Genomic DNA, 143,680 nt, shown 5'->3' with positions numbered 1-143,680 from the left:
AGCATATGGTCGTAGCGATCCTTCCAAACCCAAGCCTCACCCAGTATTTGCCGGGTTGAAAAGAGGCATATTTATTCTTTATGGGCGATTGATTTGGCGGAGGATGACAAACATCTCAATAACTGAATCCATTGTTAAGCATGACATTCAGCAATCAACATCTGCACTGGATTGTTCCATGCACACGTGACAGTTTCGAACTTGTCGTGGGTGATTACAAAGACACAGCCGCCAGGCCCGTCTGCCGTCCTAAGATGCACTTTTGCCTTTGCCAGGGGCACATGAGCGTTCCGTCTTCCTTTCTGCATGGAGACTTCGTGCTGCAGGTTACCTTTGACGGGAGAGCTTCTACGCTCACTGGTGATGCTGCTTTGTATCATCTGTCTGCAGAGTGGATGAAATGAGATCTGCAGACCTTGGTGGCCAGATGACTTGCTCCAGTTTAGAAACACTTGTAAGATGTAGCTGATTAAATCCAAGATACTGCTTATACCCCGGGGCCAGGCTGGTACTTGGACTCTCTTCCTGCCCTGGCTCGCTCGATGCAAGTGGGGCAGTTCAGTTACATCTGCATCAACCGAAAGAGCCCATTGATGTTGGGATAACAGCTGTCCCGGCCTGTCTCTGTTTGATCAGCTGTGTCCCCCTCCTGCTCCTCGGTCTTTCTCCTCCCCCCTCTTCTCCTGGGTAGGCACGTAGGACTTTCCCAAGCTCTCAGAGGAGGCCAACACGAAATCCTTGAGTCATCAGATCCACTAGAGACAAATTCCTGCAGTTTAATAAAATGGAATTTTAAATCAATTGACTTTTTGTCTTCTTAAATAGCTGTCCCTATTGAATCTGGATCCTCCTTAAGACCCCGAACTGTGGGATACAGGAACAAAAAAGGATGGAGACAGCACGTTCCAGCCTTTGTCTCAGATTCTGGTGGATGCTTTGCATGAATAAAGGGAATAAAATAGAGGGGTGAACTTTTCCAAAGTGTACTGTCCGCCTCTATGGAATGAATCATCGCAACAAAACCTCTTGTCCCATTACTGTATGCTCATGAACAAAAACTGATGGAACAGAGTCTGACTTCAGACTTATTCTGGACAAGCAGTCTCGTCTATTTTGTTTCCTTCAGTCCGCCTCGTTACTGTATAGAATCCTACCTGCAATGCAAGCTGGGAAAACTGATTGAATGGACGGAGATACACATCTGTGTGTGTCTACGTGCACATCTGTATATGACCCATCCCTTCTCTGACGTATTCAGGAGAAAGCACTGGACGTGGCTCAGGTCAGCGAGCTTCCAGCAGGAGAATGCGCTCACTGCCTAACACCTCAAATTCACACAATTCGGCCTGTTCCTCTGGATTCTCCCCAACTGCACTTTATTTAAAGAGCCTGGGACTGTTCTTGTTTGGGCCAATTACACCAGGACAACAGTCCCTCATCTTAAACCTTTACCAAGAAGCCTAAAACTGACAGGAAATAAAATGCCTTTTTTTTTTTAAAAGAAAAAAGATTAGCAAACTCAAAGTACAGGAGACAATTCTTTCTAGTAATCCCATATCTTCTCCTGGGCCATCTATAACATCCTAAGGGTTCCTCAGCCCTCCAAAGTCAAGTTCCTACCTCAGAAGCTTCAGTCAATAAATCTTAGTAGAACCAGATTTACAGAAATAGCTCTTAACCGTAGCCAACAGAGTCCAACAACAGTAACTGGAAAATTCCAGAAATCAGTTATTCCTTTCAAACTCTGCACCATTCTGAGAAGCACAATGAAGTCCTGTGTCATCCTGCAGTGTCCCCCCAGAGACATAAGCCTTCCCTGGGTTCAGCCTGGCCCCGGCTGCCAGTCACCGGTGTCTGTGCTGGTTATCAGACCAACTGTCTTGGTGTCTCGGTGCTTGTGTCCAAGCAAGCGACGCTCAGGTGACAGAGCCGCGCTCTTCGGTGTAAGAGCAGCGAGGCAGGCAGTTCCATTCAGGTGTGACAGAGGGTGCTTCCTTCAAGTGAGTAACTACAAGTTTCCCACCTAGTAAAGTGAGGAAAATATCAGATGCTGAGGAGGCTGCATTGTCCACTGGGGGTCTTGGAATATATTTCCTTAAAATAAGGTGTGTGTGTGGGGGGGGACATGACTGTTCTTGGCACATTGTGTAGTGATACAGCTGCAGACAAGCTCCGATGCTCCCAGTGGAATTTCCCCTGAAGAGGACGAGTAAAGGCCTTGTCCCCCCCTCCCCCAATGCCATCAAAACACTGGAGCCCATTGGCTTCTTCACTCCTGGCTTTGCAGGATGGTGGTCGGGCCGGTGTCACCGGGTAACACCTCTGTAACTCTCTCTAATGTTGGGCTAGAAAGACAGCGTGGTACTCCCCAACCCCACCGCGGCTTCCTTGCTTGGGTTCCGGTGGACCTGGGACATGAGTCTCAAGTGTACCCCAAGTACCTGAACGCAGTGACCTTTTAGACTACAGACAAGATGTGCCACCACGAAACTCGATGGACTAAGTGCTGTTGTTTCTAAATCCCTTGCCTTGAGAGTGTGGTTTGGTGCAATTAGATTGTTGGGCGTAAGACAATCTTTGGTGTGTTAGTCACAACCCGTAGAGAGAGCCCAAGAATGAACTGATGTGGCCCCATTGCTGTTAACATTCCAGAGCAATTTCGCATTAAGGTTTCTTTGATAGGATGGAAATATATATAATAAAATCTTATTTATTTGAGTGTCGAAGGAGAATTCGCTTACTTTTTGTGTCTACAAACTGAACACTGGGACGTTAGGCAAAACAGAGGGCAACAGACACCTTAACATGGTGCTAATCCAAGCACCAGAGGTAAATTAAAATCAAACCCAACTATTTAAGCTTACTTCCATCAGCAGTGATCTGAAATATTTGTTATAGTTAAACATGTCACAAAGAAAAATGCACCCGGGTTGTAGTCATTTTCAGATGAATATATACACTTGAAATTGATCTAGCAATTGCAGACAATGAGTCACCCCTGTGAGCAGGTTCCGGGGTTTTGCTTTCCATGGCGGGATTTGGTCTGGTGACTTTCTTAGAATTCAACTTCTTAAAAAGGTGCATAGAACCATTTGATCCACTGCCTGAGACAACCCTGTCTCTCTCTTCTCGCAGGCTCACTGTGGAGGAACTGAGACAAAAGGACAGCTCCTTCATCAAAGTCATCACTACATTTACACACACACACACACACACACACACATCAACAGCACTTCCATGTCATTTGGGTGCAAAGAGTGAAGGGAACTACATTCTGTTGGAGACACATGCCCTATTTTATGTGCTACATCAGCCAGCTCATATAAAACGAGCACATTTTCATAGGAGTTGGTTTCCAGCTTTGAGATTTAATTTAGGAAATTTTAAACCAGTTAATTTGAGTAACTGAAAATTATATTTGTGATGCATTGTCTACTTTTGACTGAATTAACCTATTTGTATGCAGTGATTGATATCCAATCATTGGATTTCTCATTCTAGTTTGAACATTCAGGTTAGATTTGATTAAAAGAAATATGAGATAGAGAAATATGGGTAAAGTTCATTGAGAAATTCCCATTGCATCTTTTCCTTGGGATATTGTGTGAGATTTTTGTCTCAAAAGAACTAGAAAATGCATCCTTTGAGTACTACCTTGCCAACTTTTTCCCTGTGACACTGGGGTTTGAACTGAGGGCCTAGTGCTTGCCCGGTAGACATTCTACCACTTGAGCCATACCTGCAATACTTGAACTTCCTACTATCCAAAAATAAGTAGAAAAGTTTGGCTAAAACAAGCTGAAGAGGTGTTACTGGCCAGGGAGAAAACAATGACAGGAGAGAAGGAGAGGGAAACCAGAGAGGAAAATGATGGCTGGGGATGTGGCCTAGTGGTAGAGCACTTGCCTAGCATGCATGAAGCTGTGGGTTTGATTCCTCAGTATCACCTAAACAGAAAAAGCCAAAAGTGGCGCTGTGGCTCAAGAGTCAGAGTGGTATCCTTGAGCAAAAAGAAGCCAGGGACAGACAGTGCTCAGGCCCTGAGTTCAAGCCCCAGCACTGGCCAAAAAAAAAGAACAGAGAGGGAAGCGAGGTCATCAACTAGCATCACAGTCAACGAGTTAACTACACCTAGAAGACTATGCTTAGGAGACAGGAACCAGAGGAATGAACGAAATTCCCAGGCAAACGGAAACGCTCGTCATCAAGTCTGAAAGAATCCCGTGGCGGGGAGCCGATGCGGGCTTGTCCACACTCACCACCGAGAAAGATAAGATCAGGATGAGGAGTTTACCTCTCACTGGTTCCTCCTGGCAGATAACCAATCCCGGACGAGATGGGGCGTGTTCAGGGTGGCCGTCCACAATAACCCACTGTCTTAGGACTTGAAGATGTGTCGTTTCTCTCTGTCGCCTCCTTTCCCCTGCTCCGGGCGGGCGTGAGCACCCCTCCTCTGCGGCACGGGGGCCTCCCGGGCCTTCTTCCCATTCGGTGGCGTTCTCGGATCTTCTCCCTCTCCGTCTTCCCGAGGAGGGGAGTGGCCCCCGTCTCCTCACACCATGCGCTCAGGTTGTGGCTCCCAGCTCACCCCCGGTTCCCTGATGCAGTGATGCCCTTCCCCGCACCGACAGACTTTCTGCCCCCCCCCCCACCCCACACAGGCCCCCTCTCACACCTCGAGGTAGAGCTCCCCCTGGCCGCTGGACGGGCCAGCTCATAGCCGGGGAGCTTAGGTCACCGGAGCCTGTCTGCACAGCTGCGTCCCTGGCAGGGCCCAGGAACTACTAATCCCGTCCCTGGTGATGGAAGCGAGAGTTCCCTGCCCAGTCCCCTTTCCAGGCATGCTCCTACCCCTAGAAACCGGACCCTCTCACAATAAAGTCCAAACACAGCTCCCTCACCCCGAAAGTCACCCCGCACCCACGTCCAAACGCCTTCTTGTGGGCTCCGTCAGTGGCATGGCGGGAGTGGTTGCCGCACTGACCGGCTTTGGGGGGGCTGTTGGGTGAAGTCTGGGGACGTGGGGCTGGCTGGGTGGGGTGGGCACGGCCGGCGCGCTGGGGCGGGGCCTCCTGGCAGCCTTGCGTTGGCGAGTCTTGTTGTGGCAGTGGGCAGAACTCACTTGGAACCCGGAGGGCAAAGCGCGCTGCGTCCATCAGGCCCACACAGAAGAGTGTCAAGGGCGAGCAGAAGAGAGCCGGGAATTAGGTAATAGGGAGGGGCAGGGCTTAGTCCATGGCTGGACGCTCAGTCCCTCTGTGGTCACCACCAGCCGTGGCTTGGCCATGGTCCACACGAAGTCAAGGCCAACTTGTCAAAATACAGTAAGTCCGAGGCCACGGGGCCGATCGGCTGTGAGAGAGTGAGGTGCTATTTCTTGGTTCTTGACACACTTCCCTGCTATTACTTGACACCTCATCAGAGACATTACTCGGCTCTGTCATTGTTGGAAACTTTACATTTCCGTGTCACTTAAAGGAAAAGCCCTCGTTCGTGGCACTTGAGCAACGATGGTGGTGTCCGGAAGCCCCCAGGACCAGAGCAGCTGGGCCCCAGACCTTCCTGGCCTCCTCTTACCACCCACGTGGGCAGATCAATAGTTCTGTTCTTTCAGGAGCCCAGACCCATGACCTTTCGTTGAATTCCAGATCCAAGCCCGCAAACCATGTCTCCTCCAGGGTGTTGAAATTGAAATTTTCTGTAGGCAGATGGGGAGTGACATAATCTAGGGGCATGGCGCCCTGTTCTCGGCCCCGGGTTCACTGTGTCCCACAGAGAGAAGCAAGGACCCGGCACACAAACTGAGCATGTCCAAGCATATCTGCATCTGAGGCCAAAGTTCCTGGGGTACAGAAGCCCCCCTCCTTTCCAGGCCAGCTGAGGAGCTCTGGCCTGTTTTTATCAGCACATTTCAATGGAGACTTCTGTCTCTTTCACCCAAGGGGTCAGTTGACTACTAACCTTCCATCCAAGAGTTCTAAACACTGAAGAGAGCCCTCCTAACAGCAACAAAGTAACCCGCTAGAGGTCAGTTCCCCTGTCCCGGCCACGAAAACAGCACATCCTAAGGCCTGGTTAGACAACGCAAACCATGGCAGAGACATGGCAAAACTGGACATTTAGGGACAGTGGGGAGACAGATTTAATTCAACAGGGCGATAAGAGACCTCAATGTAAAACAGTTTCATTCTGCTCACTACAAGAAAAAGTGGGAATTTATACCCAAGGCTGTGGGTGGAAAAATTCTGAAGGGGAAAGCCAGGGGTCAGGGAGAGTCTGGTGGAACCAGTCTGACCAGATTCTTGCTCCGAACACACAGCCCCCAGACACCACCAAGGGTGGTGCGAGCTGCGGAATGGATTAGACACTTAGGGTAATCAGACACGGGGAAGGGAGGATTCTGTTCAACCACGCAGGCTTGTTGCTAATATGGTGATGCCAAGACAAGTCAAAGCCCAAAAGACAATGTCTAGTTGAAAAATGCCCCAAGAGGAGTTGAGTATGAGGTAGAACCTACCGGTGTGAAACATCTTGTGGTCTCAGGAAAGAAAGAAGTGGTACAGAAAGGAAGAAAGAGGCGTGCCACAAGGGCAAGGAGAATTCTGAAACCATGGAGGATGGTAGTGAATTCTTGGAAGCAGAGTCTACACATCTGTGCCAATGATAATTAAAGTGTGGACTAAAGGCTTGGGCAAGAGGAAGGTGAGCGCCTGGCTCTAGGAGCATGCGGGTGGGGTTGGTGGCAGTGTTGGGTGTGTGAGGGTGAAAAGGCCCTGCCTCACGGCCGTCACACAGAGAGACTCAGGCAGGATTCTGGATGGAAAGAAGCTCTGTCCACTCAGAGCTAGAACAGACCGGATAGAGCGCCTTCTCTTCCCAGGAGATTCTTACGAGAAGGTAGGACAAAGCTCCTAGCACAAAAGGTGGGGAAATCGGACAAGACGTTGGCAAGCTAAGAAGAATCAGACTCCCTGTGAGGGGAAGACCAGCCATTTGCTCAGAGAATGCCATCCCTCCGACAGAGAACATGGTTGCAGCAGAGAAGCAGACATGTGCGCTCTGAGAACAGGCCCACAAGGAAAGGCCAGTTTTTCCCAACTGTCACAACTACAACACACACACACACACACACACACACACACACACACACACCCTCTCAAGAGGCTGTTGCAGAAGTAATCATTTAAAAAAGCCTAATGGGAAGTAAGTGTATGATCATAGACTGGACCCATTATACAAAGGGGAAATGGTATAAGAGCACAAAACTGGAATCCAGATGCTGGGTTGCAGTGTTTTGCATTCATGTGACATTACCAAGGCACTAAACCTTCCACAGCACTGAGCCCCCGTGCATTCTACTTTGCCTATGCATGCATACCTATTCAGTTCATAGCCTGGCATAGTAGACAATGAACAATGATAAATAGTAATAATAACTCTGCTATAGATACATTATGGGATATCTGTTTTTAGGAATAAGGAGATAAGATGTCTCCAAACAACTCTTAAGCGATTTGAAACATACATATGCATATGTCTAATTACATACGTGATTATAGTTACAACAGTGGTCTTGCTGGGTCTGCAGTTATGCCATTATCCTCACTTTCAGCTACCTGAGCACAACTGTGGTCTAAAAATTCGAATGTTAACATAAATCCAAAGGGAAAGGGGGTGAGGGGAGGAGAGAAGGAGGGAGGGAGGAAAGGAAGGAGAGAGAAAAGGAGGGAGGAAGAAAGAGAAGGGAAGGAGGGAGGGAGGAAGAGGAAGGAAGGAGGGAGGGAGAAAGAGAGGAAAAGTGGGAGGGGGAGAGATAGTCAGAACATACATACCTAAGTTATAATAATATGCTTTTGTAATTGACTTCTTAGAAGAATGTAACTCATCCTCAGTTATTATTTTAACCACTTGCTGTGCCCAGTTTATACACAGCAAAAGCAGGCAATACAGACACGGCGTGCTATGAGGTTTTAGGCCTCCGCTGAAGATCTGGTAGCACATCAGTTAGCATAATTGTCATCTTTACACCCATGTAAAAGCAAAATTCATAAAGGCACCAATAATATGTTCTGAGCACAAAGTACACCGATGTTCTCATTTCTCAACTATTCCTACCACTGTCCTCTAAGATTGCAATTGGTTTCATGTAAAATAAAAGGAAAATAAAGGGCAGCAAACTTAGTGTGTCCAACTATAACAAAGTCGGTCTAGCTGAGAAGAACATGACACTTCCTTGGTGGTGGCTGAGATTGCAGTTTGGGGGAACACGAACTCAAGCAGTCTTGCATGCTCTCTCGCAAGGCCGACACTCGCCAGGAGAGCCACGTGCGAGGCTTTGGGGGCTTACTTTTCAAGTATGGTTCCTGTCGGTCTTTTCCGCAGGCTGGCCCGGAGTCAAGATCTTCCCTCCTCTGATCTCCAGTAGCTGGGATTCCGCGTGTGCACTACCATGCTCAGCCCACTGTAGCAAACTTGAGACGTTCAGCTGACGGAAAGTGACTTACGCTGGAGATCCCCATCTACCTCACTGCTCCCGTGACAGCCGCCTCCGGAAAAATGCAGAACTTCCCTGGCTGCCTAACAAGCGCAATCACCGCCCTCTCATCAAATACACCCGGCAGGCAGCCATACTAGAGATACGCCGTGGCCTGTGGGCCACTGTGTGCTGACAAGGTGCGGTCAAAACCCCATTTCCTGTAACTCAGGATCAGATCGCCCCGCAACCCACCTCCGTCTGCACCCAGGAGCCCCTCCCCTGTTCCTCTCCTGCCCTCTGACCCCTGCCCTGCCTGACTCCACTCTCTTGGCCTAGGAAAAAGAGACAGGAGTTGCCTGGATGTTTCCTTACAATTGATGCTGGAGCCAAGGACTGGAAGCCCGGGACTCAAGCCCCAGGAACTTGAAACCGTCCTCCCAGCTTCATGCCGCCGCCGCCGCAGGGCTAGAAATGACCTCCGGAGCGAGTGGGCAGAGTTGGTCCCTGCTGGCGGAGCTAAGCTCCTGGGAGGAAAGCGATGGCCTTCCCTCGCATCCCTGGGGGATTTCGGAGGAGGAACCTCCTCCGTGCAGACGTGACCTCTGCGGAGGTCGCTGCCACGTGGCCCAGGTCAAGGGGGATAGGGTGTTTCTGCAGCTGCCCCGGCTACGGCTGAACCCCGAGGGGGGAGCGGCGCTTTCCGGCAACGCTCCTGCCGTGTGATTTTCCCCTGACGGCGGCAGTCGATCAGATCCCGGGAAAGAGCGAGCGCCGGGAGCGGCTGGCACCGGGCTTTCAGGCTCGGCACGCGCGCGCTGTCCTTTCCTGCGTCGGCACCGCAGGCCGGCCCGGGGATGCACACTTCTCTGCCTTCCCGGTATTGGGTTACTTTCTTCTTTCCAGAATGTTCATTCCAATTAACCTCCAAGGTGAAAAGAGTCCAGCTGTGTGCCCACACCAGGGCTGGGCTCTCCAGTGACCTCAGAAACGCTGCAAACAAACAACAGCAGGAGATTTTATTTGATCTGGCCAGGGCGAGTTAAGTATTTCAGGATGTTGGAAACAAAAGACACTTCAGATTCCACGGAGGCCTTAAAGAGCGACCCACAGGGTGTCATTCTCTCCAGGATCAGCCTGACATCAATTGGAAGGAAACCACAGTTAAAAGCTAAAGCCTCAGAAGCGAGAGGAAGTAGAAAAACGATCCAGAGTCTGGGGCCCAATGGCTGCAACAGTCTCCAAGTTCAAGTGAGCAACGTGATGTAAAACTCAGCAAATATCGGCAAACCTCAGGGGTTAGCCGGTCACTGCGGCACCCATCCTTCCCAACTCTCCATCGCACTGTGCCGAGCTGGGGGCCGGGGTGGGGGGGGGGCGGGTAGAGTTTCCGCATGGCAGGCTGGAGGAACAATGCCAGGAGTTCTCAGAGCAGGGCACTGGGCCGGCAGCGTAAACACCACCACCGGAGCGATCGCGAGACCACACATTACTGGGCGCACTCAGACCCGTTGGATCAGAGCTCTGTGGCACCCCAAGGCCCCAGGTGCACAGGCGTTTGAGGCTCCCAGAGTGCATCTCCTTTCCACAGGAAGGCCAAGAGCTCCCGGAGCAAGGGTTGGTCCAGTTGATCCCTCCCAGGACTGTGGGTCAATCAAATCAAATGATTGGCCTTATTAACCACTTCAAGAAATCAAAAGATTCACCACTTCTCATTTCTTTCTTATTATCTTGTTTTTTCAAAATGGTACCAAACTGGATTCTCTTACTTTAAAGCACTCAGCCTTTCTGCACAATGGCCGCACCACTTGGAGGAGAGTCTGTTGATCACTCTCAAAAGCCGGGTGGGGGAGGCCCGAGGAGCCCGCTGCCCAGCACAGCCTCTTTTCTGTGCAGAGGAGCCCTTCACAGGGCAGGCTGGTGCGGGGTACCCCCTCTCTTCCTGAACCCAGGGAGGCACATCCTTTCCCCCAACATCTTCGCATCTCACCCAACAAGAGCCTGGAGTCCGTTTCAGGAAAGCACACGGCAGGAGGATGGGTTTTATTTCGGGCTTGAGTTTGGACTTGGGCTCCGAGGCATGACAATCAGCCAGGCCACTCTCCTCCGCCAGGGCTGTGGGGAGAGCTTGACCCGGATGGCCACAGACGGCCTGAGGGAGTGCTGACTTAGCACATCTGAGTGGCTGGGGGCACTGAGTCTTTACAACCAAGCCAGGCAGTAAGAGCCCGGGGGAGAAGAGGGAATTGAGACTAGCCCTCCCCAGAATCCTGGGCATCCAGCTGGGGCCGTCCATCAGTGATCACTTACAAGGAAACCTTTCCTTATCTGTGTCAAGCATGGAACGATGTCTCCAAACGGGTTCTGCGTGGCCATGTCTGAAAGTACACGGAGGACAATTTGCACACCTGTCTTGCTGGATGTTGGAAATGTGAGTGACCAAAGGGGGAGACACGGATTGATAGAAGCCACAGGGAGCAGAATGCTGTCTAACAGCACCGAGTTTCCTTCACTGATGGTTTTAATTCCTTTCCCAAGCAGGCAGCAAACCAGCTTCGGTCTGAGTTCCCCCTGCCGATTTCCTGGACACTCATGTCTCAGAGAGAAAGGGATTATGAAGTAGTATTTCTCCCTTGAAAGAAGTGCCAACGGCCAACCACAACCCTCAAGCTTTCTGTCCTCATCCTAGGCTGTCATCGTTATAGTGCCATCCAAGGTGATAAAAATTGAAGTCATTCTTGGGGCTGAAGGGCTGGCTCATACCAAAGAGCGAGGAGGATTGAAGTCAGACGATTGGACACGGTTGGCGCTCCGATATTCTACAACGATATGGTCGTTACTGGTCTACTGAAAGATGTGTCCCTGTGCCATCGGCCTTCGAGAACACTTCCCGGCAGCACTAGAAGAATGATAGACAATTGGGATACTTCACAAGTAAGTACTGGGGACTCAGAGTTCAAGTCCCAAGACCAACACACGCAGAAAAAAATTGCATTGTCTCCATACTTTGATGCTTTTCCCTATTTTTTTTTTCTGAATACAGACATTTCCTGAGATCTTTCATCTGCTTAGGGTCATTCTCAGCCAAGGCTTCCAGGGGTAGCTACGATCGCGCTTGGGTCTGTTTCTTTTAAGATCTACAGCAGGATAAGAACACGTTTAGCCCCTCCCTGGCCACTCTGTGATTTATGTTTGTGTAGCTGAGGCTGGTTTATTTTTCTTTTAGGTGTGAGTGCATTCCAGTCCGAAAGGTGTCTGTTTCATGATCCTAAGCTGTTTACAACTTAAAGAATATCACTGAAAATAGCCCACTGGATTTCATCAAAGAGCGTCACCTTCCTTGTTCTAAGGCTTCAGAAGGAAGAGTCTGAATGCTTCCCTTGGTAAATTCCCCCCTCTGCAACCTTTCTAAAGGTAAATGGCTTGGCATACCTGATAGTTGCTTGTATCTTGTGTTCTATGAAGATTAAATAGGTCACTATGATCTTCAGTTATTTCTAAGAGACTGTGGTAACACATACACATCTATAAATGTTACTATAACTCCTATTTCATTGTTAAAGAATTGTTGTTGTTTTTTAAGTTCACATCTAATCCAAGCATCTTACAAGTAAATTACAATGTTTGCACATTAGCATTAAAACATTTGGTGACACTGAATTTCATTTATCATTACAGGAATTTGGTGATATGATTGTTAAAAAAGTAGAAGTTATGTTTTGGCTTCAAATTTCTGGTTATCATGTAATTTAAGCCTCTGTGTCCTTAACTTCAAAATACTTTAGTCATATTAAAATAAAATGTTTTTTTTAGCAACATTAACTTTTAATATGGCCATCCACCCATCCATCCACCCATCCATCCATCCATCCATGATTTTATGTTCTCACATTAGAATGTTGGGTTTTCCTTGTGGGATATAAGCAGAAAGTTACCCAGCATGAGGTGCATTCTGTACATTTCTCATTCTCTAAGGTCAAAGTTAACTCCTGTTGGGGATTTTGAGGGTAGTGGAGAATTAGAAACCAGGAGGGCGCCTCAGGGGGGTACCAGAAGCCACTCTGGTATCTTGTGACAGAACCTTTGGGACGAGTGTAGCACTGAGTAGGTAGATCCGCTAGAGCTTCCAGCAGTTGGACCCTTAGGACATAATCAGGAACCCTGAGCTTGCGCGGTGAAGAACTATCCACAGTCTCTGGAGACGATCACAGGCAGGCCAGTAAGAGCAATTTGTTGTATGGAAGAGGTGGGGGTTTTCCATGAAAGAACCAATTCTCATCAGTGGCAAGGGCCACTGGAAACGTGATAAACTACTGAACGATTTTTATTCGTGGTTGAAGTCGGAATGGAGAACAATGCTGTAGTCTACTGATAAGACTGACTAGGTGAGCAGCACAATAATCCAGCTGTAGCAATCACAGAAAGCAAATTTCTTTCTCAAGAGAAAACAACAAAGCAAATCAGTCTATGAGCTAAGTCCAATGTTGAAGAGACAGTTTTCCTCTACAGAGGATTGTATTAATGGTTAATGTCAGTTACTGTTCCTTTCCATAAATTTCAAAGGCCTGTTATTAAATGTCTTACACATTTCTAGGCTTTGTTGGAAAAGCAGTCTCTAAAGGAGCCCCAGCTAAAGAGGAACTTTTAACTATCAGAGACTGTGGTTTCCTTAAGGAGATATTGGGCATATTCAGATTTGTAAGTCCATTTTCAAATTAGTGATGATTCCCCGTCCTGTGACGGATGGCAGTCTTTTGGGGTGCTGGTGTGTCTCCCCACAGGGGCAACTCTGTCAGACGTGTTTATCTGTTGAAACCTTAAAAGGCACGCAAGACCATTGGGACGGTCATGATCTCACAGAGGATCAGATCAGATAGGAGTGAGGTGTTAGCATGCGGTCCAACATCAATGTTTGGAATAGGATAAAGGAAGCTCAAAAAGGCAACGGAGCACAAGACCCTTGGCTTGTTCATCAAGATGTTTAGGCGGGATGGGACCGTATGGAGATGTTTATTCTGGGTGGAACTGGACTTCCTTTCTTCTGACAAGGAAGCCCTGGCCTTGGAGAAGGCCCTCTCTGCTTTGATCTGGACCAATCGCCCACCACCTTCCCCGTTGGTCTCTAGGGGGCGCCCGTGGACCCCACCCTCCTCGTCACCATCCCACAACCTGAGTGCGGAGGGAGGGGAGAAGGCAACCCTGTGCCATCTGGGGGTGAATAACTGGGTTCATGCACGGAGGTGGAATCATGTTCATCCCATCGTGAGCTCACTGAGCAGGGCCACCAAACCTTGGAATGCCCGCCGCTTCCAGATCCAGACGGCCAGCTGCAGCGGGGGACATTTCCTTCTTCCTCCGAGTGGGGGACGTCCTGAACGCGGGAGCAGCTGGGCATCCTTTCTTAGATCTGATGTTGGGTGCTTGGATGATGCTAGGTACCTCTGCTTGGCTTCCCTGCCTGTCCGTCTCAGAGGAAGATGTCCACCCACCCAGTTCCTCACAGGAATGGTTGGAAAGTTCAGTGTGCAAGTTCACACAAGGCAGAACTATGCAGGAGTCACTTGTAATATGAAAAGGACGAGCCGCTTCAATAGCTGCTGAATACTGGGAAGCTGTTTACAAGTGAAAAGTGCACCTCATACAAAAAGGACCTCAGAATGGACCGTGGGCCTAAATATATAACCCTGCACCCTAATACTCCAGAAGAAAACTCGAGGAAATAGCTGCGGCCTTGAGTTAGATACGGAAACTCAGAACACTTAAAATGACAAACGGAGATGCATCGCAATCTCAGTCCCGTCCTGTGAAAGATGACCCCAACAAGAAAGGTTACCGGGGACTTGTACACAGGGCTTCGCGTGGTCTGCAGCAGCCTCGGGGTTCCTTAACCAGGGCACCCTGGCTGCCTGTCCCTCCCCACGCGGGGAGTCTCAGACAAGACCTAGCCCTTAAACCGGATTTGAGTGGCATAACGCTGTAACTAGGTAGGCTTTTTGTTTTATTAAAAGTGCTATTAGTGATGTACTGTAAAGAATGTTACAGAGATATGAAATATTTACAAAGCTTGTGTATGATAAGAAACGTTTATTTTCATTTAAAACCTTTTTCTGATCTCTTGTATTATTGTTGTTGTTGTTGTTGCTATTGTCATTATTATTATTGTACGAAGAAGGTGCCATTTAGCGAAACACCACCGTCACCCCTTCAAGACTCTCAACCCCTTCCGGATTCCCCCTCCCTTACTTTTCTTAGTTTTGCGGTGCATACAATGAATCCTTGACCACATTCTCTCCCTTCCTCGCTTCATCTATGTATCCCTCCCTTGCGAGTACCCATTTCCTGGTGCTGATTTTGTTGGGCTTTGACCTGGTCCTTCTAAACCATTGTACTTTTTTAGCTCTCTGTAGAGTCTATTACACATCAGTTAATTCATTTGCATAATTTCATAACACCTAATGTGTTTACTCATAGATTTATAGGCACATTCTGTCTACCACAAATGAGGGAAACCATGCAGCATTTGTTTCTCTGGGTCTGGCTTACTTCGTTTAATACAATTTTCCCCAAGCCTTTTCATTTCCCTCTTTCATTTCCATTCTTTCTATGGATGACTAGGATTCCATTGTTTATATATGACCATCCACTGAGGGTCAACTGGGCTGATTCCATTATCCTGGCTAGAGTAACAGTGCTGGTGCTGGTGGCTTTTCTGTCTCCTGCTTAGTAACCTTTCAGATAAATGCTTAGGAGTGGGAGGGCTGGGCCATAGGGTCATTCTATATTTATTTAGCTGGTCATGGGACTTGAACTCGGGGCCTGGGCACTGTCCCTGAGCTTCGTTCTGCTCAAGGCAAGCACTCTACCACTTGAGACACAGCGCCACTTCTGGCTTTTACGGAGTAGTTTATCAGAGATAGGAGTCTCGTGGACTTTTCTCCGTTTTCATCTTCTGTACTCTCCAAATCTACCTCTGGGAATACATGACACTTTTGTCACCGCAGGAGACGTGGCGCAGGCTGGAGTCCCAGCCCTGGGAGCTTCCTCCTGAAGGCTGAGTGTCCCAGCAGGAGCCAGGACATCGCAGGCTGCGTGCTGCCCAGAACGACCCCCTCAGGCCTTCTCCTTACACCTCAGCGCTGCTCTAAGCAAATGACGGTGTCACATTAAAATTTCCCCAGGAGTATATTTTCCTTTCCTTTTTTTTTTTTTTTTGGCCAGTCCTGGGCCTTGGACTCAGCCTGAGCTGAGTGCTCAGTGCCTGAGCACTGTCCCTGGCTTCTTCCCGCTCAAGGCTAGCACTCTGCCACTTGAGCCACAGCGCTGCTTCTGGCCGTTTTCTGTATATGTGGTGCTGGGGAATCGAACCTAGGGCCTCGTGTATCCGAGGCAGGCACTCTTGCCACTAGGCTATATCCCCAGCCCCCCTTTCCTTTTTTTGGATACATTTTTCTTAATTGGTGAGCCAGTTAGACTTTTCTGTCTTCAGAACAGTCCATTCCGGGTTTGGGTTTTCTATGAAATCCTGCATGGTGCTAATTAATTCAGCTGTTTGCTGACTCCTGACCCAGAAGGAGACATGGCGATTGTGCTACTAGGGTGGTAGTTGTGTGCATATCTGTGTTTGCGCTCATGTTTATCAGAAGATAAGTTAGACTTAAAGTTCAGTACTATTAAAACTGGGAGCGTTGTGTTCTGATGAGATAGATGGGCCTTTCCTGTGAAAAGTCCTGTTTCTTTGGCCCGAGTCCCACGAGGTGGCCCTGGAAACAGACCTGCCGCTGGAGCCAGAAGGCTGAGTTCCCCTAGTACCCAGAGGAGCTAAGTTCCAAGGCAAGGTCACGTGACCACCCTGAGCTTTGAGCTTAGTCTACAGAGGAGGCAGAAACATCCTATCTCAGCCAAGTTGCTGGCTGTCTCTGAGGCTCACATGAGTAAATGCGAATAAAATCACATTTCATGTGAATAAAATCATTTTCATGTTACGAAGCACATACACAGCATACCCCTGTAATAGTAAGTTTGTGGTGGGCTGGAATTGTAATTTGTGCAGTGTTTCATCTCTTTCTGCTTGAGCTCCTAGGGGAGGACTTTTAATGAACACATCGGGACCTCGGAGTGTTGTGAAGACACTTGAAACGTGGTGTTCCCAACCCAATGCCCCCTCCGAGTCCAGTGTTGTTCTCTGTGAATTTTATTGTGTGTTTATTAGAGGAGATGCTGGCCATGATGTAGAGGAACAAGTTGTCTTTTCTCTCACATCAATGTTTTGATTTCCATAGCAACCAGGGAGTGGGGATCCCTCAGGTGAATGACATGCAGCAAGTCCCACGTCTGCTCTTCCTGTGACTGTGTCTCCCCAAAGTCCAAGCCGCTACCCATCAACTGCGCTTCCATCCCTGGCCACGTTTCCAGCAAGGAGGGAAGGCAGCCCTCGGGGAATTCTGTAGCGCGAGTGTGGTACATCTGTCTTTTCTAATACCGTATTGCCCAAAGGGAGAGAGGCCAGAGCTGTTCAATGCACAAATACAGTTAAGGATGAAAGGGACCTGAGGCATTTACAGCCTAAATGGGCATTTGGTGCTTAATTTTTAAGACCACACCTGCCGAGGGCGTGCATTTATCATTCTGCTTGTCAATCACCGCAGCTTGTCGCTGGATCTCAGAACACAGTGCCTGAGACGGTTTATGAAACCTGGGATTGTGAACATGGGCACAAATTGATAGAGAAAATAGCCTGCGAAGACATCCGTAAGCTCAGGCACGGTAGCACGGGTAGCAGTTCCTCTGCAGACTCCAGTGCCAACTGTAAAGCCTGGGGGGAAAGTCTCAGTTCCCCCCGAGGTGCCAGGCAAAGCGAAGGAGGCCGCCCTGAACTGCCCGTCCCCCGCACATCCGCCTCTCCAGCCCGAATGCCCGCTCATCTCTCCCCTAACCCCACACCCTGGGGCTCGCCCAGTCAAGGACCCGCGAGTCTGGCGAGGGCGACCCGGATCACGAGGCTCTGGTTTCTCTTCCCATCTCCCGTCCTTTTCAGATTCTTACAACAGCAATGGACTGCGTGTTCTTTTTCTTTCTAATGTCTCCGTATTTTCCCCAGCAGCAGCTGTTCAGTGTTGAAGTTGCACGTGAACTTAGGCAAGCTTCTCCTGTGGGGCCGCTGCCACCAGGACAGCCCCAGCCTCAGGAGAGGCTACTGCAAGAGTCCCTTGGTCGTCAAGCCTGTGCACCGCCGGGACCACGGGGAAGAGTTGGGGTTCATGCCAGTGACGCGGCCCATGGCAAAGGGGGCAGCGCCTGTTTTCTGGTGAAGGGACCGAGACAAAAGGCAGCTAGGCTATGGTGAATAGCGATGCAAAGAATATGGCTGGGCTGGTGCCTTGATAGCATCCCGGTTTGTGATCTTTTTTGGATAAATGCCCAGGAGGTGGAATCGCCGCATCATAGGGTAATTCTATGCTCAGCCTTTGTGGAACCTCTATACTGCTTTCCAGTGGAACAACTTTACATTCCCACCAAAGTGTGTTAGGGCTCCCTTTTGGCCATCAACCATCATCTGTTATTGTTACTTTTCTTGATAAAGGTCGTTTTAACTGGAGTGAGATAGACCCTCAGTGTTGTTTTGATTTGCATTTCCTTTATGGCCAGAAGAGTTAAAGATGGCCAACAGACACATGGAGAGTGCGCCACCGCTCTTCCTGATCGCCGCGTTTACTTTTATTTTATAGTGACCAGTCATGCCTCTGTGTTCTGCTTGATTTCCTGCAGAACCCAAGTGCAGGGCTGCTTCTCCCGGGCCAGGAGGAAGCAGTGTGTGTTCCCAGGGCCCGGCCCCCACACCAGAGCCCGCCCTGGCTCGTTGGTGTTTCTGCCCTCATCTGCTTTGTCCCAGATGTCTTTGGCTGTTAATTTCACCATCCTGTGTTTATTATTATAAAGGCCCCTCAAAGTCTTTGCTGATCTACATGGGTTTACATAAACAGACAGCACTTTGTTTTAAAAAATAAAAGATTATTGATTCTTCTAAAGTCTTGTCAAGTATGTTGTGCATGATGTGGGCACTCTAGAACATGTCTAGGACAGTTTCACAGCTGTAACACCTGCATACATATCTTAATATATTTTAGGGCGCACACATTCAAATACACATGCTTCTATTTCACCAAATGCATGACCCTATATCAAGTCCTAGTTAGACAAGGTCGCTAGGAAATCGAACCCAGGGCTTCATGTATAGGAGGCAAGCGCTCTTGCCACTAGGCCATATCCCCAGCTCCCAACTTAAATTTTAAAAAGTTGGGAAGGCTGGAGTTGTGACTAATGACAGTTTACTTGTTTACCATGGACAAAGCTCTAGGTCTGACCCTAGGACTGAAGAAAAATTAAGTGGAGACCAAGTTAAAATATGTACCTAGGTGTGTGTGTGTGTGTGTGTGTGTGTGTGTGTGTGTGTGTGTGTGTGTTCTGTTCATGACGAGGCTTGGGGAGAGGCACTGACCATGACAGACTTGGACAGCTGAGAGCTGTGACAATGGACAGTCCCCAACCCAAAGGTTTCTGCCACCATGCAGAAGCGTCTCTCTGGTTCTGTGCTCTCGCCTCAACACATCTGTAACACAAGGTCGCAGACAACCGCAACGAGAAGAACACAAAAGCGGCCTCCGGGAAACGTGGAGAGGCTGCGTTTCAAGAGGTCCAGAAGGCGCTTCCTCGCGATGAGCGGACGGCCGAAGAAAGGACATCCGAACGTAAACTACCACGTTCCTCATCGCACAGACTCGAACCACGGAAAGCAAAATTAGTCAAAATAGACGGCCCTGGGGGCGCCAGATGCGGCGTGAGGAGAGGGAAAGGTGACTTAGCGTGGCCTTGCCAGCACCACAGGGAATGAATGACGACAAAGGCTGAAACGGAGGGCAGAAACCACGGCCTAGCGAGGTGTTGATGGGCGAAGCCGGCCTTCATGTCACAGAGGCCTTGAAAGCAGAGAGGTTACCACCACTGCCCCCCTCGAGGGGCTGAGAACCACTGGTGGTTTTCATATCAAGGCAGATGTACCAGGACTTATATTTTGATAAGGCTGGGCCTGAGGAATTTCCACTACGGAGTTGCTGTAGCTGGGTGGGATGGAACGAAGTGGCTGCTTCCGAGAGGCTCGGCTTATCCTCTGGTGAAATTGAGCCTGACCCTTGAATTTCGGGTCACAGCGAGCATGGGGCATGCAGCCTTCTCCTGTTCTAGGTCCCCTCACCCAGCGTGGATGAGGGGTGAGTGAGTACCGTCCACTTAGGTCCGCTAGAACTGGGAGAATAAGAGCGTGTTGACTTAAGCTATCGAGTCTACGGTCCTCTGGTACAGTACCCACAGAAAGCCAGAACAGGAGGACTCCTTTTGAGGGGCACTGGTCATGTTCCAAGGGGAGAAGTCAGAGAAGCCACATTTTGAGGTGTCAGATCTTGGAATCTTTATTAGCGCCATAGTAGTCTGCAGTCAGCCAATGGTTACAAAGCCCTGCAGCCAGCAGATACACTTAACATAGTTAGGGAACAGGCCAGAGAGGAAAGAAAGCACAAAAACAACGCCGACAAACCAATCCAGCTGCAGCGGAGAGCTGAAGTGGGACACCATGGCGAGCGGAGAGCAGCCAGGAGACAGGACGGGAACACGGAGACAAGGCATGGCGTTTCCACACCCGCACTGTCTGCGCCTCAGTAGGATCAGGGCAGGGGCAGAGTCACCAGAAAACTGGCAGTCCCGGGCGCTGGACTGACAGGCTTAGCAACCTATCAGCCAAGTGCCTGCCCCTGTCTCCAGGGATCCAGGTACACCATCACCTGAGGGGGGCGGAGGGGAGGGGGGGCTTCATCTTCCCCCACCACGAAGACAAGGTGCCAGACCGTAAAGATACTCGGGTGTCGGCAGAACTTTTCCATCTCGGGAAGATAGGCCTCAGCCTTCCAGACAGGGCAGACTCAGGCTACTCAGCGGCAGGTGATTGGAGCCATTTAGGAGTTAATTGAGGCAGAATCGGGGCGTTCTCTCTATGCAAAGCTTTCCTAAGGCTATGACACCTGCATTTCTCTGAAGCAGAGTTCTCCTCGCTCACCTTGAGCTGGGCGTCTGCGTTCAATGAATGGCTGCTCTCACCTCTGGGCTTTTCAGCACTGGGCGGAGAATTCCCTCCACCCAGCAAAAGGCACCGGACTGGCTGCAGGAAGTCACTTAGACTCGGCCCCCCTGCTTCAGTCATAGGAGATGGAGATGGGAATTAATCATTGTGGACCCTGCTTGTCCAAGCCCAGCCTGTAAAATGTCCATTTGTCAACGCTGCATTACCCTGGCCCAAAGCACTTTGCCGTACATTTTGAGGATGCATTTGTGTGGATGGCGTTATGGCGATAACCCAGGAGGAGAGGGTGAGAACATGGAGGGGGAGTAAAATCATCATCTTCAGGGATTCCAAGTGGGAGAACTCAGGGCTGGAGAAAGGCTCTTTCCTCCAAGTGCATTCTTTCACAGGGCTGCTTTCCAAGAGGCAGCCTCCTTCCCAGCCGCACAGACAGAGGTTGCTGCTCTCCTAGGGGCCACGGACAGACTCCATCGCGAGTTCCCGAGTGACTGGGACGGACGGGGATGAAATGAGAACGCCGGTCACCACGTCAGCCCCGAGACGGACACCTTCCCCGCCCTATCCTGAGCCTCCTGAGCTCCGGTCTCTAATGATGGGTCCTGGAGGGATAAGGAAGTGAACCAGGGCAGAGGGAGCCCCAAGTTCCCATGCCCCGTGAACGCCCACAGCGAACACTGTGCGTGCGGCCTGGCCCGGGAATTCCCCCTCGGGGTCTCCTCAAACAGCATCCGGAACCTTGAGGCGGAAGATTGCATCTCAGCTCTGTGGCCAAGAAAGGAGAGGGAGCATCTGCTCTTACCAGGTCAGCTCATAGGACTGCAAAAGGAGTCATTCAGCAAACACGCCACACACACACACACACACACACACACACCCTCTGAAGGGTTAGAGTGACTGATGTTAAATCCTGCGGCTACCTCACATCGAGAGCCCGCCGGGAGTGGGTGAAGGAGCCGTTCGCCTGGGCGTGTAAGGTGGTCCGCGCACCTCGTCGTGCACAGATGCTGTGGTCTGTGGAGGCTGAGAACAGAATATCACAAACCGGGTGGCAGAAGGGCCGTCCTGTGTCATTTCTGCGTATTCAGTGCCTGCGGCGGGGCTGGTTTGGGGGGCCCGGCGATGACGGCCCTCCTGTGGGTCGTCCCTTGATGGTCTGGTTGCCTCTCCCGGGTCCCCATGGCAGCTCCAGGGCTCCACTGTCACGGCCCGATCGCCTTCCAGGCTCACTCCGTGGGGTTCCGGGTTCCGGGGGGGCCGGGGAGGACCCGTGCCCTCGACAGCCACCCCCGGGCTTTGCTTGCCCAGGCCTGGTTTAGAGAAGGATCCGGAGTGGTTTTCTGTGACCTGCGCTCGGAGGCCGGCCTCCCCTGGGGTGGGTCCTCATTCTGCGCTCCCTCTGTGCCCGTCGTCCTCCTGCATGGAGTGCTATCCCGGCGGTGCAGGGGCAGACGCGTGTTCAAGCCCTGTCCCGTTCTCCGTGACCGTTTCTCTGTGTGAGACGCCTGGGCGGCTGAGATGCAGGCACGGTGGGTGGGTTAACCGCAGGTGCAGGTCCACCAGGCTGGGGAGCGGTTTCCTATCCCCCTCCGCCCATGAGAGGACGCTTGACCTCGAGGTGTGGGGTAAGCACATAGACAGGCTGGCTTTGTTCAGTTTGACACAAAATTTGTATGCGCTTAACTGAGAATAAAAGTTTACTGACCTAAATGGTTGTGGGTTGTTTTTTTTCTTTTTTTGTCAGTTGTGGTGAGGTTCGAACTCAGGACCTCGGTACTATCTCTGAGCTTTGATTTGCTCAAAGCAAGGGCTCTTCCACTTTGAGCCACAGCACCACTTCCAGTTTTCTTGTAGTTAACTGGAGAGAAGAATCTCATGGACTTTTCTGGGGGAGGGAACAGAGAATATAAGATGAAGAATCTTTCATTTTTCACATTAAACGTTCCGAAAGATTATACAATAATTTGCCAGTGAGCATGCGCTATCACTGTAGTTTCTGTGCTGATTGCTGGATGCACTTGCGACGTTGTGTGTAAGCGTGCATGTGTGCACGCACGCACGCCCATGCGTGTGCCAGTACGTGTATCCTCTTTCCCGTCGTAAGGGCACAATGTGATCGCACACCAGGAACTAGCTGTAACAGCCAAGCCCCTCGGGCTTGGCAGCTGAAAAGCAAACCAAACACACCCCGGGAGTCACCGCTATTAATGAGAAACTCGGGCCTGGGGGGGGGGGGGGAGGACAGCTGCGATAAAAAATCTGTGCAAATGGGGCAGTTTTCAGGAAAGAACAATAGCTAGATTTGTCCCGGGCAGGATGTGTGGGTGGAATGACTTTTTATTTTACTCTTCCTTAATTTCCTGAACGGGTGAGCCCCGGATTTTTAAAAAAAAAAAAAAACCAGACTCACTCCTCCCCGCCCCCCCATCGCACCCCGCGGTCTCAACAAGCTTCGCCGCCGTTGCGGGGTCACGGGCGCCGCGCACGAAGCGTCCCCCTCCCATCCAGCCTCCGTCAGCTCCCGCAGTCCAATCCGGTCCGCAGTGGGACCCACGGCGGCGGAGCTCGGGCGGGGTTGAGCCCGGTCTGGCCCTGGAAGCCGGTCACTGAGCACGATGGGGCGGGGCTGCGGCCCCCCCCGCGCTGCGGTCCACACCGGCAGGCAGGCGGGCAGGGCTGCGGGGCAAGGGGAGAGGCACAGAGCCTGACTGCAGAGGGCGATGGGAGCCAGGCAGGCGTCCGCGGGCCTGGCAGCCTTCAGTCCCCACTTGCAGTAGCCGTGCCCAGCCGGGTCACCCGGTGCTGATCCCGCGACGAAGGACTGGAAAGACAGACGGTGCTACTCCAGTTAGCGTGAAGACCGGCCTCGCTCCCCAACTCCAGTGCTAAGGTCCTGGGGTTCCTACGCAGGCCGGAAGTGGACAGCCTCAGTTGTTTGCGCGGTGGGGGGGGGGGAGGTTCTGGCTGCGTGACTCACGTGGTAGCGTTCCGCCCAGCAGCTGTGAGCATCCGAGTGTCCTCCCCACCACCGTCCCTACCACTCCCTGCGTGAGGTGAGGGAGGTCCCGTACGCCACTACAGCCAGCTGCCGTTGGAGATTGGGTTCCAGGGTCCTGTTGCCTGAACTAGCTTCCAACTATGATCCTCCCGATCTCAGCCTCCCTTGTAGCTAGAACTCTAGGCCTCAGCCACGATACCCTGTGGAGATAACTTTATGTTATTACTCAGCCGTCTGAAGAGGAAGGGTCAGTCACGCCAGGCTATGTTATTCACCCACGGAAAGGAAGCATTAGCGCGATGAGGAGGAAGAAAGAGCCCAGGAACCACTGTGACTGAGTTTTCCATGGCAAAGGCAGGGTAGGGATTGGTAGGAAAACGGAGGAGAATGGAAAAGGACTGTTGGCAGCCGGGCCTAGGTGAATTTCCCTGCCTGCACATCAAAGCAGGTTCAGGCATCCCTGAGGTTTTGCCTGGTGTCTGTATGGGCCTGGGGCGGTAGGGTGGGAGTCCATCCTTCATGTTCCATCTTTGGATACACAGAAAGAATGAGCCTAGAGGAGAGAGGCCGGTCCTTCAGGGAGCAGGACCTTGGGTACTGTGTGTGATTGTGAGCCTCTGGAATACAAATGGTTCTGGCTCCATGATTCAGGGCAGGGCCAATCCTGGGTGTGTGGACTATAGACAGTACTGCTTTGGCTATCTTTAAGAATCCACCAGCCCCGGGGAGCGGCTGCCTGTCTAGTCAAACAGGCCACAAATGCTAAAGACTCAACAGTGCAGAAAGCAAGACAATATACTTGATATGTCCACGAAGGACCCAATTCGAGGCTGAGGCTAATGGACGGAGGCCGGGTTTCTCTGAGCGGAGACCACGGTGTGTCTTGCAGAGAGGCCAGCAAGCTTGCGGGAGGAGATGCGGGAGTTCAGGGCTGTGCGTTTTCATCTGCAATTGATTTTCCAGACACTTAGAGATCGGTCAGTCAGAATCCATTAGGAAGAGAACTCAGGAAAGTGTCTGTCAGCCTTGGGGGCGGGGAGGGGAAGGCCTCATGGCGTGTGAAGGTCAGCAGTCCTGGCCTGGGTTTGCTAACAGGAACCCAGTGCATGGAGGATTCCGTCAGCGGAGGAGACCGGCCAGGGCCGGAGGGGCAGAGCCTCAGGGAGCTGGGTGAGCGGGAGGGGGAAAAGCAAGCTAATGTTTAACATCTTCATTCCTGATATTCCCTCATTGCCAATTGACGTCTCCCTGTGATGTCTCATCACGACGATGCGTTTTCCTCAGTGATTCGTCTTTGAGATCCCGCCTCCTCCTTCCCCAAGGGCTCGACTCCCCGCCGAGATTCCCCCTGGCTTCCCAGCCCGCGCCGGGGAGGGAGGTCCCGAGATGGGGCGGCCGCGGCTCATCCGCCGTACCACACACCCCGCCATCCACGGACGCAACGAGCCTCTCCTTGTAAACGTGGACTCCGCGCGCAAGCGTGGCCGGTCGCGAAATACAGTAATGAAACAACACGGGCGTAGGTTTCGCGAGCCTGGAGAGGAAAGGAACATGTGACGTGGGTTTTGCCCTGCGAGTTTCAAGCAGAGCCCGGGGCAGTGGTTTGCAAAAGCCAATGGGAAGTGGGATTTGCGTGCTTTTCTCGCCAGTCCACGAGACGGCTGAATCTGGGAGCTGACGCAGGCGTGCAAACCCTCGGGGCTGCACGAGAGCCCGGCCCGTCACGGAGAGCTGGGAAGCGCTGCTGGTAGAAGCCCAAGGGATGGAAGAGGGGCACCCGCGGCGTGGGACACGGCACAGAACGTCTCCAGGGACTACCTCACTTGCGGCAGATCTGAAGGGGCCCGGAGCGGTTGAGGCCGCAGTCCCTGACTCCATGCTGGGCAGCAGTCACAAGATCTCTCTGCCCGACGGGACGGACAGACACACGCTGACTCCGTAGGAGAGGGTGGTAATGCCACGTCTTCGGCGTGGTCACGAGGAGAAGCAGGCAGAGTTAGAATTCTTCCTCCCCAAGTCTGTACGGGGCCACCCCGGCGCCTGGACTTGGCCGTCGTGAGTGACGCCCTTGTGAATATTCATAACATCTTCAGCGAACGTGTTTTCAATTTTCTTGAGTGTATCCCACAGAATGTAATTGCTGTATCATAGGGCAATTCGGTTTAGCTTTTTGAGGAACTGCCAAACTGTTTTCCACAGTGGCTGCAACATTTTGTATTCTCTGTGTTTGGCATTCTATTTTCTTTTTAATGATTATTATTACATCTATGCTAGTGGGGGTGAAGTTTTAGTTCACGGTGGTTTAGATTTGCAGTTCCCTAAAGAACAATGATATTTAGCATCTTTTCATGCTCTTACAGGCCATTTCTAAATCTTCTTTGGAAAAAAATGTTTCTCGGTTTTCTTGGGCTGTTTCCCTAGCTTGACTGTTGTGAGCAGTACTGCAGTGAACACAGGTGTGTGGGCGTATCTGTTACGTTCCGAGCTGCATCCCTTCACCTACTAACGGAGTGTATAATTGTCCTAAAGTTCTATTTTAATTTTTTTTTGAAGACTGCACACTGATTTCCGGAGTGGGCGCAATAGTTTACGGTCTCACCAGTGATGAATCAGAATTCCTTTCCCCCCACGTACTCACCCAGATGTATTTGTGGTTCCGCTGATCGCTACTCCTTTGAACAACAGACATGTACTTTAACAAAGGAGAATACTAGGACGTTGAATGTTTTTTTTTCCTCTGGGTGTATGCATTAGTGGGAGAGGACAGAAGAGTGGAGAGGGAAGAAAGGATGAGTATAGATGAGCTACATGACACATGTGCGAAGACGGAGCAAGGCGGCGTTATGAGACTGGTTTGAGAAATGCCTATGGATCAGGAAAGCTACAGGTGCAGGAGTGAACTTGTGAAAAGGGACACCTCCTTGTACAACTAATCTCAATAAAAGAGTTCTTGGACTACTTTTAAATTTTGGGGCTATTTATCCTTTTATTATTGTCAGACTTTTTATTTATTCTCGATATTTGACCCTGTCTTAAGACAGCTGGGCTGTTAAATCAAACTCCTGACACACTTGGAGTTAGGATGGCCATGCATTGAAAAGTAACCTTAAGCTGAAAATGTCATTAATGTGCCTAACCTTGCCCAGCCTAGCCTACTTTAAATATGTTCAGAACACTCACAGTGGCATAGACAGCCCAAATCACCCAACACAAAGCCTATTGCAACACACACAATGTATATGATGTTGCTCAATGTTCTGGTGACTGAGAATTTCAAGATCCAGGTAGCAGGAGATCTGGCTCTGGTGGAGGCTTAATCTCTGCTTCAAAGATTGTAGCATCACACGGTATCTCCAGAGGGCCAAATGGGCCAAGGTGGTGTTCCCGAAGCTCCTTCAAAAGCATCTAGTCTCATCTGTGAGGACCTCTTACCTCCCAAAGGCCCGGGTCTTAACCAAGCATGTTGGGTAGCGCGTGTGAAAAGTATGAACTTTGAGCGCGTATAGCTACCCCTTATCAGATAATCATCTTGAAAGTATTTTCTCTCATTCTATGTCATTTCTTTAGGTCGTCTGTGGACATACAGAACTTGGCACTTCTGGTGATGACCAGTGTTTCTATTTTGTCATGGCTTGGGAATCAGTGTCCTGTCCAAGATGGTTGCCAAACCCAAGCCAACAGAGATTTCTACACCACAACCGTGTGGGTAATGGTACTTATTCAGAGCCTTGTTATGCATTGAGACACCACTTCCTGTAAGTTGAGTTTCTGTTGCAGTGGTGAACTGGCTGAGAAACTCCATTTAAAGGAAGAACGTCTTATTTCGGATCTTTCAGCGTGGTTGGCTGGTCCATTGCTTTGGGCCTGTCGCGGGGCAGATGACCTTGGTGGAAACGTGTTAGCAGAGCAAACTGCTCACCTCACAGTGGGCCAAAAGCAAAGAGAACCGGGGAGGGTCCAGCATCTCAATATCCCCTTCGAGGACTTACGCCCCGTGCCCTCACCTCCTTGCACTCTGATTCGCCTCTCCGTGGGTCACCCCCTGGAAACAATACCACAGGCTGTAACGTGGCGCCTCCAAGCGGCAGACTACGGCAGGGCTCTGCTGCCCTTTCCTTCTTTTGCATTTGGATATCCAGTTATTCGAGCGAAGTTTGTTGTAAACCTTCCTTCCCGCTGAACGATCTTGAGTGAACTTCTATAGTAAATTAAAGGGACAGGAAACCTGTCATTTGGATCTTCATTCTAATTTCATACTTGGTTTAGGTTCATTTTAGACGGTTTCTACTGGGCAGTCTCTCAGTATGTTTGTTGATTTTAACTACTCTGTTGGGATGATGTGGACATGGACACAAACGGAGAGATAGACGTGGAAAACGCTGAAGTTGCTGCTCTGCAGAGAAGCGCGTTTGATGATAACCCGCAGCCTCTGGGCTGGCTCCACGGTTGCTGAAGTTCTCTGCTCTCCCTGGACCTTGTCACCCTCAACCCCCACCTCTCTCCCTCTGGCCAAGGCATCCTTCTTGCGGTGCACGTGGATCCTCAGGAGGTGGAACGTTTCCATTGAATTCACGTTCTTCCTTTGAGTCTCTTTTCTTCTTTGAGCAAACAAACATCTGGGAACTCAACTCGGGCAGAAGAGAATGTTCTGTCAGCAGAATGACCTGGAAATGGGCTCCTTGGTCTGGGCCTCTATCCTAGGAGAACCCAGAGGTTACACGAAGCATTCCCCTTGGGGTAGGAGGCCCTGTGAAGAATATCCCGCCTCAATGTGGCACACTCCTGCTGTGGAAGGAAATCTTCTTAGCTTTAAGAAAGAAACATCTCCACATTTCGTCCATCATGTAACCAATATTATCAGTCGCGACCATTTAGATTCCAGAAGAAAAAGACTCAAGTTTGTGTTTGGTACTGTGTAGTCCCCTGTTCCTATCAGGAGTGAACTGTGTGCCTCCCATTTCCCTATCATTTGTTATTTTCCGTTCTGTCTCCTTCTCTGTCACCTGACTCAAGTTCTCAGGCACAGCTGGTGGCTCGTTCTCAGGTCTCTTCCGTGCTCCTTGCCAGTGATTTGCTCCTCGTTCCTCCTTCTGCGGCTCCGTTCCTACTTCCGTCCCTGACCACAACATGGAAGATGGACTGTGTTCAAGCATGGCCCGTGACTCAGCTTCCTGAACGGTGCCGTCCTTCCTCCCCTGGGTGCTGGCTCCAGCCCCGCTTCCCAGCTGCAGTGAGACGTCAGCCGTCCCGCCAGCCCTTCCATTCCTCGGGGCCTGCCCCGCACCCAGCACCTGGCCTGGCTCACACAGTCTCCACACGCTCCCTCTGCCGCGAGGGAGATGCCGACCAGGGGATGCGACTCCGCCTCGGTCCACCCAGGGGACGGGACTCCGCCTCTGTCCACCCAGCAGGTCTCACCGGGTGGGAGAAGGAGCTGCTCTGCCCTCCCTCGGGGCCCACACCTGCTCTCATTTCACCTCACCCATCCCCGCCCTCTCCTGTGAGACCGTCCTCAGACCACGGGGCGACATTCGTTTCCATGGTAACTGAGGATGCCACCCAAGGACAGGGGCTTCTTCCCGTCCTTCGCCCTCAGAGCACTTGGCTACGTTCACAGCAGGTGCAGGCAGAGCTAAGGGTCAACTGGACCAGGCGGGGTTCGCTGACCTCGCGTGTCCAGACTGGGTGTCTTGTGGGGCAGTGTTGCACAGCTATGTGGTATTACTAGACACTGAAATGCCTCGTGGTGTCAAATGCCTCAGGGTGGGCAGGACCGAGAAAAGGAGGACATGGGAGGAGAGCCCCAGAGGGGTTCAGGAATGAAGATGTTGTTGGTGCTTGTGACCCTAGAAACCATCCGCTTGTGGTTTGCTGCGTGGGGGAGAACAGCTGAGCGAAGAGGAATGTGTGCTCACCGCCCCCAGCAGCCCGCCCCACCGGGAGCATCTGCAAAGAACGTCTCACGTGACCAGCCAGTCACGTGACCAGCCAGAGCACCACCTCCCAGACAGACTCCCGGACCTGAAATCAACTCCAGGGAAAGTGGCTTTTCTTCTGGGCTGGAAACCAGCCCTGCGTGAAGGAAGGATACACATCCAGTGTCTTCTTTCATACCCACCACTCTTGTCGGCCCAGCTTGAAGGACGCCATGGTTGAGGGGGAGAAGAGAAAAGTTCCTCCACGCAGCGATTAGCCGTGCTTTCTTTGTCTAAAGATAACAACTGGGGACAGATGAAAGGAGTCCTGAATTGTGCTTTTTTTCTTTTTCTTTTTGCAATGGTAATTTATCACCACTGAGTCCTAGAGCACTCTCCCCTAATGCCTCACATTTTATAGTGCTTCAACTTTCCAAGCATTTTGGGGTTATCTGTCTACTTTTCAACAGGAAGCCAGAGTTAGCTTGCTATTTTCCCTTGTCTGAATCCTTCTCCCTCCCTCCCTCCCTCCCTCCCTCTCTCTCTCTCTCTCTCTCTCTCTCTCTCTCTCTCTCTCTCTCTCTCTCTCTTTCTCTCTCTCTCTCTGTGTGTGTGCACACGTGTGACTTTATCATGTCATTTCAAGCAAATCTTTACGGTAGACTGTGTGTATGTTTGTTTCACACAGACAATCGAGATTTACTCAGTTTTATCCATCGGCATAAAACACAGGACTGCAGCGCAGACAGTGTGGCAAACGTCCGCCTGGCTCTCTGCCTGTTAGAGTGATTTTTCAGAAGATACATAAATGAGTGACCGAAGCTCCTGGAATAAGGAGGGGAAAAATGGGAGTGGGCCTCTCAAGACTCTTGTCGGAAGAAAAAGTAACAGAGACCAAAGAGCTACCCCATATTTCCTTTCTTCTAGCCTTTGGAATATCCCTGTGTGTGGGAGGGAGCCTGTGTCCCTCTGTGGGGGGGACCCTGTGTCCCCCTGTGTGGGGGACCCCGCTCTGCTTTGGGCACCGTCATGGGAGACCCAGCGGCGGTCCCCTGGGACCCTGAGCAGGTCCTGCTGGGCGCGCCACGCGTGAGCGTCTGTGGTCTGCGCGCGGTGGGCCAGGCGGGCGGTTCTCGGCCCAGCCCTCGCCTTCTCCCAAGTCCCACGGGAAGCTGCTGAGAGCCTCACGCGTAGACCCCACGGACGGAACAGGTCCCACCCACTCGGGCCAGGGTCCGCTTCCCACGCCCGACGTCTCCCTGAGGCTGGGGCACGGGCACTGCCAAGTCCCACGAAGCTCTCCAGCTTCTCAAACTCCTACTCTCCCCCGTTGCTCATCTCCCGCCCGTCCACGGCAATTTCTTTCTTCATCAGGCAGTGGTGGGCTGGAAACCGAGACGTTCACTGACACTGTGCCGCGGGCTCTGATGAGAACAGACTCCATGGGCGTAGTGTGCCCAGGACACGGGCGTAGTGTGCCCAGGACACGGGCGTAGTGTGCCCAGGACACGGGCGTAGTGTGCCCAAGGGAGGGCAGGGAGGCCATCAGGTCCATGCATGCTCTGTAGTTTCCTCTCTGATGACCCAAACTAAGATTCGGTGGAGTCCTGGCCAGGTGTGAGAGGAGAGCTCGCAGGCAAGGCACCTGCAAGGCCCAGGATGGAGGAAACACAGAAGAGTCTCATCTTCCTAAGTTCCTGCTCGTGTGAGCTGGGGACTCCATGTTGCCAACCCAAGGGGAGGGCCATCAAGACCCTTCTCCCTCCCCTCCTTCCCTTCCCATCCTGGAGGGAGACTTGTCCTCCCCTCCTTCCCTTCCCATCCTGGAGAGCGACCTGTGAGGAGAGCTATCAGGTTGCAATTCTTCCACTTGAGTCACAGCTCTACTCCTTTCATTCTGGTGGTTAATTAGAGACAAGAGTCTCCTGGACTTTCTCACCCAGGCTGGCTTTGAACCATAATCCTCAGATCTCAGCATCTTGAGTAGCTGACTGGTGTGCGAGCCACCAGCGCCTAGCTTGCGTTCCAGTTACGAACGCAGGATGCTGTATTTGTGTGACACTTCAGTAAAAATGAGTGGTCGCGATGAAAACCTGACGCCTATTCGCGTGGACATCTCTAAAGACGGCTTGCACAGCTATTTTCATTTTTAGCTTCTGTCCCGTCTTCGTTTTAAGTTTGTAAGAGCTGATGGAGGCAGGGCTGAATATACAGAACTCATTTTCAAACTAAACTAGAGGAGAGAATGAGACAATTCTTCCCTGAAAGGGAGAGGAAGACACACCCGGAGACTGGGTGTGTCTGGGTCACCGCGGCCGAGGTGAGCCGGGGCAGGACACGGACACCACGTTCTCACTACGGCCTCGTGCGGTCCCTGCCCTCCCTTCCGGGAGCCGCCCTGTTGGATCAAGGCCTCCCCTCATGGCCTCCTTTAACGTCTTCCAAACACTGCCGCGGAGGAGGTTAGGGCTTCAGCGTCTGAATTTTGGAAGACGCAATTCAATCCCGATCACAGAATGCCAGGAGTGCCCAAGGGTCTAGAAGAAGTAAAATTAATGGGTATGGAAGTGTGACAGAGTGCAGCACATTCCAGAATGATTGCACTCACTCCGAAGCCAGGGGAGGGTTAAAGCTGAGCAAACATTCGGTCCATTTCCTTTTAGGCACTGACCCCCCGGGGGGTGAAGAGAGGATGCTGAGGTATGCCCCCACTACTGAAGACAAACCATCTGCACCCAGAGGAGTCTCCCTGTAGGGAGGGCACCCCTGCGACCTTCAAATGACCTTCAATTCCCCCCCCCCCCCGCCCCCCGGCTTTCAACTTGAAAAGTGGGAGTCCCGTGGTGAAATGAAGCACACAGGAAAGACTGTTGCAAGGGAATGATGGAGACAGGCATGCCTTCTGTTTATCCTGCTTGCTGCCAGCTTGGCTTTCCTGGGAGATCAACATGGCTGCCTTGGGCCTGGACCAGACGTGCAAAGTAGGGCAGGCAGACTCAGCCCACCTCCGGCAGCCGGGCCTGTCTGGGGGAGTCTACAGGACGCTGTTCTTGCTAGATTCTTAGACCATAGACACATGGGTGTTTCTGGCTGCCTTTGCAACCTTCAGATTAGTTCTTATGATTTGCAAACCCGCCACAAATCCTTTGTGGTTTTCAGTCCGCAGCTGGGGAGTCAGCTGCCGGGGCGAGTCATCAAAAGCAGCAAGATTAGAGGAAGAGGTTTCCCCCACTGGGCCCTGGCATTGCGTGGGGGCCCCGGAGGCCACAGGGGCCACTCGGGCTGTCAGGTGCGCCTGGCGGGTTGGTTGTACAGAGAGGGTGACGGGCAGGAGGACCTCAAAGCCGCCTTTGGTCTCCTTTACCAGATTCTCTCCGTTGGCCGGACTCCATCTCCTTAGCCGGAAGGCTGTGGCCTCTTCGGGTATTTAAGGCGCTCTGTGCTCTGTCCATCACCTGGACTCCGAAGGTGGATGGTGAACGTGGGATTATGATTTCTCACCCACATGGTTATCTTCCCCAAATCCTATCTTCTCATGCAGGCCAGTTGCCTCTTCGTTATTAACGGTCACACGAGAGTGGGCCTGTTTTCAAGGCCAACCTAGGTCTTGAAAGAACGGATTTAGGGGCTGGGGATATAGCCTAGTGGCAAGAGTGCCTGCCTCGGATACACGAGGCCCTAGGTTCGATTCCCCAGCACCACATATACAGAAAACGGCCAGAAGCGGCGCTGGGCTCAAGTGGCAGAGTGCTAGCCTTGAGCGGGAAGAAGCCAGGGACAGTGCTCAGGCCCTGAGTCCAAGGCCCAGGACTGGCCAAAAAAAAAAAAAAATCTAGAAGAAAGAACGGATTTAACAGTAGTAAGCCAAACGGTAAGGCTGGTTACCTGGAAGTTTTCAGGAGCCCGGGGGATCTTTCGTTTGATAGATTAAAGAAAAACCTCCAACAGGGGAGAAGCTGACCGGGCTTGCGTGAGGAAGGCAGTGACCGCGACATACCGTGAGCCGGGGATGACTGGAACCCGGCACACAGGCGGTGTACTAGTGGCATGGCCGTTCTGTGTTTAGAACCCCCTTTGGTCTCCCAGCAGCAGTTCACTTCCCCGCCCCCAGGTGTTATTCCTTCCTGTGGCCAGCAGGGGGCTGGCCAAGTGGGCGTGTGCCCATCCTGGACAGAGGCACCAGACAGGTGCACCGGGCATTTCCGGGAGCTTCTCACTTTCCCCTGGGCCAGAGGAGGCCTTGGGCCCGAATGGGCTTTGTTCGTCTGCTTGGATCTGGAACCCAGGGAAAGAAGCCCACAGACGATGGATAGCCTGTTAGCATTTCCCCTGCCTCAGGTCCTCAGCTCCTCCCACGCGCCCCCAGATCCACCCACACCTAACGAGCCGCTCCCGCTCCCTCCCTCCCTCCCTCCCCTTTACCCCCAGAGAGAGAAGCTGCCGCCTGGATCGGGTGCAGACGCCATGGTGCTCCCTCTCCCGTGGGAACCGTGGCCCCACCATTCAACCTCCTCATGAACCTTCTTCTCCTGCCGGTGACGATCCCCGCAGGGTCCCCTGGGATGGCCGGGGCCTGTCCTTTCATAGCCCGCCTGCGACCGCAAGCGGGATGGAGGGAAGCGTCGGGGATGAGGATGAGTCACGTCCTCCCCCTTCTTCCGGTGCCCTCTGGACGCCGTGGTGCTCCTTCGGGCCCGACACGTGGTGGGCTCAGTGAGGGGGGGGTGTTCTGGACAGGAATGGGGGGCCGCAGCGGCGAGCACGGAGCCCGAGGCGGTGCGCGAGGGGCTAGCCCGGTGCGGCTGTGTGGAGGGCTCGCCAGCCGGGGCGCGTGTGCCCTCATCCGCCGCCTCCGGAGACGTGGGGAGCCCTGCCCGCCGCGGGGGACACGGGGACACGTCTGGTCTGGCGTCCCGACGCGGGGATTCACTCGCGCGGCTGGAGCACGCCACCGACCCAGACGTAGCCCACCCGGAGGACTTCGCGTGGGCCTAGCCGAAGCCTTTCTCTAACTTGATGGATAATTAACACCCGTGTCCTAACGGGTTTGAGCACACCCCTATCCCTTCAATCATGTATACATCTAAACGTAGAAATGAGGCAGGAGCATGGATCGCAGACTTGTGTTCTCAGTCCCCCCTCTGGGGACCCGTTCCCTGTTCCTAGGTGACCCTGTAAAAGTAGACGGTCCTAGGACAAACGTGGGTTCCCACCTGGGACCCGAAGCTGGGGACAGGTGCAGGCCCAGAAGGCAGGTGACAGCCCCACCCTGTCCCCTGTCCCCGGGGACAAGGAGCCTGCCGGGAAGCAGCCTAAGCAGGCCTCCATCTGCCCCGGGAGACTCCGGGTGAGTCACGGGTGTCAGGTGTGGACGAGGCCGGTCTGGGTTTCCCCCTGGGGCTCAGGATGACAGGAAGATCGGCAGCGCGCCGGCGGGCGCGGGGCCGAGGCAGTGCGAGCTTCCACGGGGCAGGCGAGGCAGTGCGAGCTTCCACGGGGCAGGCGTCGCGGTCTGTGGTGGCTGCTCCCGGCCAGAGGTGGGGGGAGAGGAGGGAGGGCGGGCAGACGGGGGCGGGGGGGGGGGCAGCCGCGGCCCCTCAGGGCTCGTCTGGCCGGCCTTGGTTCCCCCTCTCACCGCAGCTTTGTTTTGTCTGACTCCCTAGTGCAGCCGGGAATTCCTGGGGGCTTGGCGGAGTCCGGGCGCTTGTGGTTAGGTGCGCTGGGCTTCCGGCCCCCCCCCACCTGGACCCCGGGGGTTCACAGAGAAGCACCCAGCAGGACTCCTGGGAGGCGAGGCTGCGGGGGCCTCTGGGGAAGGAGCAGGGACGCTCCCCGCCCAGCGGGAGGGCAGCAGGAGGGCAGCACAGAGCTCAGCAGAGCCCCCAGGGTGTAAAAGCGGTTCGTCTCGCTTCTCCCGGTCACCCCAGCCCCTCTGTCCTGCCCTGAGCACTAAGTAGTGTCCATCACACTCAGGAACACTGAGGATCAGGGTCTCCAGACCCCCCCCCCCATCCCCGAACCAGGCGGCTGCGTCTTCCCACCTGCAGTGCCGGGACCTGTGCGGCTTTGCCCCAGGGAGGAGCAGCAGGAGCGGCGTGCAGAGCCGACCCTGACCGCAGAGGCCCCGACGCCCACAGCTCACCGTGCCTCTTGTGGGGAGAGGCAGGTGCAGAACCCCACCTGCCCCGCTTGGGTTTGGGTTTGGGGGGGAGGAAGGGCAGACATGAACTGCACTCGGAACCTTTGTCTCAAGCTGGAGTTTAGACTGGAGACAACGGCATCCATGCGCGTCCCTGGGTTTCCTGGCTGCCAGCTCTCCACAGACCTCAGGTCTGCCCGGCCGGCCCTAGAAGCAGGTGTGCCGGTTCCTTCACACGGAAGCCCCGGCTCCCCCCTTCCCTTCTGTGCCTCTGGAGGGAGCTCCACCTCCTCCAAGCAGGCCGCTCCGCTCTTGAGAGCCTCCGCCGAACTGACACAGCCCGGTGCAGGTGCGACCACCACCGCCCGGGCGCTGACCCTGGGTGCCGGGCAGGTGCGCGGAGCAGCCTCTGCACCGCCGGACGGAGCCAGCTCAGCTCCAGCTCGCCCGCCCTCCCTCCCGTCTTCCAGAGTCACCGCCCTCTCTCTCTCTCTCTCTCTCTCTCTGAGACTCATTCCCCAGCATCTGTGGCTGGCCGTCCGTCCTCGTCCGTCCTCTGAAAGGCGAGCCTCGCCACACAGCTCAGGAGCACATAGTACAATATAAACTTTATTATAAAACTTCAGCAAATATAAATATCCAGGCGCCCTTTCAGAATAGAGCCACAGCCTACCCTAGGTGGCGTGGGCCAGAGGAAAGCACCGCTGATGACAATGGGGGGGGGGGGGAGGAGGAGGAGGAGGAGGAGGAGGAGGAGGAGGAGGAGGAGGAGGAGGAGGAGGAGGAGGAGGAGGAGGAAAAAGGGGGGGGGAAGAGGAGGCGGCTGGGGTGGGGCCTGCTCTGCAGCCCCCAAGTGTAGGCACTTGATCTTCATTCTCAACTAGTATTACCAAACCCATCCCATGAATCGAATACATCTTAAACCCCACCACACACACACACACACACACACACACACACACAAAGCCTGGGCCGCAGGGCCTCATCACTCTGGGTCCACCCAGCTCTTCCAGGGACGGCTGGGATTGGGTGTGGTGTGTCCTCTACTTGTGATGCCCTGGAACGTGGGCTTTCAGTACGTGGGCTTTCAGTAGCCGCGCTCGCTGCAAACCACCGGGAAGGCCGAGAGGTGACGTGCGCAGCCTCGGCAGGCATGGGCTCTTCATCACCCCGTGCAGAGACCAAGTCAGGCGGCAGAGCCGGGCAGGCTCCCGGCGGGGAAGACCTGGGCTCCTGGGGCGCCCGGAGGGGCCTGGGGGCTTCCAGCACCTGCCCCGCACGCAGACCGGAGGCCCCCCGATGGCGGAGGGGTCTTTTGGGTGGTCGAGGGCTACCTCCCACGCCTCACGGCCTTTCTATCCCCCCCCTCCCCAGCCCCAGCGCGTCGAGCGGGCGGGAAGTTCAGCGCCGCCCGGCTCTGCCTTTCGGATCTGGCTCGGCCCAAATCGCCGAGGCGAAGCACCCGCTCCTGTGGGAGGTCAGCCCCCGCCACCCCACGTGCCCACCCCGGGGAGCCGACGCGCGCTCGGACTCCCTGACACACGCGTGTGCGCACGCCGGGTCGGAGAGCCCAGTGCCGCCGTTCCTCCCGCGGCTCCTCTCGGCCCTTCCCCGCACACGCGGCTGCGGGCACCGCACACACTGCCCCGCGGGCACCGCACCCACTCAGACGGGCACCGCACACACTGCCCCGCGGGCACCGCACACACTCAGACGGGCACCGCACACACTGCCCCGCGGGCACCGCACACACTGCCCCGCGGGCACCGCACACACTGCCCCGCGGGCACCGCACACACTCAGACGGGCACCGCACACACTGCCCCGCGGGCACCGCACACACTGCCCCGCGGGCACCGCACACACTCAGACGGGCACCGCACACACTGCCCCGCGGGCACCGCACACACTGCCCCGCGGGCACCGCACCCACTCAGACGGGCACCGCACACACTGCCCCGCGGGCACCGCACACACTCAGACGGGCACCGCACACACTGCCCCGCGGGCACCGCACACACTGCCCCGCGGGCACCGCACACACTCAGACGGGCACCGCACACACTCAGACGGGCACCGCACACACTCAGACGGGCACCGCACACACTCAGACGGGCACCGCACACACTGCCCCGCGGGCACCGCACACACTCAGACGGGCACCGCACACACTGCCCCGCGGGCACCGACACACACTGCCCCGTGGGCACCGCACACACTCAGACGGGCACCGCACACACTGCCCCGCGGGCACCGCACACACTGCCCCGCGGGCACCGACACACACTGCCCCGCGGGCACCGCACACACTCAGACGGGCACCGCACACACTCAGACGGGCACCGCACACACTCAGACGGGCACCGCACACACTCAGACGGGCACCGCACACACTGCCCCGCGGGCACCGCACACACTCAGACGGGCACCGCACACACTGCCCCGCGGGCACCGACACACACTGCCCCGTGGGCACCGCACACACTCAGACGGGCACCGCACACACTGCCCCGCGGGCACCGCACACACTGCCCCGCGGGCACCGACACACACTCAGACGGGCACCGCGTGGCTGGCTGGGCGGCGCGGGCGGTGTCCTCGCGGCGGAGGGGCGGCTCCTCCTCACAGGTTGGACTCTGCGCAGGTCTCGCAGCACTGCTGGCTGTAGAACCCGTGGCTGCACATCCTGTGCTGGGGCACCAGGTAGCACCAGGGGAAGTGGTCCCCGCAGGCCGCGTCTGAAAGCGAGGGCGGCCGGGTCAGGGAGGGCGGCCGGGGTCAGCGAGGGCGGCCGGGGTCAGGAGGGCGGCCGGGGTCAGGGAGGGTGGCCGGGGTCAGGGAGGGTGGCCGGGGTCAGGGAGGGCGGCCGGGGTCAGGGAGGGCGGCCGGGGTCAGGGGGAGGGCCGGGGTCAGCGAGGGGGGCCGGGGTCAGCGAGGGCGGCCGGGGTCAGCGGGGGGGGGCCGGGGTCAGCGAGGGGGGCCGGGGTCAGCGAGGGCGGCCGGGGTCAGGGAGGGGGGCCGGGGTCAGCGAGGGCAGCCGGGGTCAGGGAGGGGGGCCGGGGTCAGCGAGGGCAGCCGGGGTCAGGGAGGGGGGCCGGGGTCAGCGAGGGCAGCCGGGGTCAGGGAGGGCGGCCGGGGTCAGCGGGGGGGGCCGGGGTCAGGGAGGGCGGCCGGGGTCAGGGAGGGTGGCTGGGGTCAGGGAGGGGGGCCAGGGTCAGCGAGGGCGGCCGGGGTCAGCGGGGACGGCCGGGGTCAGGAGGGGGGGCCGGGGTCAGGGGGGGGCCGGGGTCAGGGAGGGGGGCCGGGGTCAGCGGGGGGGGCCGGGGTCAGGGAGGGGGGCCGGGGTCAGCGGGGGGGGCCGGGGTCAGGGAGGGGGGCCGGGGTCAGCGGGGGGGGCCGGGGTCAGGGAGGGGGGCCGGGGTCAGCGGGGGGGGCCGGGGTCAGGGAGGGGGGCCGGGGTCAGCGAGGGCGGCCGGGGTCAGGGAGGGCGGCCGGGGTCAGGGAGGGGGGCCGGGGTCAGCGGGGGCGGCCGGGGTCAGCGAGGGCCCCTGCTCCAGCCCTGTGGCTCCCCCCCCCCCCGGGAGGCCGCTCTCTCGTTCTCTCGCTCTCACAGGAAGGGAAGGGCCTCTCCGTACGCCTAATGGGGACCCACGGGGGCCATCGCTTCCTACGTTACTCCCAGGTTCCTGCGGACTGAGGGCTCCTTCCTGTACCCAGGGCGGGCCTGGGACTCATCTGCCTTGGAAAGGTCCCCCCCCCCCGTCCGTCTCCCCTTCCTCCGGCCCTAAATGTTGACTGCTCAGCAACGTAGATGCGGCAGCTCCTAGTTGTTCGCAGACACATTTACTCCAGGAGAAGCGCGGGGGTTGGGGGGGACAGTGGCCAGCTCGGCACTGTCTGAGGCACTTAGTGTACACACAGACCGTGTTTCGGGGTCACCTCATGGACAAGGGGGGCTTTGTGTCCTGTAGAGGAAAAGGCTGCCTTTATTAAAATTGTATTCCTTAAATACCAAAATGAAATTACCCAAAAGATAGACACCATAAGGTTTCTTTCCTTTCTGCCCCTCAGTACTGGGGTTCGAGTCCCTCTTTTCTTCCCCTCAGAACTGGGGTTCGAGTTCCCGGGCTCAGGCTTCTCTGCTGGCCGAGCAGGTGCTCTGTCCCTGAAGGCCATGCTCCCGGTCCTTCCTCCTCGTGTTTGTTTTTCTCCACACAGAGCTTGTCTGGAGGTTTCCCCTGGGGCCTGCCGCACACCCCGGACCCCTGAGCTATTTCTGCACGCCCCGTGGATCAAAGCCCCGGCACCCTTGCTTTCGATTTACATCGCAAGCGCCTCTGCCTTGCCGGGGCGGTGAGGATGCGTCGCCCCCGTCTGTGACCATTTCATTCGAAAACGGGAGGCGCAGGGGGAAGAGAGCGGGGAGCGCGGATGCGGCGGACACGAGGCCCCCGCTGCGGGGCTCTTTGGGGACCCCGACTTCCTCAGGCCTTCGGTGAGGCTTTTCCACCCATGTGCCATCCCCGGCCCAAACGGCCAGGCGCGGCTCAGGGGCCCGGCCGGCGTGCGCGTACCTTTCTCCTCCGCCACGGGGCAGAAGTGTGTGTTGCAGGCCAGGGAGGAGTCGGGCCTGCGGCTCGGGGAGCAGCCGGAGGCCGGCCGGCCCCCCGACAGACACTGCACGGTCCTTCTCTTCACGCCGCCTCCGCAGCTGGCTGTGCACTGCGGGAGGACAGTCACAAGTCACCAGGCCGCCCGGCCGCCGCGATCCCGTCCTCAGGACCCGGGGGGGATGGGGGGGGGACCGCGTGGGCGTGCCGGCTCGTGCTCAGGCGGGGGCCGAGGTTTTCACGGAGGGCTCGGGAGCTCCAGCTCTGGGGGGCAGAACGCACTCGTTACGGATGCTGAAGGAAACCAGAGGCTTAAGGATTAGCTGGTCTTCCCAAATTGTGGGCATCGTAGGAGAGAAAGGAGAGGGGAAGTGGATTCTCTTTCCAGAGGAAGTGCCCTCAGGTTGGGATTCTGACTAGAAACGAAGGAACGCCTTTCCCGGCGGTTCCCGGCGGAGACACGCCGCGCCTTGCCTTTCCCCCGCGTGCGGGGTCCCCTCCTCACTCTGATGGCCCGGACCCCGCCTCGTCACACTGCTTGTGACACCCCGATCCCTGTCCCTCCCTCCACAGGGTCCCCGCCGCTGGCTGCCAGTCACCCAGGCGAGGAGCCCGCTGCACGAGACACCCAGGTCCAGTCCCGGACCGCGCGATCCCCCATCCGACACGCGGGGCAGCAGAGCCTGGAAACCCACGTGCTTCTCGGCTACAGATGTCTGGGCACAGCAGAGTCGCCCTCTGGACCTGGCCTGGAGGACCTGTGCCTGCAGGGAATGTCTCTGTGGCACGGCCCTGGGGGGCCGACCCAGGGCTCCCCGGCTCTGCCCGGGAGCAAGGACGGCAGCGGTGAATCCGCGTGCGAGCCGCAGCGTCCGCCCGCGGGGCTATCGGCGCGTATAGACTGCCCAGGGTAGCAGGCTCCGTTAGGATGCGGCCATACGCACGAGGGGCTTTCGTGTTTCATCGCGCTCATCTCCCACGCCGCCCACAGCTGTCCTCCGCCCTCCCCCATCACCATCGCCTCTCTTCCGTCCCGGCCTGCTCTCATTTTTTTTAGGTTTCCGATGAGACTGTGGGATACTTGTCTCCCGGAGTGACGATAATCTCTAGTTCTAGCTCGCAAACGACGTGATTCCGCTCTTCTTCATGGCTCCCGGGTACCTATGCTCAGGGCTCCTCATCGTCCCGTCTTCCGAGGGGCCCCTCCACTGACTCCCTAGCTTGGGTGTTCTGAATGCTCCACGGTGATCATGGCCTCCTCTTTCCACGTCGTTGGTTGGGCTTCGTGCAGCGCGGTGGTTGCTAGCCCAGCCCGGGTGACAGCGGAACTGCTTGGACCACAGGGCGCCCTGCCTGGCCTGACCTGTCGCTGACACAGAGGACATTCAGTGCAAAGCCCGAGCTTGTTCTCGGAGGCCATGATTTTCACACGGGTATTTACCTGCAGCCAAGCCTCCACCGAGTGCCTTCATTAAGTTCTTTTACTTCGCCATCACCCCATGAGCCCCAGTCTGTTCTCTCTCTCTCTCTAAGTCCGGGGCTTCTACACGTTGGGATTCTCCCCAGTCTCCCAGAGCCCAAACACCAACATGATTCAAGACGGGGTTGCACAGACCTCAGGGGTCTTCACCCTGAATGGGGCTATGAATTTGGTGCAAAACCACTTGGTTATTGAGTCTCCTGCACACAGAGGTGAGGGCGGGCGCAGCCGTGACTGGCAGGTGTCGGCAGGGAAGCGCACAGGGCTGTGCCCAGCCCCCATCTGTCCATCACCTGTGCGTCCTGGGCACGTGGGCACCGGAGCACCGGGCTCGGGGCGGTGGCCTTCGGGGCCAGGGTAGGAAGTCACACGTGTGGCCTGTGACATGGCGACCTGCCCCTCATGCCCACGGGTTTCCAGGTCGGTCTGTCCACTGTCCTAGTCAGAGGCTGGAGGGCGAGCCGGGGCCCCGGCACCGACACGTGCATCTGAGCCGTGGGACGGGGCACCGACCCCAGCAGTGTGGGAGCCACCGGCTGCTCAGCCCGCGGGACAGCCGCAACCTGAGTCAGTCAGTCCTCTGGTGACTTGAGAAACTCTCCCAAATCAACAGAAACCCTGCAGAGCAAATCCCGGGAAGGACAACCGGTAGCCACTGTCGCATACTATTAAGAAAATACAGGGAGGCCTCCTAGGAACAAGACTGTGCTAACACTTTTCTGTCCATTTACAAAAAGAAGTATTTGCTAGGGGCATGTTTTAGATACCTCTGCTCCAGTCATTTAAATAATTCCCATCCTTAATACCCTTGGGGGGCTGGGTTATAGTATTCTTGCACTCTGACAAAACACCTGAGGAAGTCACCCTTAAACGAGGTAAGGTTTACTCGGGCTCACGTCCTCGGAGGCCCCGGTCCGGGTGTGGCTGGCTGGATCATTTCTGTCTCTGTGGCAGGGCAGAATGGAACGGGGCGGGGGTGCTCACCTCACGGTGGGCGGGGCGCAGAAAGGGGGAGGGGGACCTTGGAACTGGCGCACACGATTTGACGGTGTGTCTGCAGCAACCCACGTCTCCCGAGCTGGCCCCAACGCGTCGAGTTCCCACGGACCCTCCGTCGGCCCCGCTGTGGACACGGGAGAGCCCTCACCTCCGAATACGGCCTACTTAGAATCTGATGCTCTGACCGCCGCTGCATTGGGGCTGGAGCTGGGTCCCGGCCCTACCGGAAGGCCCTGAGTTCAAGCCCTAGTGTTTCCAATTCCCGGGGCCTGGTGCGCTGCGGGGACCGTGCCCCTGCGGGGGCCCCCACGTAAGCCGGCTGCCGGCTCCTGGGGCAGCCAGCGGTGCCCAGCCCGGTCCTCCAGCGTCTTACCTGGGACCAGGGAGAGGCAGACCAGCTGCCCCGCGGGGGGCCCGTGGCCACGCGGAGGGGGCAGGGCGGCAGGGCGCAGCCGCGCTGCAGCTCCAGGTCCGGCCGCGGCAGAAGCCAGCACTTCTTAGAGGGCAGCTCGCGGTACTTGCCGGAGACGTACGTCTCGGCGCACCGGAGGAATCGTTTCTGGGTTCCTCTCCCACAGGTCACCGAGCACTGGGGAGGAAGGAGGAAGGAAGTTGGGGTTAAAGGAAGATTTTAGGCCAGGCACGGCAGCACACAACTCTAATCCCAGACTTAAGAAGCTAAGACTGAAGAATCTGGAGTTCAGGACCGGCCCGGGGTACACAGAAATCGCCTATCTGAGGAGACGAACCGCGGAGACGTAAGGGATGGTTCCGAGGCCCAGGGGGGGCAGTCGGGCGGGTGTAAATGGGAGCAGGGCCACCGACGACCGTCAAGTCCAGAGCTCCGCTTTCCCGGGGTGTCGCTGGTGGAAGGCGCACAGCCCACACCCACAAGACCTACGGTACCCATCCAAGCTCCCGGGGCTCACCGCGCGGTCACCGTGATGGGCCCCCCACAGACCCAGGGAGAACCCCTCCGCAGGGCACCGAGGCTCCCCGGAACACGCCTGCGTGCTGCCGCGGAAGCAGCCGCGGTAACACAGGGAAGAAACCCCCTCGGTGCTCCAAGACCGCCATGGCGCTGGGCCCTTCCTCCGGACAGCCAAGAGACGCCGGGCACTTTCTGCGGGCGGGCCAGCCACGGGGTGACCGCCGTCTCGTACCCAGGCTGGGCGCGGGGGCCCCCGGGAGAGACGCCAGCTCCCCATGTTGCTGACTTGCGCCAGGGAGACAGGCGGTGCTGAGCAGCCCCCGGGACCCCAAGACTGAAGTGTGCACGGGTGATCTGAGCGGCCTTCCGTGCGCCCCGAGACCTGCTTGGAAGAACGTGTGTGCGCACGCGTGCACACGCGTACCCGTGTATGCACACGTGCTCGCCCCGGGGGCAGCCCACGCACTGCACAGACCTGGCTGCTCACTGTCTACACGCAGGTCTTCAGGAATATACCCAGAGATGGGACGTGTCTACGGCGAGACCCAGCCCGCCAGGCCCGCTGTGCTCCAGGTACTGAGAGTAACTCAGTCCTTGAGGAAACAGTACCCAGAGTGACCCAAGCAGCCCTCAGCACTGGGGACCCTCCCACCGTGGGCCCCGGTGTGGGGGCTGGACGGACGTCACGCATCGGAAGCAACTAAGACGGCCGTAGAGATAGTGGAGTCCTCCGTACCCCGCGGTCCTTGTGGGGGGGGCACCTGTCCCTCCCTCCCTGGCTCCCTCCCTCCCGCCTGTCCACCCACTGCCCCCCCCCCCCACTGCCTAGGACTGAATGGGGCCAGCGGGCAGAAGGCAGAGGCTGGAGAGAGCGAGACGTGGGGTGGGGAGGGCGGCCTGGCTCGGCTGGGCCCCCCCTTCCCGCCCCCCCCCCCCGCACCCACCTGGGCCCAGGCGGACACGAGCCACCGCAGCTTGCGCAGCTTGGGGCAGCGCTTGAGCGCGCAGGCCTCCTGCAGCCTGGGCTTGGGCTCCGCGGCGCAGGCAGCGCCGGGCAGCAGCTGCGGCCCGGCCCCCGGGTCGGTGCTCTTGCACACCGCGCTCCTCTTCCGCCAGCCCTTCCCGCAGCTCCGGGAGCACTGCCGGGGGAAACAAGGTCAGCTCGGGAAGGCGGCGGGGGGGGGGGGGGTCCCAGCCTGGGGGTTCCGCAGGGGGAGGGCCGGACCCTGCCCCCGTCCGTCCGCCCCACCCGCCCCGGTTACCTCCGCCCAGGGCCCCGTGCTCCACGCGGGCGGGCAGCTCTGGGCGTGGCAGGCCCGGCGGGCCGAGGGCGCGGGCCGGGGACAGCGGCCGGCGGGGACGGGCTCGGCGCGGTCGCGGGCCCGCCGGGTGCACCGGACGGGGCGGCTCTGGGTGCCCCCGCCGCACGTCCGGCTGCAGGCGCTCCAGTTCCCCACAGACCAGCTGCGAGGAGACACAGAAAGAGAGCCACGTGAGGAGAAGCCTGGCTTCTGCGGAGGGCTGCGGGGGGGGGGGTGCGGGGAGCCCCCCCTTCCTGCATGGATCTGCCGGCCTCTCCCTCCGGCCAGCCTTCCAGGCTCCCGGCTCCTGGGAAACAACCCGACCCAGAGCAGGGAGTCTGCTCCCTCTCCGGCTCTTTAAGAATAGAGACTTCACGCAGACGCAGAACAGGGAACCCTAGTGTCTCCATCCACCCAGCACCGACCCCCGCCCTCTGGTGACTAGCGACCCCGGCCCGGGAGCGTGATCGACTGGCCTTTCAAAGCCACGTCCACGTGTCAAGAGCCCAGCACGCACCTACACACGATAAAGCGGGTCTGTCTTAAGCAAACACAGCCGCATTACCATGATGACACCCAACACTCTAAGAACCACTTTTAAGCTCCCATTCGGTGTTCAGTGTGGGGGCCCTGGAGCCCACGGGAGCTGTGTGGATGTGCAGGGAGTACAATGGGACGCTGTGTATTGAGGAAGACTAACCCCAGTGTAAAACTGCGGGTGTGTGTTTAGCCTGTCCTGTGTGTGAGCACAGACAGCAGAGACACCGGATCCCGAGGGCCTGACATTACACAGCCATCCTGTCCCAAGACAGGAGGAGGCTCTGTTCTTTTGTGTGCCTAATCTCGACCCCATCCTGCCATCTTGCTACCCACCTCCTGCGACGCACCCTTTGATCTGTGAATGGAAACCACCCCCCCCCCCCGCCGCCCACCCCCGCTGACACATCGCCCTCTCCCGGCTGAACGCGGAGGACCGAGGAAGTTTAGGCGCCCGTTATACCTGCCCCCAGCCTCCCGGGGCCGCGCGGATGTTTACAGCGAATCCTCTCCTCGCTGTCACAGGGAAATGCCGATTCACTGATGGAAACAGGGCCTGCTGTGCGAACTCCCGATGGTTTTTATAAGTGTCTCACTTGACCTCCTTGCTAGGGATGAATCCAAGCAAAGCCTCTGCTTCGCGTGCTTCGTGTATCTGCGAAGTCACTTGCGGTAGATGCTGGCTTTCAATCGTTAGTGCCTCTGTCCCGGCCCTCGGCGTGGCTGCTTCTCATCCATCAAGCCGTCCGTGTGACTCTTCCAGTGAGCTCTAATGACCCACGGGACAAGCTCCCCCCCGGCACCCCAAATCGGAGGGTTACTGCTCGGTTGTCAGGGCCTCAGCCCCCTCTCCGGGGAATGCATCCTCCTAGCAGCTAAGGTGCCCCCCAACCCCGCGTTTCCCACCAGGACGGAAAGCTCACGACTGACCACCGGCTGGTGAGGAATGGAGGCCAGCAGACCAGGCCTTAGTCAGAACCTCGAAGTTGGCCACCTGACACTTACTCCATTTTCTTGAACTTCAGGAAGCTAAGCCGCTTTCTTTGCCTTGTCAAAGTGAGGGAGAGATTTACAATGAACCAGACACAGAGGCAGAATTGTTTTCAACTCTAAATGCAAGACTTCTTCACGGAAGTCTGCAAAGCCACACTGCAAGGCCGCAAAGTCTGCCTTCACACCAGCCTCTGTGGGTGGCGGTTTTATGACCGGTGAGAGGCAAAGGTACGCCATGTTTCCTACTCAGAGGCGACTTCTACCAGGTTCCAGTTTCACTGTCCCGTGCCGGATCGTATGTGGACGAGAATCACCAAGACCCTTGGAGCTTCACTTGCATCGGCAGACCGGGAGATGAGTTGTAGGTGACATGAAGGATCAAGTGACCTCCACAGGGCCCTATTTAACAAACATCCTTCCTCCGAAGCTTTCTCTCTGCAGAACACTGAGGTGTTCCGTACTCATAGAGTCTAGTCATTGAAACGGGGAACTCGGCCTGTAACTTTAGGGCAACGGCACGGTGCCTGGTGCAGATGGCGCTATCTAGGGTTCTCTGTAAGACAGCCCCTTCATCAGAACAGAGAGCCGGGCTGAGGGCGTGGGACTGGTGGGAACCATCGGCCATAATCACTGTTTACCAGCTGTGTCTTTTGTATGTGTGTGTGGGGGAGGGCTGAGGGGGAGCAGGTGAGAAGGTAGGATGGCGGCTGAGCGAGTGGAGATGGAGTTCAAGGGGACCTGTCTGCCAGCGCCCGGCAGCTCCCGACCCCACACAGGGCAGTGTCAGCGCCACACCTGTCCTCTCCATAGATCACAGGCTCCCGCCCTCACAGTCCGTGTGGAGAGGACAACTCCATTTGCTGTCTGCAGCTTAGACACTGGGCCAATGGCTCATCTTACACACACACACACACACACACACACACACACACACACACACACACATACACCTTTGCTCTGGACTGGAAGAGAACAGGGTGGAAATGATGCAAGCCAGGCCAAATGGCAGAGAAAACTGGGCACTGACTAAGAAACCGGGAGCGAAGTGCAATCTCCCTCCGCTGTGCCGAATTTGGCACCCCCAAATTCTCATGCTCAAAGATAGGACAAAGGGGCTGGGTGGACCCTCGCTGTTCTGTGATCAAGAGCGTTCCAAACCACAGCCGACTGGAGGACTCTTCACATTGATCGACACATGGGTGGCATCTCCGATCTACAGGAGTCAGAAATTTTGTGGCCCTCACTTCTTAAGAGTTCAGAGGTCAGGAATCTAGGGTTTTACCCAAGGCAAACAGGGATAGGACTCTAAGTCACTGAACATACAGTTTGGTGAGACAAGCCATGGATAGGCTTCAGAGATTCTGGAATGGTCTCCTTCCCTTCGTAGCTTTAATTCTTTGTATCCACACGGCATCGATGTTACTTCGAGATCATGGTGGGAGCTAGAATGCGCCAGTGAAAATCCTGGGGAAGCCTAATGGATAGGTTCGCCCCTCCCCGGGCACACGTCCATCGCGCGCGACCCCAGAGCTCCTCGGAGGGTCCTCTGGCTTTTCCTGCAACCGGAGCCTAGCTCAGAATCACACACTTGATTCCTGGGAATCAAAGCCCTAGAAACATGAATTCCTGTTCTTATGTTTGTGGAAATGGTGACCCAACCCGAGGCCTCATGCCTCCTGCTTGCTAAGCAAACACTCTGCCACTTGAGCTCTGCCCTTAGCCCTCCTAAGTACGAATTTCTAACCCACAGGGGAGCATCGGGAGCTCAAGCCGTTGAAGAACTGCTCCCTCCTTCACAGGACGTGCCGGTGTTGAGCTGAGACCATGTGGGAATCAAAGGGGATCACCACCCCCCGCCAATCCTCTCAGTCTGCCCATGTCAAGAACTCTATGGGGGTGGGAGTCTCCCAAGAACGGTAGAGGCAAGAAGTTGGGGTGCTGAACCTGGTACCGCGGACAGAGTTTGCACTTAGTCGGTGCCTGGTTTCTTCCTCAGTGCTCGGTCTGCGTCGGATTGCGTCGTCTCCGCCCCAGTCACCCGCATCCGGATACGCAAGTCTGTGACGAGGAGCTCGTTCCCTCACACCCGGGACTCCACTCGGGTCACCGAGGCCATTCCTGTGCCACCCCGGCAGGGGGCCACTTGGGCAGCTCCCCAGCGCGGGGCCGTGGTGTCACTCCCTCTACTTCTCCTCTCCTAAGGACGCAGCGATAGACAGTCGCGTCCGTCCTGGCGGCTCCCCGTGCGGGGGGGCGTGCCTGTCTGCGGATGTGCCCGCCCGGGGGCTCTCCAGCTGTGCCAGCTGTGGGCGCTCACGCTAAACAGAAGCCGTGGCCCCCCCATGCTCCCCCAGCCTCAGCGCTAGGTGTCTGTGCCTACCACACGCACACAGGAGGAGGGGTGGGGGTGGGGAGACCGCCAGGCCCAGTCCTGGGCCCCCGTGCCAACTGCCTTCTGCTGCCCCCAGCAACTTCCAGGCCGCTTCGTACCCTGCTGAGTCTGCTTCGGGTCTGTTTATGCCAACGGAACGTGTCATTGAAATTATGTCATATAATTAGATTTGGTGTAGCTCTGTGAAACATGAGCATGAAAACAGAGAAGCTTGTTTCTAAGAAAATGAAGCTGCGTCTTGGGGCTGACTCAGGGGAGAGCAGTCATTAAATGGGAGTGCTGTTGAATTAGGTGTGGCTGAGACAGAAGTTTCATATGTTGGAGGGGTGGTGGGAACTTGCGGTGAGTTTTCCCTGAGACAAATGGCATACGTTTCACTCTTCTTGAAAGAAACACAAACTGAGAATTTGAACATATTCAAAATAAGTTATGGTTAAGCTATTCAGAAAACCATCCAAACCCAAACCCCAAAAGTTAAAAACAACAACAAAAAAGCTAAAAACAAGACAATTGGGGCTGCAATCGGGGTTCCTATTTAATGCATGAGGAGTCAGATCCAGAGACTGAGAACTTTGGTCGCAGCCACCCAGGCCTCGGTCAAGTTTACACAGCCGGAAGCGGCTGGGCGAAGAAGAGACCCAGTGAGTTCATGCCGTTATTCCTGCCACACAAACATGACTTCCCAAAGGCTGGCCTGTGAGCTGCCGAGAGGCTAAATGTGAGATAGCAATTTACGGTTGCTTAGCTGAAATGTCCCAGGGGAAAAGTGCACATGGGCAGAAATTCTGTGGGCATATATATATCTAAATTGGATAGTTGCGTGTTTTGTCATGCTTGCATGCATATCATGCACACAGAAGCTCAGAATCCACTACTCTAGGTGAAAGTTACGTATCTTTCACTTGTGGCTTGTTAGCGGACAGGGAACAGTGCTTTGGAAACTCATTAATGATTTCATATCGAGTCAGTGAGAAAATACTTCTTGCCATGCTCTTTACAAATGCCCTTCCCTTAGCTATCACAAGGTCTTCGCTTTCTAACCAGCGAGATTTCTTCCTGCCCTCAGGGGCCTGCTAGGTGTCATCCTTTGTTCTTGGAGATGAGGAAACCTCCCACAAGAGACAACTGAATTCATCTCTCAAGTCACTAAAGATCCTGGGGAATGCTCCGGCAAGTAATTCCCACATCCCTTCTTTGGATCCTCATTTCCTTGGGAATAAGTATCAGTGTCCAGTTCGGTTGTAGAAGTTGAGCCCCCCTGTGCTTCTCCCTTTTATGACAAACACTTGCACAGCGTGATAGCCCGACTCCTCCAGTTTCAGCTATCCTGGCTTCCCACCTCAGGTTTCTAGGTACGTCTCCTGACTTTGCTTCTCAGGCATCGGTGCCCGGCAGGTCTGGCGTGTAGGATAACCGGTTGGTTCCTGAGGACGGCGAACACTTTAGAGTATCCGTCAGTTTAGGACAAGCACAAGTTTTATGCTACTGATTGTGGTGGCAGGCAAGCAAGGGGTTGCCATGATTCGGTAGATTTTAGGAGAGAACCAAAGAGCGGATGGGATTCCTGTCTTCATAGATCCTAAAGGAAGCAGACACTGCGAGTATCCTGCCCCGAGTCCCAGTTACATTCTTCAGTCAGGTGCTAACAAGACACAGCGCAAAGTCAAAGCACCGGTCCACGAACTGCATACATCACTGTATGATCGTTAGCGTGCTCACAACATAGCTAAGGATTTCACTTCCTTACTTTTTATTACAAAAATTACAAAAGCAATTGATGATGACTGAATGTTTTGTACACTCTATATGAATATCCACAGATGGAGATGGGTAATGAATTCAAAGGGGAGGGCAGGGATGAAAACAGACCCGGGAATACTTAGCATGGTTCCTACAAAATGGCAAGGAGATTTGGCTTTTATAATTATTTTTGAGAATCTCTAGTCTTGTCTTCAAAGCTTTCCAACAGCTGCTAAGCTGAGAAGCAGGTGTGAAGGCATCGTCTGCCGAGGACAGTTTTTCTGGCCAATAGATGCTGTCAGATTGGACCTCTTGCCAAGACTATATAGTTAATATTTGATGTACTAGTTCTCTCTCTCCATAGAGTTGGAACAATTCCGCTCTCTGCAGGAAGGAATTCTCACTGCGGTGTGTTAATGGAGGAGATTAATGGCATCTAGGAAAGGAACTGACAGAGTTTGTAGGACAATATTTATGTAAGCTCATGGCTCCCATCCCTATGAAAGTGTCTTTTCAGATGCTTCATACTGCTTTAAGACACCTGGAGATTGTTGAATTTTTCTCATCAAGTGTGTCCTATATGTTTCAGATACTGAAGGGTTACAAAGCTGGCTAAATACTTAATACTTTAGGTGTTTAACTAAATAATTAATTGCAGTTTCTATTTCATTATTTGGAGTGAAAATTTCCTATGGAAATCTTCAGGCATTAGATCATAAGTGCCATTGAATGGATTGTGCTGTGAATGTCACAATTATCTACTGTTCTTAAAAATCCAGGTACAGAAAACTAGAGCAGTGGGAAGTGACATGCTATGTGGATATCTCATTAATGCCATTGGCTGAGTTAGAGTTGGTCGTTTAGTAGTGTAAGCTGCAAAGAGCCTGATGATTCAATGGTATTTGCTCTCTATATAGGACACCAGAAAATGAGGTATTTTATATTTAATTTGTTCCACAGATGCTTGTTATTCCACCAATGAGTTAGGGTAAAGAAGCCCCATGCTTAAGGATGTCATTATCAGGTTCAGCTGGTTTAAGTGACTCAAAATGGGACAGCAGCCAACCAGTGCAGTGGCTACGGTAATTCATTCCAAAGGATCATCTGCAGAATATAGAAACAGCGGGTAGTTCAGACAGGACTATGATGTCTCTCTTTAACTGCCTGCATGACATAAGGTCTGCACATGCACAACCCAAGGGACTGCATTAGTAATCACAGACAGGGGACGTCACCTGGGACATGCAAGGTTCTGCACTACTGAAAGATTCTCCTGAACTAGAGGAGGAGCACGGCTGTGTGAAGTGCTAGGCCTGGCCCAGGGCTGTCAGAGGCGTCTACCTGGTGGCTTCACATACACTGTCATCTAACACAGCGAACGACATCCAACAGGATGCACGGATACGTAACTGTCCTCAAGAAATCAGTGTATTGTAAGTATAAAGCCGATGCATTCAGACTGAGCAGCCCGTCAACAATCTGTGTTGTTCCATCCAACGCCCACATCTCTCGAAGTTACTGAGTTCCAATGATGCCTGTACGATACCTGATGTATAATGAGGTGTTTAATCAATATGGCTCTAACGCTCACAACAAATCTGCATGGTGGGCACAATTGTTGTATCCACTGTGGAGAGGATGGAACTGAGGCTCAGCAATGCTTCCCAATGTGCTCGGAAGTGTAGAGAAGCAGGTGACAGAGTCTGGGTCCTGCCCAGAGCCTGAGGCTGAGGCAGTGCCTGTTCTCCGGACCATCGTCAGAGTTTGTCACCCCTGGGAGGGTGCAGTCAGCTCTTAGTTCTTGAGAACCTTCCCTAGCATTCTTCACCCCAGGCAGAGAGGCAATATGATCTTCACAGATGAATAACACTCCGGGAATTCCAGAGTGCATGTCGTGGTAACACTAACACCGTGCATGATTCGATGAATGTGGACCATGCTGATGGCTACCTTCATGTCTCGAAACATTTCCTCCTCCTCCGCCACCTCCTCTTCTCCTCCTTTCTTTTCTTTTTCCTTCTCTACTTCCTCCTCCTCTTTTTCAGCTTCCTCTTCCCCCTCCCTTTCCGCCTCCCCTTCCTTCTCCTTTCTCTTAGTCCTTTATCTTCTCCTTCTTCTTCTTGGAGACATTTGGGAAAGAAGTGCAAGAAAAGCAGTGCAGATTCCTTTCCTCAAAAAGCCAGGCCAGAAGTTGAAAAATGGTGACTAAGACAAGTGGAGTTGTTATTCATATGGCAAACCATCGAGCGTGCTCTGTAGTGCTTGTTATGGGGTGCAGCAGAGGGGCAGGACTGGCACCAGGGTCTGCTCTACACGCGGGGTCTGCTCTACACGCGGGGTCTACTCTACACGCGGGGTCTGCTCTACACGCGGGGTCTACTCTACACGCGGGGTCTGCTCTACACGCGGGGTCTACTCTACACGCGGGGTCTGCTCTACACGCGGGGTCTACTCTACACGCGGGGTCTGCTCTACACGCGGGGTCTACTCTACACGCGGGGTCTGCTCTACACATGGGGTCTACGGGATTTGTACAGACATTTTTATATCGTTTAAAAAATACTCATATGAAAATGTATAGAACACTCAAAAATTCAGAAGTTGGGGGGAGACTGATTTCAGCAACCATGGTTCACAAAATAGGCGGTTAAGACGTGTAAGGGAAATGAACACTTCTGTGAGCCTATCACCAAGAAAGACAGGAGATGAGGGAATCAACGTGACATGAGGCAGATGAATAGCAGAACATTGCATGCACAGCTAGGAAACCAATCAGCCTTTAAGAAAAAAAAAAATCACCACACCAAACCAAGTCCAAACAAATCACAACAACAACAAACTCCCTGAGATGCACATCCTTCAGCTAGGGGAAGCTCTGCACTTCCAAACTGAGGACCGAGAAAGCCTCCGTGCCAGGAGATGGGCTCAGCTCTTGATTCATTTGCACAGACCACCAAACCCACACAGTCATCGTCAAGACTATGAAAGGAATTCACAGGTTACAATTATGGAAAGAATACAGCTACACAGAAGAAAATGATATTAAAGCCGAACTGAAATGAAAATCTCATGAGCAACTGTAAGAGAGGCTGGGATCTTCACGGAGGGGAAAAGCACGGAGAAGGAGGGAAGCAGGGGCGAGCTCCTTGCCTCACTTGGCTCCACGTGTCCTTCATGGCCTTCGTTTCACTTATGAAGATACATTTAAGAAAATGTGTCGACATCTAATTTTAAATGTGGAGATAACTATAGCAGTGTTAGAAATATATTATCATATTTTCTAAGAGGAAACAGTGGTGACAAGAGAGGAAAGACATAAGAGCACAAAGAGAAAGTAACATCGGAAAAACACAGTACTTAAAAACAATAAGAAAACAGATGGAAACATCAATGTAAGTCATATTAAAAATAGCACCCAAATGAAGTCACACGCCAACCTTATTGCACCTGTGCCAAATTAGAATGAAAATGGCATCAAATTAAAGCTACCTGCACATTAAAGAATACGAAGAGTCCACCAGGATGGCTAGGACTGCTCACAGGAATGCAAGGACAGCACGATGCACCACACACCACAGACAACATGGCTGCAGAACGAGGATATGCATTGCTCTAATTCACAAATTTAAATCGTGGAGGCTTCCTTGTTTTAAACAACGGCTACGCAAATAGGTTTGTGCCTCCTTCGGGGACTTGCACTGACATAGTTTTGCACAAACAGATGGAGATTGGGTGGACAGCAATGTCCTTTGAATGCTTGGCTCCCGTGAGATCTCATCCTTTGCCTCCAGAGCCAAGGGCCATGTGACAAGGGAGGAGGCCAATGTTCTCAAGGAAGGACCAGTCCCAGAGGCTCCTCAGCTCCAGAGCCCGGGGCCTACGATGTCCTGGGAGCCTCCTGGGGTGAGTGTGGGTTTCTCCACTCTGTACTCAGTGGAGAGCACCATCATCTCTTGAAGTTATTTGTCAGCTACTTTCCTTGCAAATTCATAAGAAAAGCAATTAATTAAATGAAGTCCGTTTTGAGGAGGTTGAAAAAGGTAGACGTTTGCCTATTATGGAAAGCACCTACAGATGCACTGGGCGACACTATTAAATGAAGGGAGGGCCTACACTTGGCTGTGAAAATGCAGACAGCATTCTCATTCTGAGAAGGGACAAAAAGGGATACCATGTCTTGTTTCTCTTTAAAAGCTTCCTACTGCAATTGAGTTAGGTTCAGGTGTAGAAGAGAGAGACAGACACTAGAGAAGGAGACCAAAATGACTGTTAATGGAATATAAATTTAAAAACAGAGAATACTGATGGAAAAGTAATATTTTAGTGTTTGAAGCTAATGTTTTATACTTCAAAAATTAAGAGACAACTAAAATACTGTGGTGTAAATTTTTCATTCATGTTATTAAAATAAAAATTATTCGGGAAATAGGTGACTGAGTCTATGAGCAATGGTCGCTCAAGAACCCAATGACTGGGTACTAAGGAAGAAAAAAATGAGTTCCGTTAGATTCTAGGCTTCCAAGATTCAATTTTGCCTAAATCAATCTAAATGCAACGAGAGGATTTCACTGCTGAATTTTATCAAACATGTGGAGAATGTATGCCAGTTACAAGGTTATAAAGTCTATACACAGGAAACACACAGCCAGCCTACTTCTGAGAAGCTGAAAGCATTTCCTCTAAAATCAGGAACGAGGCAAGGGCATCTATTCTTGCCATTGTCTTGGATATACCATTCATCTGGAAAACACATTCAAGAGGAGGACTTGGGAAACTCTGCGGTAGCAGCGGTGAAAAGCAAACTTTCCATGCCAGGGAACAAACACACCACAGTCCTTCTGCAATGAACAGCAAGTGTGAACAGAATCAATCAGTGAAGCAGGGAGAAGCCCAGAGTGCAGCCAGGCCTTCCTACAAGATATATTTGAACTGCGTAAAGCTGGTTTCCAGGGCCAGGGCAGAGAAAATGGAAATGTTAGTAAATGGTGTTGGGACAGCCTGTTAGGCATTAGGAGGAAATCTGAGGAAACCTACATTGTATTCTGTAAGTTATTTCTTAATCCCTACCCTCCCACACCAATACAGTAAAATGAGGAGCATGAAACACACTTCTTATGCACTCACTCCAAAGGTACACGCCCATCTTATGTAGTTTTTAGGTACTTTTCTCCTTATATATTTCCAGTAGCCAATGGCCTCAGTTTCCTCATCTGTATCACAGGGATAATAGTAGCATCTACTTAATGAGACTATTGTAAAGATTTAATGAGTTACCCTCTCCTTTGTGTACAAAGTAGATTCACATGAGACTATATTACTTTGTATAATTTTCATCTTTACTCACAATTCCGTGTAACAAATCTGGAGGCTAATAATGAAGAGATGTCTGAGTAAGGCACAAGAGACAGTGCAGTAAAACCCACTATCCAACCACTGGACATTTTTGTCAGGAAGGGAATCTACAAGTAAAGGAAGGAAGGGAGGGAAGGGGGGGAGGGAGGAAAGTAAGGAGGGAGGAAGAAAGAGAGTGCTAGAGGAGCTAGACTATAATAACTATAATGTCTTTAAACAGAAGAGAGTGGTATGCAAGTGAATACAAAGGTCTTAACTGAAATATGGTTGATTCAAGGGAGAACTCAAATAGTATTATTCCCCAGAAAGACAAAGGCAAAGTGCAGCAACATGAAACAATGGGAAGCAGGAACCCCAGACAGGCCAGCCAGGGCCAAGAGCAAAGGGGCAGAAGACAGGGAGAATGCAGTCAGGAATCCAAGGCAGATCCTGCAAAATCATGAAAAGTGGGGGGGGGGGTGGCTAAGAGAGGGATGGGTGATATGCTGAAAGGGTGACATGGACCAAGATGTACCGTGTTTATAAACTGCTTTGTTAAGCGGCCACTTCTTTGTACAACTATTTAGAGGTAATGAAAAATGAAGAGAAGAGTGACCTTCAAAGAGAAGAAATAAAGGTGAAAACGATCATTTGAAAAGATACCTGAGAAGAGTCAGGTATCAAACAAACAGGTAGATAAGCCAAAACAAAGACAGCAAGAAACCTGGAAGACAGAATCAGATAAGGACAAGGAGATAGACATTTAAAGGAAAAGATGAAGAAAAATGAAGGCAGATACAGAAAGCGACTTGCACATCCTTGTGCTCATTGTTGGGTCTCAGGGAAGAGCGGGAGGGGGCAGCGGCCCGCCGAGCCTGCAAGGGCAGGCGGAGGCAGGAGGCACAGAGCTCATGGGGAGCGGAGGAATCACCTGTGGTTCTTTCACACTGAGGCAACTAGTGGACAAAAGTACCCATGATGCATTTCAAACGCTAGAAACTTCCAACACATACAGTGATGCATGTTTGAAGTAACAGAATACTTTTTTTATTCTGATTTGACTATTATACATTCTATATATGTGTCAAGTGACCATAATGTACACAATAGTGTACACGTAATCTATCTCAATAATAAAGAAAACAAAGGAACACCAAAGCAAGTCTTACGTGGAGGATAAGAATACGGGAGATGAGCTGAAACATTCATCAAATATTTTCTCTAAATTCAAAGGGACCACTGTGGACTGAGAAGAAGAATGAGAATAAAATTCCACTGAAGAATACTAAAGTGCATCAGAGACCTAAAAGTAAGTAAAAGATCGCCACCCTTCCAGAAGCAGGAGCGAGAACCACAAGGCGCAGTCCCACAGGAAGGACTTGGGAACAGAGGAGGGGCAGCCTTCCTCAGCCCGGGTGAGGATGGGAGACACGAGGCCACGTCTGCAGGACACCCGGGGACAGCGGACGTTCGTGCAGCGTTCTGCCAACGGCAAGGCCTCTGAGAATCACTCTCGGGCGGCTGTGCTGGCCTCGTCACGCCGTGAAAACACAGGCACGAGCCTGGCACTGGAGGAGAAGATGTGAGGTGCAATGGAGACAAAGGGCGGCGTCGGGATGACCGATCCGGATCGCAGCGAGAGATGGTGGTGCCAGGAGGCAGCAATGGAGGGTAAGGGGGGGGGGAGGAGTCTCTCGTGTGCCCGACGGCGTGGGAATGGCCGAGAGCAGCAGTCAGGACCCGACAGCTCTACGCCCAACCCTGGTTCTAACCACGTTCCTACCGAGCTCCAAACCTCAAGCTCACCTTCCAACCCTCCCCCATCTACCCGCTTGCCCTGTGACTGGCTGGTCTTCTTATCCACGGTGCCCACCACCTTCTAAGGCACCCTAACGTCTAAAAACGCATTTATAAACAAAATGTATGGATGTACAATTAAATGCTATGTTTGTGGGCTGTCTTAATGGGTGGGGGGTGGTCTCAAGGACAGGGACTTTTGTCTGCCTGGTCACTGCCCATAACCACGCGCGGGCACAGACAGGGTAGACGTGTAGCTTCTAGTTACTGAGCGAGTCAACCCATTAAGCAGGTGTTGCGGCATCCATTTAAGAAATGTAAGGAGGGCTGGGGATATAGCCTAGTGGCAAGAGTGCCTGCCTCGGATACACGAGGCCCTAGGTTCGATTCCCCAGCACCACATATACAGAAAACGGCCAGAAGTGGCGCTGTGGCTCAAGTGGCAGAGTGCTAGCCTTGAGCGGGAAGAAGCCAGGGACAGTGCTCAGGCCCTGAGTCCAAGGCCCAGGACTGGCAAAAAAAAAAAAAAAAAAAAAAAAAAGAAATGTAAGGAGAACAAGTCAGGCAACGGTTCACTTCCGGACAACGCTGGGTACGGAAGGAGAGAGCAATGGAATGCCGAACCCCGATGAGATGGTAAGTGGCGCGAACACGTCGAGGAGGAGGAGGACAGGCTGGCATCCGCGCTGGGGGAAGGAAGGGACAGCAGGAGAGCGACGCGACGCACAGCGGTGAAGGTGACCCCCAAGACGGAGGTGACCCCAAAGCCCACGTCCTCACTCATGGTTAGCAACAGGCTAACAGCGGACACCAGTAAGGAGGACAGCGGCAGTCGCGCTCACTCAGCGCGATATCGGGGCGGGTCACAGGGGCTCCAAAGCAGAGGGGGCTGCAGGGGCTCTGCAGGATGAGAAAGGGGGCCGTGATTTACCACAGTGGCTTTAAAGTACAGCGTGGCATTTAAAACCGCACTTGTGCGTGTGTGTGCGTGCGTGTGCGTGATTGCCAAGTAATATAGAATGTTAAAAATAATACATGTGGAAAAGCAAATCCTACATTCGCTTGGCATTACCCAACACTGGATGCTTAAATGAGCTCTTCTCCTCCATACTCGTTGTGAGTCCAAGAAATGCACAGGACATGCGTAAGGAAGGGCAAGCAAGATGTCCTGAGGGCTGGGATTTCACTGGTGTTCAACCCGAATCAGAGTCTGAGACACTGTGGGAAGCTGGCGAGGAGAGGGGCATTCTTGCGTGGGTTCCTGCCTCGCACTGGATCCAGACAAATCTAAACAGTCTAGGAGACTGTGGTCGCCCTTTAGGACCGTTCACATTCTTGAGACCACAGTCAGAAGCCTATCAACAGTCTGTGTTCTGTTTCGAGACTCTTTGCCCTGAGCTTAGAGGAGACCGGCATGGAAACAATTCAAGTTTGCTGTCATGTTGCTCCCATCCTTATTGTAATTTTTTTTTTAGGGAGAGGAGAACAATGGAACCCATTATAAACTGCAAAAGGAAAGTGAGAGGGGGCAGTAAAAAGTTCATTGCATATACGTATGGCTCTATCACTATCAACCGTCGGTACAGCTAACATAGACCATATAAAAATATGTTTTAAGAGTTTATGTAAGGTGCAGAATTGAATTTGCCTATCAAAGCACAACACTCTTATAAATACCACACCTCGCTGCTCAAAGCCAACTATTCATTCCTGATAAATACCACAAACAATTTACAGGCAAACTAAAGTATAAACACATATAACCTAACATATCCTAACAAGATCAACTCTTTTAAGTGCTGGCCAGATTCATAAAGGACCTTAAATAACCAATACCGGACTGACAAAAGGACTAAACCTACCTGTAGGATAGTCAGTCCGCTTCCTCCACCGCTTCGGTCCATGAGAAGAAACTGCTGACCAGTTTGGTCCCCACAGTTCTACAGTTTCAAAATTGTTGAAGACAAGACTACCCATGAGCTCAGCGGGACGGGAAGAACTGCGGAACCCTGCTGGGGCCAGGGCAGAAGAGCGGCTCTCTCTGCCAAAGCTGAACGGAGCACCCACCACGCAGGACGCACGCCACACCTGCGGGTATGGGGGGGGATGGGCAGGCACTCCACACCTGGAAGGGGGGGGGCCCGCAGCCCTGCACTGGAACTGCAGGTGAACACCTGCACACGCGCGCGCACACACACACACACACACACACCTTTATTCTTCTGTCACTGATAAGAGATGCATTGTAGCTAAAACCATCAGGTTTTTTTTTTTAATCTTAATTCTGCTAAATCAAATATCCACCCACAATTTCCTGGGGTGACCAGGCTCGGTACAGGACCTCCGGGTCTACCGGGCCTCCATGGGCTGTCCGCGGGCGCTCACAAGCCGCGCTAAGGCCTCACCCCCGCCCCCCCCCCCCCCCGAGCCAGATGCTTGCTCCTCTTCCCCCTGTCCCTCTAGGGGAATGGCAACTTCCTTTATAGGAAAAGAAATCAGTGACCAACACCCTCTATTTCCCGTCACCACCTCTCCTGGCCTGAGTTCTGGAGCAGGCTTCCCCAGCTGTCACCAAAGACGACTCCCTCCACCCGCTGTCGGCACCTTCTCCAACCCTGCAGGTGCCCGGGCACCGCGCCACCACCTTTGTGCGTGAAGTGTTTGCTTCTGAGACTCTCAGTCCAGTTACATGTGAGCCATCCCGCATGTTAAAAGTCGCAATAACTTGTCCAGTGGTTCATATTACACGTGTGTGTGTCTGTGTGTCTGTGTCATAGCGGTTGTAGTGGCAGTAGTACTAGTACTAGTAGTAGTGTTGAAGAAAGGAAAGTAGGGTGACTTCTACCAGTCTTGGGAAGGCACGAGAACGAAGACACGTCTCTAAAACTCATGAAGCAGAAGGGGCAGGAAGCCTAGGATGTAACCAAAGGCGTGGGAAATAGGAGATGGCATGAAAAAAAACTGGCAGAACTAAAGCCAAACATAAACATCATCTACACAATCACAGACAAATAGATGACATTAACACATACAAAACCAGTAGGGTATTAGGTACAGGAAAACTTAATGACTCACGTATTTAATGATAAATAACAGAATATATGCCAAAAGCAAAAAAAAAGTAAATGGAAGGTATGCTTTGTCAATTTCAGACAAAACAAATAGCAGGCTGTGAAATGACATTACCAACAAAGATAATCATGACTTAGTAATGACATAAAGCGGATTCAGAAGCTATAACCATAGCTAACGACACGAGGGAGGATTTAAAGGCCAGTTAGAAAGTGGAATCGGCAGGATGTATTAAAAAGCTGCCAGTCATAAGGTAAGGTTTTAAGACAGTTTCATGAGGCGGGTAAAACCCAGAACTTAGCAGAGCAAGCCCCCTCCCCCCTCCACGCCTGCCACAGAAGAGGGCAAGTCCCCTCCCCCCTCCTTCCACGCCTGCCACAGAGGAGGGCCAGCCCCCTCCCCCCTCCATGCCTGCCACAGAGGAGGGCAAGCCCCCTCCCCCCACACCTGCCACAGAGGAGGGCAAGCCCCCTCCCCCCCTCCACGCCTGCCACAGAGGACGGCCAGCCCCCGCTCCCCTCCACGCCTGCCACAGAGGACGGCCAGCCCCCTCCCCCTCCACGCCTGCCACTGCAGTGTCCCCGGACTTGGAACCCGAGGCTCTGCGGCACAGCTTCAGACTAGAGAGTGAGCGACACAGGACAGGAACAGGAGGGAACTCTAGAACGATCCCCACAAGCTCCAGAAAACAATACTGAGACAGAAGCACACAGGTCAGGACCAGCTGTGTCATTTATGGAACCCAGGAAGTTGGCTGAGTGCACCCGGGGTGCACAGGGCCCCGGGGCGCTGCACAGGGTGCAGGTCTAGCTCCAGCCGTGAGGAGCCCTGCCCGTGGGGAAGCGGCTCCCCCACTGTTCGGAGGGCTGGGCGCCCCGAGCCGCGCGCTTCGCTTGCATCGCGTTGGGTGCGCGCTAAGGTGGTTCTTGTCTGCAGGGCTCACACTTCAAGGCGACCGGAGATAAAAGGGAAATCACATCCTCCCTTGGCTGTTCCTGAGAGGTCGCGGTACGCGCACGTGGCTGATCACGTGGCCCCACGGGGTCTTATCTCTGATGGCAGGCGGTTTCTGACCCACAGGTCTTCTGGAAAAGGAGCAGTTCTCTAATGGGTTTGTAAAATGTCACAGAGGCACGGCAAAAATAATGGGGTCAACCACGCGTCAGGTGAAGATGTGACCCCATTTATACACATTCCTCCGAGGACACTAAAAGACACCTGCTCACAATATCTATGCGTGCTCTCTTTTTTTTGGGGGGGGCACTATCTCTCCCATCCCCCGGCCCCCCGGCTCGTCTGCAGCTGCGATCCTCTCTCTCTGCCCGACCTCTGGCTCCGCGTTCCTGGAAGCAAGCTGAGGAGGGACGAGCGTTCGCCGCCATCTGGAAAGCATTTTCCTGCGCCGTCGGGCCTTCTTCTGGAAGGTGTGCGTTTGGCGCTTGTGCTTGGAAAGCTAGCGAGTGAAGATAAACCACGGGAGAGAGGTGGACGCGCTCAGAGGAAGCGCACGGCTGTGAGCTTCACAAGTGCTGTTTCAGAAAGCAAGCGATAAGAACGCCTGCCTCACGCGGAATCGCAGGCCGCTGTGGGGGAGTCGGGGCGGGCGGGGGGGGGCTTGTCTGCCCTAGGGCGAGGCTGAGAGGAGCTGGGGGAGGGAGGGCAGGCTGGGGGGGGGGGTCGGGGCCCCATCCCTCCTGGAGGAGCTGCTGGGATTGCTGACGCCCTGTCTCTGAGCTCCCACCGGCGGACACAGGCAGATCCCCCTTTCCTGGAAAGGCGACGCCGGCCCGTCCCCCAGCCCCCCGCAGAAGCAAACGGATGACTTGTGGGGTGGCTAAGGACCCGGGGCTGGACGGTGACCCAGCCCTGAGCACAGATGCCGCCGAGGGGCCGGCTCACAAATGGGGGGGGGGGCGGGGGGGCACCCCGGCTTTCCAGGGCCGGGTTGCCTTACGGTTCCCCAGCGTGTTCCCTTCTCTGTCTACTGAGCTCCGCTCGGCTCGCGCTGCACCTTTACCGTGCGTGCCCCCCCCCCCCCCCCGCCGCGGGGCCGACTCCAGGCTCTCCCCACGCTGCTCGTCCTCACGGAGGCCCTGGTGACGGGGGACACCCGACTCCAGGCTCTCCCCACGCTGCTCGTCCTCACGGAGGCCCTGGTGACGGGGGACACCTGACTCCAGGCTCTCCCCACGCTGCTCGTCCTCACGGAGGCCCTGGTGACGGGGGACACCTGACTCCAGGCTCTCCCCACGCTGCTCGTCCTCACGGAGGCCCTGGTGACGGGGGACACCTGCCCCGCTGCCTCGCTCACCCCCGCGTCCTCTTTCCTTCCGACCCACGGATCCGGAGCGGCCTTCTGAGCCATGTCCTCCCGACACGCGGGTCCCCGCTGCGGATTCCGCCGCCGCCGCCTTCTTTCTCCTGCCTTGGCCGGCGGCGGGGCTCATCTTCTAAGTGTCCCGAGCCTCGGCCCTCCCGGGAGTCTGGGCTGGCCGCCTCTGGGCACCCCCGTGGGGGTGTGCACGGGCGCCAAGGACCGCGTGGGACCACAGCCGGCGGCTGAGAGCGCGGTGGTGCAGCGCTGGAATCCCCGTTCCGTCTGGCCGGCGCCTCTCCCACGACATCCGCACACAGGCGTTGAAAGCCGCCAGAGCTGCCGGTTAACGTGGCGGCGCGTCCCGGCCACACTGAGGCCCGGGGGCCCGGGCCGTGCCGGAGAGACGCTCCCACCCCGACGGACGCAGCGCCCAGGGCCCCAAGTGCTGAGATGCGGCCTCTGTGGGTCCATGGGGGGCCCTGAAGAGAATGGGGGACCGTGCTGGGGACGTTCCTGTACCAGGCTGTCAAGGAAAAGGACTCTGCTCCCTGCTCTGACGTGCATTTCTGGACGTGCTTTAACATCGAGATGCATCGCTTTGCATTGTATTGGACGTGCTTTAACATCGAGATGCATCGCATTGCATTGTATTGGACGTGCTTTGACATCGAGATGTATCGCATTGCATTGTATTGGACGTGCTTTAACATCGAGATGCATCGCTTTGCATTGTACTGTCACGCATCGAGTGTCCAGGTGCCTGGGCCGGCAGAAAGGTCTTGCTGAAGCTAGAGTTACCACCGAAGGACGTGACATCTGCAGCGACTTCTCGCCACTGTCTGTGGCCTGTGCTCTCCTGCGGGCTGTCCCCGTGTGCCCATGAAGTACGTGTGTGTGTGTGTGTGTGTGTGTGTGTGTGTATGTGCTGAAAGACCAAGGCCCGGCACTCGGCACACGTGGTGGCCGATGAGGCAGAACCGGGGAGAGGAGAGTCACACTGCCTGTCGGGGTCCCTGAGCCCCACACCCCGGAGGACCTGAGCTTGGCTGTAGACACATGCAGAGGGGGGCAGAATGGGGCCCACAGAGCCCAAGTGCGCATTCTCTCTCTCTCCCCGTCACACACGTGTGTGTGTGTGTGTGCAGGGAACAGAATAACCCTCCGTCCCATGCCGCCCTGGCAGAGCTTGGAAATGGCTCACCCCGTCTGTCTCGTGCACAGATTAACAAGCAGCAGATAATAATGGGGACCCGATCTCCCTTCAGCCACCCAAACAGAACACGTCATCGCTGCCTGATCACGCCACGTCAGCCCGACACCGAGCGGAGGCGGAATGGAACCGCCAGGACGCCATCGTGGGGATGGAGGCTTCCCAGCCGCCGTGGGGTTCAGCTCCCCTGTTCAGGCCACGCTGGCGGTTCACCTCCTCTCCGCCACGAGTTACCCCACGCGAGCCGGTGCCTCTCACGGAAGGCCCGGGGAAGGCTCGCCACACACATCTGCCCGCGGTGCCCACGGGACTGGCGGCCAGGTGCGCTTACCTGGGGGGGCAGGCCGGCCGCTCGCAGGACACCAGCCCCGTGACAGGCCGGGTCTCGGGATTGCAGAAGGAGGCATTGACGGGAACCCTCAGGTCTCGGAAGCAGCCTTCCCTGGTGGTCATCTGCCCTGCGGAGGAGGAGGAGGAGGGGGGGGGCACACGGTGAAGAGCACGCCTGGAGTCCAGGAAACACCGCGCGCTTACGAAGCCTAGCTCCGCCTGCGGGCTGACCGCCAACGTGTCAACGGCTACCGCTCTCCTTGTCTGAACGGCTAGGATGTTTAATTCATGCATTTCGTCAGTTTCATGACACACGGTTCTCCTACACCTATGTTTGAGTGTCTTTAAGCTCAACACGTTTCCCAATCGTGACGCGGAAGGTGCGGCCAATGAGATCAGTGGAATTGGGGGTTGATTTGACGTTCACCGTCCCTTGATGCGTTCAGTATCTCAACGAACGCAGCTTATCCCGAGGAGCTATTCTATTCCTGGAGATCTGCAGACCGGCAGCTGCCGAGGTTTAGGCGTGGGAGAATGAGGAGTCACCGCTCGCAGAGAAGAGGCGAGGCAGATGTTGGGGGAGGGGGACAGGGCTGGCTGCTCCCCCCCACAGGGATGCACACAGTGCCCGTCCACCGCACACACCACAACGGTCACGGCTGCCGGCCTCAGGTGATGAGCATTTCGCCAGGATATAAAAAACTACGCGTCCATTTTGAAGGATGACGGTCAAGAGTTTGTCTGATGGTGAGGAAAAAAATCAGGAATCAGAACGACACTTCTGCTGGTTTGAGATGAGTACAAGGAAACACACGAAGGTAGAGTTATGGTCGATGATGGTCTCATTTGTGTCCAGCTCACTACACCTCCATAGGAACTCCTAAATGAGGAGCTCACAGAACCCACCGGAAGTTGAGAGCATCCCCGTGAAAGAGGGGAGCACACACGAGCTCTACCAGCACAGGGAGGCTTTTGTTCAGGGCCCCTTGGTTGCTCGAGCACGTGGCAGTCCACCTTTCTCCTCTGCAAAGGGCCTGTGGTGGGAGGTGAAGGCTTCCCGGCTGCAGGGAGCCCTTCTAGATAGCTACGGAAGCCGCGAGGTGGGGGCGTCAGGCGTCCGACACGGGGCTACGCTGGACAGAAGCGCGAGTCCTCCGGTCTAGGGTGGGGATGTCCTTGACAAACTTGGGGTTGAAATCCAAGCCCCCTGTGAGTCATTCCTGAGCTGGACGTGGAATCTGACCGTGCTGCTCGGAAGGGGCGAGCCCGTTACATCCGGGCAGAGCAGCGGGGAGGTTCCGTCTCGCGCGGGATGCCTGGGGCATCTTCATTAACCACTCAGTCTGCTGTGTGCAGACACGGTGCCCGGCCAGGAGCGAAGACACTGGAGACACAGTAGGCAGGAATGGCTCTGAGCTCAGGGAAGTGGCAGGGGGGAGACTGGAAACCGCCAGTCACGGCGTCGGGACTGAATTCAGTAATGGGACCCTCGGCCGGGGCCCAGGCTTGTGGGTGCAGCAATCTCTGCCCATCTGGTGATGAGAATAGAAGCAGGTGACATCACACTAGCTCGGGCTTATGCTCATTTGTCCTGGGAAAGAGGCGACAGTCATCTTTCCTTCTCAGATGGGGAAAATGTGTCCCACGGTGGTTCTTATTATAACACGTGTGTCACCCGCTGGATCCCATTTCTGGAGGGCAGAGAACATATGCTACTCATTTCTGCCGTTTCAGTAGCTTGCACGGATTAATTTGTTCTCTCATTCATAAGTACTTTGCGAAACAGTGGCCAATGCACTTTTTGCACTAGTAACGTCCATGCTCACACACGTTACTAAGAAGTAACAACCAGTGCCAAGCTCATCCCAGTAGAGGCGTATTCTACAAGTCCATCCACATAGCCCTACTGAGGTGTAGTGTGAATAGACATTTTACAGACCGTTTTTCTTCTTGCTATAGAGTTATGAGGGACTACTTAATCAGAAAAAGAAACAAATGTCCATTTAAAGCCATTCTTCAGAGAATCATGCCGACTCTTAAAAAAATAATTGTAATGATCCAAATTAAGTGAGGAATGCCTTGAGTAATTTTATAATTTCCTAGAGAGTTAGAGGTCTCCCTAATACGTACCGAAGAAAACTGAATCCCTTTTTCTCTACTTATATTTCGAGTTCAAAGTCTAGTTTTTAGTTTCTAACCCCACTCCTGCAGTGCTTTAGGAAGTATGATACTACAAAAAATGTCTTCAGTTTGGTTTCCTCTTTTGAAATTAAAAAAAACTTGTGAAATTCAAATCTGTCCAAGTCTCAACAAAGAACATTTAAATTGCTAGAGCATAAAATGGTTTCCACCATTGAAAGAAATAAATCTTGCTCATTTTAGCACACAAAAGAATGCTATAGCTCAATAATTCTTATGAATGTTAATGTGGAAATACTAAGTATATCCAGAGAGAGAGTAGTATCAAGTAGCACGTTGAAAAAATATGTCATCAAATGGTAATCCATACTCAAAAGCAAGAAGGACTGAAAATCAGGAAAATCTGTTAGCATATATCACAACTTCAAGATTGAAAGAACACACATGAACTTCACCATAAACGTAAGAAATTTTGTTATGATAAATTCTGCCTGTATTTTTATTAAAAAGTTAATGAGACATACAACAGGTGGGAATTTCCTTAGGTCAGGATGGTTTCAATTTATATCTAAGTATCGACTGATCGATCAATTTAAGCAGGTATTTGCTCACTTATCTGAGCCTACAATCTAGTTTTATGGGAAAATTACAAATAATTTCCTTAAATTCCAGAAGAAAGTAATTTAAATCACTACCACTATTAGTGAGAATTCTGGTGGGGCATTGGTTTATAGAATTAGATAAAATAAGGAAGTGACAGGAAAATTACAACAAGAGGAAAATAGATGTGATTTTCAAGATATGATTACCCATCTAGAAAACAGAAGGAAAAAAAATCTATTATGGTGGACGGCTAACTGATGATTGAGACAAGCAGGGAGGAAAAAGCCAGAGACACACAGAGAGAGAGAGAGAGAGAGAGAGAGAGCGATGCAGATCATTCTCTTCTTTTCCAAAGCCCACTGTCTATCTACTTCTCTTGGGCCACGGCTCACGGTATGCGGAAGACTTAGGTACTCAACGTGTTGATTTGATTTCTGCCCCCGACCCCGCAGGGAACTGGGTGAGGGTGGCAGGTACACGGGTGGCAGGTCCGTCCCAAGGGGAGTATGGCGGGGAGAAGAACCACAGTCATGGCAAGCTGTCCTTGGCGACTCACACGTGGGTGAGCTCGGGAAGAGTAACAACCAACTACAGGTTCACGCACTGCCACAAAACTCTTTAGGAAAAGAAGTAATATACAATACATATATATATGTATATATATATATATATATTCTATTTCTTCCAGAAATTCTCCAGGGGAGGATTTATTCTCTAGGGCTAGGTGATCGGAGAGCCTGCAGCACCCCCAGAAAGGCCCTGTGCTCGTTCCTAGGACACGGGGTGCTGCCAGGACAGGACCGCATGGCTTTGACCTCAGCCCCCCCCCCCGAGACCCCACCCCCCCACCCCTGCGCCACGGGGCCCCCCACCCACCCCCAGGAGCAGCAGCGTGAGAAGCGAGGACTCACCTCCCCCACAGGAGACGGAGCAGTCGGAGCGCAGGACGGCCCACGCGTAGCTGGGCGGGGCCGGGGGCCTCCTCTCCACCCCCTCCCGAGGCAGCGAGTATTCCCAGGCCACTCCTGGGTTCCTGCCCTGGAACAGAAGCTGCAAAGGCAGAAGACCAACCCTGGTGACGTCCGCAGCCACGCGCGAGACGCGGCTGTTCGCTTTCAACCGTGATAGAGCATCCCTCGCACCCCGACCCCGAGAGTCGGGCGGCATAACAAAACCCACACCGTCCGTCCTCCAAACGGTGTCCGTTTGCTACCTGGGGGGATGCTCGTCGCTGGCTCGAGCGTGTCTAGGGAAGTCTAGAGACTCCAGCCCTCCATGAAATGTGGCGTGGCTGTCTCTGAATCCCCGGAAACCTGTGCAGCTCTGCCCTACAAAGCCTCAGCAGCAAGCGACTCAGAAGGCGCTCCGGGAAAACGCACTTTATCACCGTCTCCCGAGGTCCAGGGAGGCGGAGGAGCGCGTGAATCCGCCTCACCCACGCCCAGAGGGAGTGGGAGCCCCCGTTCCCGGGAGAGCACACGGGAGAGGGACGCGCGGCTCGTCACGAAGGCCGTGGTGCTGAGTTGAGGCCTCGCGTGGCATTGTGTGTGGACGCTACACTGCCTGCCTTTAAACCCGCAAAGGTCTCTCTCAAAATGTGCAGAATCTGAGGAGGCTATTTTGAAACCTTACCGTTAAGCAACAGACACGGATTCCACCCCTTGTGCCTGCTTACTACCCTAGCAATACTCCACCCACCCTGAAAACACAGCCCGGGAGAGAAAGCGTAAGAAGACCGAGTGGTAAGGCCCCCCAGACAGGAGCACAGGTAAGTACGTAAACACAGACTTCACTCGGCAGGGAGCAAGGAGAGATGATAGAAGCGAGTCTACTGCCCCCTTCAGCCTGCTGGGTGGATGACGCTTGCTTTCTGGGGTTCCCTTTCTTCTGCCTGCCCACCATGAGCCTAGGAACCTAGAAGAGACCCCAGGCGTCCGTCCATCAACCCCAGCCCCCTCGCCGAGTGACCGGCCTCTACCTCTATCACCAGGGTTTCATTGGTGGGTCCAGCGGCGGTTAAGCTCTCTGGCTCCTTAAAGGGCCGCTTGTAGTCGAAGGCAGTTCCCGAAAACCGGTACCGGCCGGGCCAGTCCACCGTCCAGTGTCCGTTCAGGTAGTACGTGTTGAGGGCATTGCGCACCGAAAGGTAGGAGGTAGATTCGTTGGTCTCGTAGACGCGGATACTCCGGGCGCCCGGAGGAATGGTGACCACGTGATAGTAGTCTGGATGAAGCAGAGGAGAACACGTTTCACTCACGGAGGGAGGGAGGGAGGGAGGGAGGGAGGGAGGGAGGCGTCCCGCCCACCGCGGGAATGCACAGAGAGAGACAGAGACCGAGGGAGCTTGTAGTCCCCCGGAGCCCTGGCTCTCCTGGGGAGGCTCCAGTCCCCGCCCTCCCCGCCCGGGCCCGCAGGGGGCGCCCCGACACTCACGGCGGGCGGGGTGCTGCCTGGAGTAGAGCCCCCGGTGCAGGGCGCAGCCCGAGTTGTTCCCTCTGCACACTCCGCACGAGTCCTCAGCGGCGTCGGATCCCAGGACGTTGTCACAGCCGACCCTCTGCACGACCCACGGCGCCACGGGCGGTTCGCGAAGGGAGGAACCACAGAAGCAACCGTGTCACCCGCCCCGTGCGGGGTGCTCCTCCTCCCCTCCAAGCTCCCGGTCGTCGCCACCCACGGGGGGCCGGTGAACGGACGGTTACTGGATACCCGACGTGGGCACAGAGCGACTACGCGGCTGCCCCGTCAGTCACCGGCCGTCCTCCCCCTCCCGGGCCGTCCTGAGCCTGAAGGAAGCCTGTCAGCCACCGAGGCGGGTTTCCGCTTCATGACAAGCTTAGTACGGTGACAAGCAAGAGGTTCCACTGCAGGGAGCCCCCGGGCTCCTTCCTGCCCGGAGCAATGGCAGGAAACGACGTGGTCAAGGGGGCTGACCACGGTGTCTTAGCGTTTCTCTGATGCTTTGTTTAATCTACATAAAGAGAGTCAGCTCCATAGGGAACCGATTCCATTCAGAGTCACGCTATCTGTAGTCTACAATCCCTTGCCTGAAGGAGGGGGGGCCAGACACGTGTCGGAGGCGGGGAGGACAGGACGTGTCCCCTCCGACGGTCATGGAGACCCCAGCAGGACTAGGGCTTCCACTCCGCAGCCGGGGTGTGTTACTGGTCCTGCAGCAAAGTGTGTGCCCCAAGTGAGACCGGGGGAGCCCCGTGACCGGCGCCACGTCAGGCCCGGCTCGCTCCCAAGCAAAGCCAGGTCCCCAAACCCTTCACGGGTTTGTGTTTGTTCCAGTGTTTCAGCCTCTTACATTTCAGTTACAAATAAGGGCCTGTGACGCTGCAGGGAGCGTGCTGGCGATTGCTTTTCCGTGCATGGAAGTGACGGAATACTCAACGAAGGAGCTAAGAGACAAAAAAATGTTCTGAAGCAGGGGGAGAGCTCGCAGCCCGGTGCCTCGTGTGTGTGTGTGTGTGTGTGTGTGTGTGTGTGTGTGTGTGCAGGGGCAGTGTGTGTAGGTGGGGGGGGGGCAGTTCAGGAAGGACCTCAGAGGTTCACGGAACCACGGCACCCTTGCCGGGTGATGCTCCCGGCACTAAGCCTTCCGCTGTGTTCACGGGGAGGTGCCTGTCAACGCTTCCTTGGTGAACGGTGGCAAGCTAGCCGCTGTCCCCATCGCCTCATCCCCTGCCCCCGCCCCCCGCCTCCCAGGCCCCCCGCTCGGACGGGCTCTGGCTCTTGCAGAAAGGGCAGTGAGAGCAACCAGGTGGTGCCCGGGCCCCCTCCCGCCCGGAAACGGTCCCGGAACCCGGAGCCCCACTGCGCTTGTGGCCCCTGAGGCCGATGGCTGCTGAGCATGAGGCCCGCCACGGCCACGCTCCGTCCTGGAAGCCCACACTGGGGAATCCTCTGCCGGGACCCCGCCTTCCCTCCTCCGCACCTCCCAAGGAGGGAGCGGCTCCTCTGCCAGCTCGCAGGCTCGGGTTCAACCAACTCCCCCCCCCCCAGCACCCCTCTTCCACTGTGTCCTTCCAGATCCTCTCCTAGGCCGCCTACAATGTCCCCCAACCCGCATCTAAGGAAGAACCAGCTGGCTCTGCTCTGCTTAGCCTCCCTCCCTCTGCCCCCCCACCCCCCCCGGGCTGTGACTGGGAGGGCAGGGACGCCTCTTGTATATCTGGTCTTTCAGCTCCTACAGCATGCTTGGCACCAAGGAGACTGTCTGGAGATATTTGTTGAATGAACAAGCGATGGTCATTACCTCACACATCCCATCTACACAAACATTACGGCTATCCTCCGAGCATGGGGTCCCATCTTTCACTTTATTTGACAAAGAAAAGAAGAAATCAAATCCTTCTGCGATACAGTAGAGTTTGCATAAGTCCTGATCTTAAAAAGAAATACACACACAAACACAAATAAGAAAGATACTTAAGCTCAGATCATTTTTTTCCCTCTGAATTTTAGATAGATTTTCTATTCATCCCCCATAAAATAACTCCCACACAAAAATACATCGCAAAGACATTGTTTTTTAATGGTTGCCTCTTTGGCTTTTGTTTCTTCCCCTCCCCCCTTTAAATTTGATATTGCGTTCAATGCTTGACTATGAGATTTTTCTTCAAGGTTATTTACTGCTCCTTGTTCTTCATAAAGAGCTGGCACATAGTAGGCATTCAATAAGTATTTGTTGACTTGACCACGGAACTAACATTTTACGACATAAATAACAGCTGTTTTGCAGAAATGCAAAAAGGCAAAGGCCTTACAATCATGTAATGAGAGAATTAAAATAGTCACAAAATGTCTTAATGCATTGGATAAAACATATAACTTTAAAAAAACTGGTAAGATCATTTGTAGGTGAAAACTACAGGTGAAAATGACCAGGTGTGGTGCTTTCTATAAGTACAGTAGATTGTCATGAATGTTGGTAGGGAATGGATAGGAAGGAATACCCAGATCTCAGTGTTCAGTAATCCACTTTAACACCCTGCAGCAAGAACAGTTAAAAGAGCTTTACTAGGAACCTTTTCCCTTTTATTCTCCTCTAGGTAAAGAAGGAACTGCTTGATGATAAAAATAATACCTGCGTTGGGAATCTCCATCGACCCAAGACTCACCCAAGATATTTCCCCCTTGGCTTAAGATACAAGATGCTACAGAAGAATCCCAAGAATCTAATTTAGCATGATTAATTAATCTACCAAAGATCTGAAGCACCTGGAGTGTCACAGAGGCCTCTTTTCCCCAGTGTTTGGGACGGAAGGGACACAAGGCAAGCTCTCTACCATAGGAGCCATGCACGCCCTCCCCCAACAGCTTTAGCTTTTCATTTTATTTTTGAGGTAGGTAGGATGCTATGACCTAGAAATCCCAGCCTTCCTACCACGGCCGCCCAAGGCGCTGACAGTATAGGAATGGGCCACCATGCCAGCAGCACATCCATTTTTTTTTGTACCCCAGTTTCAAAGGTCATTTTATTTTTATTTCTGTCTAATGATGTTGTTCTCCTACTTCTCTTCTAAGGCTTTGTTTTTTCTGAGCGAAACGAAACCTTATCTTGTGAGATAGCCTGCGTGTTCCCACCCAGTACTTTCTAACTTCCTCATTTTGCTACTGTGGGAAGCATAGATACTAAGATGGTGGATGCAAATGTCATCCAGGACATCAAAGTAGCATATTCCCCAGGAGTCTCTGTCATTGTCTAGACGGTAGTTCTAGCTTTACAGAGTGAAATACTTCAATATCTCGCTCTAGGAAAGCTTTCTTTTACTGTGACATCTCAGTTAATAACTTATTATTATTATCATATAGATAATACTTATTTCTTTCTTACTGAGGAATAACATTTTTGATTCTCGGTATACTCTCTATATATTCTTTTATTTTTATTCTCAATATATACTCTATAAATATCTCAATATATACTCAATATGTGCTCGTGGAATATAATTATAGAATAAGACTTCCAGAATATATAGTATTCTTGGAAATGATTCAATTGTCTGAAAAAAACCTAAACATTTTCTTTTATTCTTGGATAATTCCAATTGTGTAACGGGTATTTATAAATTCATCACCATCAAGTACTCGAAATTGTGTTGTTTTTTTTAAAGCCAATTAATTCACCATTGACTTCGGATCGTTATCACCTCTTTGATGAATTTCCCTGTACTATGACACAACGTTCTCTGGCCTGTGGATTTGGGACCCCATGGCTGGTCCCGTGTTAATGAGGTGGCAGGAAAGCGGACAGGGCGAAGCAAAACAAATCTCTGAAACACTGCGTCGCGGTGACTTCACAGAGCTATGGCGTCTACCTGCGCACAGGGCTAACGGGATGACAAAGCTGGGGGCGTGTCCCGGGGGCGGGGGCGGAGACTTACCTTCCACTTGCGTGTAGGGCTTCCACTTGTAGTGCCAGCCCCGGAAGCGCTTGCTGTCGTACTCCGCGCACTGGGCCGCGCGGAAGTCCGGGCTGCCCCGCGGACAGTTCTGGCTGTTGCAAAGCTGCAGGGCGCGCGTCGAGCCCACGCAAAACTTCCCCCCGTGCGACGGTCTGGAATACACAGTGTGCGGTCAGAGGCCTTGCGGTTCATCCTGGAAATCAGACTCACTGAGAAGACGGAGCCGAGGGCACCCATGGCTCCGAGTAGCAGCGCGGGGGGGTGGGGGCGGGGGGGCTGACACCTCTCCCTGCTTGGCCCGTGGAATTCCCGTGCCCCCGTGCGTGAGTGGACAGGTGGACGCAAGCTCCCCCCACGCACCGCAGAGAGGAGGGACACCACAGCTGCTGTGTCTGCAGCAGACCGGGGAGCAGAAGGAGGGGGCGGCTGTGTCCCCGTCCTGTCTCTCCACCCAGGCTCGTGAGGGGAGCACCTGCTAGCAAATGAACACTAAAGGACAGCTAAAGCCAGGGAGTTCTTCATGGAAGGGACTGTCTTCCTTGACTTCTTCGTTTGTGTTCTACAGTGCTGTCTTTTGTAGCAAACAAAGCGTGTGCTGCTTAAGCAGCTCTTTGGTATTTCGGGTAAACTTAAGGTAAAATCCAATTCCGAGGCATCGTGTTTGGGTGTCACTTGTTTGTGCTGGGGCTGCGGAAGTGACAGGCGTCACACGATCATAGACGACGGTGACGGAAATGCTTCCCTGCCTGTGCTCCCTGCAGGACTGTGCAAAGTGCCGATCATCTGATGTCCTGGGCACGGGTGCAGGCTGGGGGGGCGGGGGGGGGTTCCCGGACGGAGCCGGGGTACCTGGGGTTTGTGCAGAGTCTGTCCCTGTGGGATACTCCTCCTCCACAGGTCCTGGAGCAAGGCGACCACGGAGACCAGTCTGACCAATGGCCGTGAGTGGGTCTGGGGCCCTCGTCGCCGTACTTCACACACTGCCCGCCACGGCACCACTGGACGTGAGAAACACACACAGAAGGCGGCTGCGTGGATCAAAACAGCAAGTCCCGGGGTGCCGTGTGAAATATGCAAACCCAGCCACCACCGTTCTCGGTGAGTGTCTACTCAAGGCAAATTCAGTGTCCTACTCCCTCGTCTTCCAAAATCTAACACGAGACTGCGCATAAATCCGCACACACGGAAGGCGGGCAGACTGACTGCTTCGGACACCTGTGCTCCCGGGACTTAATTGAGAAGCGTTACGGGAATGGTGAGGCTGACGGCTCCGTTCCCCAGCCAGTGAACTCTGACCTTGCCGGGAAGCAGGTGCCTTTCCCAGCTCCTGGGGGTGGGGGGGGGGAGTGGGTGTCAGGTCAGGGCCAGCACAGCCGGGAGTGACACGGGACTCAGCACCTTGCGATTTCGGGCTGGGGCCTTGAGCCCATGCGCAGGGCGGCTGAGAGGCCACACGCAGGAAGGGAAACGGCACGGAATCCCATCGACACAATGGCCGGGACAAGGGCCTGCTGGCTTAGATTCTCCCTGAACTCCACCGTCACCTCTGTGGCTCGCCCGTGCTGCGTGTTGTCTGACCCTGTGTTCAGTGGTGCTGTGGTGCTGAGCTCCAGGACCGGGCTGTCTGAGAGAGGAGGGAAGGAAGCGGCTCGCCCACACGACCACCAGCAGACCGCCCCTGGTGCCAGCAGAGCCTGGCCCGAGGACAGAGCGATGCCACCAGCTCCAGGCTGTCTCCAAGACCGGAGCCCTCAGCGTGCGACTGAGAGAACTGCGGCTGCTTCCGTAAGAGAGGGGTGGCGCCGTCTCAGAGGCTAGTGACACAGACGTGAGGAGCACACAGTGTGCCATGGGCATTTCACACACACACGAGAGAGAGAGAGCGAGAGAGAGAGAGAGAGAGAGAGAGAGAGATAGAGAGAGAGGGTGCCAGTGTTTCACTTCATATTATGCAATGAAGTTCAAATAAAGCACCCAAGGAATTCTTGGGATTTTCTCTAAACTGTGTTGTGCTTAGCTGACTGCCTCTCAAGACTCTACCAATGCCTGTGCTCCCTGTCTGTCTGTCTGTCTCGCTTCTGCTCACTTGTCTGACTGTCAGTCTTTTATCTTTTGGATCCCACCGTCAGTGTTTCTCCTCTAAGCATAGCCTGTGTGACCTGGGCCTGCTGCATCAGGGGGTGGGTTTGGTGGTGTGGGTGGGTTTGGTGGTGTGTGATGGGGGTGGGTTTGGTGGCGTGGGAGAGTTTGGTGGTGTGGAAGGGTTTGATGGCATGCAATGGGGGGTGGGTTTGGTGGCGTGGAAGGGTTTGGTGGCGTGGAAGGGTTTGGTGGTGTGCAATGGGGGTGGGTTTGGTGGTGTGAAAGGGTTTGGTGGTGTGTGATCGGGGGGTGGGTTTGGTGGCGTGGGAGGGTTTGGTGGTGTGCAATGGGGGTGGGTTTGGTGGCATGGGAGGGTTTGGTGGTATGTATTGTGGGGTGGGTTTGGTGGTGTGTGATTGGGGGGTGGTTTGGTGGCGTGCGATCGGGGGGTGGGTTTGGTGGCGTGGAAGGGTTTGGTGGTGTGGAAGGGTTTGGTGGTGTGCAATGGGGGTGGGTTTGGTGGTGTGGAAGGGTTTGGTGGTGTGTGATTGGGGGGTGGGTTTGGTGGCGTGGGAGGGTTTGGTGGTGTGCAATGGGGGTGGGTTTGGTGGCGTGGGAGGGTTTGGTGGTATGTATTGTGGGGTGGGTTTGGTGGTGTGTGATTGGGGGGTGGTTTGGTGGCGTGGGTGGGTTTGGTGGTGTGGAAGGGTTTGGTGGTGTGGAAGGGTTTGATGGCATGCAATGGGGGGTGGGTTTGGTGGTGTGGAAGGGTTTGGTGGTGTGGAAGGGTTTGGTGGTGTGTGATCGGGGGATGGGTTTGGTGGCATGGGAGGGTTTGGTGGTATGTATTGGGGGGTGGGTTTGGTGGTGTGTGATCGGGGGGTGGGTTTGGTGGCGTGGGAGGGTTTGGTGGCGTGGGTGGGTTTGGTGGCGTGGGAGGGTTTGGTGGCGTGGGTGGGTTTGGTGGCGTGGGTGGGTTTGGTGGCGTGTGATCGGGGGGTGGGTTTGGTGGCGTGGGAGGGTTTGGTGGCGTGGGAGGGTTTGGTGGCGTGGGTGGGTTTGGTGGCGTGTGATCGGGGGGTGGGTTTGGTGGCGTGGGAGGGTTTGGTGGTATGTATTGGGGGGTGGGTTTGGTGGTGTGTGATCGGGGGGTGGGTTTGGTGGCGTGGGAGGGTTTGGTGGCGTGGGTGGGTTTGGTGGCGTGCTCAGGTTACGCTGGAGCCCTGGCCAGCCTGGGCTGCCGGCAGCTCCTTGGCACACACGGAGCGCCTGTGCCGCGCACGTTTGGTGGTGGGAGCTGCGGTAGACGCGGAGCCGTCAGACAGACTCGCTGACTGTGCGGCTTCCCACGCCATCCTCCGCCGCTTGCTAGCACGCGTGCTCTCTCGTACTTTTCGTTTCTTCTCCACTGTAGCGCTGTCTTTTCTGCACGCGAGCAGCAATAGGTCAGCCTGGTGACGCGGTGTCTTCCCACCGAGGCCCAGAGGCCTAACGTCCCTAATGCTGGTCCGCTGTTGGTTAAAACGAATGGCTCACGCCTTCCCTTTGTTAAATGCACGAGTCATCTCCTCTGTGAATCCTAACGGCTACCAAGTGCACGTTCCCCGAGTGAAGAGGGGCCCTGTTCACAGTTTTAGTACCAGATAAGCACAGCACCACAACACGGTTGCCGGGACGTACAGGTGCACGGTAATCACCCATGCGAAGAGGCACGTGTAAGATGAGAACAGCTGGCGGGGTGGAGGGGCGGCGGGGTGCGCGCAGACGGGTGGACAGGTTCCCCAGGCCCCGCGTCTTACCATGTCCTGCCCGCACACAGTGCCCTCGGCGGCAGGCATGAATTTGGTCTCACATTTCCTTCCAACGCGGTGGCACCACAGGGCTTTGCAAATGTCCTGCAGGGGAGAAGGCCATCAGGGTTATGAAGAGCTCTGGACCGCACCTGTGGCCAGGGAGCACCGGGAGGACTCCGGGAAGAGCACCTGATAGAAATCTAAACAGGGATGATCACGCAGCGATAAGGACAGAGGATCAAGAACCAGCTAGATAAGGAATCATAAAACCCACATCGTATCTGAATTCCATCCTTACGATTGCGTTCGCTTTTTATTTACTCACAAATTTAACAAATTATACCTTCTAACATTGCTTACTCTAGACATTGTGGCAAACTATCAAAAGCCACAACTAGGGCTAAGAATATGGCCTAGTGGTAAAAGAGAGCTTCCCTCTTTTACATGAAGCCCTGGGTTCGATTCCTCAGCACCACATATAGAGAAAACGGCCAGAAGCGGCGCTGTGGCTCAAGTGGCTAGCCTTGAGCAAAAGGAAGCCAGGGACAGTGCTCAGGCCCTGAGTTCAAGGCCCAGGACTGGCAAAAAAAAAAAAAAGCCACAACTAAGAAAATCCATTCAACATGTTTTCCTCAGCTCTGCCTTTCACTAATGTCTCCCTATCTGAACCTTAATATTTTTAGTTAATGATTTATTTTGAGAAAGGCTCTTGCTATGTGGCGCAATCTGGTCTACAAGTCCTGGGTTCGAGGGTCCCTCCCGCCTCAGCCTCCCAAGTAGCTGGGATCACAGGGCTTATCAGCGTGCCTGTCTCTGTATTCTATGAGTTCAGAATGATGAGGCCAGTGTTGGCCCATCCATCCATCCATTCGTTCACCCACCCAACCCTCCATCCATCCACATGTCCACCACCTCCAGAACCTGGCTTAACTTACGTGGAGACTTTCCCTAGGCACGGCGGTTCATAATGGACGTGACCCGTGCCCGTAGGCTTGAGCCCAGCGGTAACGGAGCCCAAAGGGAACCTACAAATGACCCCGGGGAGCACAGAAAGCGGTGACCCCATGGGGGAGGAAGAGCGTTTGCAGGAGCCTGCCAGGGGGGCAAGGCTCTGCCTGAGGAACGAAGGGAAGCAGTCAGAGGACGCAGGATGTCGGGGCTGACTCTGGAGCTGGAGGAGCTCATGGGGAGGAAAGGGGGGGGCCACCAGCGGGAGAAGAACGTGTGAGGGAAAGGCTCAAGAATGCAGAGAGGGTGCCGGCGAAAGAAGACCCAAGGCTGCTCTGTCGTGTGACTGAAACAAGGCCCGGGACGGCGTGACCCACGACAAAAGGTGCTAGGAGCTAGAGTGCTGCTTTATCTTCATATGCTTTGAGTCCCCGGCGAAAGGAGGAACTACGAAACGTCAGAACCTTCTAGAATACTGGTAGGCTCGCTGGCTATCGTGGGAACTTCTCTACAACTTCCTGTACAGTCATTCTGAATATTTTGATGACTTCTGCGTTATGTTTCAAGAAAAGCAATGGCTGTATGCCCGGGATGACTTGTATTGCAAAGAAAATGCAACCCAGTGAGACACACTCCACTATGATTCTGCTTGAAAGGTGGCGTTTGTGCTTCTCCACCCTTCAACGGCATCCAAAGGGGCTTCCTGAATCCTGTGAGTTGTCTCACACAGACTTTAATTTTTAGTCATCCATTTTAATTTTACCTTCATGAAACGAATTCTTAATATTGTAAACTAATCACACCATACACGTAGACATTAAAGTATGCTTAAGGACTCAACCCATATTCTTTCTGCCTGTATCTCCCTTGCTAAATCATCCATAGGCTCCTTTTCTTCAAGAAAAAAATACAAGTGAATAGAAGGTAAAATAAAGTGACATTTTGACTTAAATTGTTACTGCTTATCGTCCCTTCCCCTCTCCCTCCCTCCTCCTCCTTCCTCCCTCCCCTCCCTTCCTTTGGATGTACTGGGGTTGAACCCAGGGTCTCACACTGGCTAGGCAAGGTCTGTAGCACCTTTTCAGTGTCTCAGCTGTTTTTGTTTCACTTAGGTTTTGAGTAGGGACCCACGTGGCTAGGCTTAGACTGTAAACACCCTACATATGTCTCCTGTACAGCGGAGAACTTAGTTGCATATCACCATTCCCAACTCATTAGTTAAGATAGGGTCTTGCTTGGGGTAGCCTGGAAACCACCATCCTTTCCATCTCTGCCGAGAGATGCGCTGGGTTACAGCCTAGCCTTTCCTAGTTCTATTTCTCCGTGGTATTCAGGATCCAGGACTGACACGGCCATGCCACAGGGCAAATGTGGAGGCCATCAGTAGATGATGTCAGAATGTTAGCATGACTCCTCTTTTCCTTTGCAAGCACAAGAGTAGCACGACCAAAGCATGTCATAAGCAATGCAGACGTTCTGCTCACAGAAAGGGCGGCATGCTGGTGGATTTGCTCTCCTTCTTGCAGCTGGAATCACCGGGCTGGGGGGGGGGGGACGCAGACTTGTAACTGTTCCTTGCGGAAGCCCCGCCGGATGCAGGGCTCTTACATCGGATGTACGTTGAGCATATTCCCAGCACATCCAGAGATGTGAGGGGATGTGTAGGGTGTTGGGGATTATTATGGCCTGGGAAAGACTGCCCTTCCACCAGCCTTGGGACAATAGAAGCCCCTCCCACCTTTTGACCTCTACCCCTTGGGAGGTGAACACGTGTGTGCCACCATGATGGGATTGTCCCGCCCACAAAGGGAAGTTTCGTGATGTCACTTGATGAACGTGACCCCTAGCCTATGATTGACCCTTTGGCCAGCCCCCTTTCTTTCCCGCCATTACTTCTATATAAGTGCCCTTCCATATTAAAGTCTTTGAGACGCATTCCACCACCGCAGCGTGTCCCTGATGCCTTCCTTTCGCCTCCGCCCTCGGTAACATGTGGGGGGAACTGGAGGGAGGGGAAGCTTCAGCAACCCGTCCTCTACTTAGCGTTTGCCCATGTGAGCACGCCTTTGGCCTTCCGCTGGCGGAGGGCCAGGCTGGGTGCTCTTTCATAGAGTTTGTGGTTACCATTCTCCCCGTGGGGGGAGAAAGGGGGTCCAGAACCCCAACATAAATGGCGCCCGAACGGGGACCGAATTGTACGGCCGAGAAGCTCGGGGTACAGTATCCCCACAGATTTTGCTAAGTAGGGTTTTAGAGGAGGGTCCTGCCCATCCAGACGGGGCAGAAGCATGGAGACATGGGCTCGCGGGACGCGGCGCCAGAGAGTTGCCCCGCCGTGGCGATTTGGCGCCGGGCGGCGGAGGGAGCGGGGCGCGCTTCCCGCGGAAGCATGTCAGTGGAGCAGTGGGGCCGGAGCAAGAGGAATGCGACCCCGGGCTGGGGTCGGTTAGTTCTGCTCTGCGCGCCCCGGGCCAGACGGCAGGCACCCGCAGTGGCGCTTGAGAAGCAGTGGGTGGCCGAGCGCCGGAGCGGTTTGGCTTGCGCGGGCTGAGCTGAGTACACTGTGCTCCGCGCCACCCCGGGTTTGCGAGGTGCGTGGGCTGGGGCTGGTGTGTCCCCGGGCGGCACCAGGCGTCTTTTGCGGCGGCATTTCGGCAGCCGAGTGTGGCGGGCCGAGCACGGCGTGGCGGAAGCGCGGTTCCGCCATGTGGGAAGCTGTGGCATGGCGGCGGCAGAGCGTTGGGGATGGCTGCTGCTTTGGCCAGACTTGTATTTACAATGGCTGGGCTGGAGCCAGTGCGGCCCCAGCCCGCGGATGGAAAAAAAAAAAAAAAAGGCGTGGCGTGCAGTTTAGACCATGGGACTGTGTCCCGCTGGGGTGCGCGGGCGGCAGCGGCGGCTGCAGCCCGGCAAACTGCTTTATGCCCGCCGATGGTCGTTAAGCTCAGAAATTCAGGTGAGTTGGTTGAATCCTGATTTCTCTGACTTAACACACACGTGGAGCACAATGGGGCGCGCCATATTGGAGGCGGGGCCCCACCCATTCCCCCCAGGTGAGGGGCGTGCCCAGGCTCGCCTGGGCTGGCCGATTGCGCTGCAGCTGAGAGAGGCAAGCACCCCGCTGTGCTTGCCTGCACTTTTCTCTCTGTGTCAGCTGCAGACGGGGTTGGAGACAGGAAAGCCTCAAATTATAAACTAAAATGGAATATTGAAAGGAAAACAAAGAGTTTTGATACAGCAATAGGTAATTTGATTGAACTTCCATGTTTACCAGTTCAAGGAGATAAAATCAACTGGAGTTTTCTAGATGGATAAAAGGGTTTGCTTGTCCACTGTGATTTAAAAATTGTCATGTTGGGAGTGTGTAATTAACAGGTTTCCCTTTTGTTTTTTATTCAACCACGTGGTTCTATTATGGGCAAATTGATATCATTTGCCGCTGGAATTCCAGAAAATTTAAATGGCCAATCAAAGCAATTTTAAAGTGCGCTCAGGTATTTTTGTGTGTGTGTGTGTGTGTGTGCGCGCACGTGTGGTTGTTGGTAAGATTTAAAAGCATAACAATAGGTTTCCATCCCGGTGTTCGATGGAGATAAAGGTGCCTATAAAAATTTCCATAAGGTTCAAATATGCAACATGTGGTAAAAGTTCACCAGTATGTTATTTTATATTCAGTGTGTTTCCATAAGGTTCAAATATGCAGCATGTAGTAAAAGCACAATGGTATAAAATCAGCATGTTATTTTATACTCAGTGTGTTAAAAGTTAAGTGTGCATGTAGCCTTAACAACTCTTTGGCATAAATTAAGATTTTACCTTCCCATTTTCTCTCCTGTGTTCTCATAAACTCTCAAGATCAAGAAATTGAGATTGCTTCATACAAATGTGACTATTAACCTCAATTTTCCTGACCCAGGATTAATATACTGCTTTATAGGATACAGGTGGACAGATGTTCTAGCCGCATGGACGGTCGCAGCTCCTGGATAGGAAGATGCCACCACATTCTGTTCCCAAACTGCCTTGTTTCACTACTAATGATTCTTTGCTCTCTCTCCCATTGGAAGCTGCTCGAATGATTTATGAGCCTTGAGTAGGATGTGAATAGTTCCATCTTAACAGTTACTCCAGGTTAAATCACCATAGTTATGTTAGTGGTCACAGCAAGCCAGGTAAAATTTTGGGATTAAGAAAGTCTTTGAATTTTGTGATTAAGAAAGTCTTTTCACCCTGCTTAAACCAGAAGGGCATCGATATACCAGAGCCAGAAGTGCTGAAAAAATTTTGAACACCCTAACCAATCTATATAGAAATTTTACAGGCAACCCAGAGCAAGATGTGAGCAAGAGATACCACTACAGCTTTGCCTCGAGTTCCCCATCGCATGGCATGGAACTTGCCAAATGGGGATGAGGGACGCAGCCACTTCCGAGACTGAGGATTCCACAATGCTTTAACCCTTTGCCCTTGGTTGTCATTTATCTGTGTTCTCTTTCACTTGCCAGTGGGATTCAATGGCGTGATTCAAGTTGATGGCATGTAAATCTCATGTTTTCTAAGTGTTATAGCCAAACCTTCACAAGCAGTTTTTGGTCAGTTCTCAACGGGTTACAAATGGATTATCTCTGTGTTTTTTCCTTGTTGCTCAATTGGGAATAAAAAGGGCTTGTAGGACTATGACTCCCTGGATAGTTCAAAGCCAGCCCGGGCAAAAGGAAAAATTTCTCCAAAATCCCACCTCCCAGTTAAACAGCAAAGAGCCAGATTGAGAGCTCAACCACAGAGAGCGAGCAAAAGGCTGAAGCAGCACCGTGACTCAAGTGGTAGAGCACTAGCCTTGAGCGAAAGTGCTCATGGACAGTGCTCAGGCCCCGAGTTCAAACGCGGATGGGAAAATGCAATTCCAGCCACAAACGTTAAAATTCCTGGGACTTAGCCAGTCCAGGAGACGGAAAGGTGGAGTGGAGTGAGAGGAGAATGGTGCCATATTATCCTAAAGGGAGATGCCTTGTTTCACCCTTTCAAAATGGATCAGAGCCGGGAAATCGAGAGAGATAATTCCTGTCCATTTTCTTCCTTTTTGCCAGTTGTATATAGGTGTATATATATATTTATTTATTTTGCCTCTGACTGGCTATGCCAAACCAGTTTTCTATCATTAACCACTTCTTTCAGTCGTTTCTCCTTACTCGTTCACTTTACAATTGGGTTTATGCTCCAAAAGGGAATTGTTCCTGGCTTATGCCCAGGGTGTGTTCTATGCCATTCATGCCAACCAGCTCTGAGAACTTGTCGATACTTTGCCTGACCTTTTCAAAAGTGTCTTTTGACAGAATAACATCTCTTGCTGAGATCACCAATGGGGAATTTGCCGTTCACAGTCGTCACCCTAACACAGGCCTGAACCCTGGAGGCACCAACCTTGGAAACTTCTGGGTATGCCCAAAGACTCAGGGGGGGCTAGAGAAAACCATAGCACTCTCTGGCCCTAGTGACCATACTCATGGTAATGATGGGGACTTTTTGCCAGCTACACCGGACTGCCAGGCTGACCAGGGGCCCTTGATTTACGTCGCCCCCTTGACAGCAGGAAGTAGCTACAGAAGACGAGACCTCCATCCATACTCCCTGCCTGGTGGCCGCCGGTGTCATAATTTTAAAAAAAAACAAAAGGGGGAGGTATTCCCCAGGATTAATTAAGGATTCCCTAGGATTAATTAAGGATTAGTTATGCTTATGTCAATTATCCAGAAATTTTAAATCATCCCGAATCAGTGTGGGATGGAGTACAGTATATGTGTTTTTCCAGATTGGAAAATTAAACCCAGAGCACCCACTCTGGAGAAATATTTTCTTGTTCTCTCCAGGAAAAGGAGGACCATGTTGGACTTCTGCTCTCCCATGAAAATATGGAAAGTAGGACTGCCTACGGTAGGAGGCAACCAAGCTTCCTTTCCTTGTCTGCTTTCTAGATTCCTTCTTGAGCATCTCATGGCTCATGAAAAGTAGGACTGCCTACGGTAGGAAGCAACCAAGCTTCCTTTCCCTGTTTGCTTTCTAGATTCCTTCTTGAGCATCTCATGGCTCAATGTTTTGCTGTGGCAATACTGCCTACAGCGTCACACAAAGAAACCAAAGGAATTTTGCACCATGCTTCTTCCTTTCCTCTCCCCCTGCTGCTAGACTTGGGGAGTCCCGTTGGAAAGAAAATAGGAGCTGAGGGTATTGACACTCAACCCCAATGTTTTATGATAGAAATGTTTAAAAGGGTAAATGCAAAGGTTTAACACCTTGGCTTCAATGTTTATATAAAAGAATGTTTTACTAATCACTTATGTTTGAGTTATCAGCTACTGTGAACTGCCGGGAATGCCAGAGTTTCAGCTTCTACCTCACCAACAAAAGAGGGCTGCTGTCTGCACCTTCCTGCACTTGGCAGAAACCAGCTGAGGATTCTGACTTCTGGACATAGCCAGATGGATGGACCCTTACCTACCCCTCACCCCAGTTTTGTGGAAGGGGCCCCACAGATCTTATGTCAGCATTTGCCTTATGCCCACACATGCCATGTGTTTACAGCATCCCCTGCTTATTGAAAAAAACAAAAGGGGGAGATGTTGGGGATTATTATGGCCTGGGAAAGACTGCCCTTCCACCAGCCTTGGGACAATAGAAGCCCCTCCCACCTTTTGACCTCTACCCCTTGGGAGGTGAACACGTGTGTGCCACCATGATGGGATTGTCCCGCCCACAAAGGGAAGTTTCGTGATGTCACTTGATGAACGTGACCCCTAGCCTATGATTGACCCTTTGGCCAGCCCCCTTTCTTTCCCGCCATTACTTCTATATAAGTGCCCTTCCATATTAAAGTCTTTGAGACGCATTCCACCACCGCAGCGTGTCCCTGATGCCTTCCTTTCGCCTCCGCCCTCGGTAACATGTGGGGGGAACTGGAGGGAGGGGAAGCTTCAGCAACCCGTCCTCTACTTAGCGTTTGCCCATGTGAGCACGCCTTTGGCCTTCCGCTGGCGGAGGGCCAGGCTGGGTGCTCTTTCATAGAGTTTGTGGTTACCATTCTCCCCGTGGGGGGAGAAAGGGGGTCCAGAACCCCAACATAGGGGACTGTATTTCTGGTCTGTTTTTATTATTGATCTCAGTATAAACTGGGAATAAAAGAAACCTCAAAAACAGTTACTTTTATTTAATTTATGAGTAGCTTTCCTTGTGGTTCAGAACAGCGAGTTCCTAAATCCCAATTTTCCCTACCTTGGAAGAGCATCTGCGTCTGTGTTACAGGAGGGATTTATGTAGGAAGTCGCCCTGTGACTGCCCTGGGGCTGGGCAGGTTTTGCCTCCTAGGAGAAATTCCTTTAGAAACACTTTATTTGGGGAATTCAATCGCCAGAGCCCTGGATGGGCTGCCGTTCTGTAGTAAATCACGCTTCCACGAGGATGGGCGAGAGGGACCTGGTTTGCTTAATACCATTTGTAAGAAAAAAGAATGCAGAGTATTCATTTGCCAACGTACACTGACTAAAAGTTATTGCTGAGCTTCCACATGATAAATCAGAAAGCGAGACCTGAGCGAGCATGCCAAGTCAGTTCTGCAGTGAGAGCCGCTGCCCCAGCCATCTGCTCTGCCGGCGAAACATGTGTTTCCCGTTAGCCGGGACCAGCCCTAGCACACAGGATGTGACATTTGGTAGGTACCCAATACATGCAGACTGCATCAGTGTCAGCCGCACAAAATAAAACCGGTTTATGAATCATGCCGCGCCGAGCCCTTGCCAGGGGTCACTTGCCTTGGTGAAGCCCAGCAGGCAGAGCTTGGCTTTCTCTCCAAACTGCCACTTGCACTGCGTGTTGGCGTCGTACAGCTCCCCCGGCAGCTCCTCGGGGTACTGGTATTCTGTCACAGGTTTTGGCTGATCCGCAAGGCACACGGCTTGCGCGGTGCTGAAACAAAGAGGAGACAGGCCCCTAAGGAAGGACGGCGTGAAGACGTACCAAGGACGGGTGACCGACTGGGGCCGCTTCTGGTTGCTCGTGTGACTGACGACACAGTTTGTTTCGAAAGAAGGGAAAACCGTCGCCTGAGATCCACCGTTAGCGTGTACCTTTATTATATTTAAATGCAGATGCCGCACGGTCTGGAGTGGTTCGTAAGATGTTATACATTTTCCAGGAAGACAAATTGCTCTTCATTAGATATCTCAAACTTTTCGTGGGGGGAAAAGTGAAAATAATTACAACCAAATGTTCAATGTGAGAATTTCCTATGACAGAAATTTCATGCATACTTCTTGCCAGAAACAACCAAAAGATGGAGTTGAGCACATTGTAAAAATAAAGAATAATCAAGCAATGTCAAAGAACCACCCTCCCACCCTCCTTCCTTCCTTTGCTCCCTCCTTCTCTCCCGCCCTCCCTCCTCCCTCCCTTCTTCTTCTTTCTCTTCCATTTCCTTGTTTTCCCTTCTCTTCCCTTTCCTTTCCTTCTCCTTATCTCCCCAAGTAGTCAATTTTGTACTGAAATCTTTGAAACCATGAAGCAAAATAAATCTTCCCTCATTTTCAGTTCTTCCTCCCAGATGTTTTATCATAATGACACAAGGCTGACTGCACAGTCTCCTTACTTATCTAGACATTTTTGGCATAATTTATAGATCTGGGAGGCATATTTAATGTTTTTAAATAGCAATGTTTGCAAATAACAACTACATCCTTCCTGTACGTTTCAATGGCTACCACTTGTCCCTAAAACCAAAATCTTATAACCACAATAAATTGAGCAATGTAAAAGATCGTCCCTGAGTTTGCACCAAGTGATTATTCAAACCAATTGGAAGACTTTGGGGTCCAATCTCTGGACCCCAATTCCAGATTCAACACCTTGCAACTAGAGAATCTGGGCATAAAAAGCAGAAAATAGCCCAAATGGGCTCATTGAAACAAACTTCTAGGGAAAATTAAGTATGTCAGTTCTCCACAATCTCTTCATTTGGGGGCAGAGAACATATTTCCTAGCTCACCCTGTGAAAGGCAGTATTACCACAATGTAAAACAAGAGAAAGTATGAAAAACTACATACTTTTCTCTTACCATGGTGTGTGCAAAAGTCTTCAGCAACAATGATCAAGTGAAATAATCGCAGTACAAAAAACCGACCTGACACTCAAAAGTCAATTAATCTAATTCATTTCATTAACTCGCTAGAGAGGGGAAAAATCACAAATATGTATCAGTAAATGGGGAAATGAATTGGAGAAAATCTAATTCTCATTTCTAACAAACTCATTCTCAAAAGAGAACCCTATCTATTTTACCCAAAACAAATCTACACAAAGTCCATAGCTAAAATCACAATTAAACCTGGGCAACTTGTATCTTTCCTACTGAGATCATGAACAAAGCAAGCATTCTCTTCTTTTCTCTTTTTTTCTTTTATTTTCCTTCTTTATTGCTTGGAGGTGCTTGAGTTTGAATTCAGAGCCTTGCTCTTGCTAGGCAGATTACCATTTGAAACACATACACCTAACCCATGACCACGCCTTTTCAACACAGTACTGGAAATCCTAAGGAAGTGGGATATTAAAAAAGAAATAACACGTACAAGGAGAAAGAATACATTATTATTTTTTGTGGATGACATGGTTGTTCAAAAGAAACTTTGAGTGAAAATGGCAAACCCGCTTGGAACTAAGGAATGATCGTAACAAGATTGTAAGACTAAATTTTAATAATCAAAAGTCAATTGCTTTTTTAATATATAAAAAATAGGTAATGAAAAGCAGAAATGATTTAAAATTATAAACACAAGCTTTTTATATTAGCAGCCTCCAAACAAACACATTGATTTTATGTGCAAGGTAGAGATGGGTAAAACACATGAAACTCTGAAGAAAGGAATCAAAGAAGAAACAAGTAAATGAGGAGATATCAATGTCTGCGGACAGACAGCCTTCATCCCATGTTGATTTATGGCTTCCATATGATCTGAACCCAAATTCAAGCATGATAATTTGTGGGCTGTGCAAAATGATTCTAAAGTTTGCATAGACAAGCAAAAGTTCCAGAAATTGCACACAAAATTTAAAGGCAAGAACCCGGGCAAAGGACTCACATGATCTAGCTTCAAGACTTTAAAAGTCGGTGGAAGACAAGTCCATATCACAAATAAGATACCACTAACAGCCAAAACACTGACAATGCCAAATAGGGGGTAAGGATAGGGAACCACAAGGAATCCCATTCATTGTTGGTGAGAGTGTAAGAAGGCATAGCCATCTAAGCTATGGGTGCCAAAATAAATTCATCACAACCATTTTACAAAGCATCTCTATGATCATGTGGAAAAAAAATTAAACTTAACCTATATGTACCTCAGACACAAAATTCAGGCAGGTTACAAGTAATAAACACAGAAATAAAGCTTATAGGTTGGGCTGGGAATATGGCCTAGTGGCAAGAGTGCTTGCCTCCTACACATGAAGCTCTCGGTTCGATTCCCCAGCACCACATATATGGAAAACGGCCAGGAGGGGCGCTGTGGCTCAAGTGGCAGAGTGCTAGCCTTGAGCAAAAAAAGAAGCCAGGGACGGTGATCAGACCCTGAGTCCAAGGCCCAGGACTGGCCAAAAAAAAAAAAAAAAAAATACTCTGTGTATTACTGCTAAAAGTGTACACAGAATTTCATGAGAGGAGCTACTGATATCATACGCCTCCTAGAATTGGTGATGGGCTCCTATTCTGAATGCATCGGACAGTCCCATCGAGAGGAAAGAAAAGCACAGACGGCCTCAGTTCCACAAATGCACAAGAGGTTCAAGCAGGCCCTTCCTAGCCCTTCCTTCTCCTGGGGAGAGTACTCAATACTCAAGACACTGTTCAACATATAGAGGGGCACTTGACCTCGTCAGCCACCTTAATGTTCCACGAAATGTCCGCCGGAGTGACGGAAATGAAGAATACCAACACAGACAAGTGCAGCAAGGGTCTGGGGCCAGGGGACTTTGCACAACCGTTTGGGAAGGCTGTATGGCAGTGTATCAGGCTGACATTCGACTTCTGGGTTCCCAGAGGTGCACAAATATAAGCTAAAAGAATGTCCATCCAAATGCCTGTCATGCTAGCCAAGCACTGACAACTCAAATTTGTACCAACAACAGAATAACTAATTTGAGCATGTGCATATGGTAAATGAGTAAACTTACGCTACACTCATAGGCAGCAATAAGAATGACTCTCCTGCTCACAAAGCAGTGCACAGCTCACAACTCCCTTCACCCAAAGTTCAAAACCAGACAAACACTTATTTACAGCACTCCATGTTCACAGCCCCTCCGCCCCCCAGGGAATGGGTGGCCTGAGGTGCCCCCAAGGCTCTATGCCCTGATATCAAAATGCTAAGTCACTTCCACGATCACTGTGCTTTCCTGCTCATATGCTGCACCAAGATAGACACAACGCTAATGTAAGTAAGAGGACAGGGTCAGAAACAGCACATCTCAAAGTCCCCTTTCTCACTCTCTTTAATGAACCATATACGTCACAAAGCTTGTGACATCATTTACTACCCTATACATCACAAAGCTTGTGAGATCATTTACTTGTATCTCACCCTTTCCATGTAGTGAAACGGAGTCTGGGGCAAGGTTTGATTATTTGCGGAAGTCAAGTCCCTCCTAGATAGAAGTCAAGACCAAGCAGCACATCAGTTGCCGGCCCTCCGCTCGCTCCCTCCCAGTGGGTGGTTCTGCCTCCTCTTACTCCACTCTTACTGTCAAATGGGCTCTGTAGGACTCCACTCAGCCCCGGCTTGCTTGTTTTCCCTCTGGAGAAGGTCACACAGCCCAGCAAGATGAGAATTGAAATCTGTGTTTTCAGGCCAGCAAACAAGAACACGCTAAAGCCACCAGCACAACAATGTTCATCGCAGCACAATTTGTCATAGCTAGAATCTGGAACCAACCCAGATGCCCCTCAGTAGATGAATGGATCAGGAAAATGTGGTACATATACACAATGGGATTCTATGCCTCTATCAAGAAGAATGACATTGCCCCATTTGTAAGGAAATGGAAGGACTTGGAAAAAATTATACTAAGTGAAGTGAGCCAGACCCAAAGAAACACGTATTCTATGGTTTCCCTCATAGGGAATAATTAGCACAGGTTTAAGCAAGTCACAGCAGAGGATCAATAGCTATATCCTTATGAATACAAAAGATAAGTGAAATGAACTCCATGTTATGGAAACAATTGTTATATCACTGTTGTAACTACTTTCAACGTGCTATGTATAACTGTAGCTTCTATTGTTGATGATCCTCTTGTATCCCCTTTCTGTGGTTGTACCTACACTATCTCTTTAATCTGTATCTGAGTACATTGGAAACGGTGTATACAGGTATTAGAACTAGGAAACTGAAAGGGAATCGAGAGACACAGGGTACAAAAGCAATACTTGCCAAACTGTTTAGTGTAAATCTACTGAACAACTCATGGGGGGGGGGGGGAGAGAAAGGGGGAGGAGGGAGGGAGGAATGAGGGAGGAGGTAACAAACAGTACAAGAAATGTATCCAATGCCTAACATATGAAACTGTAACCGCTCTGTACATCAGTTTGACAATAAAAATAAAAACAAAAATAAAGATTAAAAAAAGATGAGAACTGAAATGCATTGTGTCCATTATAAGAAAAAGACCCGACAATGGAATTTGGGGTTGCATGCTGCTTTCTTATCCACAGGGGGACATGGGCGTGGCAGGGGACCCGCGAACGCCCCACACTTCCCATGTCTTAGGGGCCCCCACCCATCTCGCAAACTGGCACCCACCCTCCCGGGCAGCAGAGGTAGGACAGGAGTCAAAGCGAACAAACAACCAAAGCACCAGGCTGAAGGTGAGCCTAGGCAGCCATGAAATGTAAAATGACAGGCCCGAGTTCCCCTACGTCCTAGACCTACCAGGGGCAGACATGACTAACGGTGATGAGGTCTGTGTTTTTCAGAAGAAAATGACACACAGCTTCATTGAATAGACTGATGCATTTCTTCAAGTATCTGACCCTCACGGCTCTAGCAAGAAGAAGGAAAAGTGTTGACAAGTTCAGGCAAATGAAATTCTCTTTTTATAGATATTTTCCATCTAGCAAATGCTAGGCTGCTAATAACAGAAGGACAAGTCATCTTTAAGAGCTTGCCACGCATCCTTACTCACTGTTGGGACCCAGTCCCAACCACCACCTCATTGGTGGAAGTTCTAACGCGATTTTGATTACTTGGAAACGAGGAAGTCAGAAAAGTTGGGGAAGAAGGCAGCCAGCCTTGCACACATCAAGTCAGTGAAAAAAAAATCTATGTTTAGCAAGCTACAGGAATGTCCAACATGCCACTGGTTTTAGAGAATAAAATAAAACCTTGATATGCAATTAACATCGAGAAAGCTATTTGGGGGGAATTCAACTTTTAAAAATCCTCAACAAACACATGAAGATGTAAAACCTTGCATATCTGCTTATGATTATGAAAATGAAGGACATTAGCCAACCCCTTAAAAACAAAGACTGATGAATTGCTGAAGTGTGCTAATGATGGAAATAAAAACAAGCCAGCACACCTCAGTATAAAGCTTAACCATTCAGTAGCACAGATCCAAGATGGCTTTTAATTCTAGAATGTTAGTAATAATTCTGAGAACTCTATCCTTATTTGACGATTACACACGACTCTTACACAAGTAATTCTCTGACTTTGTAAGTAATTTTTCCCATGAATCTTCCCTTATATTTCTTGGCAATGTCAAACTTTTTTTGGATTCTCATGATACTGGTTCACACCACACACTCAAATTTGCATCTCCTAACTTTCCAGGCTGTAAGAACATGATTCAAAATATTAAAAAAAATTGATATACTATTTGCACAACCCTTGAGTTGAAAGAAACATCTTCAAATTTCTGAAAAGATAGGACCTAGAAAATGACAGAAAAACATGGATATAGAAAAGTCCGACTTTCTTTGTTAGTACAATTAGGGGCATCATGACCTGAAAGATACGCAGATTTCTTCCCTCACACTAAAAACAATGTACATAGCTTCAACAAACATCTAAAACACACCTCTCCCACTCATGAGACTCAAGGAGAACACTGCTTTCGCAATAACAAACGTTAAAAGTAAGCCGATACGTCACGTCAGTTGTCGGAGAATGTTAACACTGTCTTTCAGAAACAGAAATAAAGTAAGCAGTAATCCAGTGTGCATTCCTAGGATACACGTTTAGACCGCCAACACACAGATGTTATCCACCAAACTCGCGCTCCCATGCAGCCTCCAATCGGGAAGTGGGCGGTGTACTCTGTGGGCTGAGAGAGAATGGGAGGAAAGATCAAGCTGAAGGCTTGGAAGGAGATGACTGGAAGGTGGGCTGAGAAGACGGCTATCAGTTACCAGGTGGAAAGGTGGTTACTGGCAATCTGCTAAGAAGGAAGAGGCAGCAGGTAGGCAGTGAGGTCATGGTCATGGACGCCCAATGGAACTCTCCCCTGCATCCTAATCCAGGAAGAAGCAAACCTATACAAGTACTTGCTGGTGGTCCTGCTCAAGTTGTCTTCTGGAAACGGAATGGCTTGATTTGTGCAAGAGGGGAAAAAAAAGAATGAAAAATAGTTCTGCTACACAAACATAGGAGGAAAAGAAAATGAGAAGAAAGGGACAGGAGAGAGAAAGGGAAGAAGGGAGGGAAAGACAAGGAGAGGAAGGAATGGAGAAAGGGAGGAAGGAAAGATGGAAGGGGGGAGGGAGAAAGAAGGGCAAGAGGCAGGTAGGCAGGCAGAAATGGAGGAGAAGTGATAAAGTAGGAAATACCCTGAGTACATCTCTATCTCTCCGGAGGGCTCTACAATAAGTGCACTGGGGCTACAATGAGAATTTTCTGAAAACCCTTCTTGTAGACATTAGAGGGACAGGGCAAGGCTCATGTCCTCAGGACTTCCTGCCTGTTTTGGACGAAGACGTATGCATTATCACTGCGGACACAGAGACACACCTGCTAGATCCTGTGCTCCCATTAAGTCAAGATCTCGCTGTAGTCCTGAAAACGAGGATCGTTGTTAAATGTCAGATGTGCGTGCGGACCTTCCTTTGGACACGTGACCCAAGGCACTCCTCCCCTGAGCTTGGATGTCAGGCTGGCCTCCTGAGCTGGACGGCCCCAGGGTCACACCAGTGTCTGGCAAGGCCCTCCGACGGACCCATCCTGCCTGGGTCGCGCGGTCTTAGCCGCCCGAGCAGGCACAGAGAGCTCTCCGAACAACCCTAAGAAATCCATACCTTAAAAACTGGTGCAAGTACTGGCGACTGCAAGGTGACCAGGAGAAGACCCCGTTCCGTCCGGCCAACGTGGGGGACATGATGTTGCCCTCGGACTTCTTACACACGTTCCCTTCCCCGTCGTGCACCATACCGAAGCTACAGAAGGAGAGAGAGAACAGAGGCTGGTTCAGAACGAGGAACGAGGCTGTGACCAGTACCACTCAAGACTACGAAGTCGCTGCCGAGCTTGTACAAGCAACAGATGAAAATCAAAGTCCTCCCAGCCGCGCGGCTGGCGGCTGTGCGTTCATGGCCCATCGCTGGTCCGCTCCCTGCACCGCACTTCAGCTCGCCTCTCTCAGACAGCATGGCGTACGGCCTTGAAGCGGGAAGGAGCAGACATGGGGGGGTCTATACGGCGCTGAATGACCTTCACAAAGGTCATTCTATTCTTGGTGAACAGTCCTTGCTGTCCATGTTTCAGTCACAGAATGGATTGGCTGGGCACAAGGATCTAAGGGTGATATATTCATGGAATGAGCAAAAGAGAAAGGCAGTGGGAGGGAAAGCCAAGAGGAAGTGGTTCCTGGGCCTAGGGTGCTCTACTCAAGACCCCCGTGATGAGCGGAGGGAGGGCAAGCCACACAGGAAGTCGACCAGCTGCAGGGGAGCAACTAGACAATCACCTTGTTGCTCAGGCTGACGTCTCCTTAAATTAAATGTGTGTCTGGGAATCGCATAACAATGCAGTTCGATTTTACAGGCATGCCGTTCAGCATCTGAGCTCCGTTTGCTAGGGCCCACCTCAACCCGCCCCATAAGGGAGGGCTGAGGCCCCGTGCAGGGCTGCACAGTGGTGTAGGACCCCTGGTGGACCATGCAGCCCCGCGGGCCCCGTAGGACTGGAGACTGTATCCACGGAGATCTGGCAGGCAAGGCTGCGGAACGTCTGCGGGACGGCCGGCTGGTACCGAGGGTGAGGCGGATGTGGTCATCGAGCCTCCACCCATCCTCTGGTGTTCTGTGAAAGGCAATTCATCAAGGCCGAGGCAGCCGCGTGGCGGGGCGAGTGTGTCACCGCCTGGAAGAGGATTTGGGGTGAAATGACAGGATGGAGGCTGCCCTGGGAAGAGCACAGTGGAAGGCGTACAGCTCCATCACGGTCCCCTCGCGCCTGGCCTGCCCGTGGAGGAGATGCTGCCAGGTCCAGCAGGTGGACGAGATACTGCAGCTGCCACCGCAGCCTCCGGTCCCGAACAACTCCGAGCCACCGGGCCTCAAGTCTGGGGATGTCTTGCTTTTCACGTTTTTCATGTAAGGTATGTTCCATGATTTTGTCTAGCATGAAGTCTCCGACTCGGCGAGGCATTAGGAAATCTGAGCAGCACGCTGACCCATGTGGGTACCCAGGGCCCGCCCCAGGAGATTTCTGGTAGAGTCACAGTTGGGGGGTTGGATCTGCCTGTCTTCAAACACATGCCATGTGGCTGGGCTCCTAACAAAAATGTCAGCACTAATGTCACTATTTTACTATAACGAGGGGGTCCCCTCAGTACCCTGCACAGATTACGACGTGACAAAAGATGGTCCATCAGCATTATATGGCCACACGGAGATCACATTTGATATTAACATTAGTAAAGTCATGGAAGAATGAGTAGGACACATCTGGAAGATAAGGTCAGTCTTTGAAACCAACAAGTAAAATTCCTATTCAAGTTATATATGCCAGATATATTTTGTTCCTGTGTCTCATAGTGCTCTAATTAAAATAGTTTGCACTTCATACACTGAAGTAATCAATGCATCTGCTGTCCTCATGCTTAATACTTCGCAAGTTCCTAAAGAACTGAGACTCATTTACCATCCATGCTTGGTGACTGCATTAAGCACCAACCCTTCAGTTACAACGCAGACTCAGATACCCACGTGTAAACTGAACTTCGGATTAAATGCTATCTGTGAGTTATAGTCAATGCCAAATACTTTTGGTGATGGCCACAGTACTCTCTGAATGAGTTAATGAACCTTCGGAGAGCCTGTTTTGACTCATCACTAAGTGACACCCGAGGTGAGGAACTGGCAACCAGTTTTAGAGTTCATATGGCTTATTTCGGGCTGTACAGTGTGGTTAAGGAAATCAGACTCCCTTCCAAGGTACAATGGCTCGATGCCGTCTGGACACTTGAGGTAATGTTGGTGGGGTCGGGGAAGAAGAGATGCCCAGAGCCTGCGGCGGCTTCCTGAGAAGCACGGCTGAACTTCCACCACCGGTCCCTGCTGAGGAGGAGTCTCGGGTCAGGGGGGACTCGAGGGGAGGGGGGCTCTTAGGAGTCAGTGGGGGGGGGCAGCAGGGGCTGTGGAGCGGGCTCTGTCCCGCACGCGCTGTGTGCTGTGGGCTGGATTGTTTCCTCATGAAAAAAGCGAGATGAATCATAAAGGGCCTCCCGAGAAACCGTCCAAAGAAAGCTCGGTGGAGTGAAGTTCCTAAAGGGAAGTTCAGAGCGCCTCGCTGGTCGATGGGACCCCGATCACGAGCACGCCAGCTCGCATGTAGATTCACTCACACGCGGGTGCGTGCGTGCGGGTGGTCGGGCTAAGGGAGAGGGTCGGTCACGAGCGAGTGCAGAGGAGGGTCAGTCATGAAGACGTCCAGCGCAGGGAGGCATTCCGGCAGAGTCTTCCTGTGCCGACGCCATCGCCCAGCTCGGCAACGGGGGCTCCGCGCCGTCGTCGACTCCGGCAGCTCGGGTCGGGCAGCGCTGTGGCACCTGCGTGCGCGCGTTCGCTGCGGGGCCCTGGTGGCTTGGCAGGTGAGGAGCCTGGTTGATGGCTGGTCATGCGGTGCTCCCTGCTGGATGCACGGTGTGGCAGCACCGCGCGCACCGCGTTGGCCGCCCCGGCCCTGGGGCTCTGCCCGCCCACCACACGGCCTGGCCTCGTCCCGTGAGTTCTCACCTCACCACACAGCCTCCAAGACGTGCAGCTCGGTGGGGCACCGGTGGCTCACCCCTGTCGTCCTAGCTACTCAGCAGACTGTGATCTTAGGATCACGGGTCAGAGCCAGCCTGGCAGAAGGTGTCCAGCGAACCACCGAAATCTCGAGGGAGAGCTGTGGCATTAGCCTTAAGCACAAAAGTCCGGGCACTGAGTTCAAGCCCCAGGAGTGGTGTGTGCGTGTATACACACACACACACACACACACACACACTCGCGTGCGCGCATCTCGCTATTGATGTGTCTGTTTCAATTCTTCAAATCCTATATCTAGGAAACACACTGTGAGTCTGGGGATATAATAAAACCAGGAAGGTCTCCTCGGCTGCCGGTGCCGTAGCGTTCTGCTGGCGCCTGGGCATTAAGGAGGATGCTCATCTGAATTCTGGCTCCAGTCCGATCTCTGTTCCAACTCCCATCCATGCCCTTCCTTGTCATGTTCTGCTTCTCAGCCAGATGACCCAGTATAAAGCACAAGATGCTTAAAATGAAGACAATCAAACGTAGTAGAGGGCGCTGGGTGTCCATCCGCTGAAATGTCCCCTTGAGTGGAAGGCTGGCCTGGCAAATTCTCCTCCATCCCGAGCCTTTGGGTGGAGACAGGAGTGAAAACCTGCCTCTGATTGAATCGGGATCTACGATGCCTTTCATTATCAACGTCCCGACCGACGGAAGTCTCGAGGCCATTTCCACGCTTCAGGTTCAGAGCTCGGAGTGCTGGCTTTCCTCGCTGCTCCTGGTTCCGGATGCCCGTTCCCCCGCGGTGGCTGAGCCCTCGGCCCGTGGCCTCAGGCAGGAGGAGTGGCGAGGGCTCCGTCGCGGTGGCTTCTACGAGGCTGAGTGACACGCGAAACGGGTCCAGGAACATTTCTCAACGTAGTTGGCAACAGTCAAGCGCAGCTCTGACTGCTGGTGCCGCGCGTGTGGCGGCCGCTCGGGGAAGCTGGGAGGCAAATGCCCGCCTTTCCTCTGCCCCGGGCGCGGCGGGCACGGCACTCATGGGGCCTCCTCAGAGCCCCCAGCTCTCTGCCCCTTGTGCAGTAGCGCGGACACCTCTACGCGTGGGGCTCGGAGAGGATTCTGGAATATCTGGAGGTCACATGGAGGTCAAATCTGCTAACGAAGGGCACACACTGTCACACACACACACACACACAGCCCTTGTGTCAGCTTCACAGACCTTCTCACTTCCAGATGGAAAATACTTTCCCCCTGGCTGGGAGGAAACTCGCTTACAACGTAGCCCAGTCTGAGGAACGGCAATATTAACAACTGGCTCCCAAGAAAAATCAATGCAAACCTCGCTTTGGATGCCTCGAGCTTATCTTTGGTTGTGTTTCCTGCTTGCCGAGGCTAGCACTGACCGCCGTATCTCAACTGCTTATCAAACGCTGACAGGGGCACCGGGTGACTTAAATAGCTCTCGACTTAATTGTTTAATTAAATTCAGGTATGGTTCACAGGACACCAAGAGCCTCGTGTCATTACAATAATGAAAGTTTTTGAAGTTTTAACCCTAGCGGACTCTGAAGAATACAATTTTGATTTAGCTGAAAGCCTTGCAAAGTATGTGTACCATTTTCTGAGCAATGAAACCATCAATCATTACCTGCAGGGATCAGTAACGGGTTTATAGCCCATTACCAGGAGGCCCGAGGCGAGGGCCTCCGGGAGACTCCACAGAGTAAAGGCTCACACAGGTGCACAAGCATGCTATGCATACGTGTGTGCGCACACACACAAGCACACTAACAACAAAGCGTTGAAAGGGACTTGGTGACTCCAGTGTGTGACCACTATCTATTTTCCCATGAAGGGTGGCGAAACTGGTTTTTCAAAACACAAATCACGAAGACTACCTTTCAATTCCTGTTGCCAGTTACACTGGCCTGAGGGGGAAAAAGTGATAGAAAACACTGGATTTCAAGTCCAGAATCGACAGACAAGAAATCACTTCCGTCACGCCGGCTGGCCTTTGTGGTCCCCCGGACATCTGCAGAGGCGCCAGGCCTGCCGGGAAGGCCGGAGGTCTCTCTCGATGCTGACTGTAGTGTCCAGCGCACCTCCAGGCAAGGTGAGACGGGAACTCACTGGCCTATGAAATCTTTTCTCATTGCAAAACATTTTCATTCGGCAAGCATAAATGCAGACATTTTCTTACACGGAGAGGCTGTCAACCGAATAGCATCTTTGCTGAGACCCGGGTTCCTAGGAGATGGGCACCCTGGTGGAGCCTACAGGCTGCGTGCCGAGGACTTGCCCATCTACGTGAGCATCTAGGCTTGAGGCACGCACGGCTTGATCCTGCCTCCGCTGGAAGTCAGCCGCACTGAAGTCAGAGGCAGAATATGGGAAAGTCCTTGTGAGGCCATCCTCTTGTCAGAATGCCCATTCCCAACTATGCTCTCACACCTGTCAAAAACAGTTTCTCTATATATTACACACACGCACACACACACACACTCGACACCGATAACCACTCACAACTGATGGCTTGCGAGAGTCTGTCCTCAAGCCTTTGGAACCCCCCGGGCGGGCAATGTGCAGCTAGACAACGAGGGTGACCAACGCGTCAGTCACAGGACGGAGGAGCAGACACGGGGAGAACTGCTCTCCGCCTCAGAATATGAATAACCACGGAGGGGAGGGAGGGCAGAGCCAAGGGAGGGAGGGGTAAGTTTGCACCCTGGGAGGGCTTTACAATATGCTCCCAAAGAAAAGAAGCCTGGGCTCCACCCGCACCACCCACCGCGGGGACGGACTTACTTATGGCCAGACTCGTGGGCGATGGTGAAGGCTAGTCCAAGTCCAGTGTCCTCATTAATGGTACAGCTGCGGTATTTACTACACATCCCACTTATAGGCGCAAACCCTGGGCAGCATAGAAATTAAAAGAATATATAACAAAGTAAGTAATTATAAATTTATTTCCTGTTCCAGAAAAAAAAAAAACCCACTGTGTCTTTTTCTCTTGGGAATACGAGATGGGCCGTCCTGCGACAGACACCTAATGGACGCCAGAGTAGGACACCAGATCACATGCAAGGAGGAGCTTCATGTAGGAGTCCAGGACACTGTCAAATGGAAGGGGGTTCCTGATTCTGTGCCCCGGTCCTGACAGAACAGGACACGCACTGCGTACGATGGGTAGCATCTTCCTTCCTCTATGAACGTGCTCTCTAATGCCCCGGAGGAAATTCTGTAGGGAATGGGTGGGTTGGGAGCTCCCCGGGACTGCCTCCAGTCACATTCGTCATGAGGAGGCTTTGTCATAGTCACGGGCAGGATCTATAGGGCGAGAGGCTATGGAGCAAAAGCAGCCACGCATCAAGGAGTTCAGAATTCTGGAGAGAGCAGACACGGGCCGCATGTGGCAGGCCAACACCCTCAGAAATGGGGTGTGAGAGCACATGGGAATTGTTGTCCCCCCCCCCCCGGACATCAGGATTTTGGGGTGCAGGGACCCTGAGGTCCGGTCACAGAGGTACCCACTGCCTGTCACATACACACATTCTGCATTCTAGAAGAAAGTCAGGTGGAAAGAGTAAGCCATTTCACTTGCACATTACAGGGGGCCACTGTCATCTGTGAGGACCCCGAGAACGACCCTAAAATCCCAGTTTCCTGAGGTCAGGGGAAGGCAGATCTTGTCCCCAGGCCTTACTAAGGACAAGAGTCCAGCCACTGGGCAACCTCTTCCCTGGAGAATAGAACTAACCTGTATGATACTAGGTATCATCTGAAAGTGTTTATAATAAAACGGCGTCCTCTCCGATAACTTGCATAAAGAAATAGCAAGAAAGGAAAGTGTGCTGTGGGGTCACGATTAGAAGCACATGGTTATTTGCAAGAGCCATTTGGAAGAATGGCAAGTGCTGCATGTAAACATCAAAGTATGACTTTATTATGAAGACCAAGTCAGTTGCTGAGCAATAGGGAATATGAAATTATTGTAGTATATCAATATCTGTAAATGGACTATTTGTGTCACACTGTGTGGCATTTTGAAAAGTGATATGAAAAATGAAAGGAAATACTTTCTATTTGCCAGTGAGAAAGAACTTCTTGAATCTGTGAGGGACTTCTTGTTGTTCCGTAACTATTCTTTTTCTTTTCTTTTTTTTTTTTTTTTTGACATGGGGCTTGTACTCCGGGCCTGGGCACTGTCTCTGTGCTCTCTTTCTCAAGGCTAGCACTCTGGCACTTTGAACCACAACACCACTTCCAGTCTTCTAGTGATTAATTGGAGCTACAACCTCGTGGGGACTTTTCCACCGAGGCTGGCATCGAATCACAATCCTCAGATCTCAACCTCCTGAGCAGACAGGCATGAGCCACCGATTCCCAGCTCCGTCACTTTTCTTGATTAATAAAAGTACAGAAAGTGAGATTATTTCTTACAACTGTACTCAGTAGAAGTTACTGGTTAGGGACATGGACCAGAACAACATAGTGTTCTATACTCACACTTCCCCAGACACACGTGCACGCATGCGTGAGCACACACACATTAACGTCACATCCTTCACATCCTGCTCAAGAATCTCTCCCCACCGCTCATCACCCGAAGCCCAGCTTCCACTCCTGGAGAATCTTACCCAAAGTATCACAGGGTTCATTCTTCCACGAACATATATCCAAACCGGTCAGCAAGATGGCATGATCGTGGCGGGTTCCGTCTTTTCCCATCAGTCCAGATTGCCACTGGCAGAAGCTACTTAGAGTGCGGTCTGCGTGGTGACTTATCACCAGGCCAGGCTGCGTGAGAGAGGCAAGAACCCCCAAGGACACGGAGAGGAAACACGTCGTGAGGTTGCGCGTCAGCGACTTTGATTTCAAATACATAGGCGCAGCTGCCAAGGGCAGACACGAATACACGGATGTCACGTGGGAAACTCCAAGGTGGGTGTGTTATCCACACCTGTGCTCATATTCATGATAAATACACATATGTGAAAATGGAACCAGCGAAATGGGGGCAACAGGTGGGCTTGGGAGAGAAGGGGGACGGTGATGAAAGGAGTGACACTGTCAAGATGCACTCAGCCGAACACTGACATGTCAAGTCGCAACCTCTCTGTATGACTTGAGGGTAATTTAAGAAAAGAGAGGAAATAAATAAGCCTGTGCAGTTCCGTTTGTGAACTTTTCTGTACAAAACCAATTGGATTTTATCCGACTACCACTCTGAGTGCAGATGCAATGACCCATGAGATAGAAGATATAGGCACGTGAATCGTTTGCCTTCAGCATCTTGAAAGAGACCTTGCGAAAGTCTACGGAGTGACAAAGCCGTTTCTGTGTGGCTTTGCGCGTGCATACGCATAACACACCCAGCCAGTGACACGTTTGTGCCATGACCAAGCTGAGCACCTGCCGGGCTCACGCGCGCCCTCTTCTAATATTTCTTCATGCAGCCTTAGTAACTGTCTCGTAGCTGCAGTGTGTTCCTGGGAGGCGACAGGTCACTTTGTCACGCTGCATTTCTGGAGAATAAACTTCAACTAGGAGGAGCAATACTGAGGGTACTCACTGTGTTCTGGGTGAACTACCAGAGCAAAGACCATGTGAACTCATGGGAATGGAGAAGGGGGAGGGTAGCAAAAAAAAAAAAAAACCCACTTGTAAGTACATTACAGTTTCCAGTGAGTGGTCAGAGATCATTAAACTAAACACTTCAATTTCAGTAGAGCATCTTGTCAAAAAAAAGAAGAGAGGAGATTCCATTGCTATGACTTTCAGTCCCCAATGTGTTTTCTCCTTAAAGGGTGATTTTGTTTTCCGAGTCCAATGCTCTATCCAGGCACTGGGGTGTCCCCTCCCCACCCCCGTGCTTCAGGGGGCCGGTTCCAGGGGAACTGCACTGATTAAAGTTAACACAGGTGTATGATCAAACGATAACCTTGCCGGTTCTTTGCTGCTTGGATGGATTCCAAGGTGAAAACGTTTTAATACCAGGAATAATTAACCTGTCACCGGAGAAGCTGCGCGGTCAGCTGCTCCCTGCAGCTCCCGCCTGCCTCACAGACGCACCAGATGGGGTGGCGTCTTCCCTGAGTCCTGGGGCTGGGTTCAGCCCTCCTCCCCCCCCACGCCCACCCCCACCCCGGCACAGCAAGGAGGAATGGACACAGCTCAGGAGGAATGGGCAGGGGCCTTCTCCAAGAATTCTTGCCTCCTAAGCAAGGAAACGGGGGGCCAATACGGAATCGTGAAGGCATCAGCAGGGGCAAGACGATGCCTCACGTGGGCCCAGGACTCGCTTCCCTTGAAGAGTCAGTGGCCAGCTTGAGGAAAGCGGAAATCAGACCCTGATGGGACTCGGGACCCGTGAGTGCTGACCTCTGTGGACCCAGCAGCGCCTGCGTGGGCCCAGGGTGGGTTTCCCACGTGCACCCTCTAAGCAGCGGTGAGAAAGCAATCACAGGGCTGGGCTTCGCCGGCCAATGCAAATCCGGACTGAAGGTCGAGAAGCCCGCGGCACCCAGCCTGGGAGTCAGGCAGCAGAGGGAAGCGACGCGGGGCCACGCAACGTGACTCACGCAGGGCCACGCAGCGTGACTCCGCCTCTGGCCTGGGAGACTCGTGGAGGCTTCTGGCAAGTCACTGGCTTCTCAGACACTCACGAAGGCACATTTCGCCCTTTGTGTTCCCACCGGTCCCCACCCACAGGTTAAGTAGCTCTTCTATTCCTGTCTTTCATCAGCTCATTAGAAGTGTGTTCCTTAACATCCATGCGCAAAGAATGACAAGGAAAAAAATGAAAGAAATGAAAGGGAACTTGTTCTAGGCACAAAATATTGAGTACCTTCTACTCTAAGTGAAAGAGGAGAATACACAATAATTACAAGAGCAACAGAGCCGACAAACAGAATACCTGTTCATCTTCCAGAAGAATGAGCCCTACAATGGCTATGTTGATGTTTCCTCCTATTGTCCCATCCTTGAACAAGGCAGACACCTGAAACAGACCGCAAAAGCAACCTCAGTTCCAGACAGAGTAGCCAGTGTCTTGGGGAGGCCTCAAGCTCCTCTATCTGGAGTGACAGCTATTTTAATTGTCTTATATAACTAGGCATTCCTAAAGACCTGACTACCAGTTGTTGAAGCCCTTGGCTACTTGGAAGTAAAAGCCAAAGTCTAAGTGTGTGTGTGTGGGGGGGGGGGTGTTCACCTGACATCAAACACTAATGAGATGATTGACTACAGAACCTGAATATTCAGTGTCCTTGTGGGAGTTTAAGGAGATGGGGGCATCTATCTATCTATCTATCTATCTATCTATCTATCTATCTATCTACCTACCTACCTATCTACCTACCTATTATCTACCTATTTATCGAGACAGGGTTTCTCTATGAAACCTAGGCTGGCCTTGAACTCTCGATCCTCCTGCCTCTGCTCTGCGGAGCTGGGATTTCAGGGGTAAACAATAGTACCAGAATGGGAGCAGTCTTAAACCTCTAAGGATGATACACACCCACAGAGCGTCCGCCAGATCTCCTGGCAAGGATTTCCACCAGCACAAAGGGAACATCTAGAAGGCGGCCATGTGAGCGCCAGAAAGAGAAGGGAGAATGTGCTAAGAAGAACAGGCAAGGAAAATGAGATGAAGAAGGAGGGCGGCTTCAGAATGGGGCTGTTGGGCAGAGTGGTCAGGGTGATGAACTGAGACAGTGTGACTGCTACAGTTGGCCTAGAAATAGAGAAAACGGAAGCAGAACAGAGGCAGGTATACCCACAAATGAGCACCTGCTGGGCCCTCAGTCCTGAGGGGGCTTTCCCTCACGGGCAGGGGCAGAGTGACTCCAAATCCCAGCCCCTCTGGGACTCTGGGATTTAGTCCATCAAAAAGCAATTTGGCATTCATAATATGGCAACTTCAGGGAAAGATACATTTGGAGCACCGTGCCTACTGAGGTAGGACTGAGAATATTTGAAAAAAAGATATGGTAATTACTCTCCTCTTACAAACGCCTGCTGCTGCTGGATTTTATCAGCAGGGCTCTCGATGGCAGCCACAGGCCGTGGGGTCTCATCTACCTCTCATCACTCCCCAATAACGACCCCAGCTGCAGCCTGAGACAAAGGCAGCCTTCATCTGGGGGGCTATCCCGAAAGGTCAACAGCGATCACCTCAGCGTTCGCATTCTTAGAAAGGTGGTCACGTTTGTGTGGCCTTCTCAGTCACACAGTTACGCTGACAGAGGCGCAGATCTACTGCACTTCCATCTCAACGTTCCCCTAGAAGGTTCTAGCACACGGGCAACTATGAACTCGAAACACCCGACAGGAAGCCAGACTTACGGGGATCAGTTATTTCCCCCCTTTGTTATTCTACAGTTCTGAAAAGATCTTTGGATCGGACCATCGTGACACTTCAGGGTTATCACAGGAAACGTGCGCCGGGCCCGAGTGGGAAGGGCAGCGCGCCCTGGTGCCGGCCTACCATGTTGAGCACGGTGAGGACGTAGGTGGTGATGTTGTCGTGCCCGTGGTTCTGCATCATCTTGTTGTCCACCACCACTAACGTCTCCACGTTCAGCTCCTCCTGTCGCGGCGACTTGAGGAGGGAGCGCTTGTGTCTCGGGCCAGGTGCGTACTCGTCAGGTAGGACGAAAAGGTCTTCCGTGGGAGGCTGGGGCATGTCTGTGAGGGAATGAACGAAAGCAAGGGGTCTTACTCCGAAACTGAGGTGGTGCTGCATGCCTGTAACCTGAAACCCAGCTCTTGGATGGAAGAAGCAAGGGGAGCATGATGTACCACCAGCTAGGACTGCGCAGTGACTGTGCACCGACATCTCTAGCATGACGCACCTGTGCACCGACATCTCTATCATGATGCACCACCAGCTAGGACTGCGCAGTGACTGTGCACCAACATCTCTAGCGTGACGCACCACCAGCTAGGACTGCGCAGTGACTGTGCACCGACATCTCTCTATAGAGATGCATCCGCATATGTCTACATGTACAATAGCTGTAGGTGCAAATGTAGTTGTAGATATGATGGATATAGAAGGCAGATAAATACACAGACACATAGATGGATACAGAGATGTAGATGTACAGATATGTGTGTGTATAGATAGATAGATAGATAGATGATAGATACTAGATAAATGCATAGCTGATAGATGCACAGATACGGGGACAGATAATTTGGGGAAAAAACAGTTTGGAAATGAGGGAGGGGTAACAGTATTCAAAAAGAAATGTATTCCTTACCTTAATTATGTAACTGTAATCCTTCTGTTCATCACATTTACACAAAAAAATTTTTAAAAAGTTTGTCATGCAAAGTTTAAATAAAGTTTATAATGTAGGTGTTGTGGTAACCATTGCTGTAATTTCATATAATATTATTTTGTTGTGATTTAGAACAAGGTAGTAAACTCTTCGGTGGCAAGTTCTAATTCTTGGAAGCACCAAATATACAAACACAGGATTTGTGGAACAGGGTTCTTCAATAGAATACTGACAAAGCAATGCCACTAAGAGTTAAATAAAAACGTTCTGGCTTGCACGTTTTTCCCCTTTTAAAAACTTTTGGTGATTCCTTTTTAAGTTGATGTCACATACAGATACAAAGGTGGCTTGCCAATATTGTTTCCAGTGTGTTTCAAACTTCTTGTAGCATCTTAACTCATTGAAGATTCAGTTTCTTAGAAAGCAGTTTGCATACTTACTTAAGTAGACAACAGCACACTCACCCCTTGTAAGGTAATTTCTTTGTACAAATATTTTTTGTATTTAAAACAATCTATAGCACATTAAAATCAACCAGATCTAGTGGATACCAGAGGAAATGAGTTTAGAGTTGTTGCGTGTAAAAGCAAGACTTCTACATAAACCCACACTGCCAATCGCCCCACGGGTCACACTGAGAAGACGCCATTTGTTGGATGGATACAGCCAGTGCATTTTCTCTCTCTTTGTTAAAATACAGCTTGGGTACCTCTAATCCAAAAACCTAGACTCCAAACTTTTTCAAGATCCAAATCATTTTGAGTGCTGACCTGAAGTCCTGGGTGAAGAATTCCACACTTTATCTCTTACAACAAATCACAGTTGAAACCCAAGTACACTAAGAACATTCTATAAAACTGCCCTCAGGTGATGACTATAAAGTCTGCAGGAAACGAGTGATTTTGAGTTTAACTGAGTTTAACTTGGAGCCCTAGTCCCAATACATCCCACAGGGTTCATATTTTTAAAAAAAATAAATACCTACTCAATAATTCTTGAAAATTATTAGAATTACTGACGATGAATATAATCTAAAGCAGTTCAGGGACGTGGTATTTCTCACAAGGAATACTCAACCTGCTCCTTGGACTTCAGCGCACCTTGGGGAGAATCACCATTGCACTAGCCATCTGCACTCTCTCAGGCCATTTCGCCACAAACACAAAAGCATCACTGCCACAGGGATGCCCCTGTGTCCCTCACAGAGTGTCCTCCAGCCTCCGTGTGGGATGTTGGGGGTGGGCAGAGAGAATGGACCTAACCTGCTACTTGTCCTTCCCAGGAAAACGTGAGCATGGGCTTTGAAGTCTGGCCGGAGTGATCTAAGAGTCCCTGGACTTGATTTCTAGAGGAGGAGAAACCTGAGCAAGATGAATACAGGATACAGCAGAGGGTAGGACATCCCTGGTCCTAGTGGTGGGCACAGGGGACAGGAGCTCCCTGCTCTCACTGTCCAGGGGTCTCACAAGCCCTTCAGAGCAAACTCCTCACCCACCAGGATGGGGCTTGGAGCACAAAACCATGTCAGTACCAGCTTACACCTCAGGCAGCGGATGCCGGCAGCGGAGATGCAGAAGGAGCGCTTCCCAGCCTGGGAGCCAGTCAACCAATGTCACCAAATCAACCTGGCCCAGTAAAGCGTTTCTACAGATGGTTGCTTCAGTGAGCACAGAGGACACACCTTTTTCTGAAGTGGAGTCTGACAGGAAAGGTGTGTTCTGAGTATGAACTTCCCCAAGACAGGACCAGCACCACCGAGAATGTCAAAACAAGTGGAGTTCCGTTTTACGGATTCATTTGAATGTAGCACATTCAAATGTAGCTTTCATTTTATTCACAGGATGAAGTGGGTGCTGATGCCCCAGGGGCATTGAGAATCTGAGGGTATTTAATTGTTGAGGTGCCAGGTAATTGTCCTTCATTCATTTTTTGGTCAAGGTTGACAGAGTACCTGCCATGCCTTCAGGAGGTAAGTCAAGAGACCTCAAATGCTGAGAAGGATGGGCTTGGACGGGCCCACATTCCAAGTCCCTGTGGGGGATGCAGGAGGATGAGGGAATTCTAGAAAACTGTGATTTCGGGAAGGTGAGGAGTTGCCACCTAAAATGCAAAGTCCTGCTCACTTCCTGCTCATGACAAAGGACAACATTTCTACAAAGCACGGTGATAAATTTCAGGAAAAGTGTACCCTGCATAGCCTGGCCTTTTGATGGTTTGATGTGGTGGATTAAAGCATATAAATATGTATATAAATACATTACCTCAGCAGGAAAACGATAGGGGCTTTAATAGTTCTGAAACCTCAGAACTATAGAATTACCCAGTAGAAATGCCAGGTTTCTTTTGACAATATCTGGTGTCGTCTGCATTTCTGAGCCACGTGTCATTTAATCTGCCCAGAAACAGTTCCCATTATTAAATAAAAAAAAATCACTTAGCATTGTATATCCATGTTCTGTGAGGAGCTGCCTACAGGAAATGGTCAGAGAATGACTCTGAATCGCCGCTTGAGAGCAGCAGTGACGGTAGACGTGTCTTGAAGACAGTGAACGCTTTTCACGGGCTACGCAAGGACACAAATCACTATGTAGGCAAAGGAATTGCCCTTACATACATTTCTTGCGTCTTCCACAGAAGTGCTGCTTTTGTTGGAGCCCGGGACCGTGGCTGTCATCGCGGAGGCTTCGGCTCGCCAGCTCTCGCTTCCGGGCCACCGTCAGGATCTCGTTGGCCCATGGAGCCTGGGGCGCCTGGGGCTCTGTGGATCGCTTGTAGAGCATGTGGGAGGGAGAGCAAGGGCCGGCGGGAGGATGACCACTCAGTGTCCCTGCCAGGCTTTCAGGAAGTGGCTTCAGGAAATAGTCTGCTTCCTCTGTCCTTATCATGCCTGACTACAAAAGCAAAGAGTGACAGGGAACACAAACCACAGTTACAATTCAGCTGAGACGTGGCCAAGCCCTTGCTCCTCTCACTCTTTCACACACTTGCTGCTCAAGCCAGCATGAGTGTGTGTGGGAGGGACTCAAACACGAGCTGAGAAATAGGAAGGCTCCTATGCAGAGTTCTGCCCTCCTCCCTGTGTCCCTCTGGATACCCCCAGCACAGCAGAGCGCTGACTCAGGCAGTCGGCTGACAAATACCGCGAAGGGAGCTCATTTCAACCCAAATTATGGGTATTCAAGAAAATGTGCACAAATTGAGGTGTTAACTTTGGTAGAAAGTACCGGAGAGAAAATTAGTATCCTGATAGCTTAATTTGCAAAATTCTATGGAAATGAATCTGAACACATGCAGAGAAGGTGATATTTCCCAGAAAAGTAAACTTAATAAAAATTAATCTAGAAGAAATCATTAAAGGATTTACTTAGGGCATCAGAAAGACCTTTCTAAGAAAGACATTGAGGGATAGGGGAAATAAGTGCTTTTATGAAACACTAAAACATTCATGTTTTATAAATTATTCATCCTGCGTGGGGAAAAGCCCCTAGCTTTCCCTCTGAGGTCTGTAATAAGCTAGGACTGTCCCCTTTCAACACCATATCAGCATAGTACTGGATGCTTTCACAATGAATCAGAAAACAGAAAGTAAAATACTTGTCTAGAAAAGCAGTATGAAAATAGACGTTTTAACATTCCTTAAAGAATCTGGGCACTGGTGGCTCATGGTGGAAAACCTAGCTATTTAGGAGGCTGAGATCAGGGGATCACAGGTCGAAGCCAGCAGGACAGGAAAGTTAATGAGACTCTCATCTCCTGTTAACCATGAAAAAGCCACAAGTGAAGCTGTGGCTCAAGTGGTAGAGTGGTAGCTTTAAGCACAAAGCTTAGGGTTTGAGTTTAAGCACCAAGGTTGGTGCATACATGCGTGTGTGCAGGTACACACACACACACACACACACACTTCCTTAAGAATATAAAATTGAGTGACAGCTACTTTTACTTTTTAGAATGATAAAGCTTTTAAAGCCTGATAATACAACAGTTAGTGAGAAGAAGACAAACAGGCAAAAGGGGAGACAGGCCATATTAAGAGACCAGCTAGCGTCAGAGCCCTCCAGCCCATTCATCAACACCGAAAGCATGCTATTCACTTCTAGGGTTCAAACCTGAAAAGTACTTGCCAAATACTTCTTTTAACTATTTTTGTCTACATTTGGACAACATAGCACATAAAAAAGATGAATCACCATGTTCAAGTAAGATGGCACTCAGACATACAAGGATGGTTCGATCATATAAATCAGCATGAAAAAATAAACATCAACAGAATGAAACACAAACATCACCTGGGTATCTCAATAGCTGCACAGAACATGTCTGATGAAAATTAACATCCTTTTTATAATAAAAACACCGTCCAACTTAGTGTAGAAGGAATACACCTCAGCATAATAAAGGCCATATATGGTAAGCTTGCAGCAAATCCCATATGGAACAAGGAAAAACCAAAAGATCTGGGATTAGACAAGGCTACTACTCTCTTTTACCAGATATTGGAAAAGAAGTGAAATTGTCATATTTACAGTTGACATGATCTTACATACGGAAAACCGCAAAGATTTAACCCAAAGCACTAAAATAAAGGTGTTTATCAAGGCTGCAGAATACAAAATAACATTACTGTGTAACAATGGTGAATTCACTGATAAATCAAGAAAGCAGTATCACTGCAACAGTTACAAAAAAAAACCCCACAGATATAAGTTTAGCCAGTGTTTCTCAGTGGAAATTAGAAAACACCAATGAAAGAAGTTGAGGAGGAGGTAAAGGATTTCTTTGTTAGATCATATAATGCAGAATGAATTTATTAAAGTTTGAAGCTGTTATTAAATGTATAACTTTATGCCACTTATAGCTCTATAATATAACTACATATATTGTTGTTGCATTATGTTTACATTGTTTGATGTTATTTTGATGAATTGTTACACCAACGAGGATGTGACAGACAAGTAAGTGTCCATTCTGTTTGTTTCCAGAGCCCGTGTCTAATTCTCACTGGGGACCTTGGGGGCGGGGAGTCTCGCGGCACCTCAGTACCCACAACAAGAAATGCTGTGTGGGGCTGGGTAGTTTTGAGGGGTTCTGAGCTTAATGGGGGTGGGGCAGGCAGGCGAACAAAGCATTTCTGAGATCTTGGGAGCTAGGAGAGGCTGAGATGAGACGTGGGAGACGTGACATAAAGGAGGAGAGCCCAGGTTTATTATACACGCCGAGATTAAGCATTAGCCACAGCATTCCTGCTGGCCAGGGAGGGAAGGCAGAGGAAAACTTGATCAACTATCAGTGAAGCCATCAGCCCTGTGGGGGGTCGACCTCCTGGGGACCAGACATCACTCAGCACTGAAAGGGAGAAATACTTGGAATTCAAGCCCTGAGTCCAGGAGGAGGGGGAGGGGGAGGGGGAGAGGGATACCCCAGTCCCCTCCTCCCCTTCCCCCTGCCTCCACCGCACCTGGGCTGGCTTCCATGTAGGACTGAATTGGTGTCTTTAGGGTATTCCAGAATATTATTAACTAAAGGAAGATGTGACCCTTGAACGTTTGTAGTTTCACCCAGGAATGGCCAAGTGCGGGAGTTTATACTGGATAAAGTGTGTCTGTTCTTTCACATAGAGCATGAGCAACACCGGGCAGTGCCACTTGTCTACTAACCAAGTCAGTGTTCCACATCACTGGAGGAAGCTAGTGAAATGTTAAACTAACAACGAAGACATTCCACCTTGCTTAAAACATTCTATGATAGGCACACATTTCTTTGCTTTCCAAACCACCCTTCAGAACCCAGAGCAGAGGTTACCCATCATCCCCTGGACTGGACTTGTAGAGACAGAAGCCCCAGAACCAACAAGTCACGCAGCTCTGAGACACGCTAGCTGCATGACTTTGGAAGAATTGTGTAGTTTCTCTGTGCTGTTTTGTCATCTAAGGTAACAGGCGGATAACCATTTACCCTGAATTTGTAGGACTTACAGTAATATATTTTAAACACATGGTGCTTTAGTAAACACTGGCCAATAACCAAATTAATAAAAAGACAAGGGCAAACCATCCCAGTCTTCACCTGTGATGATCTCTGATCGTCCTCTGGTGACTCGGGTGGGGGGACCTAGAATTTCGGAGTCCCTCTGCAGCTGTGACATTGGTGCAACCACCGCCTCACTCACCCCAAATGCATCTTGGCTTTGAGTTTGCTGACTTAACTTTCTGCACTATTCCTAGGCTTGTGGCCCATCGCCTGCGTGTTCTGCGATGACTGCTGGGATTTCAAACCAGCCTCTGCTTCTGAGGCTCAACGGCTGTGATGGCCCAGCGGAGGGCTGTTGATAATAAGACAGGAGCTTCTCACTGCAGATGGTGGAGCTGTGGATTTTGTTAGCCCTGTAGTCACCTATTGCCCTGGTTGCATTAATAACATAACCGGTTTTTATATTTACATGACTTCCAATCTCATCAAACATCCTACAACATGGTGACAGATCAGCGTGGTATTTTATAACCCTCGATGAGCAAGGGACAATGGAAGCTATGTTTCAATAAATGACTGTATCAGCTTGCTGCATCCTTGCCAGGCAGGTTATCTGAAACGACAGGCAAATCACGGAAGATGGATAGGCCCTTCTTATCTCCAGGTCTCCGGACCAAGAGGACTTTCTTGGAACTCCTAAAATGCCTGGCCCACTCCTGCTGAGGTCCCCATCATGATGCCTGAGGTGGATCATTAACCAGGGACCCCGAGCTCTCCCAGGCACGGCTCACGCCAGAGATGCAAATCCTCGTCACTGGGGAGCTCATCAGTCACTAAGAACGGGAAGGCGCCCTTCCATGCCTGCATGCTGCTGCTCCGAAGTGGCCCATCCACTGCATCCTATGACTTACTCACAGCTAGAATTGGGCTGGTTTTTATTGAGTGTGTATCTAGCGACCCGTCATCTCTCTCGATGATCTCTCCCTATAGGTACTATAAATAAAAAAGTGAAGTAGATTGGAAAATGCTCTCCTGGAGGCCATTTGTCCTGCAGTGGGAGAGAATTCCCCTGATGGGGCTCCAAGCTTATCTCGGTGCTAACATACAGCTTTTGCAAGTGAGCTGGCCGTGGGCAGACTCAGTGAAGAAGTGATCGGAGAAACAGGCATGCTGACTCCAGAATAATTTTATGGTGACTCTCCTCCTTCATCTTTTCAATAGCATGATATGAGGCAACAGTATTCTACTCAGTCTAGGTCTCCTAAGAGATATTTCAGAAACACTAGACAATTTCAGCTTTCACTCAACTTTTATGGAGGCCAAACTGCTTTTTATCGCCTTGTATCTTCAGAATCACACACAAACCAAACCAAGGCAGATTCATCACTTCCCTGCCAGATTTCCTCCAAACCACAGTCGGCCCCTTGCATGACTGTACGTGATATTGTGAAAAAATCAGATTTAGCCAAAGTCTAAGAAACTAAATAAGCCAGAAAACTCCTCTTTCCCCAGGGGATCTTGGATCTGATTCTTTTTCCTCCTTTCACACCTGGCAAACACACTGGGCTTTTGAAAAGCTTCAAGGACAACAGGGCTGATGTTCTGGTCACAAGAAACCCTACTGTCCTAAACCCCAACAGACCCAGGGTTCTTGGTTTCTATGAGTTGCTTAGCACTGTACTGAGTGTCTGGACACTTCCAATTGCTGATCTCTGCACTCTTAAGTCTAACATTTGACACTTGACACCTGGACAATTCGTCGTGTAAAGTTGTGTCTTGTTAGTTATGGCATTACTCATATCACCATAATGTAGGCTAGACTTGATTTCTCACAAAACCTCACTTCTACCGCAGTGACACTGAGTCACATGCACAGTACCCAAGGACTGCGTGGGATGCAGAAGGGGAAAGGGTGGTCTGGGAGGAGAAGAGGAGCAAGCAGGAGCAGAGTCAGCTTGGGGTGGACTGGCAGTAGGAAGGACGAGCAAACGGCATGTCCTGACTCCCCAGGAGATGTCCATGAGCTCACTCAGGCAAATCCACTTTACTTGTTGAGCTTTACCTGGCCAGACGCAGACAGCATAACCAGGTTTTACATTTCGCTGATGCCTCTGAAAAGAACATAACCCACGGCTAGCTCTGACACCGTGTCCAGGAGCCTGTTCCAGCTCTCTATCCTCCCGGGACTCCGTCTTCCTGGCCCCAGATCTGCACCTCCTCTCTCCCGAGTCTTCCCACTATGGACGGCACTGTTAAGAACTTGCTTCCTGCCTCGCTGATCTTAGTGGTGGGCAGATGTTGGACACAGGCCAGTGGTGAAAGGAGAGACCACGTGGTAGCACTCAAGGCAAATATGGCTCCAGTCTTGTCTCTGGCCTTTCTTTGGTGGGGAGATGTTTGCTTGTGCATGCGCGCGCCTGTGTGTGTGTGTGTGTGTGTGTGTGTGTGCGCGCGCACGCATGCCCCTGTTCTCAGGCCCAATTATTTTATGTTTATAAATAAAGGACAAATCTACAATCATTTTGCTGGGAAACTTTTTCACATTCAACCTGCAGGCTTGAAATGCCCAAAGATAATGAGAAGAAAAAAAATTAAAGACCAAAGGGCAGATTTCTGCAGGACGAAGGAAGGCAACGCACGCGGCCTCCAGAAGAGAGAGGGAGCTGGGCAGGACTCGCTGCGGGCTGGGAAATGCCCGAGAGACAAGGCTGGCACCACACACGCTTCCCCGCGCGCGTCCCGTCCGCCCAGTGTGCCCTTCCTCGGGCTGAGGCGCGCTGCCCGCTGGAGACAGCGGCGTGGCGAGCTCCTGGAGCGAATTCTGTCCCCGGAGATGTGTACCCTCCTGCTTACGGGGTGTCTCGACTCTCGCCATGGGACTCTTCTTGAGTGCCAGGTGGCAGGAGGGGCCCGTCATCCTTGTGTAGATCTGCTAGGATGGATCACGGTGACCTGTTGATCACCTACTTGCCCACTGCCCTGTCCCATGTCGTCCTCCGTAGTCCTTGACCCAGATGAGCCCCGGAGGGGTTCACAGCGATGCTTCCCTAGATGAAGACACCGAAGCCGCAATAGCCTGGGTGTCCTTAAACTCACAGATGGATAGACAGACGGTGGTGTATCCTTAGGGACAGATCACACCCAGCGACGAGGTGGAAGGCAGCGTGAGAAACCCTTCCACAGGAGGGAGTCCAGACGCTTTCTGACAAGTGCAGGCAGCCAAGGCGGAAGTCCCCACAGGGCAGACGGGGGGGGGGGGGGTGGGGACTGACAGGCTTCCCCTCCAGGGACAGGGCGTGAAGGGTATCCCGCTCTTCGTGAGGTAATGAAAATGGTTTAAAGCAGACTCCCGAGATGGCTGCACAGCCACGCAAGTTGCTCACCAAGTCACTGAGCCGGCCGCTGAAAGGGGTGGGGTTTACCATGTCAAATCTAACGGAATGGAACACGCCGGGGCTCGCGAGTGTGACAGGGACACGCCGGCCGCAGGTTCTCGGGGCTCTCGTGGAGTTCACAAGGGCTGCGATGAACGCACCCCCCCCCCCCCCAAGCAGCCCCAGGCAGACACGCGTAGGAAGGAACGATTCCACACAGCCACGCCAAGGCTGGGGACGGGTCGCCTTCCTGCTCTGAACCCCAGGCCGACGCCCGCGTAGGGGCCCGGCTCGCCCCGGGCACGGGAAGCCTCCGCCCTTCTCCTGGACCGGCGCAGGGCAGAAAGGCCGGTCTGCGGCCCCACCCCACCCCAGGCAGCGGAGACCCGGAGGAAGTTGTGGTTTCTTGCGTGGGGCAGGGATGAGGCCCGGAGTGAGGTTTCTGGTTTCCGTGGGGTCCCCTCTGTGGGCACAGGGCAGGACCACACCTCGCCTTCACTGATGGCTCTAATCTCTCTCCATGAAGGAAAGGAGCTGTCCCGCCCCTGGGACGCTGGGACCCAGCAGCCACCGAGGGCAACAGGGCAGTGTGCGGGTCGAGTTAGCCCCACGAACCAGACACAAGAGCACACGGAATGGGTCCTGGAAATCGATGCTTCCTGGGGACTTACTGATGACGATGCGAAGCAGTGCCGAGCATGGCTACTGTCTGTCATGTTCAGGGGAGAAGACTGAGCCCCCAGGCCCAAAGAGCAGAGAGCAACGTCCAGCCTAGCGCTGTGTTCTATAGGAATGTTGTCGCATGTGTAAACCTCGGGGCAGTGTTTTAAACATCTGTTATGACAGATACCGAATTTGACCATTCATCAATTCCAGGCTCAGGTATAAATACGATTACATATGCTCTCAGACACATCGGACTCCTGAGGGGCTTATAAAAGTTATGGCAGATCCTATTTCCAGGCCGCGAGACTCAAATTGTGTGATCCTCCTACAGTGTCGCAAGGCATATTCAAAATGTGTTCTGGTACGCTCTCTCCATCACAAGCTTTAATACAAAATTTGCTACATAGATATTACTTTTCTTTCCTCTAGAAACAAAATACTGATTACTGTGTGGACTGTTTATTAGATGTCAACTTTTGGAAGTTTACAGACTATGCTTGATTCCTTTTATATAAAAACTTTTCTGATAATATCAACACAGTTAAAAGTAGTAGTGACTATAAACTTTACAGAAAAAAATTAAAAAATGCAGCTGGGGGCTGGTGGCTTATGCCTACAATCCTAGCTACTCAGGAGACTGAGATTTGAAGATCGTGGTTTGAAACCAGCCAGGAAAGAAAAGTCTTTAAGACTCTTCTTATGTTCAATTAATCACAGAAAAAGACAGAAATAGAGCTGTAGTTCAGGTGGTAGAGCACTAACCTTAAGCAAAAAGGAATTCAGGGACAGCACCCAAACCCAGATTTTGAGCTCCAGGACCAGCAAATAAATAAATAAATATGTTGTACCTGCATAGGCATACACATATAATACACACACATACATATATATATATATATATACACACATATGTGTATGTAAGTATGCACCTATTGTATATACATATATATTCAATGGTGTCTCCAGTTTGGAGCTGTTCACATCATACCACCAACACCTACTTCAATGGCCATGTTCCTTCCTACACTAACGCAGAAGAGAGTACAGGTTTGCTCCATAACCACTAAACATAGGATACTGGGCCTTTCCCAAGTGCTGGGGTAGACAGAGTGTAAAAATTATAGGGAGAGATTTTTATTTTACCAAAGTCTGGTTTAGCAGTTGGAGAAAAGGACGGGCAGGCTGAAGGGAAAGGCAAGTGGATAAACGCCTTTTGGTGTGGCCAGTTCTCGGTCTTCTCTGGGTAGTCACCGATCCAGACTCAAGTCAAGATGCCTAAGACAGAAACCACAGGAGCTGTGAGCCAGAAGCTGCCCTTTGGGGCAAGGGGTGTCAAGATGACTTGAGAACTATTCCTATGAACAGAAGAAGAGTGCAAGGAGCATAAAAGCAGAAAGTAAATTCAGACATGGGTTTAAAATGTTAACCCATCACAGGAGAGATTCTCCAACCAATCTCCAGCTAAACACGACGGCAATGGTGCCCCGATGCCTCGCACACAACTCAGTCTCTGTGCATATTTTGCTGAGTACAATAACTGTGTCGCGGTTACAGTAAGGACTCCGGGGGTCACACCCTGTGCACGGTACCTGCGGCTGCTCTGCCAGCGCCCCCGCCTCACCTCAGACACGAGCAGCCACACCTGCCACAGGGTTGAATTCGAAACCAAGCTCACACAGAAGTGGCCTCAAGTAATTTTCCCAATTGAATCCATGTTAGAGTCCGTGAGGGAAAGGTGAAACCTGCAGTGAATAATCACTGTGCAGTGTGGTCCACAAACCGTTACAAAAATGCAATGCAACTGGCATGCTTGTCTGTGATGTTGGATCAAACACTTGCTTCCTGCTGATTTGACTACAGTGTCCACATTACATGTACACCGCAGTATAGTTATTTAACTCGTCGGTGTGTATCTGTGGCTACCACCCAAGAATGCAGTTGTTAAGCTATGGCTTTTGAGATGGTTTCACCTTCACGTCGCAACCTGTGAGATTAGCAAACTGTTCTCAGCATTTACACTTGTGATTACAATGTCACATCTGTGACCAAATGGTCACAAAGCCATGCTCCTTTGTCCCCCTAAGGCGTGAGGCTCAGCGGAAGGGAGGCCGGAGGACTTCCCACTTGCTTGTTTTAAGTTACAAGTTTTCAGTGAAGGTAATGAATACTTACACTCATTTAAATAAATGTAAACGTGTGTGTGTGTGTGTGTGTGTGTGTGTGTGTGTGTGTGTGTGTGTCATGGGGCTTGGACTCTGGGCCTGGGCGCTGTCCCTGAGCTCTTCAGCTCAAGGCTAGTGCTCTACCACTTGAGCCACAGCACCACTTCTAGGTTTATAGTGGTTGACTCGAGGTAAGAGTCTCATGGACCTTCCTGCCTGGGCTGGCTGTGAATGGAGTCCTCAGACCTCAGCCTCCCGAGTAGCTAGGATTACAAGCGTGAGCCACTGATGCCGGGCAAGTGTAAACTTTTTAATGTTTGATAAAGTACATTAGGCTCAAAACTTGGGAGAAAAAATGTCCTGTTAAGCTCTGTACCTTGGCTATTGCTATGCCTAGACTTAAGACACAAGTCTAGCTCAAACCCATGAGTGTGAGCTGTCCTAAGATTTTCATAAACTGCAAAGCTCTTTCCCGTTTTTCCACCAAGAGAAGATGTAACCTGTGGCTAGGTTTTGCCTGTTCCCCCGCAGGGAACGCTGGAGAACAAGAAACTGCAGAGCACGGGGCATGAGTGGGCTTCATTTGATTAGAATTCCCAAGTCCACATGCTGTTTCCCAGTGGTCAAGAGCGGGGCCTGGGGGCAGTGGAGACAGTGGAGGCAGGGATAGGAATCACTACTGGGATTTGATCTAAAAACTTTCTACAATTATGTATCAAATCCATATTATAAATTTAGGACAACGTTGCCGAGTGGCATAGAAAAGTCTGTATAATTGTCTTCGTTAACGACTAGATGATTTCCTTCCACTCACGGCAGGCTTGCTTGACAGAGTCCTTACACATTGACACATTTCATATTCAGAGTGCCAAGTCCCCGCACATGCTTGTGTATTGCAACTAGGAACAGCACCGTGCTGCAACCCATGCGAGCTTCTCTTTTGGCTCATCGTTCCGCCATCCATCACTCTTTATTTTATTACCCAGTGATGACCTGCAGAGGGAGTAGTCCAAACTCCCCTGCTTCAGCTAGATAATCTCTGCAAATAAAAACAGAGTTTATGGCTCCTTTGGCAGCTGCAGTGGGAATACAAAGCCCAAATGTGAGCTGTTCCCGGGCACTCTTCTCATTTATGACTCCTTGTTAAGTGCAAAACGATCTCCCAGGTGTTCAGAATAGACAACTTTCTTCCAAAAGCATGGTCACTGCAATGGTTCTATAATTTGCACAAACAATGCCTTGTGTTTTAAGTAGCTAGATTGAATGGTACGCCTTTCTATCATCCTGTTTGCTTTCAATCAATCCCTACAATGCACCTGGTGCGAATAAAATCTAATCCTATCCCTGCCTCATCAATGGGCCTTCTCTGAAGGTCAGATAACTGTCACTTCCCTGGTCTCACATTCAAACCCACCTGTGAGGCAAAGGACGCACTGACTTTCTGAGCAGGTCTTATGTGCATTACAGAGTTTAGAAACGGTCGCGGGAGGCTTAGGAGCGCGAGCACACCCCTCCGCCTGTGCGTGGAACCTCGCGTGATGGCCTTTCATCCACACAGCCGCACCCCATCCTCCTGCAATCCTCCGAGACCCATGGTCATCACCAACTTTCAGAACAAAAGCTCAGAGCGGTGAGCCAAGGCGCTGCTCAGAGAATCAGCACTGACCACGACCTACGTGACCCCAGAGGCATGGTGACCCGGTTTTCCACCCTCCCGCTCATTCCTTGTCACCGGAAGCTCCTCCATTCTGCTTCCTGCCAAGGGTCTCCTTCTTCATCTGCTTAGAGCTCAGGGGGCTCAGTTCATTTGTTTTCTTAGAATAATCTCCACAGTCCTTAAATGTTAGGTACTGTAAACTTATTATGTCCTTATGTGGTTGTTGAGGTAAATATTTTTATTGACTAAAATAAATTACTAATTTATTTTATAAATAATTTTTTTTTTTTTTTTGCCAGTCCTGGGGCTTGGACTCAGGGCCTGAGCACTGTCCCTGGCTTCTTTTTGCTCAAGGCTAGCACTCTGCCACTTGAGCCACAGTGCCACTTCTGGCCATTTTCTGTATATGTGGTGCTGGGGAATCGAACCCAGGGCCTCATGTATATGAGGCAGGCACTCTTGCCGCTAGGCCATATCCCCAGCCCCTATAAATAAATATTTTTTTAAGAATAAAAGAGTACAAGACCGAGGCTGAAATCAGGAAAGTAAGTCCTTTTGCAATAGCCTCAAAAAACATAAATACCTAGGAATAACCTTAACCAAAGAAGTGAAAGACCTCTATGATGAGAACTTTAAAAACATGAAAAATGAAGTTAAGGCAGAACTAAGGAAATGGAAAACCTCCCATGCTCCTGGATTGGGAGGATTAATATAATCAAAATGGCAATATTGCCATAGGCTATCTACAAATTCAATGCAATACCCATTAATATCCCAACACCATTTTTTAATGAAATAGAGGAAGCAATCCAGAAATTCATATGGAACAATAAAAGACCTAGAATAGCAAAAACAATCCTAAGCAGAAAGAACAGTGCTGGAGAAATTACAATACCCAACTTCAAGCTGTATTATAAAGCTATAGTAATAAAAACAGCTTGGTATTGGCACCGGAACAGGCCTGAAGACCAATGGAACAGAATTGAAGACCCAGAAATGAACCCACAGAACTATGCCTACTTAATCTTTGATAAAGGAGCTAAAACAATAGTATGGAAGAAAGATAGCCTCTTTAACAAATGGTGCTGGCAAAACTGGTTCAACACATACAACAAACTAAAACTAGATCCTTATATATCACCCTGCACCAAAATCAATTCCAAATGGATCAAGGACCTCGAAATCAAAACAGACACCCTGAAAACACTAAAGGAAGGAGTAGGAGAAACACTTGGGCTCCTTGGTGCAGGACGGAACTTCCTTAACAAAGACCCAGAAAGGCTACAAATCAAAGAAAGGTTGGACAAATGGGACTGCATCAAACTGCAGAGCTTCTGCAGGGCAAAGGACATAGCTCGCAAGATAAACAGAAAGCCCACAGACTGGGAGAAGATCTTTACCCGCTATTCAATGGACAAAGGCCTCATATCTAAAATATATGCAGAACTAAAAAAATTACCTTCCTCCAAAACAAAACTGCAAAGAACCAATAGCCCCCTCATCAAGTGGGCTAAAGATTTACAAAGAGACTTCTCTGATGAGGAAATGAGAATGGCCAAGAAACATATGAAAAAGTGCTCTACATCACTGGCCATAAAAGAAATGCAAATCAAAACAACATTGAGATTCCATCTCACCCCAGGAAGAATGTCCTATATCAAGAAAACTAACAATAACAACTGTTGGAGGGGATGTGGCCAAAAGGGAACCCTACTTCATTGCTGGTGGGAATGTAAACTGGTTCAGCCACTCTGGCAAGCGGTATGGAGATTCCTCAGAAAGCTAAGCATAGAGCTCCCCTATGACCCAGCAGCCCCACTTTTGGGTATCTATCCAAAAGACCACAAACAAAATCACAGTAATGCCACCAGCACAACAATGTTCATTGCAGCAAAATTTGTCATAGCGAGAATCTGGAACCAGCCCAGATGCCCCTCAGTAGACGAATGGATCAGGAAAATGTGGTACATATACACAATGGAATTTTATGCCTCTATCAGAAAGAATGACATTGCCCCCTTTGTAAGGAAATGGAAGGACTTGGAAAAAATTATACTAAGTGAAGTGAGCCAGACCCAAAGAAACATGGACTCTATGGTCTCCCTCATAGGGAATAATTAGCACAGGTTTAGGCAAGTCACAGCAAAGGATCACAAGAGCCCAATAGCTATACCCTTATGAACACATAAGATGATGCTAAGTGAAATGAACTCCATGTTATGGAAACGATTATTATATCACAGTTGTAACTACTTTCAAAGTCCCATGTGTAACTGTAGCTTCTATTATTGATGATCTTCTTGTATCACCCTCCAGTGGTTGTATCTATACTATCTCTGTATTCTTATCTGAGTATATTGGAAACCGTGTATAATGTTATTAGAACTAGGAAATTGAAAGGGAATACCAAAATCGAGAGACACAGGGTAAAAAAAAGACAAACAACTACAAAAGCAATACTTGCAAAACTGTTTGGTGTAAATGAACTGAACAACTCATGGGGGGGGAGGGAAAAGAGGAGGGGGGAAGTGGATTGAGGGAGGAAGTAACAAACAGTACAAGAAATGTATCCAATGCCTAATGTATGAAACTGTAACCTACCTGTAATTCAGTTTGATAATAAATACTTAAATAAAAAAATTAAAAAAGAATAAAAGAGTACACTAATTTCTTAAACTCGATGTCACTAGGTATGTTTTGCTACTGTCTTAAGGGTGGACAAGTAACAATTCAGAGACAGAAAATTGGAATCATTGAAAATACCATGTCACAACCTAGGAAAAATTCACACAATCTCAATGTCATCTTAAACTCCAGGTGACCAACTGTTTTTTAATCATCCATATGAAACTCAGAAGTAAACTGTATGGCATTTTTAGTTCTGCTACAGATGAGCAGAATATCTGTTTCAAACTTGTTCAGATTTTATATGATGACCGCCATACCTTATTTTATTTTATTGCCAGTTCTAGGGCTTGAATTAGGGCGTGGGCTCTGTCCCAGAGCCTCTTTGTGCTCAAGGCTAGCACTCTACCACTTGAGCCACAGCACCACTTCTGGCTTTTCCTGAGTAGTTTATCAGAGATAGGAGTCTCATGGACTTTTCTGCCCAGGCTGGCTTTGAACTGCAGTACTCAGATCTCAGCCTCCTGAGTAGCTAAGATTACAGGTGTGAGCCCCTGGTGCCTGGCTATCTATGCTTTATTATGCCTACTGTTATACATTAATTATTGAGGTAGAAGCATAAATTCAAACTATACGTCTTTGGGTTTAAAATATTTTTCTACTTATAATTTTCCAAAGTTATATAAAATAAAGACACAGTACCTAATTGCTAATGATTTAAAATGCCGTGATTAAAAAAAAGTAGTACTTTTAGAACACATGCCATTTTCCCTCCAAAAATTTCAAACAAACTCATGAGTAGTAAAAAAAAAAAAAAATGATGTGCAAAAAGTAGCAAAGGATGATGAATATTACTGTACAAGGGAATCGGATTCACAAAGCAAACCGCATGCCTACACGCAGCAGGGACACACGCAACAGGAAACCAGACTCAGCCATCAGCTCCGCGTTCACCTCCGTGCTCCAGGTGTGTGGGAGCCTTCCCACCGGTGTGCGAACAGCTCGCTCTGTGGTGCCGAGGCCCGGGGCCCCAAGCGCATCCGTTCCCTCTCATCTGGAGTCTGGCCTTGGGTCAGTAGATGTGACGTCCTACTTTCTGCTACGGAACTAACTTGGAGGGTCTGGCCATATCAACAGAGCGAACGCTGTGCGCCAGCGCGCACACACACACACACACACACACTTGTTATCACAGATTCCCACGGGCAAATTGATTCCTATGTGTGGTTAAACAGCGGCAGCAACAACAGCAACAACAACAAGGAGCTTCCAGGCCTGCTGAGGAAGCTGTACCCCTTCTAAGGAGGCCGCACAGGAGGCCCTGCTTTGCAACGAATGGGTGGAAGAGTGCGAACCCAGCCGGCCGTCGGGAACTTTACTCTGGTCCTTACTGTAGGCCAGGAACAAACGCAAGTCTGTGAACCAGAAGTGAAGCAGGCGGAGTTCAGACATCCCCGCTCCGCTCTAGTGACGTAGTAGGTAGCTAGGTGGGATGATTATTAAAACACCACCACCAACAACTAAATCTCTCCAAACTCAGAATTCCAAACCGTCCCTCTAAATTATGCTCGATGGCCCTGGTATTGATCTCACAAATCCATTTCTGCGTTGTCGCCTGCTTTCTGTTTGCCTCCTCCATCGGTCCACACAGCAGGAGACTGGGGGGATCTAAGAAGGTAGAAGAGTCATCCCTTCCTGTCTATTCCCTATGGGCTTCCTGTATTTCTTCTTCCTGCCTGCCCGCCTCTTCATTTCCTGTCTTTCCACTAGAGACTTCCTGTGAGGATCGGACTTGGTAGCGGTGATTTGTTTTAGAAGCAGCGGCCGATTCTGGCCTCCTGAAATTCCAGCAGCGCCCCACCATCAGATTCCCTACGTCCGTCTCCCATTCTGTGAAGCATGAGCTGGAGAAGATTATTGTTTCCAGCAATTACCCGGGTAAATAACAAATAACAAATAACACTGTCTTCTTTGGTAAATACCTGCATGAGTAACAGATAGTGCCGTCATCTTCAGCAATTACCTGAAATTCATTCATAATCACACCTGGAGGAGACCGATTCCACAACGGCATTGCGAGGAACGGGGCAGTGCCTCTCCCCTGGCAGAGTACCACTGGACTACTAAACAGCCATACACACATCTACACACGCACACACCCATGTACACCCGTGCACACACAGCATCCTTGTCCTTCAGACAGTCTGAGATACGGGGGGTCACTCCTCGGAGTCTCTGAGGACAGATACCCCTTTCTCCTCCTGGGGCTCCTTCTGCTGCAGGTCAGTCCTGGTGATGAAGAATCTGCTGGCCACATGGACCCATTCCATGTGGCCCTGCAGCAAATAAGACCAACCTGTGACCATCCACATGCCTCCGTCCTCGGGGGCAGCATGTGCTCGCTGACACGTTCCTGAGAAGGGAGTCTGCCTCTGGGCGCTCGCCTTCTCGGTCTAGCCCAGGACTAAGGACAGAGCTGCTCTACTTCATAACCTCTACCCATAGTCCAACATTGCAACCCTCCACTTGGCTTTCCCTTACAATGCAAAAGCACCACCACACAGGGCATGCCAGGGAAAACCGTGCCAGACGGAAGTTGGAAGACTTTCATCTGAGGACTGTCTAAACGTCGCCTGGCTTAAAAGGTGGGTCAAGTCACCCCATTCCTTTAGGCTTCAAGTAGAATAAAACCTCCACATAGTTTGCAGTTCAATGTGTCTTCCCACTCAATGTTGTTTGTGATTAATGCTAAACTAAAGGAAATGCTACAGTCACTTCAAGCACAGATACCCATCTCATAAAAGCATGGTTGGATCCACTTGTAGGGAAAAAAATACATATGTGTGTCAATTAAAAACTCTTAACCTATTTATTCACAAGTAATCAATAGAAGTGTATGAGATTATCTGTCACTACCACCTGTGAGTTCCCCACAACTGTCTCACGTGTTTCCTAATCACAACCAGTCTTTGGTGCGGGCCTTCCTCTCAAAACTACCTTGGCATCTCGCAGTAGCACCACTAGGCCTTCCGGGTGGGAAATTTTCTCACAATGCTCTGCTCGCTCTTCTTCCTATTCTCAATGCTGATTCTTACTTTGCTAACACTGCTTTATTTTTCTGTCTCAAAAAACAGTTTGCAGAGTCAGTTAAAAATCTGGCAGTATTTCAGGCAGCTTTCTAGGATTTATTGGGTGCTTTAGAGGAATCTCTCAATGACAGCAGTTTCCAGGGAGTCCCGGGAGTGTGGGTTTGGAAATAAACCCAGTGCAGTTCAAACCAGTTCCCTGCACAAACCTCCATCCAACAAGGGGAATTCCTAAACAGAATGAAAAATCACAATGTTTACCAAATTTTTATATCTTAAGAAACAAGAGAATCATGTGATTTCAAAAAGTAGTACCTTATGCATTACCATCTGAAGAAACAGTGTACATTCAAGAGGCGCTAAATCTCATGTAAATTTTATGTCAAGAGCAGTTAACAAATCATATTCACTCATGTAGCAAAAATGTTAATCCAAACATGAAATCTTTAGTTAAATCTATCCTTGTCATATGTGATGGGAAAATGTATTATTTTGTTGTATTTTTTTAGTCTTTAGTTTTACAAAGTGGTTTTAACTCAACATGTCAATTTGCATCTTGATCAGTGTTACCCCTTCTATCATTTTCCCATTTGAAGCAAACATCATTTGGAAGTATTAACTAATGGAGTTTCCACAAATAGCTTTATCAAAATTCCTAGTGATTAAACCACTTTTAGATAAACTACTTGTAAAAAATAGAGTGTTTATAATTTGCCAGATAAGAAATCATATGAAATGAACTGTAAAAATAATTTTATATTTATGTAAATCCCAAAACAGAGGTTGAGAAAAGCCAATATTACTTACTGCATGTAAATTTGAAATACAATCAGTCATGGCAAAAAAAAAAAAAAAAAACAAAAACCCCAAACAACCTGGCTAGTATGGAACAAATAACTTGAGAATAAAAAAGCAGATACTGTTAAGGAGAGAAAGAAGTCGTTCTGGAAGGCCCAGCTGTAGTTCAATGTCAGAAGCCTCTCCCTGGAGATTGGTTGTAGGAACAAAGAACTCAACTACCAGGTATGACTTTAAGTGGAGCAGAAAGTAGGAAGGTCCACACCCAAGGCCATTGTCAAACACAGGGGACACCTTGGTTGTGAACAATGTAAAGGAAGAGAAACTCACATTTGTAACACTCCTGTGAGAACGTTATTCTAATTGAAATTAGTCAGACACTGACAAATACTGCATTGCATGATCTCTCTTAAATGTGGAATCTTAAAAATAAATGCATGGAAACAGAATTGGAAAACTGGCCCCAGAGACAAGGAAAACTAAATAGGTCAGACTAAGAAACTCAAACTTAGACTTACATAAGATAAATAAATCTGGATAACTAACAGAAAGCAGGATGATTACAGTTAGTGATATTGTAGTGTGGACCAATCATTTGCTGAGAGACTATATTTTAGGTGGTCCTCCCCCTCCTCCCCGAGCAAAACATAAAGAAAGATATGGTTAGGAAGAGGGACCGGACATTTTGTTGCCCATAGTAACCATATTACTCTTTGTATTCAAACATCATATTACACATTTCAATATGCACTGAAAATGATTTAAATACAACGAAGGAAAGAAATTGGACCACGATGACAATATCTAATAAGCAGCACAAATAAAGACAAATAATACAAAAAGTCCGAGGTAGAAAAAGTATCTAAAATGACTATTTTGCCTCAATGGCTTGATAACAGATTTCAATTGTTACCTAAAAAGTCATTAAGCTTGATTATAAGTGAATAAATATTATGTGATCTGAAGAGGAAAAGTACGTTTAAATGCACAGAGATTCAGAGGAATGCGGGACACTGCTAACAACATGTGAATGATACTTCATGTGAGTTTATCAAAGGCTAAGCAAAGGAGAAAGGAGGAGAAAAGATTATTGAACAACAATGGCTGTTTTCTCAACCGATGAAACATTAAACTGCACTCTCGGACATTTCAACCAAAAGGATAAGCACAGCAAACGCACCCTGCACACATCGTACTGAAAATGTTCAAAGGAGAAAACTGCCTCACCCACCGGTCATCTCTTAAAAGTATCAAGAAAATAATGATTTAAAAACAATTTACACACCCTAGTGGGCTGGACCGTTGTTACCACCAGACAACAATGGAATCCAGAAGGTTGTAGAACGATATATTCAAAGGGCTGGGGGTGGGGGAATAACAAAAATGCTTTCAACCAGTGCAGAAAGCCCCACAGTGACTTCAGACCAAACCGGATCTCCCCTCTTTCTTCTTCCTAGTGAGGAAGACTACGTGAAGAATGTCTGGAGGACACCGTGTCCTGAGGTAGGCAGAAACGGCGGGAACAGCAAGCACACTGCTGCCCCGGTCCACCTGGAAAGCCCGCGTCCCGGTGGACCTCCGGGCCTTGCCCTTGGCGGAGGCACCAGCCATGCAGGCACAGTCCAGACCAACTCCATCCTCCCCGGCGGCTTTTTTCTCAGCGTGTGATGACTCTTAGCATCTCTGGTCCCTTCCTGCCCATCCATGGACATCTATTTCATGGCATGGGGTGCGTTATATGGATGTTTTTGCCTTCCAGACAACAGTGCTCATGCCTAATAAGCTGGCCATCTCTAGCTCTATTCAGAAAACCAAAACCATGATGAGATGCCGCTTCACACTTTCTAGGAGGGGCTGAAATGGGAAAGATGAAGAATACCGCGTTGATAAGAATGGGGAGAGATTGGACAGTCCCTGTGTCGCTGTAGGGTGCTCATTCAGTGGCACAGCTACTGTAGAAAAGGGCTGAGAAGTTCCTCAAATATTATGTGTAGACCGGTAATTCCATTTCTAGTTATATACCTAAGTGAAATAAACAGGCACCTCCACATAAACACATGGTACGCATGTTCTTAGGGGCCTTATGCACAGTAACAGAAAATGGCCAGCAGTGGTGCCTTCGATGAATAAGGGATGTACTAAATATACGTTGTAACTATTACTATCTGTCAGTAAAAAAAATAACGATTGTTAAGTAACTAGTATTATCTGGCAGTAAAAAGTAACTATGCTAGTCATACATTCTACAATGTGGATGAGCCTGAATGCATACTAAATGTACAAACTAGTAAAAAAAAAGACTACATATACATACATACATACATACATACGTGTATGTGTATAATATACATAAATATATATACATGTATATGGTGTGTTTTTATAGTTAATGACTAGATTATGCCATCTGCAGAGATAAAAACACATTAGTGGGAATTTAAAAGTTTCATGTGTTAGAATATTGGAGAAATGCAGGTGCATTACAAGAAAGTATTTTTGAGGTGATATGCACATCTCCAGTTGAGTTTTGGTGTAGATGCACGACTCCGTGATTTTGCAAAATTCAATATTGTGTGACTTGGGCCTCAATAAAGATGACTTACAATGAAGATGGTATTTATCCATCACTTGTCATCAGGTTAGGAGAGATGGCAAATGTGACACGATGAGCAAATTATTGGCTGTAGGTATTCAGTGAGTTAGTGTCATTCTTTTTTGATATTTTCATCATCCTTACCTCCAGCCTAACCAGTATCTTTACTGTCCTTTGACATTTTTAAAATGCTTTTACAAAAATTTTCTGAGTCTGATAAAGCACCGCCTGGGTGGCACGCATTTACACGCTTCCGCCAGGGGTTCCCAGTGAAAGTGCACCTCTCAATTTGATAGGCTCTTAAGTGTAACAGCTAACTACTACCTAAACATCTAAAATTCTTCTTAGTGAATGAGAGATATTTTGAGTCCAGACACGGCGTGGCAATACCTCGCTAGTTCGGGAACCGTTTTGGTATGTTACGGGTCGTGTTCAGTGTACTGAACTTGGGCTTAATGTGCAACTGTTAGTCTCTTCACATTTTTTTCACCAGCAATTCCCCCCGAGAACCCCATCATTTAGTGGACGTCACTGGCAATCACCAGGAGCGTTAGCTGTGCCTCTATGGAAACCACGTCCTGACCTGACCACCAGGACTGGGCTCGGACTTGGGTTTCAGATGCTCCTCCCCCCCACCCCTCACCACCCCACAGGCGGGTTGAGGCATCTGAGTGGAGCCAGGGCCGCTCGTTGCCTGCACCAGTCGTGTTTTGCGAGGCTATCAGGGGACCCCTCTCTTTCTCTCCTGTGCTCCTTGGGCCCAGATCCAGAAGGAGCCAGTTGTACACCATTCCGAAGATCATTCATTATGGACATAGTTACTGATCACATAACGTCGACAGTGCAATGCTTGTTTTCCCCTTTCTTCTCTTCTTGATGAATATTTGCTACAAGCAGATCAATACCATCAAGACTTCATAGCATTCCACAACCGGTTGTTGAGAGGGCTATTAGGAAAAATATGCACAAACTCAAAATCTGTAGGTGAGGAGCACAAATGCTCACTATTTCTCTGGAAGTGGGGCTGTCTAGCTAAATCATGTCAGGTACTCTGTTCACAAAACCTATGTTTTTGAAGTAGCGTTTTCATCCCTGTAGATCAGGGAGAAAATGGAGCTGTTCTTATGAGGCAGAATCTTTTCTACGACGCATTCCCCACTGAACTCCGCCAAACTGCGTGGGTGAGAACAGCATCGCTGAAGCCCGGACACACCCGGACATAAATTCCATAAATGACAAAGTGCTGAACTTGTTTTCAGAGAAGGCTTCCAGAGTCCATGCAAGGGCAGTTTGGGGCTAACTTTTCAAGAACAGACATGCGCAGTAGAAGCCAGCTCATCCAAGCAAAGACATTTTGCTGGCACACATCCAAGTCTCCCATGCAGGACATGACGACTTCACCTGAACGAAAACGGGCGTGCACCTCTGGAAGGGCACGGTGAGCACCCGTGCAGCGCAAAGCAAGCCTAAAACTGCCCCCACCCCACCAGCACAAGCTTCTTCCTCACAGGGTTCTGGGAACACAGGGTCTTCAGGAAGGAAGGACTGGTGGAAACAGCACAGCTCAGCCCCAGATTTGTCTCTCTGGGAGATAGACCTGAGCTTACTCTCACTGCCTTCTTGCTGGCTGACCACAGTAGGTCTTTGTCCCAGTATTAGTTTATCTGCGTGTTGGGCAGTGATTCCTTGTTTGACAACAAGAGCAGAGCAGAAAGTTCTACCAAACCCCAACGTCCATCAGAGAGCCAGATCAATAAAATGCAACTAGAAACCCTATAAAAATTGCTCATCTGAGGACCGCGGGGTATGACTCCCTGGGAGCAGACTTGCCAAGGCGTGGAGACCTGGGGTAAGGCCCTGGGTTTCGTTCTTGCGGTAAAACAAAACAAAACAGTCTCACTTGAGAACTGAGATCTACCTAATCCTTCAGTCAGAATCTGAACGAGCCCAAAGGACAGTGGGGCCAAGAAGGAGCTTTCTTTTGGGGATACCAGATTAACAAATGGAGGAGTACATAACCGCAAATCAGGAAAGAATAACAGGCCTGACAGCTACTTGAAGATGCCACTCAACATTTTATGTCTGCCTAAGACAGAGGCCATTTTATCTTTCCTTTCCCTTTCAGATGCATTTGATTTGCACGATCTTATGACAAATTACCCTACTCTCTTACTCTCAAGGCTAGCTGAGGTCATGCTTGTAAAGATGGTCTGACCATAATATCAGATTCCATTGTTTACTGCCAAGGAGGAGCTCTTTTATTATGTCCTTTTTCATTTCTCTGTCTTTCATGTAATTCTACACTTACAACTGTTGCTGTTAACTCCCATCACGTTCAGAGACAAGAAATCTTGACGGGACAGATTCCAAGGCAAGACTCAGCTACCACAAGAGTGCCCCGCCTCTCCGGATCTTAGGGCTGCCACTGGGCCTGCGTGGCTACGGCCAACGGGAGAAGCACCTTGCTAAGTCTCGACAGACAAATTCAAGGTTACCAAAGCGGGGGGCGAGACACCTTCCTCCCACCAGGTCGGCTTGTGTTTCTGGTGTAAGGCACCGTAGAGGAAAGCCAAGGAAGGGACGCTGGAACTTTTGCGCGATGGGGATGGAAAGACCTATTTTTTTTTCCTTGAGAACACAAAGGAGAGATCAACCATATGTCTTCATGCTCAGGGAGACTGCCAAGTAACCACCACCCTCTGTCTGGTAACTCCTCCGGCGTCCGCTCTCAAACCCAAACCCCAAAGCCTTGCAGAAATGAGATCACTTCAGATGAAATTCTTTTACAAAGTAGGATGCTACATTCAGAGATATTTTATAGCAGTCAGCATATGCATATGGTCAGTTATTTTAGAGAACTGGCTAGCAATTTTTCAGCGCCCCATACTCCCACACCCACACACAGACAGACACTACTTTTGAGATATTGGGGTGGAAATGTCTCTTCATCACGAGGAAAGCCATTGTTAGACAGATTGCACAATTTAAAGGGGTGAACCCTTGCTAAACCCTTAACATTTTCCAGATCTGGAAGTGTTTGGACTACATATTATCACTGTGCCAAGTTGTCTTTTAGTCATCTTTGAGATTCATTTGTTTCAAGTAAACTGTCTCCTAAGACATTTTCTTTACAACATGGCAACGTGTTTAAGAAGAATAAAAGAGAATCCATTGACTTTCCTTCCTGAGTAGAACTGAAGGCAGGCAGTCTTAACACAGCCACTGGCTTCATCTTCCTGAGTACCTTGAATGCTACACACAACACATCCAAGCCTCATGCAGAGTTTAAATCAGATGTTCAGAAAGCGGGAAGGCACCGATACGGGCACAGACGGACAAGGCCAGCACTGCCTTTGCCTGGATGAATGCTCTAATCTGTCACTTGTCACCACCATCAGAGTGAACAACATAACGTACTCAGAAATCTCTACCGCTAATCAACACAGCCACGCCACTGACATTTCTCCAGTTCAGATCATTTAAAACAAATTACAAAATTCACCTATGAAGTTATTAATCTATTCAGACCAGGCCACAAGTTTTAACGTGTACTTTTGTGTCAGCCAGTGTTCTTCCAGAGTTCCTGCGGAAGAACAAATGGGCAAGTATGGTTGGTGCGTGTGGACCTCATTCCCAAATGGGCCTGGGGTGGCTCTGCTGCCTATTTCTACAAGCATTACGGGAAAGTTTTCCTCCTGCTTTTTACTGACGAATGAAATGCACAGCACTGTCAGGGCAAAGCAAGTGGTGATGCGTAGAGGGAGCTCTTGGCTTGGCCTCGTCTCTCGCCGTCACCCCCACCCGTCGCTCCCCGTGGCTGCTGGTACTCACCAAGCCTTGGCAGGTGGAAAGGGCCACCGAGGAATTCCTGTGGGCGCGCAAGGAGCCTTGGTAGAAGCAGAGGTCCTCGGCCGGGAACGCGCGCACTGACTTGGTGCCCCGCTTGCCCAGGGTCTGAACCAGAAACCCGGGAGCCAGCAGACGGCTGGCAACCTCCAGTTCCAGGTGGAAATCGTGCCTGATCCCCTTCAGCCGGAGGTGCAGAGTGCCCCCTCCCTGCTGGTCCGCCTCGCGCCGGCGCCGCTGGTGGTGCGTGATTTCGTGGGACACGAACTCTCCCCGGTGGTCAACCTCATAAGCCGACACCAGGTCGTACTCTGAAATCGAGATGGGGGGGGGGAGGGTCTGAGTCAGGACAGGGTCCTGAAGTCGGGGGATAGTACATAGTCACCACCGTCTCCATTCCACACACCAGGGACGGGCAGCACACACCCACTCTGAAGGTCAAGGCCACAGCATCCGCAGAGCTACAGGGCAGCAATCCCAACGGTGTCCTTCAGGCTTAACCCTCTGCTCCTCCCCAAATGCCGTATCACCAGTGCAGAAAACCCCACGAAGCTCAAAGAGATCAAAGAGGGCTCAAAGAGGGCCGGCAGCAAGGGCCCAGTGCTCCTGCCCACGGGGGCCTCGGAGCCCAGGGGTTCCAGAGGCCCGGCAGACAGCCCTGTGGAGCAGGCCGAGGAGAGAGGGCGTGGCTGTGGGGTCAGGCGTGTGTGCGTGACCGGGTAGCAGGCAGGGCTCCGAGGACGTGACTCTGGAGAGGAAGGGCTCTGAAGGCACGGCACGGTAGCCGGTAGGTGTCAGGGGGTGAGACCCTGGGGTCGGGGCAGGATTACGGAGCGTGTAGGAGTCACAGGCACGGTGAGCTGCTGCTCTCTAATGCTTCCCTTCTCCTCAGATCCGAAGCTTGGAGAGCCGGGCCGTGTCACAGGTGTGGAGGTCTGTGCAGGGGTGAAGAGCGGGTCTGGCAGCACTTAGGGGGGCGGGCAGCCGCCCAGGCAGTGGGCTCGGTCACACAACTGACCACTCCCCAGAGCAATCTGCCTCCAAGCAGGGGGCGTAGGTCTGAAAGGGGAGAATAAACTAATGTGGCTTAGCACTCCACTCAGGAACATGAGAAAGTGTGGCAAATAGGGTTAACTGGTACGCTGTGATAGAAGACAGGGAACGCGTAAGGGGACCGGCGTGTCTACGGGCGTGGGAGGGGTCCAGTCTGTCTTCCATGTTGCTCAGCAATGGTCAGTGTGCACCTCCCTATTCTGCATTTCTTCTCCCACGTCTGTTCCTTAGCGTGAAACCCTTCTGCCCCCTCCTCCCCGCCTTCCGGGCTGTGCTGCTGTCCCGCGTATCCCTCACACGGGGGGGGGGGGGGATGGGGGGAGTGGGGGGGGGGAGATTTCTCTGTGCTGTGCCAAGCCGCTCACCACCCTTGCTCAGCAGTAGGGCAATGGGAGTAGCTCATGGACTTGTTTCAAACTGTGGCGAATTAGCAAAATTGATTGCACATAAAAAGGGATTACTATCTTTAAGAAAGCAAATTGTTTCCCCGTGACATAAGCCGCGTTCTCACGACCTTTATTTTTGGAGGGCAAATAGTACTTATCCTTTAGTGGGGGAGGGGAGCGTATACTATTTATTCTGCAAAAATCACTACCAGTGAGCCTCTTTCAGACGAACACACCACGTGCTGTGCTAATGAACGCTGTACGGCAAGCTAGCTGCAGAAGATGGGCTGGTTTGCCCATTGCTCCGGTGTGAACCCTCTCTCCATGCGTGAGTCACAATGGGCAGTGAGATACTGTGGAACACGGAGATGCGAAGAGCCACGCAGCAACAGGGAGCTTGGGGACGCTGGGGTTGGACTCTGAGGTGATGGATGTTTTAACTAGAATGGTTAAAGTTGCAGTAAAAATGGTGCAATTGATCGCACTATATTTTAATTCCTAACACTCAGCTGGAAAATCATCTGGGAAGGTCACCGTGCGTTCTCCAGGGGCAGCGCTTTTGCGCTGGCTCTGAGCCCCACCGTACGCCGTCGCCCGCCTCTTCCAGAGGACGAGTGCGGAGAAGCACACAGGAAGAAGCGCGGCCCGCCTCCCGCGCACAGTGGGGCTCAGCTACGGGTGGCTTCCCCACCCCCACTCCCCAGAGCATTGGCTCCGTCTGGAGGCGAATAGGGTTCCTGGACCCTCGGGGAAGAGCGTGGCCCGGCCATTCCACACTTGACAACCACAGGGCAATCCCCAGAAGAAATGGTCACCATTGTCAAGGGCTAGAAACCTGGAGTTTTTCAAGAAATGTCTCCTAAGGATCAAACATGTGAGAATACACGTGAGAAGATCATGGTTTAAAGGATGAAATGCATGGCACAAGCCGAACACCTACAACCCGCACCACTTCCTATGTGGAGAGCACTCACGGGACAGCCACAGTAAACGGAAGCAAGTAGCCTGACTCTCCAAAAGCAAAAAAGATAGGAAAGAAAGAGAGAGAAGGGAGGCGGGGCGGGGAGGGGGGGAGAAAGGGGAGGAAAGAGGGACGGGGAGAGGAAGGGAAGAAAGGCACAAAGGAAAAGAAAGTAGTCACTTGTGCTGCTTGAGCAGTCTTGACCAAGACCAAGCCCCTGTCAATGTTTTGAAGAAGAAGTCATGTCTTAAGAATTCAGAGATGATCGTTTCTCAGCCTTTCGGCTAAGATCAAGTGAAGTAAGAATTCAGAGATGGCCGCCAAACTCAGAACCCCAACTGCTTGATTTCGGGAGGTGGGGAAGATAGCTCTTGAGGGCGACGAGGTGGTGGGTACGGAGGCCCTCGTGGGGCTGCCGAAGCCGGCGGAGCCAGCGTCCGAGGGCTGGCCCAGCCTGCTGCTCCCTCGCTTGGGGCTCTGTGCAATCATGCGCTGGGAACGCGGACTCGAGGGGAAGCAGGGCAAGCGGCAAACGCACCCGCGGGAGCCCTGCAGCTCCGTCAGTCACCCGAAAGGCCACAGTTCAGCGCTGACAAGCTCAGCCCTCAGCTTGGTCTTACGATGTATAGATGTCTGAGTGTAAAACATATAAACTGGCAACACACACACACACACACACACACACACACATCTTTATGTCCCGTTTAAGAACACCCTAAAATTCCTTTAAGCCTTGCCCTGAATGCCAAACCTACTTTGTAATTTAAAAGGGTGGCAGTCTGTGGTTTGTCCTTGGACTTGTGCTAGCCACCGTTTCCATTACACAAATGAATCCATAGGGAAGCACGTGGGACTACCCGTTACTTTCTAAAGAACAGTAGTAGCTGGGGGCCAGTGGCTCACACCTGTCATCCTAGCTACTCAGGAGGCTGAGAGCTGAGGATTGTGGTTCGAAGCCATCCTGGTCCTGAAAGTCCATGAGACTCTTATCTCCAATAAACTGCTCAGAAAAAGCTGGAAGAAGCTCAGGGACAGCACCCTGACCCGGAGTTCAAGCCCCCAAACCAGAAAAAATAAAATAATAAAGAACAAAAAGAATGCTAAATCATCCAGTGGGAATCCACATATTCATATCTGAAAATCAGAGCTTGACTCTCTCCAGTGTGGTCTCAGGAATCCATGGTGTCCTCTTTCATAACGCGTCGTTACTGCAGACAATCCCAACATTCGCCACAGCACTTGCAGGCCTGGCTTTTGTCAACTTTCACGGCGCTTCTTCGGTTATTTCCCAAGCAGCCTGTGCCATAGGCACGACAGCGAGCTGACCCAAGGACACCCCAAAAGGGCACGGCACTGGGCTTCGGGGTCCAGCATGCCTGGCCACACAGCCTTTGATCCGCAGGACCCCTTTCTCCTGACTCACCTTGCAGACCTCTGTAATTGTGGCTTGGTGTCGCCCGGGGGTTGGGGGGAGGGGTGTCCGCTAAGCGAGAACTTCCCTCCATCTTCAAGTTGGATCAGATGGTTGGGACACCAGCTAAGATGCCAGGTAGAGACTGCAATTCCCAGTCACAGGCTGGCAGGGGTCAGGGAGGAACACCCTCCCCACCCCCATCGTGGGTAGGAAGCTGTGCCGTCTCAAAATGATCATGTCATCTTAATGAACATTGACAAATTCTATGAAGTATGCAAAAAAAAAAGTCCAGCATCCCTCAAAACATATGTGCCTATGCTAAGACTTACAAAACAAAAACCACTGGAATTAGAAGCACAAAGGCAGGTTATCTGTTGCAGGATGAGTGGTAAGAGGAATACCAAGGTTCACCCCAACAGCCTTAAGGGGCAAGGGGCTTCCACCATTCAGGCAAGGAACTCTCTTCTAAACGCTCAGGACCCCGCCTGACCCCGTGCTGTTTTCTTCCAGCGCCCTCTGGTGGACCTCGGGAAGCTCCGTGGTCTGACGGGAACCCTGTCCTGCCCGACAGACTCGCCATTCGGCAGGGAGAAGGCAAAGGTCCGCACACACACAGGTTAAGCCTTCTTGCAGGTCAGCCAGGAAGGGGAAAGCACATTGGAGAATTTCGGATCAGTAGGTCTGCAATGTTGTGAGAAGATACACGGCAGCAATCAGACCTACTTTACCCTGGGCTGCTCAATATTGCTGAGGGATCACGCGTGGGAAGCCACGGGGCTCTGGTATTCAAGCCCTGCGCAAAAGGGACTCAGAGAAGCGCGTGTCTGTCACACATCTGCCTTCTCTGTCGCCTGGGCAGGGTGGCATGCCCTGGGGCAAAGGCTCGGGTGACCAGCGCCCCTGGGGGCCAGCAGACGTGACAGGACAGGAGGGTCTGAGGGTCACTCTCAGCCCCAACTGACACGGCCCCTGGGTCCCTAGGCGGGACAGGACGGACAGGACGGTGCGCTCGGCAGCCGAGCACCGAGATGCCGGGCTTCAGCGAGGCCGTTAACGTTACTAAGATGAAAAACACCGAGGAAGACGATCGTTTGTCTCCTGATGGACAGGCGAGGGTAGGGGGAGAGTCCAATGAAAAACTGACCAGGAGAACAGCTGGGGACGGAGAATGGAGAGAGACTGCTTCTTATCACAGCACTGGCACCACCACCTCAATGGTAAGCGACGCACTCATTACCCAAGGTTCTTCCTAATCAAGTGTGTGTGTGAGTGTGAGCATGAGTGTGTGTGTGCGCCTGCGCGCGCCATCTGCGCTCCCTTTTCCTAACGTACATGTTGGGAAAGAATTCCTTCTTTCCAGGAACGGAAACGCGGGTGGAAGTGCGCGTCGGGGAGGGAAACGCGGGTGGAAGTGCGCGTCGGGGAGGGAAACGCGGGTGGAAGTGCGCGTCGGGAAGGGAAACGCGGGTGGAAGTGCGCGTCGGGAAGGGAAACGCGGGTGGAAGTGCGCGTCAAGTGCGCGTCGGGGAGGGAAACGCGGGTGGAAGTGCGCGTCAGGTCGGGGCGCGCGCTCCCACTGGGGGAGGCAGGCGGGGTGTGAGATGGGGAGTCCCGGTTTCGGGGCGCGCGCAGCCCCTGCTAAGCCTGCGGGGCGGGTTTGAGCGGCGGCACCGCCAGGCCCCCCCGCCCCGAAGCCCCCACCCGGACTTACCGCCTCCCTCTGCTCCGCCGGGCCGCTCCGCGGGAGGCGGGCTCGGGGCGCCGCCGGGGCTCCCGGCCGCGGTCGCTGCGGCTCCCAGGGCGCGCGCAGGTGCCTGCGGGGAAACGGCAGCAACAGGTCGGCAAGGCGGCGGGGCGAGGCCGCGGGGGGCGGCGGGGGGCGGCGGGCGGCCGGGCGGCGGGGGCTGGGGGGGGTCGGGCCGCGGGGGGCGGCGGGGGGCGGCGGGGCGCGCACTCACCCGCAGGAGGACGCCCGCCAGCAGCAGTCCCCGGAGCGCCAGGCCGGCCCCGGCGCCGCGGCCCGCGGTCCTCGCCGCGCCCATGGCGGAGTCGCCCGGGCCTCGCCCAGGGGCGCCCGGCGGGGGTCGGCGGGCCACCGAGGGGTCCGGGCCGGGCCGGGTGCCCGCGTGCGGAGGGAGGCGCCGGCGCGGGCGGGCGGGCGGCGGCCCCGGGTTCCCGCAGTGGCTCGGCCACCGCGCGGGCCGCGGTTATGACTGCGGCGCGGGGGGCGGAGTGGGGGGGGGGGGGCGGAGGGGGCGGCGGGGCCCCCGCCCGAGCGCGGGGGAGGGGGCGGAGGACCGCGGTGGGGGCGGACAGGGCAGGAGGGGGCGGGCCGGGGGCAGGAGGAGGGGGAGGAGGAGGGCAGGTAGGAGCGGAGGGAAGCGGCTGCGCGCGCGGCGGGCGGGCGGGCGTCCCGGGCGGGATGGGCTCTGGCGGCCCGGGCCGGGCAGGTGTGACCGCGCCGGCCGCCGAGAGGGGACCGGGGCGCGGGGCCGCCCCAGCCCGGCTTCGGGAGGCTGCGCCTGCGGTTCCGGGCCCCGCGCGCGGGCACTGAGACGCCGGGCGGAGCGAGCGCCTCGCCGGGGCTGGGGAAGGGCTGCGAGGTGGGGCGTCGGGGAGCTCGGTCCCCCGCGCCCGGGGCGGGGGGAGAGGGTGGCGCCCGCAGGCGCAGGTCCACCGGCACCTGGCCAGGCCGGGGTGCGGTGGCGGGCGGCTGGGCGGCCCCGGGGCTGTGCGCGGGGCCCCGCCGGCTCCCGCGAGCCCACCCCGGTGGCGGCCGTGGCTCCCGCGCCCCTCCCGGCCACCTGTGGTTTCCAGTGCCCGGACGCGTGCGGGGGCTGGCGTGAGGGCTGGCACGCACGTGGGAGTGCTCTGGCTGCCCTGTCCAGGCTGCCCCTGCGCCCGCCGGGCTCCTGTCGCGGTGGCTGGGCCCAGGGTCCGCACCTCTCCCACGGCCCGCCCTTGGCCGGTTTGCCCTCGCGTGGCAGCGGCCACTCCCCCCAGTGGCTCCTGCCCGGGCGTGTGTGCCCCAGGGCAGCTCCTACTGGGTCCGCGCCTCAGGTGCCCGGCAGGTGCCCAGCCGCACGGGGAATGGACAGCACCCAAATGGGAGAGTGGGCTTAACGCACCGCCACCCCCGCCCCCCGCCCCCGTCCTCTGGGAGGTTGGTGCGGCCCAGCTTGGGGGGAGCAGACCCTGGAGCTGTCCGACAAGTCTCCAGGCCGAGCAGCGCCGGCTCTCCAGCGCGTGCTCCCTAAGAGGGGTTTTTAGGGACCCCCGATGGCATCAGTGTAACAGGAAAGGGAATCAGGCTTCCCACGTGGAGATGTGCTGTGTGGAAATGTCCCGACTGACATGGAAGGACGGAAGGAATCACCCTTAGGCCTCTTAGTTTTATTTCTCCTTTTCTGAGTGCTTCCTGAGTGTCTTCCCACGGTGATGGGGGAAGCAAGGAGGTTCATGGTGATGGGAATGTTCCACTGTCTTTGGACGGCAACCCCGGCCTCTCCCCACCGTAGGATGTCTTGGGAGAGCTCAGAGGGGCCAGCTTGGGGTGAAAGCTCACGGCCGCTTCTCAGTCTCAGCATGGAGCAGCCGGACAGGGTAGAGACTAGGGAAAAGTTGACCCCATCGGGCTTCCTTCGAAGAGACGCTGGCCTGATCTCCGGCCATACACGGAGGGTGCCTCAGGTCCAATTTGGAAAGAGAAGACAGAAATCCAAATTTGTAAATTTCCCCAGTCAGGAAAATGTTTGCTCCACCAAAATAGTTCTGAGGATAAACGCGAGGATTCAAATGGGTAACTAATCTGAATGTCCTTCAGTTTTCCTTTGGAGATCTTAGCACCCTAAACTTTGAGGTCAACATTCAGGAAAATTATTATTTTAAAGTTTAAGAATTCTTTTTTTAGTACAACAAGGTTCAAGTAGGAAGACACAGGGGAAAGTGATAAACAAGTTCTGCTCTCCGCACAGGAAGTGGGTGCTAGAGGCTCCAGAAGGTGGGTCCCGTGGGAGCCGCTATGCCTTTTGAGCTGGCTACATGGGGGCCGGTCCTGTAGGAACCCCAGTTCTTTGACGGTGGTTCTGGATGCATGGGGTGGGTGAGGTCTACCCCAAACCAGGTGACTACCAGGAATTCCTTTGTGCCAAACCTGCATCTCACTCTTCCTATCTTTACCCAGTTACATATAGTTCCCAGAGTTCCATTTGGTTCTCTTTTCCTTAGAGCCATGTGGAAAAACCGCAGCCTGACTGAATCTGTCTTGCTGCCTGAGTTTGTAAGTAAAGTTTTATTGAAACACAGTCCATTGGTTTACGGATTGTCTGTGAGTGCCTTCATAATGGCCAAGTTGAGTTGTTGCAACTGGTATTCTATGGTCTGCACAACAAAAACAATATACACTGTGTCCTTAGAGAAGAAACGTTGCTGGAACATCGCTCACTCCCATCATAGTCAGCTTTTGTCTTCTTGTTGACAGCAGGTTCTCATTTAAGAGCTTGTATACAAATAAAAACAAAGGATCTTAGATAGAACATGTGGTGTTTTCTCCTTGACCAATGAGCTTGTAAAATCAAGTCCTAGGACCAGCACACAAACAAACAAACAAAATACTATTTTCTGAATAGTCAGAGCACTAATTTTCATTTAAAATTTACTCCAGGGAGCTCATATGAATTTTCCCCAGCGTATTTAGTTTTATGACCAGGCCAGGATGTATTTTTTTAAATGTGTAAGTCATTCTCTATGAGTTTTTCTTTTTTTTTTTTTTTTGGGCCAGTCCTGGGCCTTGGACTCAGGGCCTGAACACCGTCCCTGGCTTCTTCCCGCTCAAGGCTAGCACCCTGCCAACTGAACCACAGCGCCCCTTCTGGCCGTTTTCCGTATATGTGGTGCTGGGGAATCGAACCGAGAGCTTCATGTGTAGGAGGCAAGCACTCTTGCCACTAGGCCATATTCCCAGCCCCTCTCTATGAGTTTTCACCTGTTTCAATCTTGTACTTTCTCATGACTTTGAGAACCTTTTTCTCTAACTTCTCTCCTCCTGTGACTCCTCTGTGTCTCTCTCTCTGATCCTAAGTAATGGTGGGAAAGGTCCGTAAGGGAAGGCTGAGCACAGATCCAACTGTCCCCGGGGCAATCGCCAGAAAAATGGCACATGGGGTGATTGATTTCTGAGCCCTGCTTTACCAAAAAGTCAACTCCAGCTGTGACTAGAAATGGCACATCATGGCATTCTTCTCTCTGAAATGTCGCTGTTTGGATCTGGCATTTACTTTGGCGAGAGCTCTGGAGGGCAGTTAGGCTTTGTTGTTTTATTGGCAAATCGTGTTGCTCATCATACTGGATCCTAAGATTTCTGCATGCCTTTGACTTTGTGTTTCTAGGATGTGGCTGGTGGTGTGTGCATTTTGTCATTAATTTTGTATGGAACATCATGAACTCTTTTAAACCTTATGCTCGCTTCTATTTTTTTTTCTCCTAGCTTTGGAAAGGTTTATATATTTATGTATCTATTGTTGGGAGAGAAATATTAAACAAATCATGTTTAGAATTACAATAGATAAAAATTGGGAGCTTAGATAAACCGCTGAAACTCTAAAATCATGAAGGCCAACATTAAAAAAATAAATGCTCCTATACATGTGTAACTGAGTAAGGTTAATAAAAATAGTATGTTTCATATTTTCCAAAACATTTTCAAGGATCATAGGGGAAGAGAGCAAAAGGTGAAGGCAAGTTCTGTAAAAAAAAAATTCTGTGCTGCAAATGAGATAAGCTATACAAACTGCTGCATTTATGTCTTTCAGGGTCATGGAAATTGGCTGAGATCTTTTGAAAAGTCAAAAAGTAAGTTCTAATGGTGAAAGCCAGCAGAATCCATGTGAAGCAAAGTATAAAAGGGCTTTGGGAAAAATGAAACAAGGTAAAAACAAAAAAAGAAATGGAAGTCCTAAAGCAGAGGTGAGAGCTGAACATGCATAAACTACTATGAAACCAACTGTGTGCAGTTGAGTACATGAATTTATTACAAAACAATGTCTTAGATCTTTAAAAAAATAAAACATAATAATAAACTTGAAATATGCATCTGCTGCTAATCGATGCTCCAATATTATTCAATTAATATAAAGTTGAATATTTGGTAGGTTAGTAAAACAAGGAATATTTGTAGACCTCCAGATATCTTCATTTTCCTATGAGGAAAGCAGAACGAACCTTGCTGGGTTGTCATGAGGAGAGCTTCAGTTAATATTCGTCAAGGACTCAGTGCTTTGAGTGCAGAAAGTGCAGTCTGACTTTGAAAAAGTTTAAATAAAATTTAATACCTTTAAGTGAAAACTCTTAAAGTCACTTAAAAGGGAACTAAATGAACAGGAAGGTGGATGGCCAAGTAGTACATATTCTGCATGAACACGCTCACTTCCTTTGCTGTACACATTGCCTGCAAATCCTGTTGTTTTACATGGAAAACAGTTCCATCAATCTTCCCGGAGTAGAGATTGCAGCTCTTGAACACAGCTTAGCATGCCTGCTGCCAAAGACCCAGCACTGTGCAATGGCCGATTCCTCGTAAGTCACTTCTCATGTGTAGACACTTGAACACGTGGAGATGCTGCCCCTCAGACCCCCAGGGGTTCACAGGGGTCCGGGGACAGGAGAACCCACTCCTGCTCTCTTCTAAGGCTTCTGGAAACGTCTGATGCTTCGCAGAGGGGAGACCTGTCTTCAGTGGGGCTCAGTGCTTCGCTCAGAGCCCTGGGACTGATTCACACAGGGACTCCGTAGCGTGGGCAGCTAAGGAGCACACAGCCGCCATTTCTGAGGAGTGTAATCTCATTCTGTTTCCAAGAGATGAAGACAGT

At 51.6% G+C, this 143,680-nt stretch overlaps 1 protein-coding gene across 1 annotated transcript; it reads right to left on the bottom strand.

The window, feature by feature from the left end:
• Nucleotides 1–38,271: 38,271 nt before the first annotated feature.
• Nucleotides 38,272–138,856, bottom strand: Adamts16 (ADAM metallopeptidase with thrombospondin type 1 motif 16). Its single transcript, XM_048368035.1, has 23 exons — nucleotides 138,773–138,856; nucleotides 138,526–138,658; nucleotides 132,986–133,311; nucleotides 108,841–109,117; nucleotides 105,428–105,627; nucleotides 103,856–103,939; nucleotides 101,577–101,736; nucleotides 99,745–99,850; nucleotides 94,000–94,137; nucleotides 86,470–86,623; nucleotides 77,726–77,821; nucleotides 74,694–74,842; nucleotides 73,824–73,996; nucleotides 71,693–71,823; nucleotides 69,865–69,988; nucleotides 69,410–69,654; nucleotides 68,343–68,481; nucleotides 64,691–64,817; nucleotides 44,932–45,133; nucleotides 44,614–44,808; nucleotides 43,112–43,327; nucleotides 40,224–40,371; nucleotides 38,272–38,387 (listed from the first exon to the last, which is right to left on the bottom strand). Exons 1-23 carry the CDS (start codon nucleotides 138,854–138,856, stop codon nucleotides 38,272–38,274), a joined length of 3,723 nt encoding a protein of 1,240 aa, XP_048223992.1.
• Nucleotides 138,857–143,680: the final 4,824 nt, after the last annotated feature.

Source organism: Perognathus longimembris, chromosome 19 (assembly GCF_023159225.1).
Source record: "Perognathus longimembris pacificus isolate PPM17 chromosome 19, ASM2315922v1, whole genome shotgun sequence".
NCBI lineage: Eukaryota > Metazoa > Chordata > Mammalia > Rodentia > Heteromyidae > Perognathus > Perognathus longimembris.
This window is presented reverse-complemented; position numbering and strand designations above follow the sequence as displayed.

Bases quoted from the DNA above. Each gene is read 5' to 3' on its own strand.
- Adamts16 (XM_048368035.1), bottom strand. From the start codon at position 138,856: ATGGGCGCGGCGAGGACCGCGGGCCGCGGCGCCGGGGCCGGCCTGGCG. The intron at 133,312-138,525 runs GTAAGTCCGGGT...TCTCGATTTCAG, and splicing joins CGGCGGAGCAGAGGGAGGCG to AGTACGACCTGGTGTCGGCT. The intron at 73,997-74,693 runs GTACCCCGGCTC...TGTGTATTCCAG, and splicing joins AGACTCTGCACAAACCCCAG to ACCGTCGCACGGGGGGAAGT.